This window comes from Haemaphysalis longicornis, unplaced genomic scaffold (assembly GCF_048455015.1).
Source record: "Haemaphysalis longicornis isolate Haplotype H1 unplaced genomic scaffold, Haemaphysalis longicornis Haplotype H1 scaffold_6, whole genome shotgun sequence".
NCBI classification, from domain to species: Eukaryota; Metazoa; Arthropoda; class Arachnida; order Ixodida; family Ixodidae; genus Haemaphysalis; species Haemaphysalis longicornis.
Window position 1 is genome coordinate 60,043,440 of NW_027526407.1, and position 115,419 is coordinate 60,158,858.

A 115,419-nucleotide genomic window follows, 5' to 3' on the forward strand; every position below is an offset into this window, starting at 1 on the left:
CACGCCACCACCTAGCACCTCAGCAACTAACTCCTCCGGTGTTTGTCTGAATGAACTGGTGACAGTGCCGTTACCTAGTAGGGACTGGAAGCTTGAACTCATCGTCGATGAATGTTCTGGGCAAACTTGCGGTGTTTTTTTCGACGGGTGATTTGTGGCAGGGGAGCTTAAAGTGAGCAAGACCGTTATTGTGAAAAATGATGGTAGCTGTGTTGTGAACTGCTACAACAAGATGCACAAGCAACTGCATAAGACTGTAGACAGCACTGCTAGCGTCGAGCACCTGCTCAATGAGACAGACAGCTTGAAAATCTGTTCAGGCATTCAGGTAGCTCACACTGGTGTGACAGGAAAATTAGAAAATGTCCATCACAAGCAGTGTTCTGTCCTCACAACCCGACCTGTGTGTGCTCGGTGCCTACGCCTTCAAAGGCAAATGCGAGCAAGAAAGCCAATGAAGGCAGCGGTGAACAAAAGCAAAAAAATGCGAAACTTGACCAAAAAAGTTTTCCGAGCTGCAGCTGCAAGGGAGAAGGGGAAGCAAGAAATCACACTGCTCAAACAGGAGCTCGCGAAGGCTTCTTACCAAGGAATAGAAGAAGCTTTAAGTAGCCTTCCTCACTTGCAACGCCTGGCATTCCTGACAGCACTGAAGTCACTCAAAGCAAAAGCTCCGTGTGGCATGCGGTATAATTCTGAGTGGATTTTGAACTGCTTGATCCTGAGAATGACAAGTCCACGGGCATACAAGCTGATTAGCGAGATGAAAATGTTGCCCCTTCCTTCTCTTAACTGCTTGACACAAATTTTGAAAGGCTTGCCGTGCAAGTACGGCTTCAACCCCATTTGACTGGAAGCCATACAGAAGCAGTTCCATAGAAAAGCAGATGAGCAAAGGTTGGGGTCTTTGACCTTAGACGAGATCAAGTTGCGCCAGGCATATGACTTCAACAAATGCAGCTAGAAGATGGATGGATTTGTTGGTTATGGAGGCGTCACGAATGAAGGAACCAATCAGCTAGCCGACCATGCACTAGTATTGATGTTTGTTCCTCTGTTTGAATCCTGGGTCCAGCCAATTGCAGCGTTCGCGACAAAATGTGCTGCTCCTGGCAAAATTCTGGCGGAACTAGTCCTGGAAGCAGTGGTGCGCCTTCACAAGCATAATGCTACAGTCATTTCCATTGTGAGTGATGGTTCGGGAAACAACCGCTCCCGATCAGTTCAACTCCGAGGAAACACAGCTCAACCAGAGGCGCCTGACTGAGTTGAGGTCATTCAAGCCAGAATGCCTTCCAGAGGCCTCATTTCGGCTGTACGCATTAATTAAGGAAGTAGAAGAGGTTGTGCACGATACGCTTGAAACGTCGGCAGTGTTCGGGGATATTTTCTGGGTGGTATTAGACAGGCTTCATGCGACTGCCCTGCCTGTAATTGATTGTAATGAGCACCATGAATTCCTCACCGCAAAGATAATCAAATGCTACTGTTTGATGCGCATGCACTTCTTCTCTCGAAAGAAGAACCGTGAACTGCCTGTCACAGAAAAAGTTCAAAATGCAGGAAAAAAAAACTAAGCTGCTTTGAGCTGCCTTTCTTGCCCAGGGAACGATGCAATACTATTCTGGATGTGCAAGAAAATATATGTTCCTTCTGTATTTGCCATTTTTACTTTCTCAGTATTATTATTCTCACCATGTTATCTTCAAATAAGATTCACGGCAATGGGAAAGGAAAAAACACCGAAATCGGATTGACGAGTCTGTTCGGTAAACGGCGCATGACTATGTGGCATCAGAAAGCAGCACTGTGCTTTTAAAAAGTTTTACTGTAGCTACGTTTTCTTTGAAGGGTTTTTTTTGACAGTTATGCTCGCGCGAGGCCGCCTATGCCCACATAAGAATGTAGTAGCTATAGATGTAGCCCAGACACGTAATTCCACCAGATGAAAACGGGCGCAGCAACAATGAAATGCATGTATACGAAGAAACTGCTGCTTTGGCACGAACTGTTCCGCTAGCAAAGCGAAACGCTTTGAAATGCGAGCGGTAACACGGTCGCGCCGCACCGCGTTTCCTCCGGTGTAGCAGACGACGCGCGGAGTGCGGAGCAAAGCATGCCTACAGCGCCCCTAGCGCCCGTGACACGCTATGCGGCCGCGCCGGATAGTGGGCGCCTATGGGAAGCTGTGAAACTGAATTGTTCTAAAAACGTTGGGCGTGCGTGCGCTCTCAGCCAGTAGAGGTACTTGAACAAATGAAGACGGAAATCATTCAATGATCCGCGGGCAGCATTCCGCCCAAATTTAAATACATGCCCGAAAGTAGGGTGGTTTTGGACTCTTCGTCGAACGCTGTTTCGTAGAAGTCGTTTCATCGAAAACCACTTCATCGAATGTTTACTCCGTCTTGCCAGAGCACAGCCAGAGCACAGTGATAGCGTTTGTGACGTAGGGATGCTTTAGAGATGCCACTGATACAGAGGCGTAGCCAGGGGGCAGAGAAGGGGGCACCCCCCCCCCCCCCCCCCCCTCGAAATTTTTCATGCCAGGTTTGCGTGCGGTTGAAATCGCCTGAAGTCACCACCTGCCGGCCTCTCGCTCATAACCTCCAGAACTGACAGCCTTCTTTCGTATTTCATCCGACCGACACTTTTCGCCACTGCGGGTAATTTTAGAGCACTTTTTGCACCCCCTTTCAACCTCCCCCCCTCCTCTTCCTTGGCCATTGGCCATCCCTTTTCTTAATAAGTATTTATACATACATACATTTTTAGACAAAACCGTTCTGTAGTAATTGTGGCATTACGACACAATTGTGACGGACAGATCGACCTCAGTAATGACCGAATGAGGTCATTACTGAGTTTTTTTTTTTTTTTTGTGAAATGTTATCATTCTGCTAGGAGTGCCGCATAACTGAGCTATTAAAGGAACTTCATATGAGATATATCGTATACGGCTACCACGGGTTATCACATATCATACCAGAACTTCCCTTCCGGCAAGCGTCCCTACGCGCAGACGGCGGCGTGTCGCAGTTTTATGGGATGCCTGTCGGCCCACCTAATTAAATAGTTCCAGCCGCTGCGAGTTCTCGTCGAATTTCCCGCCACTTTCTGGCGAGGTCTCTATGACGTCACAGAATCTTGTTTGTGTGATTGCCCGCTGCCGACCTAAGCCACCACCAAGAAACACGTTACGTTTGGTCACATGACTTGAATGCTAATGCGCAGTTAACACGCTAATGACAATGATTTGAATGCCTTCCCATATCACGCCCCTCCTGCCCATACTATGTCACCGCAGCGCGAAATTTGAATTTTTTGCGAAAATTCTTGCATTTTTTTCTGTTGAAAATGTTTTCTGAAGCTGGGATGGAGCTGAATAAACTAGCAAAGACTGTTTGTTTGAAACTGAAGAAAGGTGTAGTTTGTCGACGTGGTTCCTTTAATCTATCTTCCAGAAAATCCTGCTTACGCGCACATATAGGAGGGGCAGGTCGCATTTCCGAAAAATTATTCTCAGACTGCCGTAAACCTATCGGCACAGGGATCGTCATTTGACGACACTACACGAAATGTTGTCTAGCGCCTTGAGAACAACTACAAAACTGCTAGTTTTCTGGGCAGATGTTCTTCAGGGATGCCTCTTGCAGTAAATATCAGCATTGTTCCGTTTTGGGCGGAGCTGGACGCTCTGAAAAAGAAGCTCCTGTGGTCATACAGTATGAGATTGGGCCTTTTCCCCCCGATTGCCTGACTTTACTACCTCTTTTAATGCTGAATATTTAGCGATTGCCCCGGCCCTTAGAAAGCTAGATTCTGCTGACACGCAATTGGGCTTACAGATTCTCTTTCTGTTTGCGCTGCTCTATCGTGCACAAAGACATCTCCCCTGCATCGAGCCCTTGGGTATTTGCGGCATCCGTCTTTACAAAAACTGTTTGGTGTGGGTGGCTGGACAAGCAGGCATCTGGATCAACGAATGGGCAGACACTCTGGCGGGCATTTCTTTGGATGATTGATTGGTCGATCGATTGTAGGGTTTTACGCGCCGACGCAACGCAGGCGATGAGGCGCGCCGTAGTGGAGGGCTCCGGATTAATTTTGACCACCTGGGGATCTTTATCGTGCGCCGAAATCTCGTACACACGGGCGTTTTTGCTTTTCGCCTCCACCAGAAAAGCGGCCGCCGCGGCCGGGAATCGAACCCGCGACCTCGTGCTCATCAGCGCGACGCCTTAGCCACTGAGCTGCATTGGATGGCCGAGTGGTGGAGGAATTCTACCGCCAATAAATTTTCTCACTTCGGCACGCTTTCGAAGATGAAGCCTGCTACAATGCATGACTGAATCAGAGTACGTAAGCTCTGACCTCGAGCACCTCCGGCACTCATGGAAGTGCCGGATTAGTCAGTCATGGCAGGGCTTGTGAAGTTACCCTCACTAGCTTTCGCGGTGGTGTCCCAAATTTAAATTATTGCTTGTACCGCTGCAATGTTGCCCCTTTACCATTCTGTGCATTTTGCAACGAATTAGAGACCACAGAGAATTTTTCCATCTCCTGCCGGCGGTACTCCACCATACGAAAAAGATACTTGGAAAACAGGTTTAATCAATTGGCCCTCCCACTGTCTGTTCCTCTAATAGTATCCTTCGGGGTGAATGTGCTGGGTTTTAACCGCGCAGATCTTTGCTTTGCCGCACGCTTACTCATTTCGGAATCTGGCCGTCTCCCGTGCGAGCCCCATGCAGGCCTAGGCTTCCGTCAAAAAAGATCCCAGCGTTTATGATCACTGCTATCAGTGCCTTACCGCCCACTGCTTCTCCTTCACCAACTTCTCTTCTTGTTTTATTTCTTTACATACTTTTCATGTTTTTTTTTCTATTCTTTATTTTTTTTTTATTTATGTTGGTTTCAGCACTTTTGGTGCCACATCTCATGTTCGGGTAGTTTATTTTCTGATTATATATTTCCCCCTAAACGCATATTTTAAATGTATTTGTTAAATGCATTTCTTTAATTACTCCCATTTCTTTAATTACTGAGTATATAGTTCTCTCCGTGGAGTTACTTGCGTCTTAGAAAGCGCTTCAGCCGCGGGCGTGTCGTTGGGCCACTTGTCGCTTCTTCTCAATACTGGCTTGCTGAAATCAATCAATCTCTCCGTGAGCGCCCCCTTTCTTGGCCAATCCCCCGTATGGGTATGAGCCATAACTTCTGGCACCACCATCACTACCACGACGGAACGGATGAGGAAACCGAAATGCGCGGGTTTGTTAAAATGTCCCCAATGGTGTGAATACTAGCACCAACAACATTATAAATGAATAAATAAAAGAAAGGATGGTGGCCTCTTCTCAGTTTATAATTCCACGAGCGACTGCTGCTGCGCTAGTCCGGGAGGCGTATATGCGTTTCCTAGTCAGTACAGCCAGCCGTCACGTGAGCTTGCTTATGGGGATTATATCACAGCTTAAAAGTACCCGAAGCATACAAAACTACCCGAACTGAAATAAATAACAGCCAAAACTGACCTGCAATTGTTGAAAACCACAGTGTTGAAAAATATTCAACAGAAACAGCCGAAACCGACCTAACAGGGGAAAACCCGCAAAAACGTACAAGAGGCAGTAGCTGAAACTGCCCAAAAGGCAACGAAAATACCCAATCTCCCATTTATAATGCATAAAGGTGTCATAAATAAATTATATGCGAGATAAAAAATGTTAATATTCAAATATAACAAACCCTTGAAAATGAAATAGAAAAGCGGACACGGGATTTAAACCCGGCTTAGGATGTCCGATTCGCAGGAGCGAAACTGCTACACTACTACACCTTTTTTTTTTTAAATGCTGCACTACTACACCAAGCAGTTCTGCGCGATTAAAGTGAGGGCCACATGCACGTGGACCTATAGTTCATACCACAAGCTAGGTGCAGCACTGTGGAGGCTGCATTGTTGTCAAGAGTGCGCCCACTGAGGGCGCCTAACTCGCCGTGAAGGGGGTCCTGAAAGGACATTCCCTTCTCCCCTCTCGGCAAGTGGGACCGCAAGGCCCCGGCGCCTTTTGCCGAGTTCCTTCGCGGTGAGTTAGGCGTCCTGAGGGGGCGGGCTGTTGACCACAATGTAGCCTCCACAGTGCTGCCCCTAGCTTGTGGTATGAACTAAAGCTTCAAACATGCCTCTAGATGGCGCCATGTGTCGCTTGTCTGTGCTGACTAGGAAACGCCTATACGCTTCCCGACGGGGTCAGCAGGGGTGGTACCTTTGTTCCAGGGCTCCAACGGCCTCTGCTGCCTTGCGTGCCCATTGAATCATTGTCTTGCTTGGTAACAGCGCAAATAAAACAGGACACAAAAGGAAGAAGGAACGGACACAGCGCTTCTTCCTTCTTCCTTTTGTGTCCTGTTTTATTTGCGCTGTTACCAAGCAAGACAATGTACCAACTCGCCCAGTCGTCTGTTTTGGCCACTGAATCAGACCGATCTGGTGTTCACAGCAGTCGCTGGCCAGCTGTGTCTCCCGTCGCTCCGCATTAGGGTTTCTGATTTTGGGGACAACCGTTGCGCTTTGGCATTCCCGTGCGGTGTGGTCGGGGGTGGGTTTTTCTTGATGGCACAATGGGCACGCGTCTGCATATCGAGTCGAATAACGGGAGATCAGGGGTTCCTGAGTCCCGAGGTGAGAGCTGGTCAGCCCGCACTAACACTGCTCCAGGATGGGGAAAGGGAGGGGGTTCGGGTGATCGGAGCATGGCCATACAAGATGGTAAGTCGTATTGGGAGTATGGCAGGTAGGGCAGTTGTAAGGGCACGTAGTGGGGGATATATGATGAAGAATAGGGGTGTTAAGATATGTTCGCGTCTGTAGTGCGCCATATTTGGGCGTCGCAAGTGTTGAGGGGGGAAGAGGGTGTGTGTAATGGCGGTGGTTTTGAAGGTAGTGGACCTAGTGGTGCAGTATATCGGTGTATAGTGGCTGGGAATTGGTAGGTTGGAGGGGGGGAGTGCTGCCAAGTCGCCCGCCCCCGATGTGAATGCCCGGAGAGTGTTATCGCGGGCAGCGGCGTGCGCCGCCTCATTCCCTGGGAGTGAGGCATGGCCTGTAGTCTACACAATTTGGATGTGGGCAGGGTCTTGATTGTCTCGAGAAGCTTGAGAGGGGGAGGGGAAGCGCATCCTGTCAGAAAGTTCTGGCAAGCTTGCTGTGAGTTGGTAAGGATGGTTACATAGCCAGTAGTAGCCATGGTGGCTTGCGAGGGCTATGGCTGCCTCTTCGGGAATAGTGGTGTTGGTAACGGCGATGGTGGCGGATGTCAGGATGGAGCCTTGAGAATTGAGGGCAACCATTGCATGGGCTCTTCGGTGCGAGCAGATTGCGACGTCCGTGTATCAGGTGTCGGGTCGGTTCAAGTATCGTTTCTCTAGGAGACGAACGCGTGCTTGTCTTGGGCCCACGTTGTAAGTAGGGCACATATGGCGCGGAATTGGTGAGTCTGATGTTTGTGTGGATTTGGGGGTCATGCGTTGTGGTGCGTCCATGAAGTAGGAACGGAACGACCCAGGTGTGTCGAAACGGTGCGGCCTGTGGGGGTGAGGGATGGGCGAGCGAGCTGGCCGACTTGCTGTGCTTCTAGGAGTTCAGACAGGGAATTGTGAAGGCTGAGTCGGTGTATGTGCATGGTAGGATTGAATGCAGGGCGTCCAAGAGCAATTCTGCGTTTTTCGAATTAGTGCATCGAGTTTGGAGTGTTCCTTTGGTTTCAGGTTGACGTACAGTTACCCGTACTGCATGTATTCACTGGCGACACTGGTTACGTCGGGCTCCGCGAGATGGCGGTACTTGTCCGTGCTAAGCACATAACTGTGTTGCACGTTACAAAACCTACCTCACCGAACGCAAAGCATTGCCTCGAATCCACTGTGAGTGCGATTAATAACATCTCTGTTGACACCACCGTTGAGAATCGGGTTGAAACGGAGCAGACGACGCACGCCGGTGTTTTTTTTAATCGGCGCGCGGACGCAGTGGCCCAAGCCGCGCCATGTCCGTGGCGCATCAGCCATGACTATGGTCGTTTCCAGTGTTGCCAAGAGAAGAAATTGACAGCTAAACTTTTCAATGAATACTACCTATAGGAGCTTCCCAGCGAAATGCTGCGTGATTTCAAGACTTCGTTCGCTCTTTATCCTTTGAGCACTCGCTCTTTTTAGCGGGCCATATACCCTTGGATTTTCGAACCAGAGTTACTCAATATATACAGTTGCGAAACTCCGCTTCAGATCCGGGTGGCCCTAGCCCCCCTACTCCGTGGAAGCTGAGGGGCAAGTCGACGCGCACGGCACCTAGGAGACGAAAACTAAACTTCGCCAGACTATTCATTCAAAATTTTTTTTGTAAAATAAAGATTGCTCTTTAAATTAAAATACACAAATTACTTGAAATTTACTTGTGTTTTTGCGGCTTTTCTTTTTATGACTTACGGCAGCAGCCGCGAGCACTTGAGTACTACTTCAACGCCCTGCCGACAGACTACAGGCTAGTCAACTTGCCCCAGCCACTAGATGAGGTTTCAGAGTATCGGAACTCTTTTCTGTCATTGTTGTATGCCGCCGACAGCGGCCATTGGTCGAACCACGTCACGTACCCTGGGAAGACCCATGGGCGCTGACATTTTGGTGCCTCTGTGTTGCCGCGCGCGCGCTCTTCGATAAGTCGTGATTTTCGGAGCAAAGTGCGGCTGTATGACAGGTTGAGAGTGAGTTTGCAAGCCCCCAGACAGAGTAGCGATGCCGTGCTGCCCTGTACTGGGCTGTTTCAACCGGCGGGAAGGTGGAAAACGCCTGCCTCGCTTCACCCTGGAAAGAATGACAGTGGCCTAGCGTAACTTATAGCCGCTTAAAAAGCGTAGCTTAATTAGTGTCTCTAGCGTAACCTAGAGCACTACACTAGCGTAACCGAGCCTGACCCCATCGCACCGGCGCGCTGTCTCTAATCTTCGAAAAGTAAACACAGCTGCCATGGTTGCCAAGCCGCGCCCGGACCAATTCCGCCCGTCAACGTCAGCCGCAATAGGGCGCATAAAGCTGGCCACCCTGGCGTCAGGCACCAAAATGGCTGCGGCCGTTCGTCAGTGTCGTTACTCTTGAGCGTCTTGTCCCGTTCTTGCCCCGGCGCAGGGGGGGGGGCAACCGAACACCGGCTTTTGGTACATGGCGCCTATGGGGAGTTTCGCAACTGTATATATGCAGTAACTCTGTTCGAACACAGCAAATATTGCTTTCGCATTCATAATAAACGCCGGCCAATCCCCCAGAGGTCATACCCTCAAGAAGGAAGAAGATGCCAAAAGCCCCGCGCTCAATAATCTCGTGGAATGTGCAGATCCAACGGTCGTATTTCTTCAATAATTCCTGCAAGTGAGGCCTGTGGAATTCTCCGGACGAGCATGTTTGCCGAGCCATAAGCGTGGGTTCCGAATTCCGTTCTAGCAACCCGCCGGAGGAGTCAAAACGCTCCATTTTGGTAAGTGATTACCCTGGAAATGGACTTCGCGTGGATTAGCTTGCCCTTGCACGAATAGCGCCCCAAACAACTTTCGGCGAGTCAGGCAACTGTAACGACTATAGTGACTGCGTAAACAGAGCACGTAGATTTCAAAACCACCTATGCAGCTCGGTGTCATTCAGGATGGCCCACTGATTTATCGCGTACCAAAAAAAAAGGAGAATCTTTCTAAGGGAAGCTGTGGCATTTCCGAGGGCGCAGCACTTTTTAAGGAAGCGTTGGGCGGAAAGTATACTGAAAATTTGTGTTGCAGGCCCGTGTGTGCAAAAAAGCGAAAGTGACCCGCTGACTGCTGGGAGCGTGGGCTTCCGCAAGGGATGTCGTGGAAACACGTCAGCAATCGTGCCCAGTGCGACTGAACGCTCATCGCGACTGAGCTACGAGGAATCGCAGCGATGGAGTGGTTTTGTGGTACCCCGTTCTGGGTGAGTTGTCTTGTTTACACCGGTACCTAAACCTTTTTCTTCCCTTTTTGACTGGCTCAGTTGCGCTTTAAACATTTACCATTTCAGAATCACAGCCTTGTCCACGTGTTGTAATTTAAGACTAACTTTCAATAAGATGTGTCTGCCTTTGACGACATAGCGTTTCTTTCGCGGAACAAATTATTGACTCCCTTTCGTACATACGGTTTCGTTTTTCCGGGAATAGTTCTCGCTCTAAACGAAAAATTGCTTTGACAGGTAAATTCCTTGCAGCAGAATTGTGGCTCCCCCGGACAGCGCATATACAAAAACCTGTCTTGGCGGATCTAGGTCTTTTAAAGACGATAGTCTTTCTTGGGCTGCTTAAACGGAGAAATTTCGGCCTCCTTGTATGTCTGTCTGTCTGTCTGTGACTCGATTCAGCCACCCGGCTGCAGTGAAACAGAAAAAGCGCAAGAGTCTTATATGCTCACTGCCAAATCTAAACGTCTAAGTGCGGTGTTAACGTTCATACTTGTCAACATTGCTGAACAAGATCAAGACATTACGTAAATATAAGGCAGAAAAGCAATACATGAGTGATATTTGCAGTGTTCATTTATTAAACAATTCACGGATGCTTGGTTTCTGCGATAGCAAATAAAATGCTAAATCAATTAACTGCAGAAAGCCCTCGCCTGCTGTTGCCCGCGCTACCTGGCGGCATATAAAAAAATTAAACGGCTGCAGCAACGAAAGGTTCCACTAGATAGGTTCGATGTTGCGCTTGGAACGCTCGTGGAGTAGGGCAACGTGGTACTATAAACGTCGTAGTAGGGTGTCTCGATTCAAGAGTGTGTCTGCCGTACGGCAGCGCTGGCATCGAGGCACCTCAGTTGGAGCAGTGGAACGCGGTAAATTTAAATTGACTAGAGCAAACCTCTAGCGTGTTATATTGACAGGAATGAGACGGGAGAGGAGAGGAACAGCATGAGAGGTAAGCTGGAAAGCGAAGGGAGGCATTTACTTGCCAGGAATGCCAGTCGACTATAGTCTCCCGTCGACATTTGCAACAAAAGGAACAGATACGCGGCCAATTTTTGGCACAGGGCGTTCCGGTACAAGGCGCTTCGGTACGCGGACCTTCTGGACACGGGCGTTGCGGAACATAGACGTTTCGGTACCGGACACGGGGTACAGGGTGGTTTGGTGCAGGACGGTTCGGTACAAAAACGAGCGTTTGAGGCAGCAACATTCGCGAGCGGTTTTTGACATGGAAGTTGCAAGTACGCAAATCAAACCTGTTTATTAGAACTGTTGTTGCTCGTATTTCTGCATTTTTTAGGCAAGTGAAATTTTACGCGACCTTGCCAAAAAATGTCTATACGTTTGTGGAACAATAGCCAGAAAATGTATAGCTTGTTCATTATTTCGTTTTTTAGCGGCCTACTAGCACCAGTATTTTATAAAACAGATCAGCGACGGTATCCTCATGCATTTCTTCTCGCTTTTTTAATAAAAAATCAGCAGCAGTAGCGACTTTTTCACTTCCGAGACACTAGAATAATAGCTGGGTAGTTCAGCGCTACCACAGGGGCAAAAGAACCAGCTGTTTTTCAAACTTACGGAATGACGAAGATCTTGGAATTTTTTGGCATTCCAAATTTGTAGGCGTTGCTTTCTCCTGATAACGCAATCCACATACAGTGATATTATCAATGCATTACGGAAGGCACTTGTTGTACCTTGTCGCACGCTTCTCTTGCGGCCTTATCATCGTCTGCAGTTACTATGCTGGGTTCACTTTGTGAATTGAAAGTTGGAAAGGCTCTTGTATAATACTCAAAGCTATCTGCAATGTTTTCTGCAACCTACATGCAGATATATTTTTTACAATGATTGTTCACTTGTGATCTCCAATTTTCCTGTCAGCGTTCTTGTGATTTTCAGCGTTCTTTACGTTTACGTTAAAAGTGGTGTCAGTACGATTCTAACGAGGCAATATTTTGAATGAACCGAACTTGTGTTTTCTCTTCATGGCTCCTTTAAGAATCCAATGGTCATGCCAAGCCCAAACCAAAACGGGGGGTCTTCCCATAAACGCCCACGACGACATGGATTACCAGGCTCAGTTTCTTCTCTAGTATACTTACTAAGAAACTCTATGGCTGCATCCTTCCTGAGTGATTTCATTGATGAAGCTGCTGCTTATCGACTGGTTCATCTCCTCCGTCAATGAACCTTGTTCAAGTAGCGTAGCCCTCTTGCGGCAAACGCACGAACCACACTTGGGGTATTATGGAAGAATACGCCCCCTTTTTTTTCGCTTGCCCTGCGCAGTTGACGGCGCCGTCTCAGGCGCAGCGCATGGTTTTGGTGCCAGAGAAATCTTTCGATGGCAGCCGCAGCGCCTACCTGTCGGCCGCTTTCACGGATCAGAAAACGGCGCAGCATTTAGCTGGCTCGGCGTTCGCAACTGGCTAATCCAATGTGGCGTCATGTTGTTTACATTTTGCCCCCCAATAATGGCGGATCGGTCGCTAGGAGCGAGAGCTGCGCGTGCGCAGAACGCTACTGGAAAAATGTCATTTGGGCCCTTTCTTTTATTGCGGCATACGCCAGCTTTGCCTCGAGTCGCAGTTGGCCCTGGGGCATGTGTATACTCGTTCACAGTTGCTACCACATATCTGTCAACTGTGTGGGCTCGTGCCTTGCAGTCTTTTTTTGGCTACATTGCCAGTAAATCTGTAAAATTAATCAGCCACACCTATTTAGGTAATCAGCGCAAAGAAATAGCATGTATGCACATAAATAAAACATGTATGTCAACGTTTTACAAATGTAGACAATTTTGTACCTTTTTGTTGTAGCACTTTTGCTTGTCGTACTCGTAGCCGTCGTGAAGTAACCTCTGTAACCCTCGTTTGCTTCGAAGATAAATCGCCACGGTGGTTGAGGCGACCATTGGACTGGTTGCGACCGCCGAAGGTGCGGCTTCAAATAGAGAACAGATTTGATTGATTGTGGGGTTTAACGCGCCGACGCAACGCAGGCGATGAGGCGCGCCGTAGTGGAGGGCTCCGGATTAATTTTGACCACCTGGGGATCTTTATCGTGCGCCGAAATCTCGTACACACGGGCGTTTTTGCTTTTCGCCTCCATCAGAAAAGCGGCCGCCGCGGCCGGGAATCGAACCCGCGACCTCGTGCTCAGCAGCGCAACGCCTTAGCCACTGAGCCACCGCGGCGGGTCTCAAATAGAGAACACATAACCGCTCTTAGTTACTGGCGTTGTGGGAGCATTGTTACTTCTTAGCGTCCTAACGAGGCCAAGTTTCTTACTTATTGCGTATCTGCATTTGCACCCCTTACGAACACGGTCTTTGCAAATGAAATCCTCACGAACGGCTTTGTAGTGTCGCAAAGTCGTTCTCTTTTGTTGTGGTAAGAGACATAAAATTCTGTGTAAACTATTTTAGGATGTGAATACAAAATTAAAGAGCAAATATACGTACACAAAGGAAGTCACAGCACGACTACTACGACCGTTCGTATGCGACGCCTGGTGGCTCGTCTTGTCTCCGCCATTTTTGCACCTTGCATTTTTTTTTAAAATTCAGAAGCAAACAACCTTAGCAACAGTTTTTTTTAACAGCGATGCTGCCAATGAGCAAATCACTCGTTTATGGTGCCCGGTTTTAAAAATAGCAAGAAAATGCCGATGGCTCGTGCACGCGTGCCTAGAGCGCACAATCGTCAAGCTAAGTATACCCACTTAGGGAGAGTGGCCAGCTTTGGGCACAAGAAAAAATTGGCCGCGTATTTGCTCCTTTCGTTGCAAATGTCGACAAAAGACGACAGTCTTTGCCGACATTTGCCAAGTAAATGCCTCCCTTTGCTGTCCCGCTCACCTCTCATGGTGTTCCTCTTCCGTCGCGGTCCTCTCAAAGTAAACTCGCTAAAGGTTTGCTCAAGTCAATTTAAATTTACCGCGTTTCACTCCTCCAGGCCGGGTGCATCGATGCCAGCGCTGCCGTACGGCGGAGACGCGCGTGAATTGAGGCGCCCTACTTCAATGCTTATAGTACCGCGTTTCCCTACTCCACGTGCGTTGCAAGCAGAACGTGGAATCTATCTAGTGGAACCTTGCGTAACTGTTGCCGGTTGATTTCTTAAAATGCCGCCAGAAGCTATAGTGGCGCGAGCGACAGCAGGCGACGGCGGAGTGAATTTTTTTCTGCAGTGGATGTAGTATTTCATTTCGCAAAAATCAAGCATCTATGATTTTTTATTAAAGAACACTGCAAATATCCCTTCTGTATTGATTTGTTGTCTTATATTTGCGTAATGTCTTGTTCTTGTTCAACAATGTTGACAAGTATGAACATTACACCGGTCTTAAAGGGGCAGATTTAGCTGTGACTATATAAGACTATTGCGCAGGCCTTGTTTTACTTTGGCCGGGTGGCTGAATCGGGTCACAGACAGACAGACAGATGGACAAACAGGCATAAAGACCGAAATTTCTGGGTTTAAGTAGCCCAAGAAAGACTATCGTCTTTAAAAACAACAAAAACTCCAGCGATCGCCTTGTCACGGGAACGGTTCCCCGGAACGAGAATGACACGCCATGGCGTCGTTCGTTGGTACTCGTGTCGTCGTGCGCATGCGCTCTGTACCACAAAAGACTTGAATGTCGAAGCTGCTGTAAGTGATCATTGTCTACACATGGCCCCGCCTGTGCGGATATTTGGCACGGCCGAGGGGGAAAAGGCCGCTCCGCTTCGCGAGACTCGGCGTGCAAAGCATCCACTAGAGAGGATAGGTCGCGCTTGCAGCGTGGCGTACGAAAACGTAGACCAAAACGACCAAGATCTCACTCTGGCCTTGCTCAACACAAGGTCAATGAAATCCCACGCCACCTACGTCAACCAGGACACTACAACGACCCTAAAACTCAACTTTGTGTCTGTCAATCACTCTTAAAAAAAGTGAGAAGGTCGAGGCATTCACTAATGGAACACTAACACGTTACTTGTCCCAGTATACACTAGGTACTTAGCAAGTGGAGGCAGTAAATTTAGTACTAGTCAGGGGTACTAATTGAAGCAGGCAGTAAGTACCACTACCTCCCCTAGTAAAGTCCTAGCGATAACACTCTTCTGAGCTGCATGCGTTTATAACTGGCCATGCATAACCTAGTCACAAGCACTACCTTAATCTAGTGCTACCTATTTCCTACGCTCAGTTAATTTCCTAACCATGCGTTTGTTAGTGGCAGAGCCTACGTACAAAACCGCGCGGTAGTAAGGCTCGTAAGGAGTTAGTAAACACGGCCGCTACTACCTTTTTACGAACTTTTTTATTAAGAGTGATGATCACGTACAACAGCTTCGCCATTCAAGTTTTGCGCGTAAGTACAAGCTTCTCTAATTTTTTTACTTTATAATCCAAACAAGTTCAGTAACAGTTGGTGTTAAACGTTTTTAGAACGGAGGGCACATTACCCTTTTCGGTGGTTCGACATCTGAAGCCTTTATTGACTTCCCAGGAGACTAGTAATTCGACAACATCCGGCAGAAGTGCCGATCTGTCTCTATGCTTTCAAGACACCGTCCTGCTCTGGCTGCCCTGCTCCCTCCTGTGGCTATGCGCACCATTCGAAGCGCGCGCCATGAGGGAGGGTGATCGCAAGGAGCGTCCCTGGACTGCCCTGAACGCCGCGAAAGTGGTGAGTTCAGAAAAGTTGTACCTCGATGAATAGGCTGATCGTCAAAGTATATAGACGCCATGGTTCAAGGGACCATGAAGTTTGATTCACTAAAGTAGCCACTTTGTTAGGATAACAATGCTACCAAATTTGTCGCAAGTTTCAAGCCGTAATAGGGATATACGTCAAGGAAAACACCTAAGCGGAGGCGACAACCCAGTCACTTTTCGGTGATTTCTCGAATGTCACATACTTTGTGCGGTGTGCGGCCATTGACCTGAGTGACCACCAAGAAGCATGACGTCAGTGTGCCACGAAATTCAAAACTATTCTGTTTTTTTTTTAGTTAAAAATTCTTTAGTACCTGCAATCGAGCTGGGTGAATTACCAAAGGCTACTTCTTACAAATTAAACCAAGTTGGATTTTGCCTTCATGGCCCCTTAGGGACCGAAAAGCCGTGCTGGCGCCCCCATCACTTAATGTTGTTTCTACCAACTGCCACTCCCATCAACGCACCACGTCTCTGATATTTCGGGTTATTGCAAAAATTTCACAGCACTATCTAAAAAAATTCCGCACTACCAAAAACACTAAAACAGGCTTTGTTGAGGAGGATAAAACACGCAGACACAATCGATGTGCTTGCGTTGCCCTCGGCGACACACTGCTCACAAAGAGACGCAGTAGTATCCTGACGGATGGGAATGTAAAACCGACAGGCTGCTCCACCTCAGACCATAGTAGTAGTATTCGAACGGGTAGGAACGTAAAACCGACAGGCTGCTCCACCTCAGACCGTAGTAGTACCCGGAGGGAAGGGAACGTAAAACCGAAAAGGCTGCTCCACCTCAGACCGTACTAGAATCCGGAGGGACGGGAACGTAAAACTGACAGACTGCTCCATTTCAGACCGTAGTAGTATCCGGAGGGAAGGGAACGTAAAACAGACAGGCTGCTCCACCTCAGACCATAGTAGTATTCGGAGGGAAGGGAACATAAAACCCACAGGCTGCTTTATCTCAGACCGTAGTAGTATCTGGAGGGAGGGGAACGTAAAACCGACAGGCTGCTCCACCTCAGACCGTAGTAGTACCCGGAGGGAAGGGAACGTAAAACCGAAAAGGCTGCTCCACCTCAGACCGTACTAGAATCCGGAGGGACGGGAACGTAAAACTGACAGACTGCTCCATTTCAGACCGTAGTAGTATCCGGAGGGAAGGGAACGTAAAACCGACAGGCTGCTCCACCTCAGACCATAGTAGTATTCGGAGGTAAGCGAACATAAAACCCACAGGCTGCTTTATCTCAGACCGTAGTAGTATCTGGAGGGAGGGGAACGTAAAACCGACAGGCTGCTCCACCTCAGACCGTAGTAGTACCCGGAGGGAAGGGAACGTAAAACCGAAAAGGCTGCTCCACCTCAGACCGTACTAGAATCCGGAGGGACGGGAACGTAAAACTGACGGACTGCTCCATTTCAGACCGTAGTAGTATCCGGAGGGAAGGGAACGTAAAACCGACAGGCTGCTCCACCTCAGACCGTAGTAGTATCTGGAGGGAAGGGAACGTAAAACCGACAGGCTGCTCCACCTCAGTCTGTAGTAGTATCTGGAGGGAAGGGAACGTAAAACCGACAGGCTGCTCCACCTCAGATCTTGGCATTTGCGTGGCTCCTTCAAAATGATGTGCAACTTCTACACAAAATGTGGTGTCTAGTGAACCTAATGGAGGATCAGAGTGTTTGTCCTCACTACAGTCGCGTTGCTGCCGAGCTGCGGGCGTTGCGTTGACTGTTTCGAGAGTAATCTTGCTGCTCCTTTGAGGTTTTATGAGCGTGAACTATTAATATATTCCCTGGCAAGAAACGTAATTTGCCGTCCCACAGCTGCTGTTGGAGAGGTAAACCTCTGCTGCATTTAAAGAAAATCCCAACTACACAATGCCAGTGGCATGGTCAATGAAAATGTTCTAAGGGTGCAGAACCTCTGCATGCTTACCTACATTTTCTGTACACTTAGAGACATCAATGCATGTAAACAATTCCGAATCCCGGATCGAGTTCACCCGGATATTCTTACTTGTTGCGCATCTGCATTTGCCCACTTACGAACATGGTTTTTGCTAATTATAACCTCACGATCAGCTTAGTATTATCACAAAGTCGTTCCCTTTTGTTGTGGTAAGAGAACTAAATTCCATGTTATTTTATGGGGTCAAGAAAAATTGAAAGAGCAAAAATACGAATGCAAGGAAAGTCCCAAGACGACTTCCTTTCAACACTATGTCACAACACTATAAAATCGATCATAGCCCCCGGGTATTTTCACGGTGTAGTATGAACATGAAATGACTGAGTCATAGTATTCCTTTAAAGCCCGCGCCCGCACGGCCGGTTAGCAAATGATCAGAGGACCACTTCCTTTGCAGGTGTTGTCTCTTTTCCTGATTGTAGTGGCTTGCATCGAGTTTGTGCTTCGGCTCTCCGAACTCCTTTCTGGTGCCTCCCCTTTCCCTGTCCACTTTGTCGCACCGCCCGTACGCATCGCTGCATACGTAAGTATCAGGTGGCGAAGTACTACGGTAAGCGTCAACTATATCACGAGGGGTGATGTCTTATCACACTGTACCTGCACACATACACTTGTTTCAGGCCGCTTGTGAATTGTTGCTGGGCTTCCTGGTCTGACAGACACTTTTGCTTCTGAGTCGGGTTTGGGAACGTACAAAAATGAACGAGCTGATGTACCGTATTGTTGCGATTCCAAGCACCCCTTGATTCTAAGCACCCTCCCCTACTTTCGGTAAAAAAAATTTGGAAAAAAGTTAGCATGCGAATCCGAGCACTGAATTTTCTAAGCAACCATCGCACGATGGATTTCAGACACGTGGGAACGGGTTGGAGTTGACGTTGTGGCCAAGTCGTTTACGAAGTTTTCAATTAAATGACACTTAACGGAGTAGAATACGACCTGCGGGGGGATGCTGAATGCGGTAGCCCAAGCAACACAATGGACTCGATTCGCAGTGAGGGTGACCGAGTATCATACGTACGCGGTGGGTTCACTGCCGCTACATATTTATCTTCTGAATTTTCGCGAAATGAAACATTATTCTTCGCGTCCATTTAGTTGAGATACGGCCAAGAAAGAAGTTGCGGGGGGGGGGGGGGATTTAGGTTTTTCCAATCAAAGCATCGAAGCAATTCGGGCATCACGATGGTGCAAAGAAAGGGAGCTTAGAATAGAGTAAATACGGTAAATTTTTTTTTCGTGCAGTTCGAAATGAAATATAGAAACAATAGGAACGCCACTGAGCACACAATTAAGTTTTGTTTGTATAAGGAAACAATAGTCTGCCACGACGTATCAGATAGTGTCGAACATCGGACTGTAATCACTACCTTCCGCGTTTTTCGGCTACCTCTGAAATATAGCTTCGCTTTTTTAGTGCGCATGGCTGGCGGGTAACTCCCGTTCATTGCTGTGCGGGATTCTATAAACGGTTTGGTTTCATAATTTTATTAGGCAGCCACACCATGGCGTATAAGGGGAATGTGAAAGCTTTCGCAGTGTACCGAAATTAAAAGCAGTGAGAGTGGGTGGTAAAACCAATAAGTTTATTTACATCCGAAAATGCTGTAGCTTTGTCCTCTGCACGGGTGATAAGCACGTGTGTCATGTGCGTATCCCCGCTTGTAGCTTGAAGCGACAACGGAAGCTTCCTCAAACAGCTTGCTACGTCTCGATTGTCACGTCCGTGGCAAAAGCGACGCGTCACCATCTTAGCCAATGGGCAACTGAGTTTTCTTTGACCCGGAAAGTTCCCTTTTCTGGGGGGACGGAGTGCTAGTAAGCGAAGTCGCCAAATTTCTTGAACTTCATTTGCTTAGTAAAAGTGGTGATATGTAGCGCAGCAAAAATACACGGGGTCTAAAAGTATGCACACGGACGCGCGCTAACTTCCAACTGATTCTTCATTCATGTGACTGCAAATATTTATTTATTTATTTATTTATTTATTTATTTATTTATTTATTTATTTATTTATTTATTTATTTATTTATTTATTTATTTATACATACTGCAGCCCAATTGGGCTATCGCAGGAGTGGGTTGGTACATAGAATGCAAAACACTTTTCTGCACAGAATAACACATATAAAAACACAACACATTTAAATTCACTTATTCATAAAGTTTAGGCATAATAGATAATAAGTACAGCAAGATATTGAAATTATGCAAAACTGACATAACACAATCAATTTAAATTCTGCAAAAATTTTTCCAAAGGCAGATGCATTTGAATTTACGGACACAATAGAAACAGGACCAAAATATCGACAGAGAAAGAGCGAAGACACCCAATGAAAGTTGGCGCCTGTCCGTGTGTATACTGTTTGTCCCCGAAGGTTTTTCTGTGCAACATATCGCCACTACGAGTAACCAACTAGCTGAGTCGACAGCTTTACTTGGTAAAAATTTGTAATATACGGTTGTATGGTCACTTCCGCTATAGAGATTGATTTCTACAAAAAAACATAAATCTTGTGAAAAGCCAAGAGTAGACGAGGAGGTGTTGTAATATTAGAATATTATCACAACTCTGCCACACAAAACCAAGTTGTGCCCTATGTGAATCACCAGCCTAACTAGTACATTCTGTGCTGAACATGAAAATCCAGCTGCCGCGCTCTTGAAGTAAATTCCGACAAAGTAGGTGCTTCATTTTACGCAGCGATGATTGTACAGAAAGACTGCATCGGAACGTAATTACATCTTAAAAATACAGCTAGGGTATGTAGCCCTACAAAGCAGCTGCGTGTTCTAAAAGATCTAGGCTTACGTAGTCTTGAGGCGATCAAATAGACAATAGAATGAAGTGTAAACTTTATTCCCTTACTTTGGTGCAGAAATTGTGAACAAACTAGTGTTTTCCTACTGGAAATTGACTGTGCGTGTTTTAATACTTTAATTAACGAACAAGTGCTCTTCCGAAAAATTATAAGCGGTGGGTTATACATCAGCACTCTTAAAATGGCTATTAAAAAGGTCGTAACGGGTCGTATTTAACTCCTTACGAACTTTACTACCCCAGCAGAATGGTACGTAGGTGCTAGCACTAAGTATGGACCCTAATTGCTATAGTTAGTAGTCTAGTAACTGCTGCTTGTTTGATACTAACATTCATTGATAGTAACAAAATTATATGAGGTATTGAACATACTTACAGCACTTTTCTCACTCCACTTCACGATTAAATAGTTTTTTTTTCAAATCCACATGATGACTTGTATATGCTCACATTAAAAGGCATAATTATAAAAGTTTTGCTAAAATATCTGATTTTTGTGACAAGCCCACCGACTCTATCAGAGGACTTTTTCGCTGCTGCGTATAAAAGCAAGGAGAGCAGTTGTATTTCTAAGGTAACTAAATTACACTCGCTCTCCCCGTGCATTCCGTTGGTTTTCTTGCTCAATTTATTTTGTCGCGTTTCGGGCTCAGCTAATCCACATTGCGACTCGTAGCTTTCACTGGGTTATGCATGGCCATGTAGTAAAAGCACCAAGCGCCCAGTGGATACTGTGACAAGTAACTGGTTAGTGTTCTGTTAGTAAATGCACCGCCTTTTTTAAGAGTGAGCTGTTCCTCACGTAAACTTTAATCTGGAAGCAGGCTGACCATAGCTGCAACCAAGGTGAAATTCTATCTTTGCGTCAAGGAACTATGATGTCTAAAAGGTTTCGGCAATAGATTTACCCACAAACAGTTGCGAGGTGTTCAAAATTTCTAGTTCTCAATAATGTGCTCGTTCCTTGCATAGCTAGTTTCTTCCAAGCTTCGCACTGCCGTGGCACTCAGTTTCTATAGTTCGAGAACAATTTTTTTTTAAAACGGCTGTTCTTTGCAGAGTTCTAGATTTTTCTCCAGGAAGGGTTTGTTGAAGCGTGAATGTAAAAGCAAGACGCTAAATATACACAAAGCATACCTTTATGAAATATAGGACGTATGTAGTTTTACCTTGGGTTTTGTCATGCGGGAGGTGAAAAGGGTGCGAATGTGTTTTATTCTGATGAGGCAACTCTGAAATGTTCTACTGGACCACACATTTCGGGCCGAAGCTGCATTACGGCGCGTCGTTGCTTTTTCAGGTGTTGACGATGTTCCTGGTGCGAGGTGGTCGGCTTGCCGGTTTCTATACATCGGCCCCGCTGTTCCTTTTCTGGATGATGATGACAATTGCCAGCACCATACGCTTCAGGACGGTCATTTTGATGGCCTTCATCGAGGTACGAATGACCTTTCTGATTGCTGTAATAACGCGGAGAAACTTTACCCAACGTTATCATTGCGAGGACAGTGATCCGCCCGGCTCAATACCACCGGCCGAAGGGAACGGCTTTGACAAGATTCGAAATGCATGTCACAAACTGCCCAGGAGGCGCACTCCCAGTTGAAATTTACGAGACAAATTTGTGTAGTTCGTCGTATTTTCGCGTGTCGTACTGGTGTCTTGTCGTATTCTTGTCGCGTCGGGATTCTGATGTCCTGCCGTGTGTCGTATTGCTGTCCTCATTTGGATGTTCCATCATGCCGGATTCCTGTCTTGTCGCCATCCTGATGTCCTATCAGTTGTTGCACATGGTTTGAATGTTATTGCCCGTTGTGAAGAGTAGCGTCAATGGCAGTCTTGATATGACTACAGGAATGTTTGTCGTCGAGAAAAATTGACTCTGCTCTTGCGACAGAAATGTGCGTCGTAACAACAGATGACTTTGTCGTAACAACAGAACTTGTGCATAACAGAGTTTTTTTTTGTCGTATTACAGAAATTCTTATGTTTTTGCGGCATTCCTGTTGAGATTTTAGACTCGCAAGGTTGTGTCTTTAGGGGTACTTCGTTTGGGGGCAAATTTTAGTGAAACCGAAATCGTATAGGGAAGGCTTCCCAACGCTGCAGACCTCTCGCACGCAAGAAGTTGACGAGCACGAAAAATAAACGCCTATAGTAGTTGCCGTTGGTAGTCTTTTAGTGTGACGGACCAAATCACGAACGTCGTGCACGCTTACGCGGTTGTCTCGCTCCAAATCAGTGTTGTACACGTTCCTCTAAAACAGGAACGAAAGCTCGTTCCTCGTTCCTTCCCAATTTTGAAACGGGTTCCTGTTACAAGTAATGAGAGAGCAGACCAAGCTGCGCGAGAACTTACTAACCGCTCAGCCAGTTGTCTTAGCTTACTCATCCCTCTCCCAATTACCTTCGGTGAGCGACTCAACATTCAAAGAAAAGCCAGAGCTCTCTTTCCTCCACCAGATAAAAGCTTAACAGCTGCAGAGCATAAGTCTCTTAGAAAAATACAGACGAACACCTATCCCAACATCCTCAGGCTATCGAAGATGTTCCCCGAGAAATTCACAAACGCATGTAATAAGTGCGGTGAAATATCCACCCTATTCCATGCATCCTGGGGTTGTCGTACTATATGGCCCTCAGTAAACACCAACACCAAGTTATATGAGCTATGGGAGGCAGCTCTGGCCAGCTCTGACCCTGGGGTTCAGAAGTACCTGATATTTAGGGCCAAGACTGGGGCAGAGGAAACAGGGGCCCTGGAAGGAGGGAACCTACCCTAGTTCAATCAAGACCTTTCAGTTCAAATAAACGTTTCATCTCTCTCTCTCTCTACAAGTTCCTTTATTGCGAAAGGAACGCCTTCCAGTTCCACTTCGGTCATTGGAACCTGTCGTTACATTCACGTTACAATTAATTCTTTAATATAAAATATGGTGTCGGATGATCCTGAAGCGAAATAAAGTGAGAAATGTAAAACTCACACCAAATTACGTAAATTATACGAATATGAACACCGCTAGGAGCGGATTATCTGGAGACAAACAGAATGCGAAGAAAGGCTCTTGGACAAATTTTTTTCAGGGGGCACCGGACAAACTCCAGACATGTTTAACTGCGACTTTGGTGCTCGTATATTATAGGTCTAGCACATATGACACTTTCCACTTCGGTCTTAGAAATGCGAGTAAGGTTACTGTGCTTCAGATGTGCAAATAGAAAGTTACTCACATGCAGGAACGTAATTAAATGTCTTGCATAAGAAACCATGTTGAAAGGAACTATACATAGGTCTCTAATGTCATTCAACGCGAACGAAATTAGCTGTAAATAACATTCCTTTTGCCATGTGGGTCTACATGGCGAAAAAATGCCGTTCGACAATGATAGCAGCGGCGAATCGCAAGATAACAACGTAATTGCGTCCAGAACATCGTTAACCTTTTGCTGTTTTAAAACAAAACCAAATTACCTTTTAAAGAAAAAGTGTATCTCTATTTTTGGTTAAATTCACATCAGAAGCCGATGCAAGTAACTACTTTAGACGGACTTGTTGGGCGAGTCGGTGCACATTATCAAAAGGTGTAAGCTGCGCTAAGGAAGACACCTCAGGTGAGAGAAGTACACAAGGACTTGTGCGGACTCGCAACTAACTATTATTCCACGCAGAAACACACATAAATACCGACGGGCATATGATTGCACACGCGCGACAACGAAAAAACAAAACAAATCCACAAAAATTTGCGGCGAGGATTTTCATTTTCACAAACCTCTTCGATAAGCAACTCTGAACGCTGGCCGTCGACCTTGAGGGGTCTCTCTACGGCTCGCGGCGAAATTAGGCCCATCAATAACGAAATTCCTGTCTTTTGTGAACACGTCGCGTGCAATACAAAAAGGACCTGTCCCTGCTGTTGACCGATTTCCGCCAGATCGGCGACATACCACGCCGTGACGAACTGCGCGCGTACTCTGTAACTTTGAGCAGTACACCATCCCGAGACACTGCGGCGCGCCCAGCTCTATTGATAGCCGGTCACCCTTCGAATGACCTCACTGCGAGCGCAACACTCCCGACAACAACGCATCCACACATCGCGCGCACTGATGCGGTAATTACCCCTGACAACATACACAAACGGTGGTTTTACAAGGTACCTTCAGCGCCGCTCAGACTTAGAAAACCTTTCTCCGGGAGGGAATAATTATATCGGCCAGACGCGCATCCTGGCCTCCCCAGGCAAATTATTAAAGGTGAAAAGCATTCTTGCCGCTCCGCTATTAACCCGTCGAACGCCGCGTAAGCTCAACCAGCATGGAAGCAAGCACAAGCTGCGGCCCGCTGCGTGGTTATTCTGCCTTTCACCTTCGAGGAAGCACGTTCCGCTGAAGGGTGGGGATATTGGCCAGCTTACAGGAAGAGAAACACAGTCGCGACTTGCGGAGGATTTTTAAATGCGAATGCATTTCTTAGTCGGGGGTTGTCGTGCGTCCATCGGCGTCTGCACGCAGGTGTTATCTCTCCTCGCCCCTAGCAACAGCTGTGGCGCGCCTAGCAACCGGAGCATATGGTAGCTCGGGCGGGAGTAGCGGAGGGCAAGGGGAGAGGAGGAGCTCGCGCGGGCGTGTGAGGGCGCTCGCATCGCGGAGCTCGGGCGGAGTAGCGGAGAGTGAGTGGAGAGGAGGAACGCGCTCGGGCGTGTGAGGGCGCTCGCATCGCGGAGCTCGGCGGAAAGAGCTCGCGCGCGGGGCGGGCGTGTTGCGCGGGTCTCTCTCTCCTCTCCGCGTACCCTCTCTCCGCTCGCTGCTCTCGGAAAAATATATATAAATGCAGTGGAGCGCGCGCCTCTCTCCGTGACTGCTTGCCGCAGAGCACTCATCGGTGCACCCAATGCATTCGCATTTCCGCACGATCCCCTTCGGGGAGGTGGGGGGAGTTTTTTACTCGAGCCTTGGAATCAAAACAGCCAAATTCAAGCGATGTAACGTTTGCAGAAGGAACGCCGTTCCTGCCGTTCCTTCATAAACCTAACGAGTTACCGTTACAGTTCCACCGACCCCTAATGGAACGGTGGCGTTACTCCCTTCCTTCAAAAAGGAACTATGAACGGCACCGGAAGTTGCCGCTGTGCCTTATCACCGTAGCCGGATGTTTCTCCGCGCGGCGCAAGTAGGGCGTTACTGGGAATATTTTTAACATGGCGTGAGCCGCTCCCGTGATTTTTTGGGCTTAATATGCTTATAAACGACTCCAGTGACGACAAACAAACTGCGTGAGACAAGGCAAACGATATCACGCATTCACAGCAAACCCTTTTCAAAACGCGCGCACTGACGTCACGGGTTTGGCGCTTTGGCGGAGTGATACACTACATGATGTGGTGCCGTTCTTGAGTTGTAACCGAGTATAGTTCCAGGAACGCCGTTCCGTACAACACTGCTCCAAATTGAGCGTTCGGTACCGACGAAGCATGAGCTATGGCATTTAAAAGCCTTGTTTGGAGTTCAACGTTTTGTGCGTGCAGGCAAATGTCGGTTGCGTGTAGTAATGCTACGCAAGTCTCGGTGCATCCGCCGATGAGTAGGCTTTGCCCCTTTTTGTGACACCATAATCTCATATCTATTTTAACCTTGAGTAAAACAGTCAGCGGGGCGCGTGGCTGTGGTTTTGTAGCTCCCCTAACGCAGTCCGGCAATTCCCCGCTGCCTGCCTGGCGTTTCCCCGCCTCTTGTGCCGAGATTGGACAAGGACGTGTCCAGCAGGTTTGGGTGTGGGGTGATGTACCGAGGGATACGAGCAACTAAGTTATTCCTGCGTGTACGGTGATGAACAAATGAAACGTGAACACAAAAATATGAACCAAAACACCGCGATTTCTTTCCAAGAAAGTCAAAATGACGCGTGGCTCAGTTAAAAAAACTAAGTTGGGAAGTGAGGTCTTCCGAATATACCAATAGCGCGCCGTTATTGGACCTCAGTAAACAATATTATTCAATTTTAAGTGTTCTGGTTCACATTTTCGGGTTTGGATTCGATTTGTCCATGGCTGTACACATGCGAAAAAACCTTAACTCTATCTTCTATATCATGCTTCGTTGCTACAAGCGCAGTTGCTCAAAACGTCGTCGATACGACTCTCGGTGTAGTAATTTATAGACATTAGAGAGTTTGAGTAGAGCGGAGAACCGGGATCGGTAGGGTGCCCGGTAAGCGACCGGCTCTGCGCCTGCGCAGAGGCGAAAAAATTGGTGGTGCGCAAGTGTACAGGATACCGTACCAAGACCGGCTCTCCACTCTGCTATAAATGTCTATTGGTGCAACAAGCTGATGCCTGTAAATAACTTGTTTGCAAGTGTTGGGGGTGAAAACGTTAAAGGTAAAGACGCCAAAGGTTTGCTTAAATCATTTTAACTTTCCCGCGTTCCACTGCTCCAAATCGGGTGTCTCGATGCGAACGCTGCCGTACGCCGAACACGCGCGTTAATTGAGGCGCCCTACTTCAGCGTTTATAGAACCGCGTTTCCCTACTCCACGTGCGTTGCAAGCAGAACGTGAAACCTATCTAGTGGAACCTTGCGTAACTGTTGCCGGTTGATTTCTTAAAATGGCGCCAGAAGCTATAGTGGCGCGGGCGACAGCAGGCGACGGCGGAGTGAATTTTTTTTCTGCAGTTGAAGTATTTAATTTCCCAAAAGTCAAGCATGTTCGACTTTTTTATAAAGGAACACTGCAAATATCACTTCTGTATTGATTGGTTGTCTCATATTTGCGTAATGTCTTGTTGTTCTTCAACAATGTTGACAAGTATGAACCTTACACCGGACATAGACGGGTAGATTTAGCTGTGACTATATAAGACTATTGCGCAGGCATAGTTTTGCTTTGGCCGGTTGGCTGAATCGAGTCACAGACAGACAGACGGACAGACATACAGACATACAGACAGACCAAAATTTCTGGGTTTAAGTAGCCCAAGAAAGACTATCGTCTTTAAAAAGGTGGCAGCGCCATGCCGGCACGGGCGGTAGGAAAAGCAAGCTCAAAAAGAGCAGAACTCCCGCTGGCGTTGTTTCAGGCACGGGGTGAGCGAGCACTGCGAAGGCGGGAAATTCGAATTACTTTGGGTGGTAGCAGTGAGCGGATAACGGCGCTACACAGCCCATTATGGCGAATCACTTCTCTGCACTTCCGACAGCTTTAACGTTAAGTGGAACGGCATTAATTTTTTATATTTGCCTTATAGGAAGAAAAACATCGAGTCGCCAACCTCGGGTTCCTGTTCACCATCCACAGCATATACTTCCTTATCACGTGGGGCCAATTCGTGCTGAGCTTCTTCGCTTACGGGACTTCGGACAAGCCGTTGAAAGCGGTAAAAGCTGCTGTTCCTTACAAAGTTTGCGTTCGTTACGTCAGGGCTTTGCTCTAATGGTAAGAAAGTTCTGGCTATTTTTGGGCTTCATGTGTCGATCCTAGCGATGCAATGCACAGTTAAGGTAGGAAGCTTACTAGGCGAATGCTGCCATCTTTTGTTGACATGTAGGTATGGGGAACGTGTAATTTTTAAAAAGACAATAGTCTTTGCTGCCTTGTTTGAGCCCAAAAGTTTTGGTCTGTCTCTCTGTTCCTCGGTTCAGCTACCCGAAAAGAAGTTAAAACAATTATTGAACGAGACGCTTATATAGGTATAACATTATTTCCAAATTACTAAATATGATAGCGATGTTTATACTATCAGCATTGCTCAGTAAACAAAATTAGGCATATTTGAGTCAAAACATCAATACATACGTGGTATTTGCAATGTTCTTTTTATAGACAATACCCTCCTTAATTCTGGCGATATCAAATAATAAAATACGTGTTGAAAACAATGCTTTGACTTAAAATATGAAAACGTTCGCACCCTAGCCTACACCTTGTGGCGGCATTCGATGAATTCAAACAGTAACAAAAGGTTTCAGTAGATGAGACGCGGGAAGTGGAACGTGGGAAATTTTAATTCACTTGAGAGAAAACCTTCACCATATTTACCGCAGGGGCAGCGAAACGGGAGGGTAAGAGGATAAGAGTTGGAGGGGAGGGGCCTTTATGTGGTACGCTCCGCAGACGACTATCGTCTTTCGACGACACTAACCGCGAGGTTAGCAGACACAGGCCAATTTTTTCAGCTCTCTGCTATCTGGATATGCCTTGCGTGGGACAGATGTTTCGCCTGGTGACAGCGTTGATAGCACGGAACGTTCTTATAAAACACTGCTGCGTAGCTAGCTCTGCTTGTCGTGTTCAGTGTCATTTGTTTTTTCGTTACCATTGCACGAAAGGCATTCACACCAGCGGTCTGCTGAATCGCGTGAATGGATTCCTCCGAGTCAGAGTCTGGCCTGCGTGTGCCGTTTAATCCATGCAATTTGTTTAGAGATGATTTTGTAAAAAAAAGCATTCGTTTAAACTTTATTGCAAAACAAAAAACGTCTCTAGCCGTCCCCCACAATCCCGATAACTACATTAATAATTGATGACACCTACTTGTCTGCAGTGTGTTTGCATGGCATGTCTGCCTGAAATTTGTTTTCACATTTTAGTGCGAAGCAGTATATATGTCTACCCTCCCCCTCCCCCGTTTTCTTCCGGTGAAGCCGCGTTACGCGGCGCTGCTCCGGCGTTCCTTTTTGCGGATTTCTTTCACGTTTAAGCATACGCGGAATGAGCGGTTGCCGGTTTATGCGCGAACGGGCGGGAAGTGGAGGGAGAAAGGGTGAGGGGCGTGCACGTGAAGCTATAGGTTTCATGCCCTCACTGATGACATGTCCGTTGTGCTGGCGGGAGGCTTACACTTGGACGTCAAACAGGGGAAGGCGACCTGTCTTGCGTCTACACTGGTCGACCGGATTGGGTTGTGTGTTCCGTAGACAGTAAGGTGCAACGGGGGAGGGAAATAGACAGCCCCATGTTTGTTCGCTAGAATAAAGCTCTAGTTCTCCGAAGTTTCATTACGCTAATTGGCAAGGAAGTATTCTCAATCGCAAATTACAAACAAACGTGGTTTGTTTCGTGCATTCCGCGGCAAGCTCTGCAGGTCATGCATATTCGCAGAATTGAAGGGCACTATTTTTTTATGGTAACATCACCTGCGGGTTTTATCACACACAGGTTGTAAATGATTGATGTGCTGACAATGCCTACAATATAAGCAGTGCTCCACCATAGCCGATGTCAGCGAATCGGTCGAAATAATGGTGCGAGGAAACCTGCATTTTCAAATTCTCAAGTCTCATTACAAAAGCGGGTACAAATTACCCAGAAAACCCTACGCATCCCACAGGACCCCAGACGCGGATCTTTTTGGTAATTATGCGCATTGGCGCTATGCAATTTTGCGAGGTTTGCAAAGAACTGAAGCCTCATTTCAAATGGCCTTGTTGACTGGAAGCTCTTCCATAAACCATTATTAAATTCGTGGCGGCAACAACGGTTCTAAATAAATAGAATATTCGAGCAAGGAGGGGTAAAAAAACCTCCGCAATAAGTATAACAGAGTTGAGAGTTTTATTAAGGCATGCGATACTATAGATGACCACAAACATTTGCTTTCTTGCGCTTGTTGAAACAATGTAGGGATAACAATAGGATATTTTTACACCACATTGTATATGGCTCTGGACACATTATATAGGCTCGGTCGTTTTCTCTCCCCGTTCACTGATATTCCACTTCCTGTTGCACCGTCGGCTGCTGTTGTATCAACGAGACAGCATGTGCTTAACAAATTTCATCTCGAAGCATAGAGTTTTGCTCAGCGAGGGTATTCCACCAGTTACAACTACAATTGAAATTACAATTACAATTGTTACAATTACAAATGTTTACAACTAGTCACAATTACTGTTACGGTTGCAATTGTAACAATGAGCGAAATCACAATGGCTTAGTGGTAACAGACGCTGTGGAATGAAAGCGTGTTGCGCAATGTGTACGCAGGGAGCCTGTCCAGAGCAAAGGGCATCGTACCCGTCTAAACTCATCTTCTGGTGGTTCAACGGGTGAGACCGCCTTGTTCTTTCACTCTTACATTTACTGACTGTATAAAGTGGTCTGCTTGCAGGCCGCAATTTCTGTTGCGGAACATTTCACCATTCCTACTGCTTAGTCACATTGCATTGCAATTGGAAGAGTTTTTAATGCCTCCTATCTTATAAGTTTACTGAATGGGGAGCGTCGGCATAATTCCGGAAGTGCGGCTGCCAGGTTGCAGTAACTCCTCTGCATACACCAATTCATCTGTAGAGCAGAGGAGGTGCACTATTATGTAACCAGTTAGAGAGGTTCGTGAATTGTGCGGAGAATGAGTAGTTGAAGAATGATGGTGTGCTGAACAAATGGTGGCCACATTGTGGGTGGGGAAAACTATAGCGGAGGCCTACAAATGCTTACGCGCATACACGCGCGCGCACGCACGCATATGCACGAAAACAAACACACTTACACAAGCCCACACACGCACTCACGCGTGGTTAAGGAAGTGTTGAGCACTGGTGAAAAAAACGTGACTCAATTGTACCTGCTGGCTAGTTGGTTCGCGACACAGTTGGTTGATAACACACAAAGGTGATTTTCTTTTAAACGATGGTAGGCTTGCTATCATCAGAGGGCAATAGAGAGCCTTATTGTACACTGCTCAATGCAAATCCACCTGAAAAACTGCAGGTATAGATTGCTGATTATATTTTTCACGTGTGCACCTCTTGAATGTCTGGGTTTTCTAGGTGGCTGAGCGGTAGCAAAAAGTGGCCGGAACGAGTGCAACAATTTTTGCGTGTGCACCTCCCTGCAATGAACGGGTTTTCTAGGTATCTTAGCGGTAGCAAAATAAATGACTGCAGGAGTACAACAGTTTTTATGTGTGCACCGCCCTAAAATAACCGGGTGTTCTAAGTGGCTGAGCGGTAGCTAAGTAATGGCCTGCACAAGTACAACAATGTTCACGTGTGCACCCCCCTCTAAAGGCCGGGTTTTTAAAGGCCGGCGCCAGTGCGTCTGCCGCGGCTATGGCGTGGAATGCGCAAACTGACGAATGTGCAAACCCAATTCTCTACACACCCATACTCCAATTGGATTGAATCCACTATAATCCAATCGAATCCAATCGAATCCAAATCCAATCCAATCCAATCCAATCCAATGCTCCTCGCGCTTGCGCAGTACGGCCCTTCAAGGTCCACGCGAAACTGCTCAACCTCGGGAAGTGTAGCTTACGCTACAAAATAACACAGCACGCTTATTGTATTCGCCGCTGAAACCGCAGAACGTTACTATAGGTTACACACGGTACCGTGTCTTCGAATGCAGTGCAACTCCCAGACAGTGCACGAAATGTCAGCGTTACCCGCCGCGGTGGCTCAGTGGCTAAGGCGTTGCGCTGCTGCCACGAGGTCGCGGGTTCGATTCCCGGCCGCGGCGGCCGCTTTTCTGATGGAGGCGAAAAGCGAAAACGCCCGTGTGTTAGAGATTTCGGCGCACGTTAAAAATCCCCAGGTGGTCAAAATTAATCCGGAGCCCTCCACTACGGCGCACCTCATCGCCTGCGTTGCGTCGACGCGTTAAACCCTACAATCAATCAATCAAATGTCAGCGTTTCGGCCATCTGGCTGCGGCATGCGCATTTACCTTGCACTGCGCTAACACTATAGATGCGCTAGATTGGTTAACTTCGAAAGCTCCGCTAGTTCTAGTCTGCCAGCTGAGGTAGAGATTGCCATGGTTTACCGTTTCCTGATTAGATCTTTCGTCTCCTGGGAAAGTTGACGAGTATCCTGGCTATTTACGAGTATCCGTGCCCCCGACTTCTACTGCACACTCCGGGATAATGCGTGTAAGATCGTCGCTGGCTTCCTGTGCCGTAAACTCTGCTTTCTCTGTAAGAGCTGAATATCAGTTTTGCAGCGTGATCCTGAATTCTTCAACTTTACGTCTCCCTGTTAGCTCATTGATCTGCTTCTTTCGTACTAGCTTGTTGCGTTCCCTCCTCAAATCTAGCCTAATTCGAGATCTTACCATACGGCGGTCACTACACCTTACCCTTCCGAGCCCTTCCACACCCTGCACGACGCCAGGGTTATCGCACAATATGAAGTCTATTTCATTTTTATGCTCCCCATTAGGGCTCCTCCACCCTCACTTACGACTCCCCCCTTTGCGGAAGAAGGTGTTCATGATGCGTAGATTATTCCGTTCTGCGAACTCGACTAGTAGGTTCCCCCTACTATTTCTACAGCCCAGACCATAGTTCCCAACTGCCTTGTCTCCAGCCTGATTCTTGCCTACTTTAGCATTGAAGTCTCCCATAACTACGGTATACTGTGTTTTTACTTTAGCCATTGCCGATTCCACATCTTCATAGAAGAGTTCAACTAGCTGGTCGTCGTGGCTGGATGTAGGCGCGTAGCCCTGTACCACCTTGAGTTTGTACCTCTTAAGCTTAATTATAAGACCGGCTGCCCTTTCGTTATTGCTATAGTATTCTTATATGTTGTCAGCTGTTCTTTTATTGACTAGAAATCTCACTCCCACTTCTCTTCTGTCCACTAGATCACGGTAACATAGGACGTGTCAATTTTTCAGCACAGTAAAGGCTTCACCTGCCCTCCTAATTTCACTAAGCCCTATTACATCCCATTTATTGCCCTAAAATTCCTCGAACAACACCTCTAGACTGGCTACGCTAGGTAAAGTTCTCGTGTTAAACGTTGCCAGGTTCAGATTCCAATGGCACCCTGTCCGGCTCCAGGGATTCGTAGCACCCTCTTCTGCATCACAGGTCTGACCGTCGCCTTGGTCAGTTGCTTCGCAGCCACTGGAGACTGCGGGGTGTTGGCTAATTGGTGTATTCATGGGAGGTTGTGGCCATTACTTCACCAGGGTGGCCAATCCTGCTCTGGTGAGGGAGTGCGTTACGGGCAATGATCGCCGGGGTCAGGCAGCCCCCCAAGCCTCATTCTGCAATTCCATCAACACGCGAATTTTTTTTAATCCGGTGGGAATTGTCCGGCACCTGGATTCGAACCAGAGTCCTTCGGCACGCGAGGTGGACGCTCTAGCTCTACGCCACCGCTGCACCTTAAGGCTATTCGTAACGGCTATTCAACAATGGACCATATTCACATGATCAATCAATTGATAGAGAAGTGCGCGGAGTATACTATACCTCTACAGCCTTCATAAATTATGAGAAAGCATTTGACTCGGTCGGAACCTCAGCAGTCATTCAGCCATTACGGAACCAGGGTGTAGAGGAGCATTATGTAAGGATACTAGAGGATATTTCCAATGGGTCCAAAGATACCATCATCCTCCACAAGGAGAGCAGTAAAATACCTACAAGGAAGGGAGTCACACAAGGAGACAGAATCTCTCTAATGTTATTCACAGCATGATTACAAGAAGTATTCAGAACATTGGATTGGGAGTAGGTGGGAGTAAGGGTTAATGGAGAATACCTCAGTAATGTCAGGTTTGCTGATGACGTTGCCTTGCTAGGTAACTCGGGGGACGAATTGCAAAGCATGCTTACCGAACTGGGCAAACACAGTAAAACCATGGGCCTGAAAATCAATGCGCAGAAAACTAAAGTAATGATCCATTACCTCGGGACAGCACAGCGGTTTGAGATGGTGGCGAGGAAGTGGAAGTTGTAAGCGAATATATCTACTTAGGCCAAGTAGTTACTCCGGATCCCAACCATGAGGCAGAAATATTCAGAAAAATAAGAATGGTGTAGAGTGCATGATAGTTGCATCTTACCTGTACTCACCTACGGGGCAGAAACTTTGAGGCTCACTAAGCGGGTTCAACTTAAATTGCGGACGACTCATCGAACAATGGAACGGAAGATGATAAGTGTAACATTAAGGGACAAGAAGAGAGCGGAGTGGGTCAAGAAACGCGTGTTAAGGACATATTAGTAGAAATTAAGAAGAAATGGACGTGGGCAGGGCATGTAATGCGAAGGCAAGACAACCGTTGGTCAATAAGGGTTACAGAGTGGATCCCAAGAGAAGGCAAGTGTTGCAGGGGGTGGCAGAAAGTTAGATGGGCATATGAGATCAAGAAGTTTGCGGGGATAAATTGTTCGCGGTTAGCACGGGACCGGGATAATTGGAGAATAATGGGAGAGGGCCTAGCCCGGCAGTGGGCGTAGATAGGCTGGTAATGATGATGATGATGCTGAGTGCGGGAAGTCGGAAACCTTTACACGACAAAAACCAGCACCCCAAGCCTCCTCTCGAGGCCGCCTATACAGCTGCCCCCACAGATACACCTGCGCATACATCACCAGTTGTACCCTCGGTTGCAACCTCAGCCGCAGTTCTAACCCTGCCTACAGCAACACTTACTACTGTTCCTACTCCCAGAGAGACTCGTGATGCCGGACTTTCAAAATGGCTCCATCGTACGTGCCTTAACACTCAGTCAGAAGCCTCCAATAAACAAGATTTCGGGAAACTAAGCTTCTTAATTCTCTTTATTGCGGACGCCATGCGTACATTCATGGCCTCGTTTCCTTCGCCAGAAGCTGAAGCCCTTATGGCACTCATCGACTCTGCGGTTCGCTTCCTCACCCAGTGGCTGTAGGGGTTGTTACTCCAGCCAGTATTCCTAAAATGCAAGAAATTCGCCATGCAGCCACAATTTTTAAGTGGAGTGTGGCTGGGCTGCAGTCACGTATGTCACGTGTACCAGTAATCCAATCTTTAAGACCTAGTCAAAGACTGCATCACTGTTTATTCATGGAATTCTTTACCGGTTAAAGTTTAATCCAACCCTTGACTCCTCAATACACTTCCGCCTTATTCAAATAAGGTGCCGCCTCAAGGTCTTACGGTTCGATTCAAGACGACTGGTCCTGTCAGTGTTCGCAATTAGACTTAGTGCATCATATACTGCCAGCCAGTCCGTTTACATGAACTCAGCTTTTGACCGTTGCCTTTTATTTCAGGATTATAACCAAGGGGTACAGGCAGCCACTTCAGATGTCGGACATATGGGACCTCGACAAGGCTAATTCGACGCCTGAAATCGCCAAGAAATTTGACGAGTTATACCGTGGTAGAAAAGAAACAACGTGAGTTTGACTTTTGTCTGTCATGTGTTTATGTTACTGTATTTCGGACTGGAGAAGCGATGCATGGGTAGGAAAATTAGAGGGCTACGTTCTATCTGAGGCACAGTTTAGAGGAGACAAACGCAGTTGAGAAGAAGGGTTGTGGTGGCTGATATTATGCATATCACATTAGCGTAAAGGCGGAATTGCGCTCAAGACATATTTGCCACTGATGTCCATAAACACGTCATCGGGCAACGGGAGGGGAGCATGGCAGGTGAGAGCGCCGTATGCTCAGGAATAAATTAAAATTTTAATATTTATTGAAATGCTGGAGGCAGCATGGCTGGAGTTGAGGAAAGTGAAGCAGTGAAGAAGAGGTGTTGAACACTCACTTATTGCCGGTACCTTTTGCATGATGCGTGGTTCCTTGCAGAGAGTAGTGTAGGCCCCATATCACACAATCCCTTCCAGGGCAGTTTCTATAAAAAAGAATCGGCAAATCACTCAGAAAGTTAGGTGTTTGCAAGTGGGGGGAGGGGGCATTATTTGCCATTTAGGGGGCAGAGTATGAAAAAAAAACAATCACGAATAAATGGAAGAAGAAACAAACGCCGCCTCGCTTGCTGCAGGCTCTAGGCAGTTTGAATGAAGCTTGCTGGAATGTCAAAAAATGGTAGAGCTAACATTGGTTGATTTGGAAAGTGGTCCACAGAAGTAAGAAACCACGTTTCGAAGCTTGTAGCACACTCGAAGCTCCCTGTTCTCATGTTATGTTTTGCTGCTGTATTAATGTTCTATCACCTGCTTGTCATATCAGGCTACATTTAGCAATGTGTTCAGTCTTTACTGGTAATCAGTCAGCTCACATGCCAGTGAAAACGTCTAAAATGACATAAAGCACAGTTTTTAGGAATTTTAACTGAATGCAGGTCATTTTCGTGGGCTTAACCCAAGAGCGAGAAAATCGCGCTTTACTGTTTTTAGGAATTTAAACTGAAATGACGGGCTATTTTCATGGGCTTAACCTAAGAGCAAGAAAATCACGCTTTTTTATCAAGGACGATACAGTCGAGGGGGGGGGGGGAGAATGACTGTATCTATTGTAGTTTTTATAGTGAATGCTATCTAGGTTTTTGTATCGGAAATTCGTAGCACAAATATATACCTGGATTTCAATCGTTGTATTTGTATCCGCGCTAGTGCATAATGTGCATTATTTCAGTCAGTGCTCAATTGCAAACGTAGTGCTCACTTGCGTGTATAAAACATTTTATGCTTGATTGTTCGTATTCAAAGATGACCAAATCTCACTTGTAATTCTTCTATTTCCGCATTAAAAAGTAAAAATTAGGTCTTGTACTGCTATGTGATTTTCTTTGTGCAGGGAGACTGGGAAAGCTGGCGTCGTCGTCAAAAGCGCTCCAGCTACCACGCCACAGCAGGACTTTCTAAAGCCGCTCTACCAGACTTTCCGACATGAACTCCTTGTATGCGCATTCCAGAAGCTTGTTGCAAGTCTGCTGGCTTTTCTTAACCCCATTTTGCTAGAGTAAGTGAAGTACAAATTCAAGAATTTTTCAGCTAGAATGAATCGAGAACAAATATGCAGAATATAACGTCGGGAGTAGTGGTTCTGTTGTCTGGTTCTTAGACACCGAATTAACAAAAATGAATGGTTTTTCTACTACTTACGCTCAACTTCCTAATTGCAAGACTGCGTCCGCTGTCTGGGAGCTCACGCAGACGTCTTAGGCTTCTGGTCGGTTTGCTCTTCTCGCAGTGACTACCGCTACTGCAGTGATTACTGCGGCATCTGTGATAGCAGCCACCTAATTTTTCGAGTCCGCAATGCCGCCCCACAGAGCCAGCTGACGAAGAGGTCCGCTTTAGGCAGTGTGAGCTCGGATATACAGAAGCAGGAGCACACATAAATTTTCAAAGTATATGTGCGGGTATTGCAGCAGACGACGGGCTTCCGACGGCGTTGCAGACTAAGGGCTTGACAACCGAAACGGCATGGCAAAAAGTACTGCAGTTTTCGGGAGAAAATTAGCGCCGGATAACTATCACAGTATAGCTAGCTGTTATTTCCGCACTATTAAAAGGAAAATGTTTTTGCAATTATTGGCAGCGCGCATTAGTTTAGCTCGTGTTTACGGTTCGCTTCACCAAGCGCGCAAGATTTGCCTGACATTTTTGTTGTATCGTGCTACTTGGTGACTTTCTTAAAGTGCAATTGCTTTAAATTTTTTTTGGAATGATGGATGACATGCTATTCAATAAAGGACACCACTGGCATGCGTCCGAGTAGTCGTTGCATGCCAGAAAGCGCCGACGTTCTGACGGACGTGCGTGGGGGAAGGGGCTTTTTTTTTACGATACAATACAATACAATTTTATTTTTCAGAAAATATACAGAACAGGATGGTCTGTTGGGCTAAAAGCTACGCATGTTCCCTACCACATGTTCCACAGGGCTTCAGTGGAAGCACCACTCCCCGTTTTCTTCAGTGGAGCCGTTCGCGCTGAGCTAAATTAGTCATTATCCGGTAATACGACGCATGCGTTAAGGGCATGCAATCTGCCCCTATTGCAAAGTTTGATAATAGCGTGTAAAGCAGCTAAACTGCTCGTAACAGCCATCGGTTCATTGCACGTGACCTGGCTTATGGGAAGCGTCGTAATTGGTTGCTACCGATTGTTTTAGCGTGCTCAGGGGATCGGAAAAGTAGACGGGCCTTTAGCACGAAAACATTGATTGTCCATATTGATTGTCCGAGTGCTCGCCGGTGCAGTCAACCGGCCACCGCTACGGATATAACTGAAACGCGAGCGTTCAGATCGAAAACAGAAGCAAAGAAGACAGAATTGTTAATTTTTGCTATCTTCCATGCAAAGTATTTATCTGTGCTCCTCGCACTTTTACAGTCTCATTTACTGCCCTCCAGGAAGGAGGGCAGTAAATGCGGCTCGCTTTAATTTGTAGTGACCCGTCGAACCACAAATGATTTTACCTTAAGCAATTCATGTGAGCTGCAGAAACGTCATGGTCCCTCCCAAAGGGCCCTTTTGAGCACGTTTCGTCTCCAGCGCAGTACAAACTAGGGGGTTATGTATTTGTGCGCGCTATTTAAATTTGTTCTATGATGAATCCAGTACGTGGCAAGAGATTTTTAGGTTCTACCCGAGCGAATGATGGTACAACACATCATTGTATCATTATTAACTGCTAAAAGCTCACGATGCACTACTGTCCTTATCAAAATGTCGGTGTTGAAAGAACGCACACCGGCTACTAATACTCGGCACTGAGAAGAGCGTCCTCTTCCAAGAACGCGCTTCAACTGCGGTCAACAAATGCTAAAATATGCAATGCCTTGAACCATCAACACTAATAAAACGTTATTTCATGGTCCCAAAATAAGTAAGCTGGATTTAATTGAACACTTTTTAAGCAGAATTTCTTAAGGGTTGAAGATATCAGTGAGTTACATTCGGCGTGATACACTGTTTTACGTTTGTTAGTCCAAAAGAAAACGTCGGATTTGCCTTTGAGAGTCATATATGCGTGGGCGTATGTTTTTTGTTTCTCTTTTCGCGTTGTTCACAGCGTTATGTAAACGTTTGGTTCTTCCCATTCTGTGTTTTTATTTCGTTGTAATGAATATACCAAGTATTTTGTCATTTTATTTGTGAAATTGACTTTGATAAACTGTCATTTGCCTTGCGGGCATGCATTCGTGCACTGGAGTTGGGTGCACATGCCATACGTGTGTATACTCGTTTATGCCTGTGTACGCATGATCACAGTTGCTCTACACATTTTTGCTCGCGCACATGTGTTTATATAATCTGAATGTAATATATTGTTATGTTTACGTTTTGCGTATGCAAGCTTTTTGTTCTCTTTCGTTAATCACACCCTTTTTGTCACTAACAATTTTTCTTTTTTTTCTATTTTTTTCCCCTTTTTTTGCACAACTGAATAATACGTTGCGGTTATGCCGCTGCCGCTTTGTGTGTACGGCCTCAGACCTCGTCAAGCTGTTCAATGAGCAGTTTTTGTTTGAGGTCCGTTTGTCATCCGAGGAAAATAAAACACATTTCTGATTCTGATTCTGATTCTGAAAATCACCTAAATAGGAATGTCTCCGTGTGTTTACTAGATATTTAGCAAAGCCAATTACTTAGGTAAGCGAAATGTTGTGAAAAAATGTACTCCACAATAAAATATTGAAGGCATAGCTGCCGCCACACTAAAGTTTTGCGGGAGTCTTCAAGTCAAGTGTCTGTTAAATTGCATGACTAAAGCCATCGTGCACTTTCCATCCCAAAAATGTTTTTTGATTTACTGTTTTTGAAGTTGATTGTGACTGCTGTAAACTTTTTCCCCTGCTTTATATTATAGTGCGACCACACAGCTAAGCAAATTCACATAACTGCCAGCTGAGCAATTCGGAAATTCGCGAAGGTAATAAGCAAGAAAATGAGCCAGTATTTTACTCCTTGTTTTTACGCGAATGAGGAGAGGATACTTTTGCTGTGGCCCTGCTGGATTTCAGGAACCACGCCACTAACAATTGTGCTGAAACGTCTTCCTGTGTGGGGCGTTATAATATGACACTGTCATTACACTGCCACTTTGCTGATAGGAAAATTCGTTTGTTTGGAATGAAATCATGGTGTTGAGAAGCAGTCACTCGGTGACGAAAAGTTGCCCTCGCCTTGCAGGTTGATTGAAATAAGGAACAAATACGTTTTCTCCACTTCCCAAGTGAGCAGTGCTTTGTGTTTAGGAAAAGCGATTAAAAGAACTGACACGGTCTTGTAAGATTTGACAAGGTCCAATGAAAGTTGTGCACTGATGTTTCGTCGCATTCAGTTTGCTTCCTTGTGTTTTGTCTAGCTTGCTGATAACATTCATGAAGTCGGATGAATCTTCCTGGAATGGGGTCTGGTACGCCACAGCCATGTTCTTCGCGTCGATGTCGGAGTCCCTCTTCAACGCTCAGTACGAATATCGAATATATCTTGTGTCCATGCGCATGCGTTCAGCGCTGATTAATGCCATCTACAGAAAGGTAAGCAAGTTTTTTTCAACATAAATGCATGGGTAAAAAAAATGTTAGGGGAAGATTATACAACTCACAATATCAGAATACAAATAGAGGATTAGGGTTCAATTGAATGAAGTGCAATTTTTGGAAGAAATGTAAACATTCTCCTGTGGTAACTCATCCCTAAATGTGTGGTACACCTCCCCAATTGTGTGGTTCATTGAGGATTAGTACTGGTCACTAGGATGGATTCACGGTTGTCTAACGCCATCTGTACGTATCCGGAATTTTTATTACTGCAAAAGAAAACCAACTAGTTTCACAATGTTTTTTTGCGCTGTCAAACAACCCTGTACACACATAAAGTGCTTATGTTTACAATGTATCTCTATATCGGAATTTTCATGACTACGTGATAACTGTTAGAAAAAATCTCCTTGAAAAGTAATTATCAGATATCTTCTGCGGAAAGACCAATCCGAACAATTTTTCTTTTAATAGTGGTGAGGCTTGGACTCGATTTCCATAGCGCGAAGTCAAATCCTGCCTTCAATGTTGTATTCGATCATTATTCTTGATGTTTCGTTTTGTTCTTAAGCACATCATCGATGTTTTTACACCAGAAGTCTCCAGCAAGTTTTACGTCTTTTGTACACTTCCGCTCCCGCATAGAAAACTCTCTGGGCACAGTCTTCGCTCTTGCGTACTGCTTTGTTCGGCTTGCGTGAAGCTTGTGTCACCAAAAATAGGAATTCCGTTAAAGGAGTACTGACACGAAATTTCAAAGCTGAGATAACTATGTAAAACGCTTCCTTTTTATCAGGAGATATCTCCCAGCAAGTTTCAACAGCAACCGTTCAGTGAAACATATTTAAAATCCATTTTAATCTTCGCCCACACGAGAAAGCCCAGAGCGGGCCGACGTGACATCATCTGCTACGTGACCCAAACTGCCGACGTCGGGGCTCCCGTGACGAAGCCGACGCGCTGGCTGTGGTTGGCGCGCACTGCTCGGGCGTGTGTACACGTCATGGTTTTGGGACTTACGTCATGCTGCCCGGGCCTGTGGGGACGGCGAAAACCTCGGCCGGTCTGGGCGCGCGCGTGCGCTCGCTCGAGCGCGCTTCCAGAGAGGCAGCGATACGGCAAGAATGGTGACGTCATGTCATACATGCTGTCATGGCGGCCGCTCGGCGTTTTTCAGTCGAAACCGAAACTGGCACGAATAAACGACGCCGTAAATGAATGTTTACGCTGCGCTCGACCGTCTAATCTGTCATTCTATGATTAGTGGGCTGGTAGGCACGCATAGCAGCGAAAAAAACGTAACATAAAAATTTCGTGTCAGTACTCCTTTAACATACAAGTTCGCGGTGCAAAGTAGCGAAAATTAATTCCAGAAAAACATTTAGTAAGACGTAGATCTATTCCTAACTTTCCTAAAAGGTCGTCTCCATGGTAATTGCAAAGCAGGGTTCACACGCGCCGCCCTGTAGCACACTTGGGATCCCTCAACGGTATATTTTTGTGGCACCCCCTTCTGTAATAGCTACATTCCATTTATGTACTGTACTGACACATCAGTAAAGATCTACTCATCTTCTTCGAAAAAGAGGCCGATTCATGTACGCTTCTGAGAGAACAGTACAGTTCTATTCATCCCCCTTTCGAAAAAGAGGCCAATGTATTTTGTGGCAGTGGGGCAAGCGTTGATGTATATTATAGGAAACTGCGCCAGAGGAGCCAATAGCTTGCGCGGGGGACAACATGGCGTGTTGGCAAAACTATGTGCGCCTTTGAGACTGATGGGCACTATAAATGCATACCAGCGTAAAACATGCCTTTGGACCTCATTCATGTGTTGCTGCCGGGAAACGTAGTTGAGATTGTTCTTTCCACGACCAACAGCGCTTCAATACTGAAGGGGAGCAGAGCACCTCTTACCAGAAAGAACGGCTTCTCGAATCCACCCTGCTCGAATATATTCCCCGCGTCTGAAAGCTAATAATGTGGCGGGGACTTTGCCTACAGTTATGTTTGTGAATATCAACGGTTCTTTATGAAAGTAATTATGAAGAAAAGTTATTTTCAAGTTGCTACGTTGGTCAGAAGTAGCGTAAAGAGACTTACTTCGCCTTGTGCCAACTTTATGTATAAAAACGCCAACACTTCGTGGCCTGTGGCTCAGCCCATTATTGTACGAATTTTCACTGAAAAGTGCTTCACATTTTTATTAGTTTGGATATTGTTTTTTTGGAGTAAGAAAGCCGACCTTTGAAATTTTCTCAATGCATCGCCGTCATTGCAAACTTCTCGTATTTAATGTTCCAGGCGCTGACCCTATCCAGTGGCTCTAAGGGATCTTTCACGACTGGCGAGATCGTAAATCTGATGGCAGTTGATACGCAGCGCATTATGAAATTCACCCAGGTCAGTTGAATGGGACCTGTGTGATTGTGCAACGAGTAAGAGAATTTGTAGGCATTCATACCCCGTGCGCCAGCTGCCCGAAAAATTTTACTATTTATTTACTATACAATACTTTACTGACTATACTAAATTTTACCATACTACTATACTATACTATAATACTATACTATAATACTATACTATACTAAATTTTACTATACTATTTACTTTACTACACTATTTACTATAAATTTTACTATTTTACTGTTTTCGAAATATTGTAATTGAATTTCCTCCAAAAACTACTGTTTGGGGCTCTATCCGTGTTTATTTATTAAAATCTTTAATTGCTTGTTGTTCGCCTGTTCATGTTTAATTTTGGAGGATCCAATAAACAGGGATGATGTATCGTTGTATTGGCATGGTTTAGTAGGATCACAGGCACAATGCTTCTTCACCTTCGTCGCAGGTGTTCAATGGATTGTGGGCTACGCCCATCCAGGTGGTCGTGGCCACCTACCTCCTTTGGCAACAGCTTGGCGTGGCCACTTTGGGTGGGCTAGCGTCAGTGGTTGCCTTACTCCCCGTGAACGCCGTCGTGACGGGTTTCCTACGCACGTATCAGGTACCTGGCTTCTTCACGCGCGTCTTTCACCGTATTTCTTCGAGAAAGCGGCAATCCTAGCCGTGTTTTGTTTCTTGTCACTAAAGAGGCACGAAAAGAAAAAAAAAAAGCTTTCTCGGTTTGAGAGATCTAGATTTTGGTAACTCACTTAGCTGCATACCGGCAACGAAAACGTTTTTTAACCAACAAAACGCAAGTAATATTCATTGCGGCAGTGACGTGTTATGGGCAGTCAAGACGTAATATGAGCCGCCCCTACAAGTTAGCTGATATGAGCCGCCCCGTAATATGAGCCTCCCCTACAAGTTAACCGCACGTTTGCATTCAAGTGATACGGTCTATCGGGACTACAAGGCCCACTACAATCGCCCGGCCATAATTCTTGGGGGTGGCCGCACATCGCGCGAACAAGATTCTGTGACGTCAAAGAAGTAACCAAAAAGTTGATGGCCATTTGCCACTGCAGCATCTGTTTCCTCTGATACAGTTGGACCTCGTTATGAGGAACACTGATATAGGGAATTATCGGCTATAGCGAACTTAGTCCGTGAGAGCCATGCGTGATATTGGATATAACGACGAAATATTTTACCAGGAGGCTAAGAAGCTAATTGGAAGAAACCCCCGTAGTCCAAAACTGCAGAAGTATGAAGGCCTTTTTTTTTTCGTGGGCACTGTGCAAAACTTCCCCCCTGCTCAGTGCTGTGAGTAGCCACCACACGAAGATCACATCGTTCATCAAATGAATAAAGAAGCAGGCCTGTTTTGTCAGGTGAACTTTGTTCTCGTGTAATTTCCCGTAGTCATGTTCAGGTTCATTGAGCTTGAAGTGCAACAAGGAGGAAGGTTGTTTAAGTGGGTTCGATGCCTCGAGGAATGTTTTTCATCAAGTATTTTTGCGCAAGCCAGAGTGCCGATTTGTTATAGCCGATTTTTACCTCTACTGTTACAACAAATATCGTTTATAACGAACTCATTTGCTGTCCCGATACTACATCGTTATAACGAGGTCCTATCTGCATTATTTCTTCGAGGCTTGCGATAAAATTGCTACTATTGTCAAACTTGTATTTCCAAACTTGTATTTCCCTTTCAGGGTCCTTTGAATGGCAGGTACAAATTCTGTTAGTAAACAGAGTTAGGCATCCCCTCGTAACCTTACGGGTTAAGTTCGCTGAACGTTTTTTAAGACGTTAGTCTTTCTTGGGCTACTTAAACGCCCAAATTTTGGTCTGTCTGTCTGTCTGTCTGTCTGTCTGTCTGTCTGTGTGTCTGTCTGTCTGCCTGTCTGTCTATCTGTCTGTCTGTCTGTCTGTCTGTCTGTATGACTGTGACTCCATTCAGCCACCCGGCCAAAGTGAAACAGAAGCTGCGCAATAGTCTTATACACCCCCAGCCAAATGTAAGCGTCTAAGTGCGGTGTAAATGATTATACTTGTCAACATTGTTGAACAAGGACAAAACATTACGCAAATGGGAAGCAGAAAATCAATACATAAGTGTTATTTGCAGGGCTCCTGTATTTAAGAAAAATACACAGATGCTCGGTCTTTGCGATAGCAAATTAAATACTACATCAACTACAGGAAACCGTCGCCTGCTATTGCCCATGCTACTATAGCTCCTTGCGGAATTCTACAAATCACAAATCAAACGGCAACAGCAACGAAGGGCTCCAGTAAATCAATCCCACGTTCCGCTTGGAACGCTCGTGCAGTGGGGCAACGTGGTTCTATAAACGTTGTAGTAGAGTGCCTTGATTCACGCGCGCCTCCACCGTACGGCAGCGCTGGCGTCCAGGCATCCAAATTAGGGCAATGGAACAAGGTAAATTTAAATTGACTTGAGCAAACCTCTAGCGTGTTATCTTGGGAGGAACCAGATGGGAGAGGAGAAGGGTGAGAGGTGAGCGGGAACGAGAAAAGAAGCATTTAACTTGGCACGGCGCCAGTCGACTATCGTCTTTCGTCGGCATTTCGAAAGACGACTATCTAAAGACGATAGTCGTTTTTCATCGACTATCGTGTTTCGTCGTCGGGCCGTTGACAGCAGATACGCGGCCATTTATTTTGCTATCTTGCTGTGACGTAGTTCGGGGAACGCATCGACATTTCCCAAACATGGTCGCCATGCCCTAATCCTAGATTACCTAAATTATGTAATTGAAGCTATTTTTCTTTTGTTTGAAACAGAAGTTATTGAAACCATAAAGTAAGCTGTACCTTCCAGGGAGCAAGAGAAAAACATCGAACCTCTACAACGCACGTGTCAAAACTTGGGGTTGTGACCTGGACACTCAAGCGACTTTGTTTAATGCAGAGAACGAAACATAATTGGGGTTGAGGGGCTAGTACGCACACATGATACGTCAATTACGTATCATGTGTACTAAAATGTGTTAACGTTTCTATGTCTTTCATTGGCCTTTTTGTTTAGCTGTTCTTTTTATACCGGTTGAAAGCAACGCGTATTACTTGCAACAAAAAGACGTGTCATATTGTTAACTTCTATTCTTACTTTTCCGGTTGTCTTTATGACTGTGTTTTCTTTAGCGCGATGCTGCTGTTGAGCAAAAAGGGGGCTGCGGCCTCGTCAAGCTGTCTGTGACAGCTTTTTTCCGCTGTTTCTTTTTCTGTATCTGTGTTTATGTATCTGTGTCTGTGATTATCGAGCAGAAATAAAGTTTCATTATTATTATTAGTTGAATGAATACAGGAATAGAGGGCAGCAGTCAAGGATGTGGCATAGGAGGAGGAGTGCATTTCTTGCTTTGAAATAGATTATTTTTGAACATTGCAAATAGAGAAAGAAAAAAAGAAAGTAAGGGAATGCAGAAAAACATGGCACCAGGGTAGGATTCCAAAACATGGCCACCGGAAGAAGAGTCCAATGCCCGATTAACCAGGCTACTGGGGCTGTAGTACTCCTGCCTAGATCCTTGTGTGTTTCTGCCTCCTACTCTAAGGGGCTGCTCTGACAACTAGGGAGGAACGGGGCGTTCCTTTCGAACTCCTTATGCTTACTTGTGCATGTGTTTTATATATCCACACGTTTTATATATGCACAACCCGCCAATACCGTTGGGCGGACGTGTTTCACCACAGGAACTTATGTCGCCACGGGCTCAATGCGTTTTCTTGTCAGTGGGAAATGTTTTTTCGTATTCTTCATTAAAACGAAAAGGGTAGTCTAGGAACTATACAGGATTCGAAACATGCAAGGTGCGCGCTTAAAGGGACCATGCAGACAAAACACAAATTTGGTTCATTCGAAAGATTGCCTCGTTAGAGTTACACTGACACCATTCTTAACGTAAACTTCACTCAAGCTATATAATTAGGAAAAAGAAAGGAATGGCCATGTGACCCACGAGATTATTTCCCGCAACAGAACTTACCATGTCATACGCGCCAGCTCTGCGATTGGCTGATGCCGGCAAAAGCAAACGCAAATTGGGCAGAACTTTTAAGCTTCCCGAACAAGCTGTTTGCGCTTAAATTTAGGGTACATTGTTTTTAGAGCAGTAAGAATTGTAGGATTATCAGTAGACGTTACGAAAGCTCGCGTAAACATAGAAATACCGATGCGTACTTCTGTTGGTACCACGCGCATTATGATTTTAGCTTCACAGCACTGCGGCTCTTTGGGTTTGTCTTATACGACACTGGCCGATTGGCGTAAGCGACGGCGTCTTGCGGGACCATATTTGTCGAATGAGCACCGTTTTCCACGAAACAAATATTTTCTCCCTGAACAAAAACAGCCCAGGTACAAACACGGTCGAAAACAAAGCAAAGACAGAAATGCCCGCTGCGGTATGGTGGCGCCATCTAGGTTGACTAGCGGTCAACAAGTCTCCGCTTCACACCAAGTTTAGCATGAAGACCTGTTCTTATGATGTCATTGCAGACGCTGTTTGAACACACTTTTTGGCGGGAGCATCAGAATTTTAACTTTAATTGGTCAATTTCGGAGTGAATAAAGCATCGACCGTTTTCTTCCGGACAAGCGCGGGGGGTGGTATAAAGCACAAAATATTTACAGTAAAACAAACTTGTATGTTGTCTATATGGCCGCTTTAGGTCACGCGTCCCTGTTCGGTGCTTTTCTTCTACTGTACTATTTGTTGTTCATTCTCCTGGGTTCGGAGCCCATCCTTTCAGCGCTTTGCAGCAGGGCATTTTTCTCTGCGGACACAAAATACTCTCCGGAATTGATTTATATACAGTCGTAGAGTATATTTAGCACAAACACTTTTTTTTTCGTTCGAACATACAGAATTTAAAGCATAGTTTATCCGTTGCAGGCGAAGGTGATGCAAGAGAAAGACCGCCGTATAAAGCTCATGAATGAAATACTGGCCGGGATTAAAGTCCTCAAACTGTACGCTTGGGAGGAAGCGTTCGAGAAACGCGTTCAAGAGGTTCGCAACGACGAACTCGGGTGCCTGAGGGTCCAAGCGTACATCGATGCCGGCGTTGTGTTTTCCTTCGCCTGTGCCCCATTTGTGGTAAGCCGATGTTTCACGCCTTTTAGGCCCCCGGCTTCGAACTTGTCTCAGACGCACTCTGTTCAGGAGGAACGTGTTGGAAGGGTAATTTTTCAGCGCGCCCTAAAATGAGCCCCTCGAAAAAAGTGCCACCGTTACAACGGATTGTCCTGAATTCACAAACTGAAATCATGATCATATTTGGGACTGGAAATTAGTATTTTAGGGGCGAAGCACCTTAAGGCCGAGGCTTGTCCGGCGTCCGGCGTCCGTGCTCACGGCGCAGCACCGTGTAGATCGAAACATCTGTGAACAAAAGGCTCACGAAAGGTTAACAAGAACAAAATAAAAAGTTCACAAATGGCCAGAGAGAGAGAGAGAGAGAGAGAGAGAGAGAGAGAGAGAGAGAGAGAGAGAGAGAAGTTTCCCGTGGCTCTTGTAGAGCCGTGCTGCGCATGCGCGAGGAGCACTGGATTGGATTAGATTTGAATTGGATCGGATTGATTTGAATTGGATTGTATTGGATTGAAATGGATTGGATTGGAATAAATTAAATTAAATTGTATTGTATTGGGTTGGATTGGAATTGTATATGCTGTACGCACGCGTTGTCACTAATTTACATGCGCGAGTGGGCAATGTCACGGTCGATTTACGGTAAGAACGATACCCAATGCTTCGCCCACTGGTCATGATTTCACATCGTGGAAATGCGTGTTTTTTGTTCTTAGCAATTCACAGTAAGCCGGATGAGACAGTTTCATGGAATTGTTAGATAACTTTTAACTCTTATTGCGGGAATTTCCCCGCTCAAAGTCCACGTATTTATGACATATCACCAGCCCAAATATGGAAATTTTTGATGTCAAGAATTCTTAAGTAGCTCTGCCAGAAATCGTTCTGTCCTTCTTCTTTTAGTTTAGTGACAGGACGAGATTTAATGATAATCCCGAAACATAATGAGTATTTTTTTTAAAAAAGGCACATGTTTCATGAAAAGCCTCCAGTAAGGTGTGTTCTGCCTAAAAACTGGAGAAATACGGCAAGCTTCTAAATACGGCCATGCTAAACGCGTGAACATAGCCAAACGCACTATTGCATTTTCTGGGCGTACCTATATGACCGACATGTGTGGCATAAGGCGAGCGGGCTTGCTCCTTTTTCGGACTTTTTTCTCTCCACCTTTAACTTTTCCATAACACGGCTACTCTCGCAGTTTAGGAGAGAAAGTCGAAACGAGGACGACGGATTATCCTGCAGACGGATTATCCTGCAAAAGAGTGCGGTAGGAGGTTCGTCTTAGAAGTGATGTCTAAAACTGTTCCTTCGTCTTGAGCGAGCGAAAACTCGCTCAGGACGAAAAAAAAAAAAAAAACGACTGGAGAGCAGACCGAGCTCTCGGAGAGCAAGACAGTCAAGAATTGAGAGAATTGAGAAATGAGAGAATTGAGAATTGAGAATGCAAGAATTGAGAGCTGCGCACTGCTGAAGCAGGAGTTACGCGGCGTCGCCGAGAAGAATGTGCAGTTCATGCCGTAGACGCATATAGGCTTACCGTAGTTGTCCACACATATACCTATGTCTGAAATGCTTCGCTTCAACTTATTTTCCAAAGTTGAAACAGCTCACATTTCCCGCAGATGTCCCTCATCGCCTTCACGGCGTATGTGATGAGTGACAGCAACAACATCCTCGACGCCAACAAGGCCTTCGTGTCTCTCATGCTCTTCTACACGCTGCGGCTGCCACTGGCGTTCCTTCCGCTCGTCATTAGCAAAGCCGTCATGGTAAGGACGCTCGTTTTCATAACCGCACCTAGTTCACAGCTTGCCGCCGGTGTTCTGGTGCAGCTTCTCTCATTGTCGCTTTAAGAAGCAGAAAATTGCGACGGCACCTTTATTCAAGTTAATCGAACTACTTAAAGGAGCCACGAAGAGAAAATACAAGCTCCTTTAATTTGAAAGCACTAGGACTCAGTATCTCACTCAGCTCCATTAGAGCCACAAAAGGCGTTTTTTTAACGAAAAAAAAGCAAGAAGTATTTAAAAACTTTCAAATTTTGCGCCACAGTGACGTGTTATGAGCAAGAATGACGTCATACGGGCCAACAATAAAACATAATTTTTAGTGCGTTAACTGCACGTTAGCATTCAAGTGATGCGGTCAAATGGAACTAGAGGCCCCATCACAGACGTCCAGTCATGTGTCGTCGCGACAGGTCAGTTAGGCGGCCGCCAATCGCACAAACAAGGTTCCGTGACGTCATAGAAAAGTTGCGGGAAATTGCCTAGGGGGTCGCCACGGCTTCACACGTTTTCTTTAATATCTCCATTATTTGTTCGAAGATTGCGATGATATTGGTATCATCGTTATCGGGACTAAGCAGTCTTTCTAATAAAGCCAACTTGTATTTTGTCTTCATGGCTCCTTTAAACAATAATTTGCAAAGGATGATTCAGCTTGGAGGCTGAAGATCTGGGCGTTAACTTGTAACGAAAAGTGTTGATACAGTTACGGAATGTCCATGTTTAGAGCACGCCCAGAAATCCAAACTATTCCGCCAACACTTCCGATGAACGCTTTCACTATTTTCTTCGCGTCTAGAAGCACTGTCAAAACCGTAGTTAACAACAGCATGGAGCCCACTAAGTGGTTTGGTCGTCGCCACACATCTATCGGGCTTCCGTTTCTGCTTTTCGTGGCTTTTTTTCTAAAGTGGTTATCGATTACGTTTATTACTGCAACTCAAAGGAACCGGGCAATAGCCGCTATCACTGTTTTGACGTAATTGGAGGGCTCAAAAAACGCCAAGTGTTGTGTGAGAGAAAAAAATCTTTTAAGCTGGTTTTCAGGTTATCTGAAGAGCATAGAGCACTAGTTTTTGGCTTGGGCACTTTGTGACCATCTATTTTAACTACTGGATGTGTTTGTTGACTACGTTCTGAAAAGAAGTTGGAAGACGAGTTGCAAGGTCCCTTTAAAAGTATCGAACATGGTTGTCCAACCACTGATGCTGTTTTCACTCAAAAATACATCATTTCAGGCCAGTTCATAAAGAATCCGGAAATAAAAGTTTAAGAAATGAATTAGGCTTCTAAACCTAGAGAGAGAGAGAATTAATTGTTTGCGATTATGTTTAAACTTTCCATAAACTTTCTATAAGCCTACGGATTTTCTATCCTATAATAAAAACAGGCCTGCTTGCAGAAACTTTTAAAGCCCAATCAGACTCCGTGCCCAGGGGCGCACTGGTATACACGGCTCCTAGTCCAGGAATCCCTGGCTGTGGCTATAGCAAACTAATGGTTTAGAGTCAATGTGCATGGTAGGTTTTCATTTGTTTTAGTCGGCCTCCTTCATATTGTTTTTACAGATGTTCATTTCCTGCGGTCGGATTAATGCTTTTCTGCAATCGGAGGACATCGACCCAACGGCTGTGCACCACAACGACAAACAAGGTTGAGTCGCTTCTTGAGCATTCTTTTGCGGTCAATGATTTGTTTTCACGGTTGGACGTAGTAGCTCGTTTTATCGTTCAACTCCATTCTAAGCATACTTTATAATATTCTGCCTCTTGAAGTAGATGACAGGGTCGTTTTTCTGACGCAGGCCCACTGTAGGGGAAGAGCTCCAAATAATTTACTACTTCATAAAAGCGATGAGAGAAAGAGCTACAGGTGGACTGTTAAATAGCGAGCGAAATAGAGCAATAGGATAGCTGTTGTAAGGGCAGTTTTGTGATTATGCGTGGTAACAATGAAGTGTAAAGTGTGAATCTCTATCAGGAACAGTAAAACGGGAATAGTATAAAGCATGGGGTTTGTCTGCTAGAAATCATGATGGGTATAGTAGAATATGCTTTCTGTAAAGTTCTGAGAAGTGTTTGCACCATGTTGTGTCGAGTGCTTTGGATTGAATGAAGGTGTGGATTACACACTGGCCCTCTCCACACCTGCTACTAGAGGTCTTGGAGATGCTGTGAACAGGTGTGAGGGTTTTGCAGCAGTGTGGCCTGCCACAGGCAGTCAGAAACCCCTGAGTGTTCACATTACGTGTTCTAAGATCAGTTGGCATATAAAAAAACTGCCTCGAAAATTTTGCCCCAAATGAGGGTTTTGCCTACAGAAATATTCATAGTGGAGATGTGCATCGAAACCACTTTCGCAGATAAAGAAAGAGATTGATGCCGCTACCACGCGTCCATAATGTTCAGGATTCCCTCTTGGAATTTGTTTCCACAACCGAAACGCATTTTCCACAAAAAGTTTTAGTATCTTCTGTTTCTGGCTTACGCAGTTTTTTTAAGTATGTCCGATAAGGTATAGTAAACCCAGCGTATTTCTGGGGCATTACTGGAAATTCTCTTTTAATAAATCGCGCACACAAAAAGCCATTACTTTCAAAACAGCAGTGCACACCAAGTGGTGTGTCTGGCACTGCAAGGCTCGTCGTTTTGAGTTGGGGCTTGAAAAAAATTAATGAAGGAAGCTCCTACTAAGACGTAAGGCTTGGAGGTTGTGAAGTTGCACGCAACCTTCACCAGCGTCACTATTTAAATCCCCGATTCCAGCCAATTTGCGTCTTCTTCTCTGCCGCAACGACCTTTTTACTCCATCATTGTTGCTGTAAGTGTGAGCTTCCTTCAATATTTGGACATCACCTTGGAGGAAGGTCACCTTGGAGCTTTCTCGTTACGAGCAAGTGTCGCCACGATTACCGCAAACACTGGATTTATTTTTTGGCCAATTTCGGCCAATCTCTAAGTGGATATGTTCGTTTTGGCCTATCTTGGCCCGCCTCCTTTTGTGGTTATGCTCGGCATTCTTGGCGAATCTTCTTAAGTGGGTGTGCTCGGCATTTTATTGGTATTTTTAACTGCGGACACGAAAACTAAAGTGTTGCTAAACAGCTTCGCTGTTGAAAATCCCTCCTACAAACAAAAAAGATGCCAACCGAAAAGCTGCCGGAAATGCTTGTAATTGGCGTTAGCATCGATTGGCCCGCGTCTTGTTTGGTTTTCTGCGCCCGTTTCAGCAGCCATTACATTTGGCTTAGGTATTCTACCCGTTTATCTTCCAGGGTTTTTATGAAAGATTATAAAGCACTGTCGGTCGTATCCCACTGGAAGCGTTTCAACGAGGCTTTATAAATAACTTGCAATCAAGCCACCAGCCCTGTCTGGTGTAGTTGTAATGCAAGTTACTACTAATTAGAGACATAGAAAGTAAACTGGAAGCATGTAGTAAGACCTGCGAGACTACAATAACGCCTTTCGTTTATTTTTTCAGCTGAGATAAGTGTGAACTTCAAGAACGCCTCGTTCGCATGGTCTCGAAACAGCCCGGCTACGCTAAGCAATATTAACTTGAAGGTTCCCAAAGGGTCACTCGTCGCCATCGTGGGCTCGGTTGCCTCTGGGAAGTCATCCCTGCTTTCGGCCTGCCTTGGCGAGTTGGTGAAGCTCGAAGGATCGGCCACCGTCAATGTAAGTGCGCTAGAAGTTATATCTTGTTGTTAAAATGGTAGGGTAAAGGTAAGTGTTTTGTGCTCTTCAAACAAGCTACAAATACAAGCCAAAAGTAGAGATATACATCATAGAGTTCCTCAGTAAGTATACTAGAGCGGAAACTGCGCCTGAGAGGGCTATGGCAATATGGGAAGACCACAGCTGGTGGCTTGGCATGCCAATCGGATTATTAAACGTTTTATTGGGTTTACTTTCTTCACTACGCAATGCCATGTCAACGAGGTAGCCGATCCGGCCGAAACTGCCGAAACTTGCTTCGTTTCGCTAGGAAACTTGACACTCGCTCCATTATTTCATGCTAAGACAGCTGTGCTTCGCTGCAAGCAAATGGGAGGGCTTGTGCCGGCGAGCGACCATAAGTACATATTTACAAAAGTACGAACCCCCAATGTAGACACGTTAGTTTGTGGTAAGGAAAATGAGCTTCCAGGTTCTTTTGTGCAGTATGAGTACATATGTCAATAGCTCCCGGACATCTTGAATGAGTGGGCAATTTGCCATTGCGAAAGTTGTAGCATACGGTCCGTTTTGCAATCAAGAACGAAAACACCGCAACGGCGAAGTGCTCGTTTTTATAGGTATACGCGCATAAAACCTTTCTGAGGTTTTCAAACAATTTATTATTAGGAATGTTTGCAAAATAAGATTCCTTAATGAGTTTCTCCCACAAATTTTACATTACTGTTAGGCCGCAGAATAGTAGCCGTAACCGTTCTGGTAGACCCTCAGTAAAAAGAACACGCTCTTTTTATTTCTTGAGCTTTAAAACAGCGTGTTTCATTTTACCATTACGTAATTCTACACCATTCTTTGCTTTTTTGTCGCTTTGTACTTGAATTTACAGACACTAAAATGTTTCAATCCACGCCACTGATGAAACTAGGTGAGCGCACGTATACAGTTGCGGGCCATGACGACACAGACTACACTGTGATGTGAGACGCATAGACGCTAGCGCCAGATTCCTCTCTAGCGTATATAGTAAGAAACTCTGATATACATGGCAGCACCGCAGCCGACGTCACAAACTTAGCAAAGACTTCGAAGTCTTTTGTGTTGATGGTACGGGGCGGTAACTACGAATAAAATGACCACATCACGTGATCACATGTCTAGAACGCCGGTGTTTTGAGACACATTATGAAATTTACTGAACATTTCCTTTTTACACCAAATATATTAACCTCCCATACGTTTCTAAGATAATGCATAATTGACCTATGTGCCAGCCGCTAGAAACCACTACAACCGTCACAGTTGTGTTTTGCAACATATTGAGGAGCGTTATCACGTCCGTTTTCAGATTAGTGTTTCAAAATAATCGATAGGTAATAAGATTTGTGCGTTACTGGATGACGGAATTTCACGTTGTTCATGCCCTAATTGCCGTAGGCATTCGGTTATTTAGCGATAAACTATTTATGCATGTTTTGTATTCTATATGGGATTTTTTTGCCTTGAACGGGTCGTAAAAGCAACAATACTGCCGTACGGAAGATATTTGACCTTTTAATGTCAAGCATTGAAAAGGGCTGCACATGCTCTTCTTCAGCTGCGACTTGGACTCACGAGGACATGGATAGCGTTTCCATCACCCCTGCCACGGAATGCTTCTACCATTAGAGATCCACGTTGTCTCTAAGCTCATACTGATAGCTCAAGTGCACCATTCTTCGTCGGCCCGGTTCAACATGATTCACAATTTCACTTCTGGCATTTCCAGTGAATTTCGAGCATCTCTTCACCTAACATAAAATGTAACCAGTAGTTGTACCCATAGACTGGCAGGCTCACTCACGAGTGCACTCACACCTCCCCTAATGAGTGAGTGGTGAGCGAGCCTAGCCGTCGTTTTGGACTGGTGAATGTGAGTGCGAGTGAGTGCGAGCCCCACACGCAGTGAGCCCCGCTCACCGGTTTCGAGTGCGAGCGTCACTCGTGGCGAGCCGCACTCATCATTCGCGAGTGCGAGAGAAACTCTCGGAGAGCTCCGCTCACCACTCGCGAGTGTGAGTTCCACTCGCCGTGAGCCCGCTCACCACTCGCGAGTGCACTCGCGCTGCTCACGCCATGTGCGGGGCTTGCCGCGGTGAGCGCCACTATCGCGCTTGTGCTCGCTGTTGGCTATTCATCTCAGGAGCCGCTCGCTGTGGTAGTTGTTAATGGCTGAATTGCTTTCAGCTTCGGAAATATGTCGCTAGTGAGTTCCTGTTATGGGACACCCTAATATTCTCTGGTGGCGTGTTGATTTAGGCATACGATTTGTATGGCCGGCCTTCTGACGCCGTCATGCGCTAATACTGGTCGGCTTCATGATTCATGGAGGGTCTGCTGCACGCACTCGCGCGCAAGGGGAGATGACGAGCGGTGAGCGCGCGCACGAATGAGTGTGAGTGGTGACGGCGAATGGTGAGTGTGAGCGTGAGTGCGAGTGGTGATGGCGAGCGGGGACGGTGAGCGGTGGGCGTGCGCGTGAATGGGTGCGAATGGTGGAGGACGCATAGTGAGCGTGATTGCGAGTTAGGGCGAATGGTGATTTGCAACTGCTGAGCGTGGGTGTGAGTGAGTGGCGCCCAATTTTGATGAGGTATGGTGCTACCATGAGCAACCCGAGACTTGATTTCTGCTTAGGGCAACGGTGATTCTTCATACGCGTGCCAAAAACCAGTGGCTCCTCCTTTCCACGTTCGGTCTGTAGTGGCTGCCGGGATCAGTTTACCATTATATTTTCTTAGTTGTTCGAGAGCAGTTCAGTAGGTACTTCGTGCACAATGCTTTCTGTTAGGCTTGTTTCCGTTCTTTTAGCCCCCATAGCAAATTTACGCCTATATATAGCCCGCGGCTACAATGTCAACTGTGGTTACATAACCCTTCCTTGTTATCGCGAAAAACAATGAAATCAGTGAGAACGCCCTGTCAAGGCTGAAAGGACTGCGCAAGCTATTAAAACTTGGAGTGTGCCCACGTCACACTTCCTATGATTTCACTTCTGCCTTCTGGCATTTTTTTTGCGTCCAACAGAATTTGTTCAGCCACAGAGAGCAGCGTGTTTCTTGCGTACCTTTTGTCATTAAAGGGCACCCTGGCCTACTCACCTCAACAAGCGTGGATGCAGAACGACAGTGTTAAGGAGAACATTCTGTTCGGCAAGAACTACGACGATGAACGCTACGAGAAAATCATCGAGGCCTGTGCGCTAGAGCACGACCTAGCCGTGCTGCCAGCAGGGGATGAAACGGAAATTGGAGAAAAAGTAAGTCGGCAGCACAAGAACGGGAAGCCAACATGGGTGTAAACAATTATATCTTTGTATAATGAAGATTCCAAGAATCTTTCAAATATTATCTATGCCTTAACGCTTGTGAATTTCATACATTCTAGGCACACCGTTGGCCATTTTGGCACGTGTTTCATCTTATGTGCGCCCCGAAGAGCCCAAGAGCGTTACGTCCCCAAAATGCGACATGGAATGGCTGCTAGCCTATAACTGCACATTTCAAACTACTCGGGTCGTGCAATTCCCGTTGACCTGCTTCCTGTCTTTCCCGCATTTTTATGTTCAGCATGCTGGATCTCTACCTCCGCTTTTAGCTGAACTATAGTGGTCGTTACAAAACAACTTGAGTCATGTGGCGCTCTCCCAATCTAAAATGACAACATGAATCCCGCGTTAACCGAACAAGAATTCCTGTCGCCCAACAAAAAATTTGTTGTGAGAACAGTAGTCCTGATATCACAACAAAGCCATCTGTTGCTACGCACTCATTAATGTCATAACGACAAAGTCAGTTTTCTCAACGACACACATTCCTGTTTTCACAGCACAACTGCCTGTCACTACGACAGCAATCAAGTGGTCGTGACATAGCCAGCTGTAAGAATCACGATACAAGAATAGGACAAGACGACAGTACGGCACGGAAAAATACGACAAGCTACATAAATTTCTCTTGTCGTCATTTTCGACTGGGTTTCTTCATCGTTCCAACGAAGTAGTGTTCGTTTTCTAAGTTTCACTTACACCCCAAAAGCAGCTTTTGCGGGAAGAACTCAGACCCGGTTCTTTTGGGGTGAAAGCGCCACGCGTTACCAACATACTTAAGAGGCTAGGTGCAGTTATGATGAAGGCAACGGAAGAAATTTAAAATAATGTACCCTGATACCCGTTTGAGCTAACTACCAGTTCCCTACTCGTACGGGCCACAATTTTACTTTTTTTTACTCCTCCAGAAACACATGTTATTCTGTATACGCCGTAGTACCAGACGTTTCTTTAGTCTACCTACACCATAGTACACGGCCAGAGTGATGCAATTGCACGTCTTTTTGATGCGTCCCTGACCAGGGCCTAAACCTCAGCGGTGGACAGAAGCAGCGAATCAGCATCGCCAGAGCTGTGTACAGTGGTCGCGACATCTACCTCTTCGACGATCCACTCAGTGCCGTTGATGCCAATGTCGGGAAGCACATTTTCGACAAAGTCATCGGCCCCAGAGGAATTATTCGGAAAAAGGTAAAAGGATGTTACGCCATTAACTTTTCTGACAGTATGTGTGCCATAAACCTACGAAAGATGGATGCGCTGCTAGCCTTTATATGGAACTGTGGGGAATTGGATGTGCTTCTTCCAGTTAAAACTTGAATCGACTAATAGGGCTTCAACTTGGCTGAACGTTTGCCTGGTAAGTAAATAAACCGTAAAACCTTGCTAAGTTATACTTCGAGGGGCAGAAAGGGGGGGGGAGAGACTTGGGGGGGGGGGGACAGAATGAGTACTAAGTAAGGGGGCAGAAACTTGGAGGCTCACTAACAGGGTTCAACTTAAATTGAGGACGATTCAGCGAGCAATGGAACAGAAGATGATATGTGTAACATTAAGGGACAAGAAGAGAGCTGAGTGGGTCAGGGAAGAAACGGATGTTAAGGAAATATTAGTAGAAATTAAGAAGAAATTGGCTTGGGCAGGGCATGTAATGCAAAGGCAAGATAACCGTTGGCCATTAAGGGCTACAGAGTAGATCCCTAGGCAGGGCAGGCGTGGCAGGTGGCGGTAGAACATTAAGTGGGTAGATGAGATCAAGAAGTTTGCGGGGATAGCTTGGTCGCACTTAGCACATGACCGGGATAATTGAAGATTAATGGGAGATGCCTTTGCCCTGCAGTGGGCGTAGATGCCTTTGGGCGTAGAGAGATGCCCTTGCCCTGCAGGTTGGTGGTGATGTTGATGATGAAGTTATAAGCTTTGGCGTGTTGGTAAATCATTCTTGGGACCCCGCGAAAATCTACGCAGACAAGACATAAACAGGCCCAGCACCTTATCATTGCACAGGGCGGAACAAAAACAAGTAGAAGCATGCGTTAGAAACTTACAGAAATCGAAAAATAAAACAAGAACACAAAAAACATAAACCAGACCACACAAATATATCTAATTCTGTTCATGCAAGTGAAATTAACGCATTGCTTTATAACAGCAACAACGACTGAAAATGTTTTTTCAAGTATACCAGTAGCGAGTCCTTATTTCATCTCAACCATCCATACTCTGATTTTGCAGGTGCTGGTTCATGTTTTGCTGTTCTTATTTAATTTGTCCATGATGGCCGTGAGCGTTTTTTAAATACGAATTGCACAACGTTTAAACAAAAGATGAAGAAAGCAAAGATAATGTTTTCGGGCAAGCTGTTTTCACTCATGCGTACTCTTTAGAAAAAGGAATATTTGAATACGTTAACGCTATTCGCGTATATACAAAACTTTAAATCATGGTAAGTATGAGGAACACATCGTTAAATCGTCTGGTATAGTCTGCCTGTATTGTTCCTTGTTAATTCACTTTTTGTTGCATACGATATAAAACAGTGACAGTCTGAGGCGTTTGCAAGAGTCAGCCAGCAGAGGATGTTGAAGCCTTCGTTGTACGTATGTCTTTTGCGACATCAGCAGCGAAGTAAAGGCAGAAAAAAGTTGTAACTAAAGATGATAACCCAGTCTGAGACAAGCCAGCAGTGTATATTTTATTTCTTGCCCTGTGTTCGAAACATAGATCCGCTTTTTTACCGTTTTGGGGACAATGGGAAAATACAACTTTAGGCAACCATTTTCTGCTCGCTTCATTCCAACTCAAGGAAATATTTTGGCTACTCGCAGACCCGGATCCTGGTCACACAAAGCCTTTGGGTACTGCCTCACGTCAGCACCATCGTCGTGCTGCGGGACGGGTTCGTTACGGCCGTCGGGACGTTCCACGAGCTGGTGTCACGTGGCGGCGCATTCGCCGATTTCCTTATCCAGTTCATACGTGAGGCTGACCCCAAAGTCGTCTCGGAAGGAGACATCAAGGTTTTGAGTGAGGTTGTCTCCCAGGTGCACACACCTAACCCCGAGCTTGCCAAGTGAGTTGTTAGAGCGGAAGATCTAATTGGCTACATCTTTGGAAGTCATTCCTAGCATCGCCAATAACCTTCAGCTGCGCCGTTACAGTATGCCAGAAGAGAGAGATGTATCGTTCGGGGTCGATTAGGGGGCTCTTTTTTGCGATGAAAATTTCTGCCGAGGAACTCCTGTTGAAAGCAGCGCCCCTGGCGGCCGCTGCTTAGCAGTTGATTTCGAAACTGTTATTTGTAATAATAATCCTTATACATTGCCCTAAATAGATTTATTCTTTATTTCGTGGCGTAAATTTTGATAAAACCCGTCCAATAACTGTTTAATTTGATTTAAAATCACAGTGGCGCTGGCTGCAACCGGAGTCCTCTGGGGGACGCCTGCGCTCCTTACAATTTTCTCATCGCAAAAAGGACCCGCACAATTTATTAGTTTTCCCCCCGCACGACACACCTTTACCTTCTAGTACACTGTACCACCGTACAAGATGCGCGTTTCTTTCTTATCGCTTCGCTTGCACTACTCCAGTGAATACTTATTCCTTTCCAAAAACATAACGACCCTACGCGCTGCAAACGGCGGGAATATCTACAGCAAGGACGAGTGACAGTTCATGTAATTCACGGTATCTTTTCCACCTCTTCAACAGTAACAAAATTACCGTACAGTACACTGTCGCTTGAGCGGTCGACTTGATGCAGTGGATTTGGTGTTATTTTGTGGCACAATTCTTCTGTCAGCAACGCACGATCACTTCACAGTGATCAGAGCCGTAAGTTGGTTAAGCTGCCTTTTAGTCTGATTGTTTTGAAAACAAATCTCATTCATTGACTGCGTCTATGCATCTAGAAACGAAGAAAATAAATCTCCCCTAAAGCAGTGGATGGTGCTCATACGTCTGAACATCGTCTCGGAATGCTTCACTTGGTGTTGAACCTACTGAATTTAATGTGAACAACAATAAAAGCCTTAAAGTCGTCAACGTTTTCCACGCGAAGGGATGATTTTTTTTTCTCGGAAGTGCGAATTCGGCTCCCATCAAACAGCATTCCAAATATTTTTCTCGATTAGGCTTTCCGTAAACGAAACTTGGCTGCGCTCCCTAGAGCCTTCACCCGATGCACATCCGCCATGGTGCAGGTACTGCTCGCAAGTAAGCGGATCCGAATCTGACCGCACTAGTCTTCTCATAAAGGGCGGCTTTTTGAAAGGCTGCATCAGACCGGCTCTGGCCAGGCGAAGAAGCAGTGTTCGCCATCTGTCCAAGTTCAAGAGGGACTCCAAAGCCAAGCTCACCGACGACGAGACAGTGCTGGTTGGATCGGTGAGACGTCTGTTTCTTGTTTTGGAATGCATGCATATTGAATCAAGCAAAAACAAATGTTTATACGTCAGTTCGGGAAATCTGTTTTTGACAGCCCATGTGTCTCATCGCGTGATATTTATACGTAATTCAGCTAAACGTCTATTCAAGGTTTAGGTATTCCAAGCAGCGTGTTATGTGGCAAACTCTCACACGATTAAGCAGCTCGCGATTATTATTCTCCCCCTTCGCGATGTGTTTTTCCGCCGTTTTGCCTTTTTTCGCAATTAGCAGACGTCCAAGACATTTTGTGTGGGGAGACCGTAAAAGACCAGCGCGGTGAACATTAACTGCGTGAGTTAGGACAGAGGAAAACAACGGAAGCTTCTTTTTGTACACCTCCTTGGTCCCTGAAAGGGGTTATAAAAACTAATGAAGCTTACACTAACGTACCACTTGAAGGTAGGGAAGCTGCACGCAACTTTCAAGACCATCACAAAAGTTTTAAGTCCACGATTACCGCCGATTTGCTTCTCCTTCGCTACCTCATCGACCTTTGCTGCGTCACTTGCTATAACTGTGAGCTTCCTTCATTTTTTGGAAGTGACCGTTTGTGGACCTCACCTTGGAGGGGCGTATGCTAGGACGTGTCTTTTTCGTTCCAAGCAAGTGTTTCCGCGATTACGGCGAACACGGGAGTTTTCCTGGCCAATCTTGGCCAATCTCTCTTAGTGGGTACGCTTGGTTTCACAAACGGGTGTCGGGGACGCTGGGTGTCGCCGCTCGGCATTTTCTTAGTTTAACTTCCCTGCGGTAGCCACAATTTTGACCAATCTCCTTAAGTGGGTATGATTGGCTTGACGTGCGCGTGCCAGGACGCTGGGCGGTTATCGCGAGGCACGCACACATGAGCACCAGGAATGTTCTTGGTTTTTTTAACTGCCTGGCGGTCGCCGTAATCTTGGCCAATCTCCCTAAGTGGGTATGCTTGTCTTCACAAACGCGAGACGGGGACTCTGGACCGTACTCGCGAGGCACGTCCACCCGAGCGCTCAGCCTTTTCTTGGTTTTGTTAACAGCGGGGCAGTCCCCGCGAGGCTCACGTACGCGAGCTCCGAAATTTCTTGGTATTTTTAACTGCGGACTCCAAAAATTACGATTTGGTAAACAGCTGTGCTGTTAACATTGCGAGTTAGTCAACGCAGGAAACTACAGCGGTACTAAACATGTTCTGCCAAACTAAAAGTCATAATAGAGCAGCCTATTTTCTACCCATGTTCAACTGATACAAACAGAGGATGCTGAGAATAAAACGCCGTCTCAAAGCCGTGGGTCCAACAATTCAACTAAATTTCACAGAGACTATTTATGCAAATACAGTTTCAGTTGTTTGAGAGTGACAATTTTTGTTTGTCGGTAAGCACACCTGTTTACTTTGGCGAATGGATTATTCCCATTCAACACGGCATCGGTATGCACCGCCCTGAATAGCACACCTGCCACAAATACCTACGTAGCCTCGGGCACGCTGTGCTACCGGTGCCTCCCCCTCAACTTCTGTTGGCAAGAAACTGCAATTGACCTGTGGAAGAGCATTTTGTACAGTAAGAAAAAAACATCAGAACATACCTGAAGGTGAAGAATTCACATGAAAATGGCTGTACAAAAAGAAAATGCAAAACAGAACGCTGGTACCTCCGACCTACGTTTTCCACCCTTGCTGGCTGTCAATGAAGTGCTTTATGACATAGCATGAACTTTTCGGCAGCCAGATGTCGTAGAATCGTACACAATGGGAAAGCACAGCCGCAGAATAATGAGTATATGAAAGTGTCAATTGTCCTCCATCCCTCGAAAAAATGTCGGGAAGGCGTTGAACTAAAAACCACCAAGTGCGTCTTGCGTAAGCGACCTCAAGGTCAGTTTGCGAAATGCTGCCGTCAACGACAACGACGTCGGGTTTTCCGACTGAAAAAAAAATCGTTACGATTTTTTGTTGTAAACATTGTTTCTTGTTGATAAGCATCTCTAGACATTGTGACATCTTGGCTTCTTGTGATGTGCTTATGCCCTTGAGCAGTGCTCATTACGAACGCCAATTGGGATGCATCGTCCAATTGAGATCAGGCTACCATTCTCTTTTATTTTCCCAGCGCCTGACTCGTTGCGGGATTAGAAGTTGTACTGTTAAAAACGCCAATTGGGATGCATCGACCCCTTGAGATCAGGCTACCATTCTGTTTTATTTTCCAAGCGCCTGACTCGTTGCGGGATTAGAAGTTGTACTGTTAGTTAAGAACGCCAAGGTTGCATCGCCCCATTGAGGTCAGCTTACCCTTCTCTTTTATTTTCCGAGCGCCTGAACCGTTATGCGGGATTACAAGTTGTACTGTTCCTTAAGAACACCAAGGATGCATCACCCAGTTGAGATAAAGCTATCCTTTTGTTTTATTTTCCAAGCGCCTGAGTCGTTATGCGGGATTACAAGTTGTACTGTTCAGTAAGAACGCCAAGGATGCATCGCCCCATTGAGATCAGGCTACCCTTCTCTTTTATTTTCCGAGCCCCTGACGCGTTACGTTATACGGGATTACATTGTTGCATGTTCATGAGAATGGCTAGCGATTTGTGGCCGCACGCGGATAAGACTGTGCATTACATCATCGCAGGTCAAGTGGCGAGTGTACCGGGACCTCGCCAAGGCGACGGGGGAATGGATCATGCTCGGCATTCTGGTAACGTTCGTCATCTGCCACGTGTTTCAAGTGCTTGGCAGCATGTGGGTCAGCTCGTGGACCAACGACGCCCAAGACCCGTTCTTGGCCAGGGACCCAGGCCAGAGGAATTACCGCCTTGTAATATACGGCATTTACGGCTTTGCCGAAGGTAAGTGCAATTTCTGCAGAAAAACCCGTCGACATGTTTGTAGCACTGATGCCCGCGAATAGAAAACCATAGTCCAAACTTAGTTGTTCTCAGGATTCTTTTTTTTTCAATTCAATATCGAATGCCATAACCTAGAGTTGACATAAAAAAAATTTCAGTTATTGCAGCTTTTACCAAGTTCAAAATTCGAGATCTCTCATAGGCGCCTATGAATTAGTTTTAGCACTTACGCTATGAAATCAAGAATTAATGCAACTGCTCTAGAATACATCTTTGCAAACTTACGCCACAGCATTGTGGTTCAACTGGCACTCGCCGCGCTAGTAAATAGTACCCTAGACGCAATTTGTTTTTCGATGCATATAGCAAGCAGAATAAAGAATAACTTGATTAGTGACGCCCTGTACCAAAACTACATGGCTTGTAGCCGCTTCGGCGATCGATACTGAGACAAAAGAACTCGAATCTGTGTAGTTTTAAGTGCGCAGGTAAACTTTCCGCTCCTCCAAACAGTCTAGTATGGGGAAGGTGTTAACTGACGTAACTAGAAACTACATCACCGCGTTTGGGGGTTGCTACTCCTGTATGTAATTTTTCAACTTCCAAACATCTTAATTTTCCCCCATCATTTGGCTATTTGTTGGGTAACTGCGTGATTGAATGATAACGGCTCAACCTCCAGCTCAGATAGAGTACATTTTTAATCAAAATGCCCTTCCGTTGCTTAGCGCAAAAAGCAGCTTATGGGTGCTGATGATCCAGTGTTACCATAGCCCACAAAATTCATGGACGGAATCATTCATACGGCGCAGATTCCCTAGCGAAAGTGCTTCCTATTTACTGGGTTCCACACTTCCAGAAAACAAAACACTACCACAAAACAAAACGACTGGCCGAGTCGCATGTCAAAGGTGAAAAGAGAGAGATAGAGTAAATATTTTTATTTATACAGCAGAGGCTGATGTGTGGGCCTCGCCCCGTGGCAGGCGTCCCTAGTCCGGCATGCCTCGACTTCGACTGGCCGTCCGTGCGCGGGTCACCAGTCTAAGCTGAATATCCGGGTCCGGGCTGGCCAGGGAAGCTCTTCACTGCTCTAAGGTGGGGTTGGAAAGAGGGGCAAGACTGGTGTTCGTTGGCACTCCCATATGATGTGGTAGACTGTTCCAGGCTGGCGACAGTAAGCGCAGAGGGAAGGTTGTTGGGTGGAAAAGATGAGGTGGAGGCGGGTGCGATGTGATTAGGTATTTGTATAGAGACGCCGCCAAGTTGTAGCTTCCTCTCTGAAGAAGCGCCAGCGTGGTTGTAGGAGGGTGTGGCAAATTTGCTTGGAATAAGAGAGAAGATCTGTGTAGCCGCTCAGTGAGTGGGGTTGATCTTGAGGGGGTAGACATTGGCCACCGACGGCAAATGGTCGGCGTATCAAATCGCGAGCCGCGGCATGAGTCGATTCATTGCCGGAGATGGCGGCGTTTCCAGGAGCCCAGACGATGCAGATATCAGGGGTTGTCGAGCAGTTTTGGAGGATGAGTAGAGCTGATGATGAAATGCGGGCAATCTGGTAGTTTCGGCTGGCTGTTTGCGAATCGTCGAGGATAGTAACTGGTTCAGGGCGGGAAGTGGCGGCTGGGACAATGATAATTTCTTCAGCGACATCGATTCAAATTGTGGTAGTAGTAGCGGCATTGATGCATTGGTCAGTATGTGTAACTACACAGGCTACGTGGCCGGCGCGCCCAGGGTATCGGGTAGCATTCGTGTACAGGGCGCTGGGGTCGTTCCCGTATCGCGCAGTAAGGGCTCGATCCCGAGAAGCCCGGCGGCCAATGTGGTAGTTAGCGTGCATATTTCGAGGGATTGGGGCCACTCGGATGCAATCTCGCAGGGCTAGAGGGATGCGCTTTTGTTGTTCCCTCGGGGGTATCGGGCGGTTTCCTAATGCTTTAAGGACTTGTCTACCTGTGCGAGTCAATTGCAGGCGCCGTCGTTGAGCTGAATGATGGGCTTCTCGCAGCTCTACCCACGTGTTGTGAACTCCCAAAAATAGTACTTTTTGGGTCGCAGTGGCAGAGGTGAGTCCAAAAGCAGTTTTGTACGCTTGGCGAATCATGATGTTGAGTCGAGCCTTTTCTGTTGTTTTGAGAGCGAGGTTTGGCGTTCCGTAGGAAATGCGGCTAATGAGCAAAGCTTGCACTATCTGTAGGGTATCGTGCTCTTTAAGGCCTCGACGGTGGTGGGAGATGCGTTGCAGAAGGTGCATCAGTTGCGATCGGGCTTTATGTAGCGGGGAAACTGTGTGCAGTCCAGAGGCGTTTTTGGGTATTTTGAGACCCAACATCCCGCACGTGCGGGATGTTGGAGACTGGCTTATCTGCAATGGCCAGCTGAGCTTCACATATTTGTGAGAAGGCCGGGAAGGGAGCGTGAGCAAAGCCGATTTTTCGGGTGCGCACTGGAAGCCTCGTGTCTGGAGCTAGTAACAGGTAACGGTAATCGCTTGCTGCAAGGCGTCTTGCTGCTCTCCAATGGAGCCAGTAGGCGTCCAGACGGTAAGGTCATACGCATACAGCGCGTGTTGAATGTGGGGAATTGACTGCAATTTCGGTGGAAGGTCGTTCATGGCGATGTTGAGGCGAGATGACCGAGCCTTGCGGAGTGCCTTTTGCTTGAATCGTTAAAGTGGACAATCGAAAATATCCAATGCCAGTTGTCGCATTACGGTCCGCTAAGAAGGCCGTGACGTAGTCATACATGCGCTCTCCACATCCGAGAGGTGCGAGTCCTGTAAGTATTGCCGAGTGCGAAAGGTTATCGAAAGCACCCTTGATGTCCAGAGTGAGTATGCAGTGCTTGTGGGATGGTGTGAGGCGATCAGTAATGTCCGACTTACGTTGGATTAAAACATCTTGCGTGGACAGATGGTGTTGAATGCCAAACATGGTCATTGGGAACCGATCATTAGCCTCGACGTGTGCTCCCAAGCGGCTATGCACTAAATGTTCGTAGTTCCCCAGCACATGATGTCAGCGAGATGGGGCGAAGGTTTCCTAGAGTCAATGTTTTCTTAGGCTTTGGGATAAGAGTAATATCAGCGTGCCGGCCGCCAGAGTTGTGGTAGAGTACCCGCATTTCATTGGTTGTTAATGAACTTTAATAAAACTTTAAGGGTGGCTGTATCGAGATTGCTCAAGTATTTATTCTGGGTGTGGTCTTTACCCGGTGTGGTATTGCGGCTTAAGTTCCGCACGACTGCCTCAATATCTGGGAGGGTGAAGGGCGCCTCGAGGTCAGCGTTTGGGGGGCCTGTGTAAGGAGCATGGGGCAGGGACGATCCCCTGCTGGTCGGGCCCATGATTTCTTTAGCTTCTCTAGAAGTTCTTGTTCCGTGTCGGGATAGTTTTGTATGAGGCGTCCCAGTTGGTGGGCCACTGCTGTTTTGGTTTCGTTGTTGTCCATTAGGGATCTGAGGAGATGGCAAGTTCGTCGCGTGCCTAGCGTTCCATGGAGCTTTGTACAAAATTGAGCCCAATTTTGCTGGCTAAGATGCTAGGCATAATCCGCAGCTTTTTTGGTCGACTTAGCAAACGGAATGCGGAGTCGCCGATTGGTCCTCCGAGTTTTCCATCGCTTGATTAGATCTTGGCGGGCAGCCCAAAGATTATCGAGGCTGGTACTTACCACTGGGGTGTCAAGAGTCAGCGGGATTTCTTGGTGCACTTCCGTGCTGTGCCCGGGATGCCAGCTGATCATTCTTGGATGTCATAAATATATTGGACAGGGGTGTCATGACAAAACTGTGTCCAATTCGTTAAGTGTGCAGTGCCAAGACGAGCTTTTGTAGCTTTTGTGTGAGAGAGAGAGAGAAATGACTTTATTGAACATTTGTCCGGCGGGAGGAGACGGGTCAGGCCACGCAGGGCTTCGCCGTCCCCCCTGTCTATATGGTTAGGCAGACCTCGAAGCACTGGGGCCTGGACCACAGCCTGGGCTACTAGAAGGGTCCCCGTCTCTCTTCCCTCCGCCACCTCGAGGGGCGGCAGAAAGAAGAAGGTGCGGGTCCCCCTTTCGCCTCTGCTGCGCCCTTTCGCCTCTGCAGCCTCGAGCCGCTGGACTGCCTGCAGTTGCCGCTCGCATTCTGGCGAGCTCATGAGTCCGTAAATGTCCGGGGGGAGGTCCTTGCAGCCCCCGCTTGCTACGTGTCCACCACAACCCCACAGCAGGTGGGCGAGGTCCGCGGTTGTAAGCGCACACACACTGCACACACTGTCTTCGTAAACGTCCGGGCACACGTGTCGCGCAAGCGCTGGCGTGAGCACAGTCTTAGTCTGCATCTGCCGTAGGAGCACCGCTTCTCTTCTCGTCAGTCCCGGGTGGGGTGGCGGGAAGGCGCGTCTCCCGTCTCTGTACCATTGGAGCACTTCACCGTAGACGGTCAAGGGCTCCATCTCTGCGTCTGCGTTGTGCTGCTGTTGCCGGTCCGCTGGTGCGGGGGACGGCGGGCGGGGTGGCGCAGTGCGGCACGTTGATAGTTCTCGCGCTGCGGCGTCCGCCTCTTCGTTGCGGTTGCTGTGTCCGTCCGGTAGGTCCACTCCCGCGTGTGCGGGGAACCATCGGATTCTTGTAGTCCTTGTTCGACCCTTCCCTTCGGCGTTCGAGAGGATGCGTGCCGTGGTCCTGCACACTGCATTCCTGGCGAAGCTTGCGATCGCCGACCTGGAGTCGCTCAGAATCGTGGTCGTTGTGGGGCCGCTCATGGCCAAGGCTATGGCCGCCTCTTCCGCCTGTCGAGCCGTTCTGGCCCTCACGCTGCCGGCATTCAGCAATTCTCCAGTGGTGGCTTTCAGCACCACCGCCACGTACGCGTCGGAGCGTCCGCGGTACTTGGCCGCGTCCACGTACACGGCTCCCTCGTCTGCGTTATACGCCTTGGCGAGCGCTTGTGCTCGCGCCGTTCGCCGTTCCGCGTTGTGTGAGGCAACTGCAGGCTGATGATGTGGTCATTACTCCCTAATGTGCCTTAGAGGCATATCCAAACTGGGTCTGTAACATAAGTCAGACAAGTCCGGGGATGAGTCATGAGATACGCTTTTGCCAATACGGGTGATTGTGCCGGAAGCATTGCATAGGTGCAGGTTGTTTTTCCGTATGACTTCTCAAACCTGCGTGCCCTTCTTGCTGTCTTTAGGGTAACCCCAGGTGGTATGGTGGGCATTGAAATGTCCTGCAGTTACCAGTGCATGGTCCTTGGTACGTTGTCGCACGATACGAATGAGTGGGAGTAACGTGGGGAGCAGTTGAGAGGGAGGACTGTAGATGTTCACAACAAAAGTGCTTTTAGGCTGGTGAGTGCATGGGAGGAGTTCCACGGACACATAGTCTAAATCAGTTGGAAGGGTGTGAATTTGGGCAGGCTGGTGCGATTGCATTAATATGGGCTTTCGACAGCCAGAGCCAGAGAGAAAGACGACTCCTGCATCTAGAAGGTTAGTGGAGTCCACGTCATTGGCTGAAGACGCAGCTGTGTCGCGTTTGAGCCTAAAGCTCTTCCCCTTCACAGTGGCGTAGTTCCAATGGCGCATCTCCAGACTAGGTGGTACGGTTCCAGCCTCTACAAAACTAGCTGTAGGTGTCGTTAAGAAATTGTTGAAGTGCTAAAGACAGCATTGTTTGTTTATTTCAGCCGTGTTTCTGCTCCTGGGATGCGTTTTTCTACAACTTGCAATGCTTCACGGTGCCAGGGTTGTTCACCAGGGCATGCTCCATCATGTATTTCGTGCCCCCATGTCTTTCTTTGACACTACACCGACGGGACGCATAATAAACAGGTAAGCCAAGAGTTTGGAGCATTCCGCGCTGGATACCTCACCACAAATTAGTTGCACGCCAGCGACGTTCTACAGAGGGACATAAGGAGATATAGAGAAGTGTGTCCTCCACTGGGTCGCTTCATGACGTCGTAGAAAAATGGTCTACACTCCAAACATGCTTTTACCATGCTGGGAGGGGTGCTGACAGTACTCTCTGCTATAACCCCTTTCAACAAAAAGCCGTCTTTACCAGAGCACGGTCAGGCCGAGCTCCAGCGCTCACGAGATCCTCTTGAATTCATTGATCCACATTGAAGCGATGTTGTATAAGTTTTGCTAGCCACTTTTTGTCAGAGATGATAAGCAGCATTCTCTTCCTGCTGAAGAACGAGTCAAGAAAATGTCGATTAAAACGCGTCTTGTCCCATTCACTTTACCCTTGATTGGTTGTGGCGTGTTTGACGCGCCGAAGCTTCATCCAGGCGTGCGAATTAGTGGTGGCCTGTGGCTGAGTGGAGGGCTCCGGATTAATTTTTACGACCCGGTGATTTTTACGCGAGCCCAAATCGTGGCAACTTGGCAATAATTTGTAAATCATGTTAATGACAAACAAGCCGAGTTCTCAAGCTAATGCCTTGTTCATCATTCTCTCCCTTCTCCTTCACTCAAGGTTCTCCAAGGACGTCGACGCTGCGGACATGACGCTTCCGCTGAATGTCCGTTTGCTGATTCTGCATTCACTCCGGACCGTGGTAGCCTTCTTGCTGATTGCTATGCAGACTCCCATCTTCCTCGCGGCTGTCGCACCAATCATGTGCATCTATTATTTCGTGCAGGTAATCACTGCGATGTTAGCCCTGTAAATCGGTTGTCATCATAAATTAGGTATTTGGCGCGCAGGCAGCTAACCAAGGACGACCAAGTCACTGAAATATAAAAGTAAATTACACGTTGGAATTCCCGCCCAGCAGCAACAAAAGGGTGGATTTAACTAGTACTTCTTATACTCTGGCTGCCTCAGCCGAAAGTCACCAATGGCCAAAAACTTGATTGTTGGGATTTCTAAGCACACATTGAAGCTCCCCTTCCATCATTCGGAATTTGTGCCTCACTGTTTATTAGAAATTTGTCATAAGCGAACATGGCATGTCTTGTTCAGGTGGTCGGCAAAAAAAGTATCGTTTGTGCCCTTGCAGAAGCCAAACTACAGCTGCGGGGTATCGCGGGACGGACACCTACGAGTTAGTTACGGCCTTTCCTTGCAACTAACTGTCAATTGGTTCGTATCGTGAGTCGGGGGAGGCTGTAATAAACCTGCGAATTCCTAATCGAGGCTTAAAAATACCTAAATTTACTATCTGCACGGTTAAAAGTAGATAAGCGGATGTGTTGAAGCGCATTTTCGTTAGCTTCCAATTTTGCGAAAGCTTGCAACTCAATTTAAATATAGCGGTTAAATCTGCCCTTCACAAATGGGATTGTGCCACTGCTCGCATACATTCGAAAGAACGGATCCGTACGGATGACTTAAAGCATACAGATTTCGTTTCAATGTAGCCATAGACCATGCCCTGCCTAAACAATGAGGTGTGGCTTCGTAACAAAAACAAGTAATTGACTTAGAGGATTATGGAACAATCAGGGATTGAGGATTTCAAAATCGTTGGGCATAAAGATGAAGAGTCAACTAAAAGCCTCATGAAGAATTTACAGAAAGGAACTACATTCAAGTAGAGTACACAGTCTGGTGCAGATATAATTGTCATTCGGATAACCAACGCTACAAATAATTGTGGATGGGCTCTACCAACGTAGAGAAGTTCTTGCTGTTACTTGAAACGTTTGGATCCAAGAGCGATAAATAACAGCTAAGGCAGTAGTCTTCCTGCTCTAGGAGGCCACAGTGGTTCTACAAGTGCCCGACTAATCCGCAGCAAGTGCAACGATGAGGCCCAACATATCTCTAATCCGCCTCCTACCGACTCAGTTCCAAATGGTTTATAGTTGCATTGCTGCGAGTACACTGGATTGAATTATTGTATATTTTCTACTTTTTGGTTAATAAGCAGGCGCGGTTATAAAAACATTGGTCGCGGGGAGACAGCAAACATCTAAGCGAATAAATATGGCTGTCCTATGGAACTAAATATTTCTTGTCCTGTTTACCGTAGCCGACCTATGCGGCGCTTGTATGATTTCTTTTTGGGATTTGCTAAGTGAAAACATTAGGCGGTTAATGCTAATAGGTTTATTTTAAACGATTCACCCGAAAGTCGGTTTTTCTACAACGTTTTAGGAGAGCTTTTCGAAAGTACTTCGTCTCCGCTGTCATGCTTCTCTGGGCAAGCTTTATAGGCAATCGTAGCTCAAACTTTCGGGTTCGCCACTCTTTAGGCAAAATCTGGAAGCTTAAACCGTAGGATGATTGCTGAATGGTGTAATATTAATTCATCTTGCAAGCCAATGATATCTCCTTATTTAACAATGCTAGAAATGCGTGGTTACACAATTTTCGTTGCGGTGGAAGATGTGCGAAGTCTGCAAAATCTCTCTAGAAGTTTTATTAGGATGCTTTAACGGAATAACAGCGTCATCAACCGAAGGATGTGAATCAAAGAAGGGGAGTCCGAAGGGGGTGTGAGAAGATTGTGTAAGCCGCCCATCCTTAGCATTGTCAGATAAGAAGATAACACTGCCATTTTCGCTTGCGTATCAAATTACGGAGAGCGAAGGTGTTTTAATATGCACGCCATCAAATTGTTTCTGACATTGTTTTGCGCAGCGCTGTGAGAAGTGAAAAATCTGTTTTTTTTTTTCGAATAAAGTTTGAGCTGGTCAAAGTGCCTCTCCGTGTTTCCTTTCTTGTCCCCGCTTTTGTGCGCTGTTTTGCAAGATGAATCAATTCCAACTGGGCCGGCTAGCAGTTATTCGTCCGTAATATTAATACAAATTGATCTCATATAAGGACCGAACATGCAAACCATGACACATGAGTAGATAGGGATATGGCGCATCATTCTAGGACACGCTCTACTCGTCCAGAACTGTGTTTAACCTCAGTGCAGCAAGACACCTCGCTCAGATCGTCGCTCGTGTGAGCCAAGGGCCGCCACCCATTTAGTGTAGGAAGTGTGGGGTGGCTAATGTTATGAGAATAGTTAAGGTCGTATGCACGCACGTACATGCGACCTAAGCCATTGTGATGACCACTGTACCCGAATATCTATCCTGGTCTATGAAAAAAATGACTTTCGAAAGACTTTTCTTCCTTTAGCACTCTGCTAAAAAAATTTTATAATCGAATAAGCGTCCCAAAAACACTTTTACCGCAGAAAGCCTACGTTGCCACGTCGAGACAACTCAGGCGGCTGGAGTCCATCACGCGCTCCCCTATTTACGTCCACTTGTCAGAGACTCTGGCGGGGACGAGCTCTATCCGGGCGTACGAAGCTACTAATCGTTTCGTGGCACTCTCGGACCAGCTTACCGACAACAACCACAGTACTTACTTCCCCAGCATTGTGGCCATCAGGTGAGATGCAGTCGTCCTGGCTCATTTACCAGAGCGTGAGTGTTTCCAAAAGGAAGAACACAGCCCTCCACCGTACGGAACGCTCGAAAAGTTTCAAGTTTCAAGCTTATTTTGAGACATGTAAATTACATGGCCCAGGACGACAGAAAAAATTAAAGCTGTTCCACTTAACGTGAAAGCGGTCGGAAGTGCAGAGCAGGGATTCGCCAGCGTTTCCGTTGTGTTAGTCTTGTATCTTGTGTTTATGTTGCTTTTGGTAATTTTCGTACGTTTAGTTGGCTTGGCTTAGATTGGATTTGATTGGATCGGCTGCGCTGGCCGAGGTTGACCAGTTTCGCGTAGCTCTTGGATAGGCGTGCTGCGCAATCGTGAGGATTGGATTGAATTGCAATAGATTGGCTAGGAGTGGATTGGTTTTGGATTTGATTTGATTTGGATTATTTGATAAGCAGCAGTAAGCATGATAATCAGCCAATCCTAAACAACCAGGAAAGCTAAGAATAACCAGCTGAACCTTAGCTCACGCTACGTACATCCTGGCACAGCCGCTTGGCTTTCGAAGCTTCTGGGTTACGCCGCGGCGAAGGGACCGTGACAGGCTACAACCGTAACGCGGTGGCGATATGCTTGGTTCCAGCGAGCGAGCTAGGACGACAAGGCGAGCGCCTAAAGTGCTGTGCACTTAAAAAAGCCGCAGCTTAGCGGCCTGAGCTATCGGCAACAAGTGTAGCGAAGAGCAGGTAGCAAGTAACAAAGCACTAATGCAGTTTTTTGGTGTAAACAAAAACAGTCGAATACATATACACAGCTTGTGTACCACTAACAGAAAAAAGGTTCTTACATAAGAATCGAAGACAAATATATCCAACAAAGGTAGTATCAAAGACATGGCAAAAGGCATGGTTAGCACGAAGACAAGTGAACATAGTGATCAATAGGGAACAAAACTAACACCTACACTGAGGCACTTATAAAAACAAAGTTTTTATCTGTTGGTAGGACAGCAAACGATCACAAGTGTTGGGCAGACCAAATCGGTTAACACACACATAAACCAAATTCAGAATGGAACCGCATAGTAAACGTATAATATTCCCCTCCTCAGACTTGTTCCTAATTGGAAACGTTGGGCTGAACAATAAATACATTCCACAAAATTTGTATAGGTCATTGTTAAACACGTATGCGTCTTCCTGAGCATGCTACAGAAAAAAGCCAGCGTCCAACGTACCTCACGATGCTTTTCTCACGTTCTTCCAGGTGGCTTTCCACTCGGCTGGAGTTCCTCGGGTACTGCATTGTGTTTATATCCGCCATCCTAGTAGTACTGAACAGGGGAACTCTCTCGCCTGGTTTGGCCGGCCTGGCGGTTGGCTACTCCTTAGCGGTGAGTATTGGCAATGCCTCTCCCGGTCGCACTGTATGTCTCAAGTGCCTATTTTGAGCAATGGACATTTTGAAATGAATTGTAGAATGGCTAAATAATACGTTTTATGAGGGGTTGTCCCTCGAGAGGATGTGCTTAACATGGATGTGCTTAACAATAAACGGCGGCTGCAAATGTAAGCACTGTTGCACGACTCCTGATGTGAACCACCAGGCTGCCGGACGAAAGCAGACACCACTCAGTAAAACCAACAAAGGGTTTTCACGGTAAGATAACAGAGGAGCGACAAACAACCGGAGGAGGGACTTGAAGTTTGTTTCCCTAATGCATGCCGTGGATATCACTTCACAGGCACTTACCAGGGCGGCGTCTGCGTATGGTCCTGTTGTTTAGAAGTTGTGTACGGAAACATCGTGTCAGGTGTTTTCTCCCGTGCTTCTCGCCATGAAAAAGTCGCTATTTATAGTGCAGGTTTCGGTCTGAGAATAGCTTTTAAAAACACTTCGGGTTGTTTGGCGGTCAGTTTCTTCTGTTTTTTTTTCTTCCAGGGTATACTTATAGCCACCACATTATATCCATGCCGACTTTCATTTAGACGCCTTTTTTGTAGCCCGTCATTTTATGAAGTGACCACGGTCAGAAAAAAACCTCGAAGATTGCCTTTGATAGCTTCACAAATTATGATCAAGCTTTTGGCAAGAAACTGCGTTTGCCACGAAATCCAAGGTTTCAAAAATCCCGCGCCATCTTCACTAACACGAAACCTGGGGATCGCCGATGCATTGTATAGATGTTTTCTTGGCGCCTTGGCCTTCTTGCCCACGGAGATGAAACCGCAAAGTGAAACCAGTGGAGGGGCGAAGGATGCAGTGTATGGGTGTATTCTTGGCGCCTTGATGTTCTAGCCCAGGGAGATGAAATTGTTGGGGGTAGAGGTATGCAGCTTTCTTATAAGTCCCGTGTCTTTGAAGCACGAAACGTTTTAGCGCGAGGCATTGAAAAACGAGCATTCCGGTGCTTTAGTACCGTTACTACATGGTACTGGGAGGATATGAGACGACATCAGACGTCGACAGCCAAAGCCCCTATGGGACTTAACCCCTAAAAAAATGTCCGTTCACTTGTAATGTGTCTTACTGATGTCATCGTTAATCTACTAAGGCGAAATTTGGCATACACCTAAAATGCAGCCGTACGGCAGTAAACCAGGCTGTAGCATTTCGTCAGCAACTTTGAAGTTCAAGAAAACTCTTACTGGTCCCGGGTTCAAATCCTGGACCGGAAAATATTTTTCGACGGCGAATTTACCAAGACAGCTGTTTAGCTTTTTTGTACCTAAAGACTACATTTTAGGTTTATGACAATTATTTTTTTTCGAAAAAAATTACACCACTTTAAGGAGTTTGCTTAAACTGGTTGCTTATAAACACATAGGCAATTTCATCTTTTTCTATGCATGCGTTTAAATATAGATGTATGCAGGCTATTAGAATACACATTTTTTTTACGGTTTTCGACAGTTTCATCAACTTTTTTTGTCATTTTGTTCATCCCTGTTTCCTTTTCTCTCCACTCCTTAGCTATTGTAAACGTGAGGTCCTCATCTAATGGACCAGAGTTCTTGAGCGCAAAATAACAAAACTGCCAAACAAACCCCCACTGTTTTTACGGACTCGCTGGAATGGCTAGAAAACTGCACATTTGTCATGAACCTGCAAGAGTGATTCGTTCTCTTGGAAGTAGCGATTCTAAATGCGAGCCTTTCAGGAATGTGTAACGGCTTCACACTTCCTTTCAGGGATATTATTAGAGGCTAATTCATGAGCATGCATCAGAATTACGTACATTATGTGCAGTAACCATAATACTAAGAAATTGAAAACTACGATTTTCAAGGCGCTTACTCACGGTTAAAAGGACGGAGTAGTGCAAGCAGTAACCTGCCCAGTTAATTGGCTAAGAGTAAACTGATTGAAAGCTACGGTTACATAATATGCAGTAAATGTTATGGTTTTGACATTCCTCACTAACATCGAGTGTGTCAAACAATGTACACTCGCGCATAATATTCAATTGCTCAATTGCACCATATCGAAGAAGCGTTTTTGTAATAGTTTCGGAAAAGAAGCATTCGGAAATGACGTTTTTGTTGACGAAAATTAAGTTATTTCTTGATGGAGAAAAAATGGACTTTGAATGTTTCGGAAAACGGCGTTTACTACTGGTTGTAGATTTTCATCAAGTCGCGAAAAAAGAGAACCGGAAATTATCAATGTTATCTGTTGATTGCTAACCGGCAAGCCTAAACGTTCTTCATTTTTCAGATCACGGTGATACTAAAAACACTTGTACAGTCGATGTCTGAAGTAGAAACAAACCTCGTGTCAATGGAACGGTGCTTCGAGTACACAAGAATTTCGCAAGAGGTAAATTCCGCACGCACTTTTTAAATAAACATTAACGCTGCCGTTAGGTCGAATACGTAAAACCAACAGATAGTTCAATTCAAACAGTCGTGCTCTCGCTAAAAGTATCCGCGAAATAGCAGCCTGGCGGAGCTTCTTTGTTTAAAAATTTTAAGCCGGCCTATCAGAAGAAATCTCAAGTCACCTTCAAATGACATACCCGGATTTTTATGCCAAACTTGGACAAACGAGTGAGCTTGCTCCTGAGTTTCATTGTGTATTCCATCATTTCAGGTGGTGGAGAAAAAAAAAAGAGTTTTATACGAGGAGTATTTGCACTTGAGTCGCGATCAAAATTTTGCATTGATCTTCAGGTGTTTTATTGAAACTTGTTTTTAACACTTGCATGATGACAATTCATAAACAAAAGCCAACTCCTTCGCTGATGTCTACGTTGCTTGCCGCTTCAGGCACTAAACGCACTCTGTGAGGTTTTATTTTTTATGACGCAGCAAATGTCGTTTTCAGGCACCGTGGGAAAACCCTGACTTCAAACCCGATCCTTCCTGGCCTACGGCCGGAGAAGTAGTGTTCCGGGAGTACTCGACCCGCTACCGAGAGGACATTGATCTCGTCTTGGACGAAATTTCTTGTACCATCAATCCCGGTGAAAAGGTTGGTCTACCAGAGCCTAAACAAACCGAAGACACATTGTTTGTTATTGCAATTCCTTGCTTCATACTTGAAATGGCAATGGTAGTTATGATGGCGTTCCATTTTTGTGTCGCAAGCGAGTGGTAACAGATTAACACAGCACCATAGTCTGCGTGTTAGTAGTGTACGTTGCACGCTGTGTACGGTAGTAGTGTACGTCAGACGCATTAGCATTAGACACTATTGCATGAGCCGTAGTACTGCGTAAAACCGAATGAAACCACACGTGCTCGCAATCCATGCGAACGAAACCGAAGGGGTTGCCAGCGAATCGTTTAGTAAACTCACGGTGCGCTGCAGCGAAAGAACATGATTTGCGGGGCTGTGTTGTGGGTGTGCTTGGCGAGCGACGACCTGCTGGCGCATCGTTTTGTCAAATGGGCGACCACTGCGTCCCTGCTCTGTGGAGTGTACGGCAGACGGTTGCGTCGTCGCGTTGCGACGAGCACAGCTGGCGCCAACTGTCGGCGCTCATTAGCATCGTGATGCACTACTTCGCTTCACCTCTCGTAGATGGCAGCACCACCTCAATGGAGGAGAATATAGGAAAAATATATGGCGCGTGCACACGGCCATGTGCGCTTTAGCTCGTAGCGGAGTCGGTAAAGCGCCTGACACCTTCCGTTGCGGCTATGGAGCACCCAGGTCGAATCCCGGCGCGGCCGCGTTTTTCTGGCGATGTCATTTCCGTGACGGATATGACGTCAGTTAGATCTTGGTGAATCCCAGCATACTGTCGTGTTTAAATACATAACATTACCACTGACGAAAGCAAGTCTCTTTGCTGAAACGTTGGCAACAATCGTGCTTTTACCTTGTTCGAAGTTTTTCTTCTCTAACATTACATGCACACACAAGATATTACATAAACTCTACCATCAACATCACTGACAGCATTTCAGCACTTATGATTTAAACCAATCAGCTATGTTTCACCGTGTTACAAAGTTACCTTAACCGTCATCTTCCTCCGCCACGGTGCAACCCCGGCCTCGTCTGGGTGAATTCATCTTCCAGTGAATCTTACATAATTCGTTTGTGAAGTACGACATAAGACGGTGTAAAAGTTCGCTTTTGTATCAATTTAGTTAGTTTTCCGCACTACAAGCCCCCCCAAATTTTGTCTATGTGACCCTGACGTTAATCTTTAAATGTGCTTCTGATTCATGGGCGATGCTTCTAGCGTTTTGCCCCATCACACTTTTTTTCTTTTACGTGGTGTTCCATGTGTGTCATCTTGTGTGTCAAGTGGGCAGTACAACGCCTCAATTCTTTACTGCAAATCAGTGCTAGAAGCAATGAGACCACGTCAGCTACTCGTAAACTTGTGAACTGTCAAGAACGTTTAGTACACCACGTATATTCTTCTGTGATTTTTTCCTTTGAAGCGGCCTTTTCGCTCAGCTTTAGACACTAACGGGGCGGTTTGGCTTCGTGTATAAATTGGAAAAGGTGGCAGTGGAAGTATTACTTGAATATGTTTTATTGTACAAGTTTATGTGAATAGACGTTGCACATTTTGTACGAATGGATATTATCAATCAGGGATGGAACCTACTCGCAACTACTGCGTACTTGTACATTTTGATAAGATATTACATGCTAATAATGAATACCGATTGTGAATATGGTGGTAGTGATGTGATGGGCTTCTTCTGTTTATGAGCACTCTAAACATAATGGAAGTATGCTCACATTCCGGTTTAACATAATGTTCTTCCGACAGTTGTTGACTCATACTGGTGAGAAAATACCCACTGAAATCAACGCATTCACGGGGTAGGGGAAGTGGCAAAATGCTTGAGAAAACGGCAATGTCAGCGTATGTGGCACATGGAAAGCGTCCAACTTTCACAACAGATTTTGTAAGTTCATTTAGAAAGACTTCACAACAATTGTTTGGCCCTGAGCACAATCATAAAATTTCTTGGGCTTGAACATGATACGGCGCAACTGTATACTTCCTGAAGTGCACTGCATGTAACAGAATTTCTTTTTCACAAGTGAGAGATATAATATCTTCGGTGACGTTTCCTGTAGGCATAGTGCAATATTTCACGGCACACTAAAATGTTCCCAAAAAAACATAGAAAGACAGGTGATGACATACATGCTAAGGATTTGCTGAGAAGTATGCCCGCTACTGCGACATACTTCAAAAATGCAAGGCCTAAGCAGTAATAAATTGCGCATAGAAAGTGTGGCTGGATAAAAATATCTAGTTTAAGTTTGTGTGCATAATAAACTAGCAATTTCAAAGGCTTCACTGCACCCTCGCAGGTGGCGCACACGAGGCAAGACAATTTCAGTCCTTTCAAGGAATTATAACTTTTGTTAGGCCTAGACAAATACATGTTATATGTTTAGGTTTCCTGATGTTCTCATTGCAGACCGTTTTTATAGCCCATGTCATCATACCATTAGAAAATTACAAAAACTAGCTCTAAAGATATTGTTATATGTCAACCAAAAAAGTTAAAAAAAACTTGACTGCTACCATAGTGTAAGCAAATGCTAAGTAGACGCTACTTCACTTCCTCAGAACTTTTGAATCCGAACAAAAATCACCCTCTATTGCAGCAAGACACAGTTACCTGTGAGCCATTTCCCTTTCCTTTGCTAGTCAATCGCTCTTAATGATAGGGTAATACAGAGTGGTGTAACCGTTCGCTGTAGAGTATTTCGAACGTTAATTGCGCGTTTAACCCCTAATCTTCGGAAGGCACGACGTTAGGTAAATTCAGTTACTGTGAACTAATATGAACAAGCATTTAGCAGACAGGCAGGCAGACATTGAACTTTATTAGGTCCGGAAGGTCTAACCTAGCGGCCCATAGGACCGTCCAGAGTAGACGCCTGCAGCACCTGCGCAGGTGACGGGAGGTTTAGGACCTCCGCCCTGGAATGTCACCTGCAAGCATTTTATTCTTTTAGGTGGGCATCGTTGGCAGGACCGGTGCAGGCAAGTCATCTTTGACACTGGCGCTGTTCCGTATTATCGAGGCATGCAACGGCGACATCACTATTGACGGGCTGGACATCTCTACGTTGGGCCTGTACGACTTGCGTTCCAGACTTACCATCATACCGCAGGTAACGAAACTCCACTCGTGATGTGCTCAACTCGCAGTCGACGCTTTTTCGCTTTCCCATCAAAGTGACTCGGTGGCTAAAGCGTTCTGCCGTTAAGACCAAGGGCGCGGGTTGGATACCGGCCTCGTTGGCTCCTTGTCAGGGGCAGGCGAATGGTGAAACGTCCATGCGCCTACATTTTGACGCACTTTAGCGATGCTTTGGTGACCGTATTACTCAGAAGCCCTCCACTACGGCCATCTCCGCAGCCCCCTATATTTATACTACAGCCCCCAATATTTTATTTTCCCCCACTGTTTCGATTGAGCTTCCCACAATTTTCTGGATGTAAAACTTGAGAGGTATGCAAGAGCTTGCAGTTCTTTAAGAGAAAAACCACCCTGCGGTTTTAGAGTGGCGTGTGGGGCTTATTACCGTTCTTATTCAAGTGCCTTCTTATTCAAAGCATGTACCCGTATGCTTTCTTCGCTGAACGTGACTGTGCACCATAATTTTATGTTTCAAAGAGACGATGGAAACGAAGCTCCTTCGTGTAGTTCGCTTGCAATATAATAGGGTGAAAATCAAATTATATTTCTGAATCCCAAGGGCATACCATGACTACTCGTAGTGTCGCTCACTGAGGAACCACACCCCGCTTTCGCAATCAGACTTTTTAAAATGATCAGTATGGATGCTCCTCTACAAGTACCGAACAAGTCCGAGTGTGTGTATATTCAGCCAACGTCTTTTTAAAACTTTCGCCGTGAGTTAACAGATGCAAACATCTGTTAACTGCAAATATCCCCACTCGCACGTTGTTGCTAATATTATTCAGGAACCGGTGCTGTTCAGCGGAACGCTTCGATGGAACCTGGACCCTTTCGAGATCAAAACTGACGACAATCTCTGGTGGGCCCTGCAACACTCGCACCTCAAGGATTTCGTCAGCGGCATCGACAAAGGGCTTCTTCACGAAATCACCGAAGGTGGCGAAAACATCAGGTATTTTCATATTGTACAGCTCATCGTGTAAAGGTCTGTCTGTTTATATTTTTAAGTCCACAGAAAGATCTTATAGACAGAAAATGTTCACTAGCTGTTTCGGTTAATATGTCAGAAAATGGGTTTGCCTTCAGGCTAAGGAATGCATGTCAGTAGTTGAGTACATACACAATAGAAGTTCGTGCACCGCGTGTTCTAATAGGGACAATGAATGAGCCTTTCTACGTCTGGCAAGCAATTCGGTTCTTCACGTCGTATGGAAGGGGGACGAAAACAATTGCGTTCGAGTTGTCACGACGAAAACGTCTGGCAGCCGTTATTTGCAGCAATATTTTCAGCAATATTTGCGAAATGACCACGATAGATTTATGGGTTAAAATATCTCATTGACAGTTCGGCACGCCGCAAGGACTCGGCCGTAGTTGGAAATTTGTAGAGAGTCTAAAGGAAAATAACATGAAATACTAAATCAGCAATTTCATATTTGTTTAAGAGTGATAAATGTCGTAAATATTGGTTACGGTTACTGACGAAGAAACACTTTGTCGCCGCTACAGAAGTTCTCCCACCTGGCTTGGGGACGCCAGTTCTGTCAGTGTCGCGTTTGTGGTTGATAAAATTTTGCTCTTTACTGCACGTAGAAATAATTGTGTTGCAGCAATAAATTATCGTTATAGCATTTCAAGATTAACACACAGCATAAATGTTCATTTAAGCAACATAACCATCGCACGTACCCACCAATCAGCACAAAACTTACTGCATAAACATGAAGGCGCATTTTAAGAAAAAAAATAGTCGCATGGAGCACACCCCTTCCCAATAATTGCGCTACACTAATTTAAGTAAAGCACCATTAAAGGTGCTGTTTAGTACCACATGAACAACACATCCAACGACTCTTTAACAAGCAGCTTTGGAACATTTTTTTTTTCTCGGCGACTTAGTGTATAACTTGTTCACTCTCAGCAACAGGTCCAGGATGTGGGTCTCCAGTTGCGGGCACCAAAAGATGTTGAGCCAAGGTGTAGCAGGAACCGAGAAATGAAGCTCGTCATAGAACAAAAATATTTCATTCCAGCTCGTAGATCAAGGCTGTTTTACCAACGCTTCTTCAAAGAAGTTTGTTAGCTTCGTGCCCTATTCACCTGTTGTTCCCATGCAGCGTCGGTCAGCGGCAGTTGGTGTGCCTGGCACGAGCCCTCCTGCGCAAGTCCCGCATTCTCATCCTGGACGAGGCCACAGCCGCAATTGACATGGAGACGGATGAACTCGTCCAGGCCACCATCCGCCGCGAATTTTCGGACTGTACCATCATCACCATCGCCCACAGGCTCAACACCATTCTCGACTACGACCGGTAAGGGATTTTACTAAATCAAATGACATGTTTCTTCCCCACAGATACACATCTTACATAAATCTTTGAAAAGCCAATAAGTCCATCGCCCACAGGCTCAACACCATTCTCGACTACGACCGGTAAGGGATTTTACTAAATCAAATGACATGTTTCTTCCCCACAGATACACATCTTACATAAATCTTTGAAAAGCCAATAAGTACTAGACAGTAGCCGACCGCTTTTTTCAGCCTCCGAAAATTCGAACTTGCTGAATATTCCAGATTTTCCCGAGGAGCCGCCAGCTATCCCATAGGAGTAACGGATATGAATAACGGATAGTTCGCACAAAATAAAGACAAAAGTTCGATTTTTCGGTTACAATCTTCGTTGACAGAGCCACGCTGAGATTCGAGGACGACCGCATTTTGAGTACTAAGCCGCCTGGCTAGCTTCGGATTGGATGGGGATTTGCTTGACTTCCGCCGGGATAACAGACTTTGATTTTGGAGCCCATAATTTTCATGTAGTTTGCGGCAGAAGCAATCTCCAAAGTCGGAAATCGGCCATACGTGGCCAGATTATGTACAACCATACGTGGCTCTACCGAAAACTAGGCTTCAAGTGATTAACTGCTAAGAAAAAAGAACATGATAATTGTGATTTCACAACAATTTTACTCATGTGGGCTCAGTGCTACTCGGAAGAAGTTTTAGTTTTTAATTAGTGCATTGAAAGTACCAGTGGCACCTGGTACTCCTCGGGTCAGCATCTGAATAATTCGTGCGCTGTGGAACAGATAACGATATTTTAATGCATAGCATTTTTTGACGAGTACCCCCACAGCCAGAGGACAGTGTCATCATCATTGTAATTCTTTAACCTGTCTACGGCCACTGCAAGCCAAAGGCCTCTCCCATGAATCTTCAGGATCGTGTAACGCCCATCACTTCCACAATAATGCAGATTTCGCGAAAGTTCCACCTGTAGTCGTTATAATAGCGTAAATGCAGATAATTGGTCGAAAGAAAATAAAAGAGAAATATAAAATAATTACGAAAACTGGTGAACCGTGTAACGCCCTGCATTTCCACAAAAATGCAGATTTCGCAGAAGTTTCATATGTAATCGTTATAATAACGTAAATGGAAATAATCGGCGGTCAAAATTATGAAAAACTACAAAAAAAAGAACAATATTAAAAATTTCGGGAAATGGCAAAACGTATAAGGCATGGCATTTTCAAAATAATGCAGATTCCGGGAAAGTCCCACCTGCTTGCGTTTAATAGCGTAAATGGAGAAAATTAATCGAACGCAAGTTTTAAAATATAAATACGAAAAATATGAAGAAATACGGAAAATGGCCAATCGTTTAACGACCTGCATTTCCACAATGATGCAGATTTTGCGGAAGTTCCACCTATATCGTTATATTAGACTAAAAGAGATATTTGATAGAAATGCTAGAACGTTAAAAAAAAATAAAAAAAAAATACGGGAAATGGCGAACCATGGAACGCCCTGCATATCTATAATAATGCATAGTTCGCGAAAGTTCTACTTCTTAATGATCTGATCGTACAGGATTTAAAGAAAAATAAAAAAAATCGGCTGGGAAGAATTCCCACTCAGGCGAAGCGACATAAAAATGCTACGCATTAGTAGATAACTATCTGTATTTCAGCATAATTTTCGATACCAACCCACTTTCTTATTCTCTGCTTTCAATTTCTTCTAACACTGTCCTCAGTTCCGAGTGGGTAATATCTTCAGATCGCAAGTGACGGGTCTTTGGCTTGATACTCTCTACCGTGAAATCCTTTTTACTGAGCGGCAAAATTTACGCACATGTGATGTGAAAAAACTTAGGAGTGGCTTAGGTCGGCTATGCCAGGATATACGTAGCGTGAGCAAAGGTTCAGCTGGTTATTCTTCGGTTTCATAGTTGTCTAGTATTAGCGAATTATCATGCTTACTTCTGCTAAAACGATTTCCTATCCAATCCAATCCAATTTAATTCAATCCAATCTAATCCGACCCAATCTAATCCAATCCAATTCAATCGCGGCGGCGGCTCCGGCTCGTCAGCTGTGCGCCGTGAGCCGTCACTGCTCCTCGCGCATGTGGAGCACGGCTCTCCAGGAGCCATGCGAAACTGCTCAACCTCGGCCAGTGTAGCTCACGCCACAAAAACTGTCACCTAGAAGCCAGCAGGAATTTTCGAAGCAGGAAACAATGGGGACTGTATTTCGGTTTATCCCGGGAAACGTACGTTGGTCAAACCGGCGCAAAAGTGTTGCATCGAACCACTCAAAATTGTTAATAAATACCGTGTTAATAAATATATTCAAAGATTTCAGATGCTCGGCATCAATTTACGCTTTTTTGGAGGTATATAAATGACAGTTAATGTGTTGTCCTTTATTTATTCATTCGTCTTTCACATGAGTTAGAAAAGTCTACAAAGTCATGCATGAAACAACGCGTCACTAGATACCGTTGCGTTTGCAACCAACCATGTAGTTGGGCGGAAAGTCCAGTGTTTAAAGATTACGCATATTTCTTAGCAATGCATGACATCGCAACAAGGGCATTTTATTATGACGGCTCTTTATGCCCTAACACGCCATATTTTTTACCTGCAGATCATTAACGCGCCAGAAACCAAACCTCAAGAGATACAGTGAAACCCGGTTATAGCGAACTGCAATATGCGCCACGATTAGTTCGATATATTCAATAGTTCGATATAGCCGAACCCGCCTATAACGAATTTATTGTTACCAGTTCGCAATACGCGGGAATCTCCCCGCCATCCTCACATGCAGAAACGAACAATATAAAATAGGTCATTACCATACACAAAACAATCGATTTATTGCAAATAATAAAGCTACTTTCCGCCTTAACTGCCTACTTCGAAAAAAAAAAGCGGTGACTTTTGTTTTTTCATTCGTTTCGGCAGCGCCAACTAGCACATCATTCTTTAGATAAGACATTGTTTGCACCAGTTTGAGTCCGTGTCCTTCAATATCGAAGAAATATTGGCGGAGGACATCAATTGCCGAAACCACTTCATTAAGCGTCGGATGGTTTTCACTCGCGACATCCTCTGCCTCCTCGGTGCTTTTCACCAGCATTACGGCGGTGCTGCTGATGGTGTCCGCATCCGAGAGGCTTACAGCGGCGTCAACGCTGTCGTCGACACTCAGGAAATCTTCAAAGGACACTCCTTTGGGCACAGCATCGGGAAGGTTGGCGAGCTGCCGTCTTAGTCCGGGCTCACCGACTGGGCGGGTTCCGTCGTGAGTTCCGCGCGTCGGAAACAGTTACGGAAAGTGTCGGGTGTCACGTCGCTCCATACGAGGCGCAATGTCTCAGTCGCGGCCTTTGCTCAGAGGTCACACCCAATCAACATCTCAATCGCCGCTCCGAGACCATGCATTTTGGCGGCCATTCTAGGCACGCCTAGTTCGATGTATCAGATGTGAACTTCGTTATAAGGAATATGTTTCGTGTGTATTTCGGTAACTGATTTATTTTTGTTCGATATATAGCATAATTCGCCCTATCCGGGTTCGTTATACTCGGGTTTGACTGTAAAAAGAACGGGCCCAACCGTACCTGCAAACATGTTGACGCCGCTGTGAAAACTTTTTACTACTTGAAATTTCCGAACAAATCCTCAGTCCGCCATTTACAGATCACAATGAGAACTTCTAAACATGAAAAGATATTTTTAAGACAAAATTGAAGGCTAAGATTCTTGGTGTTCTCGACTTAGGCGCCCTACGTTTATTAAAGGGCGTTAACATACGCTTACAGCGTCTCGTGCATTTAAGTTAATGAAACAGGTGATTTATTAGGATCAATTTTAAAAATCAAGCTATTGTTCATCTAGAACCCATTAAACAGGGTTTCAATGTCCATTAACTGAAGTTCGTGTGCAGACGGTGCCTAAGTATTCCTAACTTCCGCATGCTGCCCCTCGAGCACCTAGCTGTAAGGCCACGCGTCGACCTGACGTTGGCTTTTGCAGTTTTGCCTAACATCTTCCAGCAGCCCAGGATCCATACAAGGATTTATAAACCACTTCAAGTTAGTCTCAAATACCTCTAGGTCATTTTACACTCAGCTGCTTCTCGTCCCCCCCCCCCGCACGCGCAAGCTCTGCTGGTTTAACTAAAGTACGACTAATCTACGACTACTAAACTACGGATATATTGAACTCCAACAGTATCTCGACATATAGTTCCACACATAGGTAATTAGAAATATAAGATATGCCTATCTCAAGCTTATCTAGAAACACCGCCCATCACTGACAGCTTTCCGAGATCGCGACAAGCGGTAGCTTCCCGATTTGTTCCTCGAAGCGCGGAAAATACGAAACGCCTCCTGGCTATCGGTCCAAATAGTCTGTAAAACTTTTTCCTGTCTTGTGATAATAAAGCTCTCTTGATTGATTGACGGCCACCGCACTTTATTAAGCACGAAAAAGTTTGAGCTTCGCTTGATTGATCTTCTACGTCATGAAGTTCAGCAAATTGTCTTCAAGCTTACTAACGCTATTCAAATGAGAAAGCCCGGCGCCGTCCATTGCGCCCCCGCGGCCGAGAATTCCGATGAATGCTGACGCAAACTCGGCTAACGTTGTCAGGGTCCCTAATAAGGTCTGCTTCTTCGGAAACGGCGACACCCACCGCGATCGCCGCCCCGTTGCGATCCAACACAGCCTGCACGTCGTCGTCATCACCTACGAACTCACGTGGTGTTGCTGCATCCGGAATGGCGCATTGGACGGCTGACAGCTCTCTAAGCCCTCATTCACACAGCCGTTTTTCACCCTGTCACGTCAACGTCTTCCGTCATGGGCGACGATTTTTCGGGCGATTTCTCGCCGGAAACGGTGCGACGGTGACGGGAGGCCGAGCTCAACGTTTCCGTCCCGTAAACGCGACGGTACCATGCGCCGCGGTAAACCAGCTAATCAGAAAACAAATTTTCGCGGCTAAATTTAGCGAGAAGTGAGCACAAGCCATTTTCTTTACGTTTTAGATTAAGCACGCTCAATTCTAGGCTAAACTGATCACTATAGGCAGACGACCCTGTAATCTGCCGGAGAGCTCCAGTACGAACGCTACTCAATTTACGTCTCCGTCGCGGTTTCTTGACGTGACGGAGACGTAAACGGAGTAGCGTTCGTACTGAAGCTCTCCTTAAGTGTACAGGGTCGTCTGCACAGCGATCAGTTTAGCCTAGAATTGAGCGTGCTTAATCTAAAACGTAAAGAAAATGGCTTGTGCTCACTTTTCGCTAAATTTAGCCGCGAAAATTTGTTTTCTGATTGGCTGGTTTACCACGGGCATGGTGCCATCGCGTTGACGGAACGGAAACGTAGAGCTCGGATTCCCGTCACCGTCGCACCGTTTTCGGCGAGAAATCGCCGGAGAAACCGTCGCCCATGACGGAAGACGGTGACGTGACGGAAACGGGACGGGGTGAAAAACGGCTGTGTGAATGAGGGCTAACTTGCTCTCGAGGTGCTCAACACCGCCCCGTATTCTGTGTCCGAACAACTCTCGCTTGGAACCGCAACCGAGCCGCTTGCTGAACCACCTGCAGGAACACGCACACGGCACTCTTCAGAACGGCCGGGCTGCGCTGCCTTAACCTTACGTCAGTTCTCTGCGCAGTGTCGCGGTGAAACGGGCTGCCAGGAATTTTGAATTTTGAATGCCTTTTCAACCGGATAATCGTTTTCACTGGTCTTCACCGGTGTAATAATGCCCGCATTCGTGGGTAAATCCGGATTCTCCCGTTTTCGTTTTTTCGCCGACATGGCCCCGAAGACACACCGCCGTGAACAAAACGAGCGCGCAACACGCCGTACCGGTCTTCATGCCAGCAGAGCCGCCATTGGGTTGCAACGCCTCCCGCCGGTTTCTCCTCTGCCTTCCCCTTTCGCATCCAATCACACCTTGTGTTTTTGTTGTCATGAGGCTATTCCCATTCTAGCGCATCGAGCTGGTCGGGCAGCTGCTGAGGGCCACCCAAGCGACATGACGCCCGAGAAGGCATCTTCATCGCCCAGAACACCACCAGGAGAAGCGTACTGGCAGGGGCACTTGCGGCTCGGCACTCGACATATGGAATGTGACGGTGAACGAGAGTTCGATACAAGCGTACGAAAGTGGCACAGTTCTGTAGAGTAAGCTACACTGGCCGAAGTTGAGCAGTTTCGCGTGGACCTTGACGGGCCATGCTGCGCAAGCGCGAGGATCATTGAATTGTATTGGATTTGGGTTGAATTGGATTGGGTTCGAAATCCAATCCTATTGGAGTACGGGTGTGTAGAGAATTGGGTCTGCACATTCGCCGGTCTTTGCATTCCAGAGGAGTGACGTCATAGCTGCGGCAGACGCACTGGAGCCGGCGCGTGTCCAGCTGTGCGCCTCCGTTGCGCAGTGGCCAAGTCTGACGCTGCGCCGGAGCCGTTTTATAGCCGTTTCGCGTGGCTCCTGGAGAGCCGTGATGCGCATGCGCAAGGAGCAGTGACTGGACTGGACTGGACTGGACTGGACTGGACTGGACTGCACTGGACTGCACTGGACTGGACAGGACAGGACAGGGCTGGAGTGGATTGGATTGGATCGAATTGGTCTAGACTGGACTGCATTGAATTGGATTTTAAATCGATTTAGCAGCAGTAAGCATGATAATCGGCTAATCCTAGACAACCAAGAAATCTAAGAATAACCAGCTGAACCTTAGCTCACGCTACGTATTTCCTTGCATAGCCGAGCTAAGCGACTGTGAATTTTTGGCATGAGATTTCCAAGTGGATATTTGGTTGGTTCGACATATGCAATAATTCCATATGTCTGGATTCGATATATCCGAATAGATCGTCAATTCATTCGGAGCAAGTTCATCTGGTTCAGGTTATACTAACATTGTTTCTTCTGTCAGAACGAAATAATTGTATACAGTTGAAGTTACACTTGTAAGGTAACATCATGGACGCAAATTCTTACTGTGAACTTCAGGTACTCCAGTATTGTTAATCTTCTGTGGTGTACCCTCAAGAGCGGTCAATATACATAGACTTTCCGACTTCCGACTATATTGTGAAGCAAATGGTCAAAGGTGGAGAACACCTTTAGGAGAGTGATGAAGAAAAAATTTGCAAAAACACACATGTGTTGGGAAATATAAATACACACAGGTATTTAAAGAGATGAATGACCATGACCTTTACAATTTCTTCCCAGGGTCATCGTGCTGGACAAGGGACACCTGGCCGAGAGCGGCCCACCGTATGAACTACTCAAAAAATCGAAATCTCGTTTCTATTCCATGGCAAGAGACGCCAACTTGGTTCAGGAACTGGACCAAGCCTAACCTCACGTGAAGCTGTATATATGTATATATATCATCCTGAGGCCCGAGACGTGGCGTAGTAAAAACCACTTGATTTTTTGAATAACTGAATTTATTAGAGTACAGAGATAATTCTGATGCCATTGTTTATTTGCTATGACGTATCGCTGAAAAGTTATGAGGTGTGCAATATATTGCACACTGGGACTAAGTTGTCGAAGAACCATGAAGCATGTCGTAAACAGTGTGTGTGTTTTGCATTTGTGTGTTTGTGTTGTGTGTGTTGTGTTATGTGGGTTGTGTGCGTACGGTGTTGGGTGTGTGTGTTGTGTGTATGTTGAGTTGTATGTGTATTTTAGGTATGTGTGTGTTTCGTGTGTGTTGTGTTGTCTGTGTTGTGTGTGTCGTGTGTTTGGTTGTGCTATCTTGTGTTGTGTGTGTGTTGGGTTATGTGGGTGTTGTGTTTGTATCGTGATGTGTGCGTGTGTCAACGTTTGTGTATGTGTGTGTCTCGCTGTTTCCCATGAATATAGACAAGCCAATCGGCTGTAGAATGTCCGTCCTCTTCTTGATATCATCAGAAACGCTTGCCTCACTCTGCCATGCTCACCAAACATCTTAGTTGACAAGCAAATTATTTCCTTCACCGATAAGTGTCCAGTTCAGCATTTCGTTCCTGGGATGTCCTACCGGACAGGACTGCAGAACTCTATCGTGGGAAGCCCTCAAGGCCTTGTCTTAGATTTTCAAATGTTTCAGGGGTAAGGAAGCCTCGCACAAAAGAAACAACATGTTATCGGTGCTGCCTCTCCACATTTGCCGCAATCCTCTTAAGAATTTCGTGAGCAGAGGAATCGGTGGCATCTCAAGAGGTCGTTGTTTATTTATTTGCAATAAAAAATTCCCGCCTATTAAGTTAGCGCATCTCACTTATTTATTTAATACCGCCCAGCAGCTAGATATCGTTCGTTACGTATAGGGTTTACTTTTGTGGTGTTTGTTTCCCTGCCGGCCGAGCTGAGTGAGGCGCGAGGGGCGTAAGGAGAAACTGCGGAGGCTTTTGTTACTCGCTGCGCTTTTGTATCCACCCGACGAGAGGGCCCTGAGACGACGCATACAAAGGCGTCGGTCACTCCGTGATAGCTGAAAGGGATGTAAGGTTTCGGAGAAGGATTTACTTGCGAGAAGCCGGCGTAGGGGAACCGTTGACATTGTAGCGACCGCGATTACCGCCACGAGAATCCCCGAAGCGGACGGGAGCTGAAGGTCGGTCAGGGGGTCAATCATTGGGTCAGACTTAGGAAGAAGTCACCAGACGTTCTGTCTACGATATTTGCACTGCTCAAAGCTACTGAGCGAAGTTGCAGTTCGTCACACGTCTCAACCTGGCGACTCGGCGTCTGGATGTCGTCAATAGATAGGCGACCAGGCTTTGTTAGGCGCTCCACGTGTTAACAAAGGAAAGGAATTCTGGTGGCGCGGAGCACAAACATAGGCGTGCGTGGTTAGGTCTGCTTTTCCCGGCGTTAGGCGTGCTTTTAGTGGTTGGTTTTCATTTCTGTTATATTTGTGTTTTGCGGAATACCTTTGGGTTTCTGTATGAGGGGGAGAGAGGTGGGTCACGTGGCTATTTTGTACCCTCCTAGCTTTGTCACGGTGGCCAATCAGTGGCCTAGTGTAGTGTAATCAATGAGCCGTCCTCACTCTCAAGTTGTGACGTCCCTTTCGTGGGCGGGGTTTTGGTGGTAAAACCGAAGAATTTTATGTTTTGAGAGGAGCGGCAGAGACAGGGGGTAGAGAGCGGCGAGCCCCGCTCGACGCGGGCCTTGCCCACCTCTTGTTTGCGATCACGAGCCATGAGTTGTAAATACGTAGAGTCAATAAAGTGTTCGTTTTCGTTTCATCGGATCATCGCTGCGATCATTGACACTTCGGCGACAGATCTACACTTATTTGAAGTTTAACTCCACCCATCTCCACTAACGTGAAACCTGGGAAGGAGCGAAGCACGCAGTGTATACGTGTATTCTTGACGGCTTCGCGTCGCGTTTTTGCCAACGCAGATGAAACCGTTGGGAGGTACAGCTTTGCTGTAAAAGTGTTTTCTCTTTAAAGTACGAAGCTCTCTAGCGATAGGCGTAAACGGGTGTGCCAGCGTTTTTTAGTATGCGTTACTAAGAGTTGCAGGGTGAGGCGCAAACGAGTGTCCAGTCGTTTTTATGTACGCGTTACGTTCTAGCGCGAGGTGTTTTAGTACTCGGTGTTTTAGTACTGTGACGTGAGACGACGATTGCAAGAACGACGCCAGGAGACGCCAACAGCCCCATCCATTAAGGGGCTTCCCCCCTATAGACCCCTAAGTTCAATAGAAAGAAAGAGCAATTTAAAAAATTGGGTTCTGCCAAATGTAGTCACAAAGAATCAACATTGTCCTGACGTGCACCCTGTTGCATGTCAATTTACGGGTGAAATGAAAAAGAAATCAGAAAAGTCAAGGCAGAAACAACGATGGTGTGGTGAATGGTACCTTAGTTTTTCATGAGCTCGTAAAAAGAAAACTCAAAAGTGTCACAGCGTTTCGAAACACATGAAAAGAATTTACTTTGGCGGCAATGAATATGCATCCAGAGCTAAATGTGGAAAGAAGACAAGCTAGAGTACGAGCCCTCGACAAACGTTTCCGAGCCCATTGTGAGCCACGGGAGATTGTCTACGTTGACGCAGCCGACTACTACAACGGCGGCTTTTGTCTCAACGCCATGGCAATTGCAGTCGTCAGCAATGATGGCGTCACGATGACGCCAGCATTCACGCCGGCCAAACATCCCACTCAGGGAGAGGAAATGGCCATAGCCCTTGCTATAAATTCTACCCGCGCAACCACAATCGTAAGCGACTCGAAGTCCGCTATTCTTAAAGGGGCACTGACACAAAAATTTTGCATCTTGTTTTTTTTTTGTTGCGATAAGTAGCTAGTGACCTACTTATAACCTGTAGAAATCTCATTTGCTCCAGCGTGCGACGGTTGTTTAATTAGAGGCATTTTCAATGCGGCCAGTCGCAGTTTCGGTTTCAGTGAGTGCCGCGAAACGATGGATTTTGAGTGAATAAAGCCGACCACGTGACCGTCGGAGGGATATCACAGAGCACAGCCGCCGTAGCACTGTCGAATCCGCATCGACGGCAGTTTCTGCGAATGCCCCCACGTACTGATCTCGTGAGGCGCTTACTTAAAAAGCGACCGTGGAAGTGACGCAGGCGCTGCGAGTGCAAATGCTACCGCGGCTAAAGAACGACGCGCGACGCTCGAGAAGGTGGGTGGCAAGACGCGCGCTGGGAGCAGCCGGCCGGTCTGCATACAGGTCCGCCTACAGATGTGTTCGGCTTAGCACTGCGGTGGATATTCGAGTGCCGCTCTCGTAAGCGGTGCAGATGACAATTTTTAATGTATCCCGCCATCGCATCATTAACTCCTTTCTCATGTAAGCCACCATGGTCGGGACTTGGGGACAATTTCGTGCAGCGGTAACAAGCTATCACTCGAGCTACCTGCGCCGGCCTGGGCCACTTCGCGGCCGTGGCCGCCACCTGCACAGCGACCGTGCGGCTAGCTCAGTGGGCTTTTCGTGCCTCCGGCGCGTTTTCGCATCCGATGGTAATAAACAGTATTAGAAACAGAGTGCCTGGAATCGCTGTAGAACTTTGGTCGCGGCCAGCTGTCCGATGAGCTGACGAAATCACGGCGCCTCCGCCGCCAAGGATCGGGTCGTTCGTTCTCGAGAGCAGAAGCTCCGCCCTCTGGCCCTCCGATTGGAGCGGCGAGCCGGCGAAAAACGCCGGCAGTGCGGAAGCGGCAAACACAAACTCGTGACGTGTTTGGACGTTGTTTATTTACACAATATCCTCGGGATGTCGATTGCGCGTGGTCCTCTGCTGGCTGCTCGGTTGCGTTTCGCACTCTTTAAAATTGATTTTAAATATGCTCTAGGCTGTATTCGCCGCTGATATTTTGCAGATGATGTATATGTGTTCCCACCAATCTATCTCCGAAGTTATCTCGCCTTCAAAATTTTGTGTCACTGCCCCTTTAACTTCTCGAAAGGCAGGATCTCCCCTGCAGCAGCCTCGTTGTTAGAGAAGACCCCTAACCAAAGAAAAAATTATTTTAATATGGACTCCGGCACACTGCGGCCTAAAGGGAAATGAACTGGCCCATGCAACCGCTCGAGCTCTGGTCAACCGAGCTGTGTTGCTTACGACGCCACCACAACCACCATCATCCCCACACAAGACGTCGCAGGAAAGCCAAGAACAAGCACACGTTACGAGATCTCACAAAGACAGACTAGTCACATACAGGGATATAATAAATCACTACAGGTTATCCAGATGCAAATATCCACCGGCCCACCACACTCTTTCCAGGAAAGAGGCAGTCACGTGGCGACGGTTGCAGACGAACACTTTTCCGAGTCCTGTTTCCCTCAACCGCTGCTACCCAGACCTTTACTCAAACCTCTGCACTTTATGCAACAGCAGAGCCGACCTACACCACATGATATGGTCCTGCCATAAGCTCCAAAAAAATACGAATGGCTATAATAGCAAATCCGATGTAGATACACTTAGAAGCTACAAAATTAAGACTGCAGAACAATGGGAGACTGTTCTGCTCAGCTCCACACCGGAGGCACGACTGACAGCAGTCCGGATGGCCGAAGCCGCCGCGAGAATCCAAGGAATCCTGGCTGACGGATGAGGGAGGGAGGCCGTCCAAGTCGTCTACCCTTCAGTACCCATCTCGGGCATCAAATAAAGTCATCTCTCTCTCTCTTGGCGGCGTCGTTAGAAAACCTCCGGACTGAAAAACGCCATTTATGTTTGTCAGTACGGGCACAGTATCCCGCCTACAGTTGCACAAAACACAGACAGATTGCGCCACCAGTCTCTACTCTAGCTTTGAGAGACTTTTGGTTTCGCTTTCAGCCCATTTTGTTTTCGGAGCGCTAAAATATGAATATGCAATGTGTTGCACGCGGGCTCTTAAGAGGATATAGGCGCCATGACTAAAGTCTCAACTAGTTTATATTCTGTATGTTACTTTTGCATATAACAAGCTCAGTTTTGTTGTTCTAGTTTTACGTCACAGTGGGGGATTTTTAGCCATGTTAAGCTTGCAGCTACCCCACCACACGAAGACAGTTTGTGTGCCGAGGTTTTCTGGAGCGCCAATAAGCCAAGACCGTCTTGTATGAAGGGGAGGTTATTCTCAGGGAAAACCACCTTACAGTTTATGCCAGGCCTTTTTGCTGCTGCGTGAATGTTTGTCTTTATATTGTCTCCTGGCATAAAACTGGAGATTTATTGTGACATTATATCACTGCGTGTACAACTCCCGTGTTTGTCTGAAGTTTTTTTTTCTTTAAGCGCTAACATACGCTTGAATTCAAGCTGCTATGCAACATGTTCACAGAAAAAATAGTTCAACTGAACTAACGCGTAGCGCCCAGAACAACTTCATTTATGACAAAATATTGCATGTGACGGCGAACAAAACGGGCATTCTTAAAAAAAGGTGGTGCATTTACTTACAGAACACTATCCAGTTACTTGTCACAGCATCCACTAGGTAGTTTGTGCTTTTACTAACTAGTTTTGTAAAACCTAGTAAAAAGCTTCGCGTGACAATGTGGATAGGCGAAGCGCGAAGCGCAACACACATTCAATACACACATATCACACCTCCGCAATAAATTGAGCAAGAAATGCATGTGGTCTTCTGCTTTTACAGCGAGCAGCGGAAAGTATTCTGATAGAGCTGGTGGGCTTGTCGCAAAAATAAAACATTTTAGCGAAAATTTTGGAAATATGCATTTTAATATGAGCACATACAAGTCAGCACGGGCATTTGCAAAAAAATTTCTATTCTTGAGGCGGAGCGAAAAAGTGCTGTAATTATTATGTTCAATTACATTTTGTTACTATCGATGAATGTTTGTATCACGCAAGCACCAGTTAACCAAGTGCACGGTCTAGACTAGTAACGATAGCATTTAGGGCCCATACTTAGTGCAGGACCGACGTACCGTTCTCCAGGGTAGTATAGTTCGCATGGAGTTAGTAAATACAAACCGTTACTATCTTTTGTAGCGTGAGGTACATTAGCCGAGGTTGAGCAGTTTCGCGTGGCACCTGGAGAGCCGTGCGGTGCATGCGCGAGGAGCAGTGCCGTCTCACGGCGCACAGCTGGCGCCCCGGAGCCGCCGCCGCCGCCGCCGCGACTGGATTGGACTGGACTGGACTGGACGGGAGTGGACTGGACTGGACTAAACTGGATTTGATTTCATTTGATTGGATTGGATTAGAAATCTTTTCAGCAGCAGTAAGCATGATAATCAGCTAATCTTAGACAACCAGGAAACCCATGAATAACCAGCTGAACCTTAGCTCACGCTACGTATATCCTGGCATAGCCGAGCTATGCCACTGCTAATTTTTTTTTTTGCACGCGCTCGGTCCGGAATATTGTGTCCTCGCCTGCACAAGCCAGGCACTTCCGCTAAGATACACAACGCTCACCTAACGCGTTGAAATAGTGCCAGTGCCAGGCAACACCCGTGAGCCGAACCTTAAACACAGCAAGCCATTCTTATTTGCGAAAAGAATCCGTCGAATTGAGCTGAGAGAACATTTTACAACTGTGGAACTGCTCGGGCTCGAACCCATGCCGTCCTTGACAAACTCGCCATTTTCCCCTAAGGCTACTGAAGCCACGGTTACTTCAGTACTTGCTCAACAAAACAGAAAAAGTGTTCGAAGTGAACCGGCAGGTGGCGCTGGGTGCGTACCGGAAGTTGCGGGGACAGAATCTGGAGTCTGGAGCGTCTGAACTATTGGGAACGCGAATAGGCGTTTCCTAGTCAGCACAGCCAAGCTAGGGTGTCTGGAAGAAGTAACCAAGCGACGCATGGCGCCAACTAGGGGCATGTTTGAAGCTATGTCCAGGTGCATGATTGCTCAGAACCGCTTGGTCTCGTTGTATAGCAGTTCCGCTCCTGCGAAGCGAACATCCTAACCGGGATTCAAATCTCGTTATCACTTTTTTTTTTTCATTTTCAAGGGTTTTATATAACTGAATACTATCAACATTTGTTATCACAAATATAATATAATTGATTGATTGTAGGATTTAACGCGCCGACGCAACGCAGGAGATGAGGCACCCCGTAGTGGAGGGCTCCGGATTAATTTTGACCACCTGGGGATCTTTAACGTGCTCCGAAATCTTGTACTCGCGGGCGTCTGATGCGCGCGGGCGTACCCGCGGGCATGGAGCTTCAAGCCGTCAAGGAAATGGTAACTCGGAAACAGCTTGCAAGCAAGCACTATACGGATAGACGTCGTGGAGCCAAACATTCGTCCATGAGTGCAGGACAAGCAGTTCGGACTAAGCTACCGGGACATGTACTAAAGGGTTCCCCATCATATTCACCTCCTTTCATCGTCGTCCGGCGCCAACATGAGGACACGTATGAGCTGAGCGACGGTCGCGTTTGGAATCGTGAGCGGCTGATTCCATACACTGCAGCCTGGAACACTGCGACAGATGCAAGCTGCGTTTCCCCTGGGACCTCCGTCTCCACAGCAGCACAGTCCCCGAGTGCCCAGATGTTCCAGCCACTTACTACCCTGGCCAGCACCGACAGAACGGCAGTTCCATCTTCAAGTGCAAGTGCTGGTGTGCCGGGTGTTGATGTCACGGACATGAGTGTACCAAGAAACGTGTTGGGTGGTTGGACTGAGGCAAATGCTGCAGGTGAGGCTCCACGGCGATCCACCAGAGACCGACGCAAGCCTGCGTGGCTTGCCCAATATAACGCATTAGACATTGCAGTGACTGTATGCTGCCCCTTTTTGGGAGGAGGGCATGTTGTGTTGTGTAATTCAGTTATGTTCATGCCACCAGGTTGTGCACAGTGCTAAGGTGGCCAATTTTCATTGTCATCATCAGTAACCGCAGCCCGGTTATAAATAGCATGTAACAAGAGTAAAGGCTCTTTTTTTTCCGTGGGCACGAGGTGGCGTGTGCATCTCCCTGCCACGTATGGTGACTCGGTGGGCTTGAGATACAACAGAGCTTCCCAGCGAAATGTTGCTTGATTTCAAGCTTTCGTTCGCTATTCTTTTTTCTTTGAGCACTTGCTCTTGTTTTCAGGCCATATACTTTTGTATTTTCGACCTACATAGTAAACATTGACTTCGCGTTCATAATAAACGCCGGCCAATCACTCTAAGAACTAAAGGAGTCCCACCAATTCCCAAAGGGAATAGAAACCCTTGTCCCATATACGATTCCATTTTCCAGCATCAGGCAACTCCCTTTTTAGCAGAATAGCCTTACCCTTCACAAGGGAGTCGCAGGCCTCTCGCGGAGAGGGGGTCGAGGTATTCTCACCGGAGTTGCGGGAACCGCGTCCGGCAATTCCCTCACCACGGATCGAATAATTCCTCCAGTCAGGGAGTTATACAATTCTTTACCAGAATCTTGCTATACCTCTGCCACCCCTCAGAATTACCTTATTCCACCAAACAGCATTTTGCAATACTTCACCAGGAAGGGTTAGCGTACTCTTTTCAGAATCATTGTATTCTTTCAACCAGAGTCCCATAATGCCTCCTCAAGGAGGGCTAGCTTACTCTTTGTCAGAACTAATGTATTCCTTTAAAGCAGGATCTATGCACTACCTGCGAGTTGCCGAACTCTACTATTCAGAGGCAGCACGATGTTACCTTTAACAAGACTACACTTTAGCATCCACAACAGCATTAGTGTCAGCCCTCTTTACTTCATGCTTACAAACTGAAATACAGTAAAATTACTTCACAAGTAAACATAGCAAGGCGTCTTTACAAAAAAAGCTGTCGTTTGTGCTTAGCCGAAAAAAAAAAGACAAATCGTTTTCACACTGCATTTCATGCTTTATTTTGACATCCTCACACACGTCGCTCCACCTGTATTGCAGTTGCTGCTTTTATGACCGAAACCATTTGCTCTGTCGGTGGTAGGCCGAGCATCATCTAAAAAAGCAGACAGGTCCGCTTTGTCTTTGGGGCATACTGGATGTTGAAGGTCCAGTAGACCGCCGAAAGCAAAGCGAACCCGTCCACTATGTCCATAGCCGTCAGCTGGAGCTCTTCGAAGTGCACGGTCACGGCTCCAGATTTCTCCGCAGTTTGGCCCGAGAACAAGATCCTGGGGTAAAGGGAAGTCTCTCCTGGCTCCTGCATAAAAAGCACACAAATGCAAGTACCAGAAGAAACACAAGTAACAGTATTTTGCTCTTCCTTCCTCAGTGGACAAACCACTGTACAAAGCGATTCTCAGGAAAACAAATCGCTAGTTAGTAGTCTATACACTTAAAGCTAACAATTTAGTGACTACGCTAACGATTCATCAATGTAACATTCACAATTGTCTACTGATGAGGCAAAATGCTCCCTTTAGCAAATTTGAATTGCTGTGATGGTGATTGCTGAGCCTGATTCACAAGTACTACACTGGATTTCACTTACTCAACATACAGAAGACAAATATGCATACCAGCTTTGAGAGCAAGCCTCTGGCTTTTCTTTCACCAGCAGTGCAACTGAAAAGCCATCTGAGAAGAACGAGAGCACGGATTAATTTAAAGCATCGGGGTCCTGATCCCCTATTCAAATTTTAAACCAACAAGGTCCTCCTCCTCTTTTTTTCCAACCAACCACTTTCAGAAAAAGCAGCCAGACCAACAAGAGAACCTGCAACCTCAGGCCAACCTGCAAGTACTTGGTGCAATGGTGTTATCAAAAAGGATGGCTTGAAGACAAGCAATATTACAGCAAAACTGTCAGCCTCTCATTATTGGAATTAATCATGGGATCAGTGAACAGTAACAAGGCCGAATCATGGAGAGTAACAAGAGGCAAGCAGAAAATAAATGCCGCACAACCGCATTCCTAATCCCCATCAATCTTGAAGCTGCACATCGAATCTTACTCGTGACCAAATAAGTTTGTTAAAAAATACTGCAGTGTTTGGCAGTTTGAAAAAGCTACAGCATTAATGCACTGCAGTGGAAGCGACACATTTTTAATCAAGCAGAAAGTTGGTTACGCAGTTATGTTATGTCTCTAATGACATTTATAATAAAACACAACTAAGGTCAGTCGATGCTAGAAAGCAAAAGTGCATGCAAATGACACCATGAAGGCTAAAAGACACATTTTTATTTGCCAGATGACTATGGCAAAGTGACCAAAGATGAAGTGTTTATTACTTACAGCTGTCGGCCGCACCAGGCATCTTTGCTCTCTTTCTGCTTCCGAACGCCAGGCGATCACAATATGTTGTTGAACAGAACTATTGTAGAATAGCCCTGGAAACATCCACGGGAAACACATTTACGTCGTAGCGCCTGTAATAAGTAAAAAAAAGTTCATTATAATGCTAAATGCACGCTGCTTACTAAATACAGCACCTAGCAGCAGTTTTACCACATGTCCGCGTGAAAATATTCAGCCTAAAGTTCTATAGCTTGTCAACACTTGCTATGAAACACAACGTACTGCAGTATTCATTTTTCAATACTACGTTTTACGGTAGCCGTTACTTGGCTCTTTCTTGAGAAAACAGTACGGAATTTCACCGAAAATGGGCTTCACTCTTATTGCAGTCGCGCAAGGTAATAAGAAAAAAGTCCAATAGACAAAGCAACACGCCAGCGGTTCCGTGAAATTTTGTTGTGGCTACTACTACTACCGACAACGTTTTATTAGCGTTAAGTATTGTTTTCTAACAACACGGGACCAGAGGCTACAAGGCAACGCACTACACAATGCGTTCGGAACGCACAAACGTTCACGTTCTTTTTTTTTGCAAGACATCTATGCCAACTTGGAGGTTGAATTGAAACCTTGTGACCTTTGACTGCGTTATATTTTAAGGGGTAACCAAATAAAGCGACGCTACCAACCTAACTGATTGGGTAATAAACTGGTTACGGTGTTGCTGTCGCCGTCGCTCACTTCTGCCTCGTCAGACGCGCCAGATGGGAACGGAACCGACGGATAAGCCCGGCGGCAGTGTAATTACCTTGTCGCTCGACAATATATTTACGTTGCTCAAGAAGATAATGAAACGAAAGCCAATTTATAGCTAGCGCTGGACACATGTACGATTAGTACACGCGATTCGCATGCGACTGGCCTGTTTTGGGTCGTTCGCTGGTCCGAGGAGGCTCACGACGTGCGACTGGCAAGCCAGATGCAGTCGTGCCATCATTGCGATCGAGAGTCCGCTGAGCCCCAACCGCCCGCAACAGTCTTGCGTTGCTCGGGTCGGCTCGGGTAGGGTGGCTCGGGTGTTGGGAACCTTAGGCTTAGCATTCTGGCGGACATTTGATCGCCGCTATCTGTGCAACTGCGGATGACAATCCGTAACACAACTTTTCACCACACTATCATCCTTTTTCTCGCATGTGAAACTTTATTTGGGCTATAACGGCCGTTTGAGCGATCGGTGACCAAGACATCTGCGTAGCCTGTTTGGATGCTTCCGCGCAGGTATCGCCATCTCTCGACCGCTCGGCGCACCGCGCGCCGCGGCATACACGGCCGGTCAGCGCAGGCTTGCATAGCGGCAGATATCTGATCGCCGCTTTTAAAATAAGCCCTGACAACAATCCCTAGCACAATTTTTCACCACATTAACACCTACTTTTTCGCATGTGGAACTTCTTCTTAGCGAACAGATTGATTCGGGAGAGCAGCGACAAGCGGTTGCTACCGTGGTCTGCGCTGGTTCGAGCCGCTGAGTGTGTCGAGCTGGCAGGCGCGGCCGGCGTGAGCGCGGACTGTTCCCGAAGGCAGAAAACGCTTCAAGATTGCTTGCTTTATCAATTTCTTGCGAAAAAACGCGCGGAATCTGCAAATTCAGCTCAGCGATCGTCGTAGTTGACCATAAAGCAAAAACAGTGGGCGGAGCGACGCCGACGACACATCGCATGCGCGCATCGGGCCATGTGTCTCAAATTAACGCGTACGGCTACTCGTGGCGACAGTCGTAACGATCAGTCGCATGCGAATCGCGTGTACCAATCGTACATGTGTCCAGTGCCTAAAGAAGCCAGCTTAATAAATCCGCAACTCTTATACTGCACACGAGTCTTGTTTCAACGCATGCTGAACGTCGTGAACCCGCGATGGGAGCACGGCCGCTTGTTCGAAAAACACAAAGCCGGAAAAAGGATAGCTAGAACTGGTGTCACACAAATGAAAGCACATGTATGTGACCACTTAATTCTTCGCAAGAACCAACAAGGCTAAGCAGCACTCACGAGCGCCAGTTGTTATAAATAAAGCTGAAGTTTTGGCGGGAACGAGCGCGAGCTCGATCCCGTACTGCGCAAGAAAAACTGAAATGGTGACTTACGTTTTCAGCGGCGGCCGCAGCAGCCAAACGATGTTATTCCACCAGTCAGGTATACTTCAAACACAGCCACCGACACCAAAACGCACCTCACAGACACGTACAGGAGTACTACGGCGGTTTCAATGCCACAAAAGAGACGGAGACATCGGAGAGACGCGTCCGTGCGCCAGCACCGCCGCGATGAAAAGAACGCGCAAAGGTACAACGCTCAAGTAGTCCGACGGACACCGTTGCGTTAGAACACACAAATGACCCATTCCTAGAGGACGTGTAACACTACCTCGCACGCTCTTTTGAATACGCTGCACTTTATTTTAAGTACGCTTTGTTTCATGGCCCGGCGCTGTGGCTGTTTACGTAACTACTTTTTCATACGATTTCAAAGAGTTCGCGTCCGCCATAGAGGTGTCTGCCTTTTTGCACACCTGAAAGCGTGCAGCTGAAGTTGATAGAGTCGATATACTGTTCTATTCTCTCTCGCGGAGGATATACGAACTCCATCGATGCGAGACAGAGTCGGTACGCTGTTCTATTCTCTCCCGCGAAAGGGGTACAACCGCCGCTTAGCTCCATCAAGAGCGGGGAGAGTTCGCCAGCAGTTTTATTCTGGTTTCCTAGTAGAGTGAACACGCCATCTAACGCCACGCGTGGTGCGGACGGTGTCAAACGACCCTGGCAGGAATAGGAACGCTGTTTGATTCTTCAACTACTCCCCACATTTCTTAGAGTGAATCCTCCAGAGGTCGTGCGCTCAAGAAGGAAGAAGATGCCAAAGGCCCCGCGCGATATCTCGTGGAAGGTGCAGATCCAACGGTCATATTTCTTCAATAATTCCGGTAAGTGAGGCCTGTGGCATCCTCCATACAAGCATGTTTGCCGAGCCATAAGCTAGGGTTTTGAGTTCCGCTTCAGCAGACGGCGCAGGAGTCAAAGCGAAAGTGGCTCCCCGCTTCATTTTGGTAATGATTAGCCTGGAAATGGACGTCACGTGGATTAGCTTGCCATTACACACACGAACGCAGTGTCCTGAGTACCGTCCGACGGAATTTTAGCTGATCGCTGCAGCCATGGCTAGAGGGCATCAGACGACCTTTGGATATTTAAAGAAGCACTGACACGATATTATTGTGTTACGTTTTCTTCGCTGCTATGGGTGCCTACTAGCCCACTCATCATAGAATGGAACATTAAATGGTCGATCGCAGCGTAAACAATCATTGACGGCGTCGTTTATTCGTGCCAGTTTCGGTTTGGACAAAACGAACGCCGAGCGTCCGCCATGACCGGTGGGCGCCCATGACGTCACCATTCTTGTTGCACCGCTGCTGGTCTGGACGCGCGCGCGTGCCACGCTCGCGCCCAGACCGGCCGAGGTGTTCACCATCCCCACGCGCCCGGACAGCATGGCGTCAGTCCCAAAAGCATGACGTCATATACACGGCGTAGCAGCGCGTGCCTACCGAAGCCAGCGCGTCGGCTACGTCACAAGAGCCCCGACGTCGGCAGTTTGGGGCGAGGAGCAGATGATGTCATGCTGGTCCGCTCTGGGTTTTGTCGTGCGGGCAAAGATTAAGATGGATTTATAATAACTTATACTGAACGGTTACTGTTAACACTTTCTGGTGGATATCTCCTGAAAAAAGGATGAATTTTACATAGTTATTGCAGCTTTGAAGTTTCACCTCACAAGACTAGGACACGACCGGCCAAAGAGTGTCGTTGTAGTGTAAAGCATCAAAGATGGTAGGTTTTTTTATCTTTTAATTGAACTATAATATTTAGGGCTTAGGTTAGTTTTGGTGTTTTCGATGATTTATTTGTGTGCGTTAGGTCATGTTATGTTATGTTCAGGTTGCTTTGCTTTACCTTACCTAGAGTGATGTAGTGCCACGCGCAGCAATTTTGTTACAAAACGCCGGTGAACGTCGATATAGTGGAGTGCTTAGTATACTGTCGGAGGGCACCCCAAATAACTTTCGGCGAGTCAGGCAACTTCAACTACTGCTGACTGCGTAAACGGCGCACGTAGATTTAGAAACAATTTATGCAGCTCGGGATCTTCAAGGATGGCCCTCTTATTTATTGCGCAGGAAAAAAAAGGAGAAGCTTTTTAATGAAAGCTGCAACATTCTCCGAGGGCGCAGCACTTTCTAGGGAAGCGTTGTGAGGAGAGGATCCTGAAAATTTGTGTTGCAGGCCCGTTTGTGCAAAAACGCGAAAGTGACCCGCTGACTGCTGGGAGCGTGGGCTCCCGCAAAGAATATCGTGGAAACAAGTCAGCGATCGTTTCCATCGCGACTGAACGCCCATTGAGACTGAGCTACGAGGAATCGCAGCGATGGAGTCGTTTTGTGGTACCCCGTTCTGGGTGAGTCGTCTTGATTACACCGCTACCTAAGCCTTTTCCTTCCCTTTTTGATGCTGCGCGTAAGAACTGACTACGTTGCATTTTATGCATTTACCATTTCAGAATCACAGCCTTGTCCACCCGTGTAGTAATTTAAGACTAACTTTCAATAGGATGTGTCGGTCTTCGATGACACTGCGTTTCTTTCGCGGAACAAATTATTGCCTCCCTTTTGAACATACTACTCGGTTTTTCTAGGAAGAGTTTACTCTAAGGGAAAAGTTGGTTTAACAAGTACATCTTCTTGCAGTAGAATTGTGGCTCCTCTTGACAGCGCATGCACAAAACCTTGTCTTTACGGGTATCGGTCTTTTCTTTGCAGGGCCCTTCGTTACGGTCTTATCGGTAGACGGACCTTTCGGAACACGGGCGTTTCGGGACACGGGCTTTTCGCTACAGGAAATTTTGGAACACGGTAGTTTGGTACAGGGCGATTCGGTACAAAAACGAATTAGGGCTAGGGTGTGAGACAGCAACATTCGCCCGCGTTTTAGGGGCGAAGCACTTAAGGCCGAGGCTTGTCCGGCGTCCGTGCTCACGACACAGCAGCTCGTAAATTGAAACATCTGTGAACAAAATGTTCACAAAAAGTTAACAGGAACAAAATAAAAGGTTCACAAAACGTTAGAGAGAGAGAGAGAGAGAGAGAGAGAGAGAGAGAGAGAGAGAGAGAGAGAGAGAGAGAGAGAGAGAGAGAGAGAGAGAGAGAGAGAGGGAGAGAGAGAGAGAGCAGTTTCGCGTGGCTCCTGGAGAGCCGGGCTGCGCATGAGCGAGGAGCGTTGGATAGGATTGGATTGAACTGGATTGGATTTGGATTGGGTTGCATCAGATTTGGGTTGGATTGGATTGAAATGCGTTGGATTGGTTTGGTTTAAATTGAATTTTATTGCATTTGGATTGGATTAGAATAGAATTGTATATACTGTACACACGTGTTGTCGCTTATTTCCATGCGCGAGTGGGCAATGTCACGGGTGATTTACGGTAAGAACGATCCCCAGTGCTTCGCCCACTCGTCGTGATTCACTTAGTGGAGATGCGGGAATTTTTTGACATGGAAGTTGCAAGCACGCAAATCGAGCATGTTTATTACAAGTGTTGTTGCTCGTGTGTCTGCGTTATTTTGGGACAGTAAAATTGTATGCGGCCTTGCTAAAAAATGTCTCTCTTTGCGTAACAATACCCAGAAGATGTATAGTTTGTTCATCACTTCGTTTTTTAGCGACCTACCATCACCAGTATATTATAAAACAAATCAGTGACAGTATCATCATGTATTTGTTCTCGATGTTTAATAAAAAGCAGCGGCAGTAGCTATTTTCCACTTTCGTGACACTGGAGTAACAGCTGCGTAATTTAGCGCAATCGAATAGGTAAAGAAACCAGCTGTGACTCTCTAACGTAATGATCAAAATTTTGCAATATTTTGGCATTCTGTATTTTGGGGCGTTGCTTTCTCCTGATAACGCAATGCTCATACAGCGCCTTTATCAATGCATTACCGAAGGCACCTGTTGTACCTTGTCGCACGCTTCCATCCCGGCATTGCCGTCGTTAGCAGTTACTACACTTGGTTGCCTGTGTTTGTGAATTGAAAGTTAGAAGGGTTCTTGCACAATATTCATAGCAACCGGCAATTTTGTCTGCAACCTACATACAGATATATTTTTGAAACGACTGTTTACGTGTGATTTTCAGCGTTCTGTCGGAAATTATACTTATCGTAATTTGGTGGGGTTTTATTCCTCCGAGATCAATGCCACCTGCAGCTCCCCACCATCAGTATTTTTGGGGGCTACTTAAACACGAAAATTTTGTGTCTGTCTGTATGTCTGTTTTTCTCTGTCTCTCCCTCCATTCAGCCACCCAGCCAAAGTTAATGCAGAGAATGAACAATACGTTTATATACCCAGAGCGATTTGTAAGCATCTAAGTCCGGTGGCAATGTTCATTCTTGTCAACATCTTGTCACTCTTGTCAAACAGCCTCGAAACAGACTCGGAGCGGTACGCGGACGGCGCGGTGAAAAACTAAGAGGGAAAGGAGGGCGCTCTTCCACTAACTGTGGCACTCCCACCACGCTGGCGTTTTTACAAAGCAGCATCTCACGTCGTTTCGCCGGTAATGGCATCGTCCCACAACCGATAAGAATGGCGGGAATGGGAACAGTTTTTAGAACATCCTCCCTCTTTCCACGTTGTTTCTCACGGCGGTCGCTGCGTATAACACAAAGCTGGGTGTGAGGGTGTTTTCTAGGCGTTCCTGTGTTCCCTTTCATGTCGCTCGTAATAGTACATACCTAAAAGCAGCAGCGTGCTCTTCGCTGAAAATATCTGACATGGGTCTTTGCGATAGCAAACGGAAAAGAAAACAGCGCACTTTAAACGGCGTTGATTAGAGATTAGATAAAAACAAACATTAAAAGTAAAACATTTTGGTTTGATCTACTCCAAGAGCAACAAAACTAAGGTCACAACTGCATATGGCGCGTGCTCAGTGCGAAGGGGGGAGCATTGAAGTTAATTTTGAAAACATCGTTGAAGCAGCCAAATGGAAGAAAAATGTGAAGGGAGAGAGAGGAGCGAGAGAAGACTACCGTCTCTTGAAAACATTGCTCCGACAAGTTAAATTGCTACAGCAAGGTTGATAGTCCTCATTTTTTGTTGTATTACCTAAACTGGTACACACGAACAATACATTGGTCGTGCATCATACTATGTTAGACACACTATGTCCAGATAAATCCGCACATGAAGACCCCATCGAAACTACATGCAATGCGAAGCTTTTTACAAAAAGGATCAAAGAATATGTTCATAAATAAGGATTCATTTTTACCTGGGTGTTCGTTTGATCCCGTCTTGGTGCGGGAGGTAGCTGCATCATTCCTGGGTCATTTGATTGATGAAGCTGCTGCTATTCGACTGGTTCGTCTCCCCCGTCAAAGAACCTTTTTCTAGTTGCGTAACCCTCTTGCGGTGAACGCCCGAACCACACTTGGGGTATTATAGAAGAACACGCCACCTTTTTTTTCGCCTTCCCTGCGCAGTTCATGACGCCGTTTCAGGCGCAACGCATGGTTTTGGTGGCAGAGAAATCTTTCGATGGCAGCTGTAGCGCCTACCTGTCGGCCGCTTTCAGGGCCCAGGAAACAGAGAAGCGCGTAGCTGGCTTGGCGTTCGCAACTGGCTAATCCAATGGGGCGTCGTATTCTTTACATTTTGCCCCGCAATAATGGCGGATCAGTCGCTGAAAGCGAGAGGAGCGCATGCGCAGAACACTACTGGAAAAAAGGTTGATTGGGCCTTTTCATTTATTGCGGCGCACGCCAGCTTTGCCTCGAGTCGCAGTTGGCCTGGGGCATGTGTATGCTCGTTTACAGTTGCAACCACATCTCCATCAACTGTATGTGCTTGTGCCTTGCAGTCTTTTCTTGGCTACATTGCCAGTAAATCTGTAAAATGACTGGGAGAAGCTTATTTAAGTAATCAGCGCCAAGGAATAACACGTATGTACAAAAAGAAAATATCCTTGTCAACATCTTCCAAATGTAGACAATTTCGCACCTTTTCGTTGTAGCACTTTTTCTTGTCGTACGCGCAGCCGTCCCGAAGTAGCCTCTGTACCCCTCGTGAAGATATATCGCCATAGTGAGTAAGGTGACCGTTGGACGGGTTGCGACCGCCGAAGGTGCTGCTTCAAAGAGAGAAGACATGCTCTGATCTTAGTTACTAGCGTTGTGGGAGAATCGCTACTTCTTAGCATCCGAGCGAGGCCAATTTTCTTAATTGTTGCGTATCTGCGTGTGCACCCCTTACGAATATTCTCGTTGCAAATGAAAACCTCACGAACCTCTTTGTAGTGTCGCAAAGTCGTTTTTCTTGTGGTAAGAGACCTAAAATTCCGTGTAAACTATTTTAGGATGTGAATAATAATTTAAAGAGCAAATATACGGACACAAAGGAAGTCACAGCTCGACAAATACGAGCGCTCGTATGGGAAGCCTGGTGCCTCAATTCGTCTCCGCCATTTTTGCACCTTACATTTTTTTTAAATTTTAGAAGCCAACAACCTTAGCAACAGTTTTTTAGCAGCGAAGCTGCCAATGAGCAAATCGCTTGTGTATAGTGGGCGGAGTTTTAAAAAAAGCAAGAAAATGCCGATGGCTCGTGCACGCGTGCCTCGAGCGCACGTTCGTCAAGCTTAGCATACCCACTTAGGGAGATTGGCCAGCTTTGGCAAAAAAAAAATACTCTCATTCCGAGAATGGTGGCAACCGTTTTTCGGAATGAGAATGACACACCATAGCGTCGTTCGTTCTTGCTCTTGTCCTGCGCATGGGCTCTGTACCGTAGAAGACGAATGCCGAAGCTGATGTAGGTTATCATTAACTCCACATGACCCGGCCTATGCACATAGTTGGCACGGGCGTGGGGGAAGAGGCCACTCCGCTTCGCTGGGTTCGGCGTGCAAAGCATCCGCTAGAGAGGACAAGTGGCGCTTCCAGAGTGGCGTACGAAAACGTCGATCAAAAATACCAAAAGCTCACTCTGACCTTGCTCAGCATGAGATCATTTAAACGCTATGCCACCGACGTCAACCACGACATCACAACGACACTGAAATTAAACTCTGTGTCTGTCAGTGATCATCTACAACAGCTTCGCCATTTAAGTCTTTCGCGTGTGTGTGAGCTTTTTTTTTTCTTACTCCGTAATTTTTTTCTTACTCCGTAATCCAACAAGCCCAGCCAACAGATATTGTTAAATTTTTTTTTTGAACGGAGGGCACATTACCGTTTTCGGTGGTTCAACACCTGAAGCCTTTATTAACTTCCCAGGAGACAATCAATAATTCTACAGCAGCCGGCAGAAGTCCGGATTTGTCTCTCTGCTTTCAAGACACCGTCCTGCTCTGGCTGCCCTGCTCCTTCCTATGGCTATGCGCACCATTCGAAGCGCGCGCCATGAAGAAGAGCGACCGCAAGAAGCTTCCCTGGACTTCCCTAAACGCCGCGAAAGTGGTGAGTTCGGAAAAGGTGTACCTGGATGAATTGGCTGATACTTATCGGCAAAGTGTGGACGCCACGGTTGAAGGCGCCATCGAGTTCGATTCACTAAAGCAGCGGCTTTGTCCGGATAACAATGCTATCAAATTTGTCGCAAGTTTCAGGCAGTAATACGGATATACGTTAAGGAAAACACCTGGAGCGGAGGTGACCCCCCGTCACTTTTCAGTGATTTCTTTAATGTCATATACTTTGTGCGGTGTGCGGCCATTGACCTGAGTGACCGCCAAGAAGAATGACGTCACTGTGCGGTGAAATTCAAAACTTCTTGAATATTTTTTTCGTTTTTTGGGGGTTAAAAAATTCCTTCGGGCCTACAATCGAGCCGGGTGAATTACCAAAAGCTAGTTCTTTCAAATTGAACCAAGTTGTATTTTGCTTTCATGGCCCCTTTAAGGACCCAAAAGCCGCGCCGGCGCCCCCACCACTTAATGTTGTTCCTCCAAACTGCCACTCCCATCAGCGCATTACGTTTGTGATATTTCGGGTTATTAACAAAATTGCGCAGCAGTATCTTTAAAACAATTTCCGCACTACAAAAAAACTCTAAAACTGGCTTTGTTGAGCCCGACAAAAAGGCAGACGCAATCGATGTGCTTGCGCTGCCCTCGGCGACACACTACTCACGAAGAGAGCTGTAGTAGTATCCTGACGGAGGGGAATGTAAAATCGACAGGCTGCTCCACCTCACATCTGGGCATTTGCGTGGCCTCTTCGAAGCGATGGGCAAACTTTACAGCAATGGTGATGTCTAGGGAACCTAGTGGGGGATCAGAGCGTTTGTCCTTACTACATTCGCATTGCCGCCGAGCTGCGCGGGTTGCGTTTGCATTTTCGAGAGTAATCTTGCTGCTCCGTTCAAGTTTCTGGAGCGTAAATTATTGATATATTGCCCGGGCAAGAAACATAATTCGCCGTCACACAGCTGCGGTTTGAGAGTTAAACTTACGCAGCGTTTAGATTAAATCCCAACTACACAATGCCAGTGGAATGATCAATGAAAATGTTTCAGAAGTACAGGACTTCTGCATGCTTGCCTACATTTTCTGTACTCCTAGAGACATCAGTTAATCAAATAGGCTGATTCCCCACCCCGGGTGGAGCACACCCAGATATTTTTACTTGTTGCGTATCTGCATTTATACACTTTCTGACAAGGCTTTGCAAATGATAACCTTACGAGCCGCTTTGTAGTATGGCAAAGTCGTTCCATTTTGGTGGGGTAAGAAACTTAAATTCCGTGCAAAATTTTTATGGCGTCAATAAAGATTTAAAGAGCAAGAATACGAACACAAAGGATGCCGCAACTTGACTTCTTTTCAACATTATGTCACAACACTATGCTTACCTTCATTTTCTGACCACTTAGAGACATCAATGCATGTTAACAATTCCCAATCCCAGGTCGAGTTCATCCGGGTATTCTTACTTGTTGCGTACCTGCATTTGCCCACTTACGAACATGGTCTTTGCTAATTATAACCTCACGATCAGCTTAGTATTATCGCAAAGTCGTTCCCTTTTGTTGTGGTAAGAGAACTAAATTCCGTGTTATTTTATGGGGTCAGCAAAAATTTAAAGCTCAAAAATACGAACGCACGGAAAGTCCCAACACGACTTCCTTTCAACACTATGTCACAACACTGTGAAATTCATCGTAGCCCCCGGTTATTTTCACGGTGTAGTATGAACATGAAATGACTGAGTCAATGTATTCATTTAAAGCGCGCCACTCGCACAGCCGGTTAGCAAATGATCAGAGGACCTCTTCCTTTACAGGTGTTGTCTCTTATCCTGGCGGTTGTGTCTTGCATCGAGTTGGGGCAGCGGCTCGTCGATCACATTTTTGGATCCTCGCATTTCCCTGTCCACTTTGTCGCGCCGTCCGTGCGCATCGCTACATACGTAAGTATCGGTGGCGAAGTACTACGCTAAGCGTCTAGTTTACGTGAGGCGACGCATTGTCCCACTCTGCCTAAACACGTACACTTGTTTCAGGTCGCTCGTCAATTGTTGCTGTGCTTCCTGGTCTAAGAAACATAGTCGGGGTTGGGCACGTACGAACAGTAACGATATGATATGCCGTATTTTTTGCGATTCTAAGCACCCTCCCCCACTTTCTGGGAAAAAAAAACTGAAAAAAAGTTTGCATGCGAATTTAAGCACCCCCTTTTTAAGCAACCATTGCAAGGCAGATTTCAGACGTGGGGAAGAGGGCCCGATTCGACTTTGTGGCAAAGTTATTTATGAAGTTTTCAATTACAAACAACCTCAGAGGAACAGAAGAGGACTTGGTGGGGGATGTTGAGAGATATGGCTCAAGCGGCACAACGCACTCGAATGATAGTGTGGGTGACTGCGTATCAGACGTAAGCGGTGGGTTCACGGTCTGTACCTATTTTCCTTTTGAATGTTCGCCAAATGAAACATTATTCTTTGCGCCCATCTCGTCGACATACGGCCAAGAAAAAAAGTGGCGGGAAGGGGGAGGAGGAGGGATTGATGTTTTTCGAATCTAAGCACCCCCTTCACTGTGAGCATCGCGATGGTGGAAAAAAGAGGCTGCTGAGAATCGACTAAACACGGTAAATTTATTTCGCCTAGTTCAAAACGAAGTAAATAAACAATGGGAACACCACTAAACCAACAACTAAGTAACGCGTAGTTATTTTTCTTGTGGATGTCCCCAAATGAAAGATTACTCTTGGCGCCCATTTCGTCGAGATACGGCCAAGAAAAAAGTGACAGGGGGAAATTTAGGTGTTTCGAATGTAAGCACCCCCCCCCCCTTCTCACTGTGCCCATTGCGATGGTGAAAAAAAAGAGGTGCTTATAATTGAGTAATAAATACGGTAAATTTATTTCGCCTAGTTCAAAACGAATTAAATAAACAATGGGAACACCACTAAACGAACAACTAAGTAACGCGTAGTTATTTTTCTTGTGGATGTCCCCAAATGAAAGATTACTCTTGGCGCCCATTTCTTCGAGATACGGCCAAGGAAAAAGTGACAGGGGGAAATTTAGGTGTTTCGAATGTAAGCACCCCCCCCCCCCCTTCTCACTGTGCCCATTGCGATGGTGAAAAAAAAGAGGTGCTTATAATTGAGTAATAAATACGGTAAATTTATTTCACCTAGTTCAAAACAAAGTAAACGAACAATGGGAACACCATTGAGCCCACAATTAGGTAACGTGTACTTAGTATGTATAAGAAAAAAATAACCTGCCACTATCGGATCGTGTCAAACCTCGGACTGCAAGCACTCCCTTCGGCGTTTTTCTGCTGCTCTGAAATATAGCTTCGCTTTTCAGTGCACATGGCTGGCGTGTAACTGTCGTTCTTTGCTGTGCGCGATTTTATAAACGGTTTGGTTTCATAATTTGATAAGGCAGCCACACCATGGAATATACAGGGAGCGTGAAAGCTTTCGCAGTGCCCCGAAATTAAAGGCAGTGAGAGCTTGCCGTAGAAACATGCAGTTTATTTACGTCCGAAAATCCTTTAGCATTGTCCTTCACACGGATGATAAGCACATATGTGCGCGTACACGCTTGTAGATTTAATCAGCACCAGAAGCTTCCTCAAACATCTTGCTATGTCTCGATTGCCTAAGCGACCCTTGCGTCACAATCTTAATGGGCAAGTGAGTTTACTTTGACCCCCAAATTTCCTTTTTTGGGGGAAGGGAGTGCTGGTAAACGAAGTGGCCAAATTCCTTATGATGCTTCATTTTCTTGGTAAAAGTGGTGATATGTAGCACAGAAAGACCCACGGGGAAGAAAAGTATACACACGGGCAGTTACGACCCATTCTTTATTCGCGTTACTGCAAATATATATGCATTTGCATTTGCAAAAACCATAAAAACAGAAAAAATAGTGACAGAGAAAGAGGGAAGACACCCAGTGGAAGTTCGCGTCTCTCCGTGTGCATACTGTTCGTCCCCGTGGGTTTTTCGGCGCTACATATCACCACTATGAGTAACCAACTAGCCGAGTCAGCAGCTTTACTTGGGAAAAGTTTGTAAAATGGTTAGATGGTCACTTTCGCTATAGAGATTGACTTCTCCAAGAAACATAAATCTTGTAAATAGCCAATTGCAGACGAGAAGGTGCTTTTAATATTAGAATATTATCAGAACTGTGTCACACAAAATCAAGTGTCCCCTATGTGAATCACCAGCCTAACTAGTACATTCTGTACTGAGCCTGAAAATCCAGCTGCCATGCTCTAGAAATAAATTCCGACAAAGTAGGTACTTCATTTTACGCAGCGGTGATTGTACAGAAAGGCTACAATGGAACCTAATCACATCGGAAAAATAGAGCTAGGGTATATAGCCCTACAAAACACTTGCGTGCTCTAAAATATTTAGGCTTAAGTAGGCCATTGCCATAAACAACAATAGAATCAGGTAAGCTTTTATCCCTTATCTTGGTGCAGAAATTGTGCAGATACTAGTGTTTTTCTATAGTGGAGATTGGTTGTGGTCG

At 46.2% G+C, this 115,419-nt stretch overlaps 1 protein-coding gene across 1 annotated transcript; it reads left to right on the plus strand.

Annotated features, from left to right (window-relative positions):
* Positions 1–9,160: 9,160 nt before the first annotated feature.
* LOC144143036 (multidrug resistance-associated protein 1-like) lies at positions 9,161–91,062 on the plus strand. The gene is made up of 30 exons (XM_077674856.1): positions 9,161–9,999; positions 15,529–15,708; positions 18,116–18,241; positions 21,843–21,980; positions 27,790–27,918; positions 30,528–30,589; positions 35,542–35,667; positions 37,034–37,198; positions 40,556–40,730; positions 43,038–43,136; positions 43,585–43,740; positions 48,047–48,250; positions 49,870–50,016; positions 51,603–51,687; positions 53,518–53,714; positions 56,833–57,009; positions 58,102–58,269; positions 59,907–60,151; positions 61,284–61,467; positions 64,116–64,332; positions 70,010–70,154; positions 70,807–70,972; positions 73,469–73,668; positions 74,929–75,055; positions 77,380–77,481; positions 77,989–78,135; positions 81,109–81,267; positions 82,085–82,251; positions 83,417–83,611; positions 90,870–91,062. The coding sequence occupies exons 1-30, from the start codon at positions 9,970–9,972 to the stop codon at positions 90,997–90,999; spliced, it is 4,548 nt and encodes a 1,515-aa protein (XP_077530982.1). The 5' UTR covers positions 9,161–9,969; the 3' UTR covers positions 91,000–91,062.
* The last annotated feature ends 24,357 nt before the right edge of the window (positions 91,063–115,419 follow it).

Coding starts and splice junctions, on each gene's coding strand:
- LOC144143036 (XM_077674856.1), top strand. CDS start 9,970: ATGGAGTGGTTTTGTGGTACCCCGTTCTGG. Junction 35,668..37,033: donor CGTGGTAGAAAAGAAACAAC/GTGAGTTTGACT, acceptor TTCTTTGTGCAG/GGAGACTGGGAAAGCTGGCG. Junction 70,973..73,468: donor GCATCTATTATTTCGTGCAG/GTAATCACTGCG, acceptor CTTTTACCGCAG/AAAGCCTACGTTGCCACGTC.